The sequence below is a fragment of the Macaca fascicularis genome, chromosome 7, assembly GCF_037993035.2.
Source record: "Macaca fascicularis isolate 582-1 chromosome 7, T2T-MFA8v1.1".
Classification (NCBI taxonomy): Eukaryota; Metazoa; Chordata; class Mammalia; order Primates; family Cercopithecidae; genus Macaca; species Macaca fascicularis.
This window is the reverse complement of record NC_088381.1, coordinates 173,360,814-173,473,616: the sequence shown is the minus strand read 5'-3', so window position 1 is coordinate 173,473,616 and position 112,803 is coordinate 173,360,814. Positions and strand designations below refer to the sequence as shown.

The 112,803-nt window shown below is 56.5% G+C and overlaps 2 protein-coding genes across 22 annotated transcripts; one reads left to right on the top strand and one right to left on the bottom strand.

The window, feature by feature from the left end:
* The first annotated feature begins 409 nt into the window (after positions 1-409).
* On the top strand, positions 410-80,335 carry BRF1 (BRF1 general transcription factor IIIB subunit). 21 transcript variants are annotated; one of them, XM_073998407.1, is made up of 19 exons: positions 410-933; positions 14,460-14,540; positions 28,344-28,517; positions 41,544-41,575; positions 45,499-45,571; positions 56,514-56,663; positions 57,843-57,936; positions 59,814-59,916; positions 60,467-60,593; positions 60,904-60,943; positions 61,033-61,125; positions 66,533-66,799; positions 68,335-68,396; positions 69,236-69,317; positions 69,415-69,470; positions 71,113-71,369; positions 77,455-77,506; positions 78,336-78,507; positions 79,019-80,335. In XM_073998407.1, exons 9-19 carry the CDS (start codon positions 60,519-60,521, stop codon positions 79,054-79,056), a joined length of 1,194 nt encoding a protein of 397 aa, XP_073854508.1. In that variant the 5' UTR covers positions 410-933; positions 14,460-14,540; positions 28,344-28,517; positions 41,544-41,575; positions 45,499-45,571; positions 56,514-56,663; positions 57,843-57,936; positions 59,814-59,916; positions 60,467-60,518; the 3' UTR covers positions 79,057-80,335. The 21 variants fall into 21 exon arrangements, 17 of the variants coding, with proteins under 17 accessions (XP_073854508.1, XP_073854497.1, XP_015309761.3 ...); XM_073998396.1 differs by lacking the exon at positions 59,814-59,916 and adding an exon at positions 21,466-21,679; XR_012416209.1 differs by lacking the exon at positions 59,814-59,916 and having other exon boundaries at positions 68,338-68,396; positions 69,415-69,567.
* On the bottom strand, positions 47,150-49,686 carry BTBD6 (BTB domain containing 6). The gene is made up of 4 exons (XM_045397686.2): positions 49,134-49,686; positions 48,972-49,062; positions 48,746-48,864; positions 47,150-48,582 (listed from the first exon to the last, which is right to left on the bottom strand). The coding sequence occupies exons 1-4, from the start codon at positions 49,505-49,507 to the stop codon at positions 47,550-47,552; spliced, it is 1,617 nt and encodes a 538-aa protein (XP_045253621.2). The 5' UTR covers positions 49,508-49,686; the 3' UTR covers positions 47,150-47,549.
* Positions 80,336-112,803: the final 32,468 nt, after the last annotated feature.

The following is a 112,803-nucleotide window of genomic DNA, read 5'->3' as shown; positions in this document are numbered from 1 at the left end:
CCGAGTCTCTCTACTTGAGGCCCCGCCCACCACCCTCAGCCCCGACCCCGGTTCCGAGTTCTCAGGCCTCGCTCGCCGCTTGAGACCGCGCTCACTATGCGAGGAGGACCCTCCCCTGCCCCGCGTCCAGCTTTAGTCCCCGACTGCGTTCATCGCCAAGGGCCCGCCCACTGCCTTAAGTCCAGTCGCCAGCCTCGGGTCCCGTCCCTGGCCGTACTCACTGCGAGGCCCCGCCCACAGCTCTAATCCCCGGCGTCGCCCGCCACTGAGGCCCCGCCCCCAGCTCCTGTCCCGGGCGGCGCTCACCGCCGTGGCCCCGCCCCGAAGCGCCAGTCCTCGGCTGCGCTCACCGAGAGGCCCCGCCTCCGGCTCCGTTCCGCCGAAGCCCCGCCCCCGCGGGCGGCCCCTCCTACGCCGGCGCGCCGCACGGGAGGCCAGCTCGCTCACTGTGGGGAGACCGCGGCCGCGCCAGGCCGGGAGGTCGCGGCTCCAGTCCTCGCGTCCCCGCTGTGGTCCCGGTGCCTGTCCCAGTCCCGCAGGCGCGGCCGTTACGGGCGGCGCGGCCCCGGCGCGCGCGGCGAATCTGCGGCTGCCAATCGGCGGGCGCGAGGCCTCGCGAGAGCGGCGAGGCCTGAGCGACTGGGCCTGGGCGGGCGGCTGGGCCTGGGCAGGCGGCGCGGGCTGTTCCGGAGGCTCGGGCGGCTTGGGAGGCTTGGGAGGCTCCGGGCCCTGCCCGCGCGTTCGCCGGCATGACGGGCCGCGTGTGCCGCGGTTGCGGCGGCACGGACATCGAGCTGGACGCGGCGCGCGGGGACGCGGTGTGCACCGCCTGCGGCTCAGTGCTGGAGGACAACATCATCGTGTCCGAGGTGCAGTTCGTGGAGAGCAGTGGCGGCGGCTCCTCGGCCGTGGGCCAGTTCGTGTCCCTGGACGGTGAGTCCCGCGGGCTGGCGCTGCGCGGACTTCCCGATGCGGCTTAGGCGGGCTGGAGGCGGTGGCGGCGCGGCCCGGACCCGCGCCTCGGTACCGCCCGCTCTGTCGGGGCGCACGGTTCTGCGTCGTCTTGGCGCGAGTGTGGATCCCCTTGGCGTGAGTATGGACCCCCGTGGCGCGTGTGGACTTCCTCGACACACGCGTGGGCCAGGGCAGCCAGCACAGGGAGGATTGAGGACAGCCTGGGGAGCCCAGAAGGCCCCTCAAGCTGTCCCTCACTGTCAGTCTCTGTGCCTGCAGTTTTGTTTTCAGCAATGTCTGGTACTTAGCATCCGATTGCTGCTGCCCTTGGCTTTGGCGGTTCCCGGGCGGATGCCCTAGGGCCACTCAGGCTGCTGCAGGCCTGGGAGGGGACGTGTCAGGGATGAGCAGTATTGTGAGCTGGGGATGGACCCCAGTCTGTGGAAGGAGCTGGACTGTGGCTAATTTCAGGTGGTTGTGAATAGAGCTGCTGAAACGATTCATGTGCAACTCTCTGTGTGAACATACGTTTTCATTTCTCTGGGGAAGTTAGCTATATGTTTAACTCTATGGGAAACTGTCATGAACTGTTTTGTGATGTGGCTGTGCCGTTATGCATTCTCGCCAGTTGCCCCATATCTTCATCAGCACTTGGTGTTGTCGAGGTTTTTAGTTTGGTTGTTCTAACAGGTGTGTGGCATCTCATCAGAGTGGTGCTCTGTATTTCCCTACTGGCTGGTGATGTTCTACCTCATTAGGATGCTTATTTGCCATGCCCGAATCCTCTTTATTGAAACGTGTGCTCAAGTCTTATTTTTCATTTATCTTGAGACAGGATCTCACTCTGTGGCCTAGGCTGGTGTACAATGGCCCAGTCATGGCTCACTGCAGCCTTGAACTCCTAGGCTCAGGCAGTTCTCCTGCCTCAACCTCCTAAGTAGCTGAGACTACAGGTGCATGCCACCACGACGTGTAATTTTTTTAAATTTTATTTTTAGTAGAGACAAGGTTTCTATGTTGCCCAAGCTGGTCTCAAACTCCTGGGCTCAAGTGATACTCCAGCCTTGGCCTCCCAAACTGCTGGGATTACAGGCGTGAGCCACCACACCCTGACTCTCATTTTTTGTTTGGGTTGTTTTCTTATTGTTGAGTTTTGAGAGTTCTTTGTGGATTGTAGTTACAAGCCCTTTGTTGTATATGTGATTTTTCAAAGCAGAAGTTTTCACTTTTTTGTTTGTTTGTTTGTTTTTTTGAGACAGAATCTCACTCTGTGGCCCAGGTTGGAGCGCAGTGGCACAATCTCGGCTCACTGCAACCTCTGCCTCCCAGGTTCAAATGATTCTCGTGCCTCAGCCTCCCAAGTACCTGGGATTACAGGCGTGCGCCACCTCACTTGGCTAATTTTTGTATTTGTAGTAGAGACAGGGTTTCACCATGTTCGTCAGGCTGGTCTTGAACGCCTGACCTCAGGTGATCTGCCTGCCTTGGCCTCCCAAAGTGCTGGGATTACAGGCATGAGCCACTATTCCTGGCCTAAATGTGGTCTATCTTGACCTAAGTTTTGTATAAGGTGTGCTTCGTAGGTTGAGGCTCGTTGTTTATGTGGAGGTCCCGTTGTTTCAACACCGTTTTTTGAAAGACTGCCCTTTGTCCACTGAAGGCCTTTGCTCCCTCAGCTGTGCTCACTGGGCCCCGTCCGTGCAGGTCTGCCTCTGGGCCTTGTGTCCTGCCCTGTTGATCAGGTGCCGTTTCCTTTGTCAGCATCACAATTTTTTACTGTACCTTTTATATTGTCCTGAAATCAGATATTGTGAGTCCCCCAACCTTTGTTCTTCCTTTTCAAAGTTGTAGCTATTAATTTCCCTTTCCCTTTTTAATTTTAGAGTAAGTTTATGAGTATCTATAGGTCACATATTATTATCTGAAATGCTTGGGACCAGAAGTGTTTTGGATACTGGATTTTTCTGATTTTGGAATATCTGCATTATAATTACTGGTTGAGCATCCCTAATCCAAAAATCTGAAATCTGAGATGCTCCAGTGAGCATTTCCTTTGAGCATTGTGTTGATGCTCAAAAAGTTTCATGTTTTGGAGCATTTATAATCTCAGATTTTTGGATTTGGGATGTTCAACCTGTACAAAAGTCCTGGTGGGGTTTTCATTGGAATCGCATTAAACCTTTCGATAAATTTAGGGAGATCTGACGTTTTTTCTTTCTTTCTTTCTTTTTATTTTTTGTTTTTTTTTTTTTTTTTTTTTTTTGAGACGGAGTCTCGCTCTGTCGCCCGGGCTGGAGTGCAGTGGCCGGATCTCAGCTCACTGCAAGCTCCGCCTCCCGGGTTTACGCCATTCTCCTGCCTCAGCCTCCCGAGTAGCTGGGACTACAGGCGCCCGCCAACTCACCCGGCTAGTTTTTTGTATTTTTTAGTAGAGACGGGGTTTCACCGTGTTAGCCAGGATGGTCTTGATCTCCTGACCTCGTGATCCACCCGTCTCGGCCTCCCAAAGTGCTGAGATTACAGGCTTGAGCCACCGCGCCCGGCTTCTTTCTTTTTGAGACGGAGTTTCACTCTGTCACCCAGGCTGGAGTGCAGTGGTACGATCTCAGCTCACTGCACCCTCCGCCTCCCGAGTTCAAGTGATTCTGCTGCCTCAGCCTTCTGAGTAGCTGGGACTACAGGCGCGTGCCATCACGCCCAGCTAATTTTTGTATATTTTTTAGTAGAGACGGGTTTTCACCATATTGGCCAGGCTGGTCTCGAACTCCTGACCTCGTGATCCCCCCACCTCGGCCTCCCAAAGTGCTAGGATTACAGGTGGGAGCCACTGCGCCTGGCCAACAGTTTTTCTATGTTGAATCTTGTAGTCCGTGAACACAGTGTATGTCTACATTCATTTAGGTTTTCTTTGATATATAGTCTATCAGTATTGGGTAGTTTTCGGCATACAGCTTCTGGGCTTTTTTTTTTGAGATGGAGTCTCGCTCTGTCACCCAGGCTGGAGTGCAGTGGTGCGACCTCAGCTCACAGCAACCTCCACCTCTTGGTTTCAAGTGATTCCTGTGCCTCAGCCTCCCGAGTAGCTGGGATTACAGGTGCACACCACCACGACTGGCTAATTTTTGTATTTTTAGTAGAGACAGTGTTTCACCATGTTGGCCAGGTTGGTCTCAAACTCCTGACCTCAAGTGATCCGCCCACTTCAGCCTCTCAAAGTGCTGAGATTGCAGGCATGAGCTGCCATGCCCGGCCCTCTGGACGTTTTTTAGATGTGTACCTAAGATCTATTAGGTGTTATTGTAAGTGGTATTTTTTATTTTATTTTTTATTTTTTATTTTTTTGAGACGGAGTCTAGCTCTGTCGCCCAGACTGGAGTGCAGTGGCGCGATCTCGGCTCACTGCAAGCTCCGCCTCCCGGGTTCACGCCATTCTCCTGCCTCAGCCTCCGGAGTAGCTGGGACTACAGGCGCCCGCCACCACGCCCGGCTAATTTCTTTTTGTATTTTTAGTAGAGACGGGGTTTCACCGTGTTAGCCAGGATGGTCTCGATCTCCTGACCTCGTGATCCGCCCGCCTCGGCCTCCCAAAGTGCTGGGATTACAGGCTTGAGCCACCGCGCCCGGCCAAGTGGTATTTTTTTTTTTTTTTTTTTTTTTTTTTTTTTTGAGACGGAGTCTTGCTCTGTCACCCAGGCTGGAGTGCAGTGGCCGGATCTCAGCTCACTGCAAGCTCCGCCTCCCGGGTTTACGCCGTTCTCCTGCCTCAGCCTCCCGAGTAGCTGGGACTACAGGCGCCCGCCACCTCGCCCGGCTAGTTTTTTTGTATTTTTTTAGTAGAGACGGGGTTTCACCGTGTTAGCCGGGATCGTCTCTCGATCTCCTGGCCTCGTGATCCGCCCGTCTCGGCCTCCCAAAGTGCTGGGATTACAGGCTTGAGCCACCGCGCCCGGCCCCAAGTGGTATTTTTTAAAATTTAGTTTTCAACTCTTCATTGCTTGTTTATAGAAATATGGTTGATTTATGTGTGTTATCCTGTTTCCTATGGCTTTGCTAAACTTACTTGTTAGTTCTAAGACTTTTTTTTCTTTTTTTTCTTTTTGAGACGGTAACTTGCTCTTGTTGCCCAGGCTGGCGTGCAATGGCGCGATCTCGGCTCACTGCAACCTCCGCCTCCGGGGTTCAAGCAATTCTCCTGCCTGAGCCTCCCAAGTAACTGGGATTACAGGTGCCCACCACCACACCTAGCTAAGTTTTTGTATTTTTAGTAGAGATGGGGTTTTGCCATGTTGGCCAGGCGATCCACCCGCCTCGGCCCCCCAAAGTGCTGGGATTACAGGTGTGAGCCACCACACCTGGCCCCTAAGAGTTTTTAATACACTCCTTGAGTTTTTTTTGTTGTTTTGTTTTTTGTTTTTTTTGTTTTTTTGTTTTTTTGAGATGGAGTGTCGCTCTGTTGCCCAGGCTGGAGTGCAGTGGTGCAGTCTGGGCTCACTGCAGTCTCCCTGTCCTGGGTTCAAGCGATTCTCCTGCCTCAGCCTCCTGAGCAGCTGGGATTATAGGAGCCCACCTCCATACCTGGCTGGCTTTTGTATTTGTAATAGAGACGGGGTTTCACCATGTTGGCCAGGCTGGTCTCAAACTCCTGATCTCAGGTGGTCCACCTGCCTTGGCCTCCCAAAGTGCTGGGATTACAGACGTAAGCCACTGCGCCCGGCCTTTTTTTTTTTTTCTTTTTTTTTGAGACAAAGTCTCACTGTTGCCCAGACTGGAGTGCAGTGGTGTGATCACAGGTCACTGCAGCCTGGAACTTCTGGGTTTAAGAGATCCTTTCACCTCAGACTCCAGAGTAGCTAGGACTACAGGCGTGCACTATCATGCCCAACTAATTTAAAACATTTTTTTTGGTGAGGGAGACAGGGTCTAGGGTCTTGCTCTGTCACCCTGGCTGGAGTGCCGTAGTCATGGCTCACTACAGTCGTAACCCCCTGGGCTTCAGTGACCCTCCCAGCTCAGCCTCCTGAGTTGCTGGGACTACAGGCATGTACCACTATACCCAGCTAAGTTTTGTATTTTTCTTGTAGAGATGGGGTTTTGCCATGTTGACCAGGCTGATCTGGAACTCCTGGGCTCAAGTGATTCTCCTGCCTTGGCCTCTCAAAGTTCTAGGATGACAGGCGTGAGCCAGCGCCAATTTTTTTTTTTTTTTCTTTTTTTGTAGAGATGTGGTCTTGCTTTGCTTCTCAGGCTGGTCTCGAACTTTTGGCCTCAAGGCATCTTCCCACCTTGGCCTCCCACAGTGCTGGGATTAGTGGCGTGAACCGCTTTGCTCAGCCCTGGATGTTCTGTTGAGGGTTCCTGCTGATGCTTGCATGGGATATTGGCCTGTAGTTTTTCCTGTAGTGTCCTTGTCTTAGATATTAAAGTCCTGCTCCTTATGGAATGGGTTGGGAAACGTTTCCTCTTCTGTTTTCTGGAACAGATTATGTAGAGTTGGTGTTCTTTGTTTCTGAAATGTTTGGTAGAATTCATCAGTGTAGCCATCTGGTCCCAGAGGTTTCTTTCTCAGACTATTCTGCACTGTGGTTTCGGCTTCTTTTATCACTGTGGTTCTAGTTGTATTTGAGATTCTGTGTCTCACCTGGGGTGAGTCAGCCGCTTGTGTTTGGAGGAATTGGTCCACTTGACTTAGTGGTTGAATTTGCCCAGAGAGTTGTTTGAAGCATTCCCTTATCCTTTTCATATCTGCGGGGTCCACAGTGCCTCCTTTTTCCTTTTAGATGTTGGTGTTTTGTGTCTTTTTTCCCCTTTGTCTCTCTGGCTAGAAGTTGATCAGTTTTTTTTTTTTTTTTATCTTTTCTAAGAACTGGCTTGGGTTTCATTGAGTTTTCTATCCTGTTCTTCCCTCCCCATCGTCTTCCATGCTCATACTTCCTGGGTATCTTCCTAGGACTGCTGGGCACAGAGTTTGCAGCTGTGTCACAGTTGCCAAGACTTTGATGCCCGTTGGGATGATAACAACAGTAATAAAAGCAAGTTGTCCTGGCAGCAGACGCAGGGTTTCCCGGGCAGGCACAGTGCTAAGTGCATTCGGGCCTGGTGATGGCGCACTGCCCTTACTGTGCCCTGCTGGGGGAGGACGGTGATGTGGAGCAGTGCAGAGCTGGAAGTCTGTCACCCGGGCGCTGTCAGAACAAGCTCAGAGCCAACACTGTCAGGTGTCCCCAAGACGCCTCTGAGCCCAGGCACACTCTCTCGAGGGAGGGGCAGGCCCAGCAACCAACTGTGGTGGTCCTGGGGGAAGTGCTGCGAGGCGGTGTGTTCTTAGCACCTGGGGACCGGCACAGGCGGTGCCTGGGCCGAGAGTGGGAAGGAGAGAGGGCATCTGTTGCTCTGGGCAGCCCCTCTGTCTCCCAGGCAGTATCTCTAGGTGCCCACTTGGCATCCTCCCTCCCTCGTCACAGTGGTGATCACACGGGGCTGGAAGCCTTGGTGGCTTCTCAGTTTCCCTAGCACACAAGTAGGCCTCGGCCGCCCCTTGCTCCAGCTTCATCTTGAGAGCTGAGCTTTCTCTTTGAGCTGTCATTTTCCAGGTCCCAAGGCCACTGTCTTTCCTAGGTGTCTTGCCTATTCATTGAGAACTAAGCCTGACCCAGCCTCATAGTTTACTCTGGAATATTTAACTAAGGCATCAGGGCAGGTGACCAGAGGCCTCAGGGGAGTCCCAGGAGGGTCCTGACCTTGGAAGCCAGGCCCCGCGGGGGAAACGACACTGGTGCTCCAGCGTCCCAGGGCTGCCCGAGCAGAGACTGTGCAGAGAGAAGGTGGGTGTCTGAGGACAGACTCAGTGTGGCCGGAGGGGCCAGGCGGACGGTGGAGCTGGGGACTGTTGGCCTGGGGCCTTGGCAGTGCCCTGAGGAGGTCGTCTGCTCCACCGAGGCAAGGCGGGACTTCCCTGTGAGCCCACGTCAGTGTCTTGCGCTATGTGTGCCCTGAGGCTTCCCTCTGCCAGCAGCTGATGGTAATGGCGCCCACACCCCTGCCCCGCAGGCAGGAACTCGAGCACCTGGGAGCCCCCACACCAGGCATCCCGGGCTCCTGCTTGCGGGGGGTCCCTTGTCCTCCTGCGCGAGGAGCAGCACACCTCAGTGTCACCAGAACTTGTGGTTGTGGGGAGCATTTCCCATAATCACAACTTTCAGTGGCTTCACAGTTAGAACTTTGAAGCCGGGGTGTCCGTGAGTGCTGCTGTTTTCTGTTTGGGGTCCTGATGCAGCCGGACCTACTTTGTGACATGGCTGCATGTCACCCGTTTCTGGCCCTGGAGAGGGGCACAGGAGGCGGAGCTGCCCTTGCCTGCTGGGAAGCTCCCTTTGCCTCAGCGAAGGATGTGGCCAGCCAGCCTCTTCCTGTGGCCTGGGGCTCTGAGCATGGGCCTGGCCGCCTGGTGGGGCTCTTGTCCCGAGACTGGAAGGCTCCAGGCTTCTGCCTCTGCTCCATGACCCTCAGAACCCTAAATTGCGGCTGAAGGTACCTACCCTCAGGAAACGGGTGGATTCTGTCCCGTTGGCATCTGGGTGAGAGAGGAAGCCGCTAGTTAGCCTGCAGCGTGACACACGTCCTGTTTTCGTAACCGAGTTGTAATCACTACAAAACCAGCTCCTCAGCAGTGGCCTGGGGAAGGGGTCTGGGCCTGGGAAGGGGTCTGGGCTTGGGGAGGGGGTGTGGGCCTGGGAAGGGGTGTGGGCTGCCGTGCCTGACCCTGTTTGTCAGTGCTCCTCCCAGATGTCTGATGCTGCTGCATCCAGCCCCACCAGTAGGCACATGCCCTGTGTACCCGGGTCCCCATCCCCAGCACTCAGGGATGCACTTCGGTCCGGTCCAGCCTCCTTTGGGCACTCAGCTGTGGGACCCCTGAATTCCTCTCCATCCATTACTGCCAGCCAGCCAGGCCTCCTACAGGTGTGTCCCCTTGAAAAGAAGCTTCCGGCCAGATGTGGTAGCCCCTGCTTGTAATTCCAGGATTTTGGGAAACCATGGTGGGAGGATCACTTGAGGTCAAGAGTTTGAGACCAGCGTGGGCAACATAGTGAAACTGTCTCTACAAAAACTAAAAAAACAAAACAAAGCAAAAAAACCCCCAAAAACCTAAAATACAAAAATTAGCTGGGCATGGTGGTGGGCGCCTGTAATCCCACCTACTGGGGAGACTGAAGCATGAGAATCGCTTGAACCTGGGAGATGGAGGTTGCAGTGAGCCAAGATTGTGCTATTGCACTCCAGCCTGGACGACAGGAGCGAAACTCCATCTCCAAAAGAACAAAGAAAACATTAGCTAGGCATGGTGGCACAGGCCTGCGGCCCCACCTATTTGAGAGGCTGAGATGGGAGGATTCCTTGAGCCCGAGAGGTTGAGGCTGCAGTGAGCCACTATGGTGCCCCTGCACTTCAGCCTGGGTGACAGAGTGAGACCCTGTCTCTTTTCTTTCTTTCTTTCTTTCTTTCTTTCTTTCTTTCTTTCTTTCTTTCTTTCTTTTCTTTCTTTTCTTTCTTTTCTTTCTTTTCTTTCCTCCTTTCTTTTCTTTCCTTCTTTCCTTCTTTCCTTCTTCCTTTCTTCCTTTCTTCCTTTCTTTCCTCTCTTCCCTTCCTTCCCTTCCTTCCCTTCCTTCCCTTCCTTCCCTTCCTCCCTCCCTTCCTCCCTCCCTTCCTCCCTCCCTTCCTTCCTTCCTTTTCTTTCCTTCCTTTCAGATGCAGTGTCTCTCTTGTTGCCCTGGCTGGAGTGCAACGGTGCGATCTTAGCTCACTGCAGCCTGCGCCTCCTAGGTTCAAGCGATTTTCCTGCCTCAGCCTCCCAAGTAGCTGGGATTACAGGCATGCACCACCACAGCTGGCTAATTTTTGTGTTTTTAGTAGAGACAGGGTTTCGCCATGTTGGCTAGGCTGGTCTCAAACTCCTGACCTCAGGTGATCCGCCCACCTTGGCCTCGGAAAGGTCTGGGATCACGCCTGGCCAGACCCTGTCTCTTAAAAAAAGGAAGTTTCACAGCAGCAACAGAAAACCTTCAGTTAAATTTGTTTTTTTTTTGGACGGAGTCTTGGCTCACTGCAACCTCCGTCTCCTGGGTTCAAGCAGTTCTCCTGAAACTGAGCTCACCCCATTAAGTTAAATGAGCATGTGAGTATTAAAGGTTATTGCTTTCCCATGTTGGAAGCATCCTGGAGTGAAATGGACGACAGTGCTGTGCTGGATCTTTCAGGACATGGAGGGCCCCTGGCCTGCCTTTCTGTCTGGTGCACAGTATGGGGTGTTGCTGGCTTTGTCAGAGCTCAGAGGTGCCCCTGCAGCCTCTGGCCCTCTTCTGGCTCTGGTGGAACCGCAGGTCCTCGCCTGCTGTCCACAGGAGGGCAGTCTCGGCCAGGCCCCACAAGACCTGGCGCCTTCCACATGTTAGTTCCAGCTAACAGGAGCTAGCACATGTTTTTTGTTATAGAAATGCACTATGGAAAATATCAAATGTTTTTAGAAGTAGAAGGCATCGTGGCGGTTTCAGCCAGAGGTGGCACTTTCCTCTTTCACCCTCCCCGTGGGTTAGTGTTCTGAGGTTTCACACTGTCTGCATGTGTCCTGTGCGTGTGCCTGCAAGTGTGCACGCACCAGGGTGTGGCGGAAGCAGAAGCCAGGAGGCGCTCCCAGACAGGTGCAGCAGCATGGCCCCAGGGAGGGTGACCGTGGTGTTGGGGTACAGGGAGAACAACACAGGGACAGGAAATAGAGGGCCTGGGGTGTGAGGAGGGGACAGGAGGCTGGAGGGCGCAGGAAAGAGTGAGGGAGGAGGGAGGGCAGAGGTGGCAGGTGGAGTGTGGAGCTGTGAACGCACGCAGCTTTGCAGTGTGTTGTGGTGCAGGCTGATGGGCATGGGTCAAGGAGTGAAGAGATTGCGTGAAACACAACCAGAATCGAAATCATCTCTGTAATTTAGTGCGTCATCTCACTGTGGCCTTGTTCTGTTAGAAGCACTCCTGCTGCCCGCTGTTCCTAGGCAGGGAAACGTGGCTATATTGGAGGCTGCACGGCGTCCCCTGTTCTTGGAAGGTGGGACTTCAGGGGCTTTCCATTTATTTATTTACTTTTGAGACAGAGTTTCATTCTTGTTGCCCAGGCTGGAGTGCAGTGGCTCGATCTTGGCTCACCACAACCTCCGCCTCCCAGGTTCAAGTGATTCTGTTGCCTCAGCCTCCCGAGTAGCTGGGATTGCAGGCATGTGCCACCACGCCTGCCTAATTTTGTATTTTTAGTAGAGACAGGGTTTCTCCGTGTTGGTTAGGCTGGTCTCGAACTCCCGACCTCAGGTGATCCAACCACCTCGGCCTCCCAAAGTGCTGAGGTTACAGGCGTGAGTGACTGCGCCCAGCTGGCTTTTTGTAATTTGATCCTTGTCCTTTTTCTAATGCAGTTTGTTATATGAATTATTTATTAAAAGCTTTGTATACACTGATTAGAATATGCGAGACTGTCTCTCAAAAAAAAAAAACCAATAAATAAACACTGCTCACGAAATAACTCTGAGGGAGGGCCGGAGATGCAGGCACCTTGAGCTCAGCCTGAGGAGGCCTGGGCCAGATTTCTGCAGAATTTAGAGTTGGCTCATCAGTGCTGCTCAAAGCCCCCTTATTCCAGCATGGGTCTCCATTGAGCCCTGCGTTGCTCCCTGGCCTGTCTTCTGGATTCTCATGTCAGCCGGCACCTCACTGTGGCACTACCAGGTCCTGTCTAACCCCCACAAGGAGACACCACTGCGACCTGCTCCAGCTTCTCTTATTTTATTATTTTTTGAGACGAGTTCTCACTGCATTGCTCAGGCTGGAGTGCACTGGTGCCATCACAGCTCACTGCAGCCTCCACCTTCTGAACTCAGAACGATCCGCCTGCCTGGTCTGGGACCACAGGCTTGCGCCACCACACCTGGCTAATTTTTTTTTTTTTTGTAGAGATGAGATCTTGCTATGTTGTCCAGGCTGGTCTTGAACTCCCGGGCTCAAGCAGTCTTCCTGCCTCAGCCGCTCAAAGTGCTGTGATTACAGGTGTGAGCCACCACGCCTGGCCTGTTCTGGCTTCTTTTCTTTTTCGAGACAGGGTCTTGCTCTGTCACCCAGGCTGGAGTGCAGTGGCACAATCTCAGCTCATTGCAGCCTCGACCTCCTGGGCTCTAGTGATCCTCCCACCTCAGCCTCCTGAGTAGTAGGACCACAAGCAGTTGCCACCATACCTGGCTAATTTTTTTCAGTTTTTTTGTAGAAAGGGGTCTTCCCGTGTTACCCAGGCTGGTATCAAACTCCTGGGTTGAGCGATCTTCCTGCTCTGGCCTCCCAAAGTGTTGGGACCACAGGTGTGAGCCACCATTCCCGGCCACTCCTCCAGCTTCTTTTTTAAATTTATTTTTATTTTTATTTTTTGAGACGGAGTCTTGCTCTGTCGACCAGACTGGAGTGCAGTGCCAGGATCTCAGCTCACTGCAACCTCCACCTCCTGGGTTCAAGCGATTCTCCTCCCTCAGCCTTCCGAGTAGCTGGGATTACAGGCACCTGCCACCATGCCTGGCTAATTTTTTGTATTTTTAGTAGAGACGGAGTTTCACCATGTTAGCCAAGATGGTCTCGATCTCCTGACCTTGTGATCCACCCACCTCAGCCTCCCAAAGTGCTGGGATTACAGGCGTGAGCCACTGCGCCCGGCCCTGCTCCAGCTTCTTGAAGGCCCCTAGGTTTGTGGCAATTTTTATGGCAGCCACAGAAAACTAGTACATAGATCCCAGTTGTGACAACCCAGGCAGTCTCCAGGCACTGCCCCCATCCTGGCATCACCTTTGTTGGAGAAGCCTGTGCTCAGTGCTGGTGCCCCTGCTGCCAGCTGTCCCTGTGGCCACGTTACCCACCAGGAGGCCGGCTCTGGGCCTCAGCCTGAAGGAGGCCCGGGCTTTGCCTCTGCTGCCACCAGGGAAAGCTGAGTGCCACCTGACCCTGTTCAACTCTGAGTTCCTGGACAGGCCCAGCAGCTGCCCCTTGATCTCTTCAAAATTTTCTTGGCTGCTCTAGCTCCTTTTTGCTTCCAGCCGAACTTTAGAATCATTTTACTGGAGTCTTTAAAGAGTGTTGTTAGTATTTGTTTGGGATTCAGTTACATTCACAGCGAAGCCAGAGGCTGTGCCTGTTCTGCCTTGTCTGTGCTGGTGGCCGCCCCTGGGTGACCCTGAGGTCTCTGCCTCATGCTTTCCCTGGAGGGCCTGGCCCCAGGCTCCATCGACTGGTTTTCTGTGTCTGCACCCCATCCTTCCAGTGTCCTCCGACAGGCCCTGCACACTTGCCTTCCCCAGATGGCCAAGGTTGTCTGCGTGTCCCCTGATTGCAGCAGCCTCCAGTCCTGTGTCTGTGTTTTGTCACAAATGCGCTGGCCCCTGTGCCAGCCAGAGGGCCGACGCTGCGGAGCGGGGTCACTTTCCAGCTCCCCCATCTTGGGCATGCCTGGGGCCTCACCTCACTGTTCTCGTTGGAAGATCAGGCTGCAGTGTTCGGGTTGGTGAACCTGGTGAACAATCCGCATGTCCACCTGATGTGCCAGGCCCAGGTCTTAACCCCGAAGCCCTGCAGGGCAGAGTGTGGTGGGCATCGTGGGCATGCTGTTAGTTGGCGGAGCTCCAGAGTAGAGTGCCCAGCAGGCTCAGCTGCAGCCTCCCCGTGCGTGGGTGGGCTGAGGCGTGGGGGCCTTCTGCAGACTGGCTGGTCGCAGTGCCTTGGGGCACATGGGATGGTACCTGCATCCCCTGCAGTCCAGCAGGGAGGTGGATGCGTTCACGTGGTCACTATGCAGGAGTGACATCTGAGTGCACACCACTTGCAGAGGTTTGGAAATACATCTGTGCTGTCACCCGGCAGCCGTGTGACAGCGTCCACTCTGGACTTGCAGTGTGTTAGGGACATGGTTAGAAAATGCAGAAAGTGCCTGTGATCCCAGCACTTTGGGAGGCCGAGGTGGGCGGATGACAAAGTCAGGAGATGGAGACCATCCTGGCTAACACGGTGAAACCCCGTCTCTACTAAAAATACAAAAAATTAGCCGGGCGTGGTGGCGGGCACCTGTAATTCCAGCTACTCGGGAGGCTGAGGCTGGAGAATGGCGTGAACCCGGGAGGCAGAGCTTGCAGTGAGCCGAGATTGCGCCACTGCGCTCCAGCCTGGGCGATAGAGCGAGACTCCGTCTCAAAAAAAGAAAAAAGAAAATGCAGAAAGTGCAGTTGGCCCACCCTCAACCCTGCTGGCTGGGCAGAGTGAGAGATGCTTCCCCCACTGGGGTTCCTGGCTCAGGAATGGGGGTGCGGGGGGCCAACCTGCTGCTTCCCCCGTGAGTGCTGACCCCCGCTTTGCTTTCGCTTTGTGTCTGTGGATGTCCTGAAAGGGCTGTAAATGCAGATCTTCTCCAGGTTTTGGCTGATCTGTCTTCTTTGTGTTTACAGGTGCTGGCAAAACCCCGACTCTGGGTGGTGGCTTCCACGTGAATCTGGGGAAGGAGTCAAGAGCGCAGACCCTGCAGAACGGTATTTCCCACCATGGACGCCGCTGAGCTTGCGGCAGGTCCCAGAGATGGGGATGGTGGTGCTAGGGTGGGGGGCACTGACTCAGCCATGGACCTCACGGCCTGCCACTTTCTTGTCACCCTGCACGCCCAGCCTTCCAGGAGGCCGCCTTCCAGGAGGAATTGTGCGCTGAGTCCCCTCCTGGGTGTCCTGCAGGCTCTGCCAGGGCTGCTTGGGGAGAACCCAGTGGATCCCGCGGGATGCACAGCCATTGCTTGCTGGTCTCAGTGAGATGGAGGCAGAAACAACACATTTGTAGCAGTTGGATATTGTAGTGACATTCTCACTGCGTTTTGTCAAAGTGCCGGTTCACCACAAACTGGAGAAATGTCTGCTGGTTTATTTTTCTTATGATTGAGCTGAAAAAGTTGTTTATGTATTTTAGGTACAAGTCTTTTATCGGATGTGTGATTTTATGTATTTTAGGTACAAGTCTTTCATCAGATAGGTGATTTATAGGACATTTTCAGCCATTCCATGTGTTCTTTTCATTTTCTTTTGTCTTTTTATTTTTCACTGGTATCCTTTGGAGCATGAATGTTTTAAATTCTGATAGTGTCCAGTTTACCTATTTAGTCTCTTGATGGCTATGCTTTTGGTATCATAACTAACAAATGTTGCCTAATCCAGTCCAAATCGTGAAGATTTGTGCTTATGATTTTTTGGAGTTTTGTGCCTTCAGCTCTTACCTATAGGTTTTGATCCATACTGAGTCAATGTTTGCAGGTGATATAAGGTAAGGGCCTACCTTCGCTCTTGCACATGGAGACCCAGTTTTCTCAGGATCGTGTGTTGAAAACACTGTATTTTCCCAGTTGGCATCCTCTTGGTGCCCTTGTTGAAAATCCATTGGCTGTAAACCTAAACGCTTATTTCTGGATCTTCAGTTTGGCTTAGTGACTGCATGATGGTCCTGGCGCCAGTTCCATGCTGTTCCGGACACCAAAGCTTTGCAGTCAGTTTTGAAATCCGGAACTGTGAGTCCTCTAACTGCTCTTTTTCAAAAGTGTTATGTTGCCTGTTTGAAGTCCCTATGAATTTTGGATCAGCTTGTCAGTTTCTGCCAAGAAGTCAGCGGGGATTTTGACGGGGGTTGTGTTAGTCTGTTGGTCATTTTGGGGAGCACTGCCGCCTAAACAGTGTTACGTGTTCTGACACCTGAACACGGGATGTCTTTCCATTCATTTGGGTCGTCTTTAATTTGTTTCAACAATTTTAGTAGTTTTCAGAGTACAAGTTTTATACTCCTTTTGTTGAACGTATTCTCAGTTGATACATATTGATCTTGTATCTTTTTTTTTTTTTTTTTTTTTTTTGAGACGGAGTCTCACGCTGTTGCCCAGGCTGGAGTGCAGTGGCGCGATCTCGGCTCACTGCAAGCTCCGCCTCCCGGGTTCCCGCCATTCTCCTGCCTCAGCCTCCTGAGTAGCTGGGACTACAGGCGCCCGCCACCGCGCCCGGCTAATTTTTTGTATTTTTAGTAGAGACGGGGTTTCACTGTGGTCTCGATCTCCTGACCTTGTGATCTGCCCGCCTCGGCCTCCCAAAGTGCTGGGATTACAGGCTTGAGCCACCGCGCCTGGCCGTATCTTGCAACCTGTCTGAACTCATTTTTTACTCTTAAGAGTTTTTTAGGCTGGGCGCGGTGGCTCACGCCTGTAATCCCAGGACTTTGGGAGGCCGAGGCGGGTGGATCACGAGGTCAGGAGATCAAGACCATCCTGGCTAACACAGTGAAACCCCATCTCTACTAAAAACACAAAAAAATTAGCTGGGTGTGATGGCGGGTGCCTGTAGTTGCAGCTACTCAGGAGGCTGAGGCAGGAGAATGGCGTGAACCTGTGATGTGGAGGTTGCGGTGAGCCGAGATTGTGCCACTGCACTCCAGCCTGGGCGACAGAGCGAGACTCCGTCTCAAAAAAAAAAAGAAAAAAAAAAAAAGAGTTTTTTAGCGGGTTACTTAGGATTTTATGTACAAGATCGTGTTATCTTTCCTTTCCAATCTAGTGCTTGTTTTTTGTTTACCACGTTGAATAGCAGTGGTGTGAACAGACATCCTCTTGTCCTTGATCCTGGGGAAGCATCCAGTCTTCACCGTTGAGTGTGGGTTGGCTGTGGGTCAGTCCAGGCAGGGATACTGTGTGCTAGGACCTCTTCGGCTTCACTGTTTCATTGAGTACACTCTCAGGAATGTGAGGACCACGTGAGGGATCCTTGTGATTGGTGCAGCCATGTCCCGCAGCCTTGGTCTGCGTGCTGGAAGGCAGCTGGGACAGGTAGAACATCTCTGTGTGGACAGCACATCACCCTGGCCGTTTTCTCCTGTGCCATCTCCAGGAGGCTGGGCTCTTGAGCACCTGCCTCTGCTTCTGGCTGCTGCCGCCGATGGGTGGCCAGCACCGACACGCCTAGGCTGGCAGGGGTTGTTGGGCTTGCAGTGATCCCTCACAGCAGAGTGGATGGATTCTTACGCTTCCATCGTGCTTGTTTCCTTGCCCCGCCATGGACTTACTAGTAGAGGAGTACAGTCCACGCCTTTCTTCCGGACTGCCGGCGTGATTCTTCTGCAGTAGAGAGCACCCTCTGTGTGAGTTCAGTCTTCTGAAATGCTTCGAGCCGTGCTCTGTGGCCCAGTGGAAGGCCAGTTTTGTGGAAGTGCGTGTGTGTCGGGCACTTGAATGCATTTCCTGCAGGAAGCCGGTGCAGCGCAGCGCGTCCCTCCTTCTCCCCATTGGCTGGTTCTGTCTGTCACCGAGAGTGTGCATGAGGACCTGGCACAGTGACTGGATTTGTCCTCTCCTACCTATAGTTTTGTCAGTTCACCGAGAGTGTGCATGAAGACCTGGCACAGTGACTGGATTTGTCCTCTGCTACCTATAGTTTTGTCAGTTTCAAGACTCTTACTGGCATGCACATTTACAGTTCCTCTGGGCAGAGGCTGGGCTGCACTGCCCAGGGGCCCTCCTGACCTTTAGGCTGCCTGGGTTGGGGCCCAGCTCTGCCCACTGCTTCTGGTGCCACCAGGCTATCTCCTTTTTTTCTTCTACTGACTTCGAGATTTTCTCCTTATGAAGAACTTTGTTCTCCACAGAGAATATAGTCTGAATTTTCCCAAAAACTTGTGGTACCTTTACTAGAGTTAGTCATGCCTCAGACCTAAACAAATTGCAAAGAGTAGTGTCCGTGCAGACACGTGCATTACAATAAGATTGGAAACCAGGCCGGGCGCGGTGGCTCAAGCCTGTAATCCCAGCCCTTTGGGAGGCCGAGACGGGCGGATCACGAGGTCAGGAGATCGAGACCATCCTGGCGAACACGGTGAAACCCCGTCTCTACTAAAAATACAAGAAAATTAGCCGGGCAAGGTGGCGGGCGCCTGTAGTCCCAGCTACTCGGGAGGCTGAGGCAGGAGAATGGCGTGAACCCAGGGGGGCGGAGCTTGCAGTGAGCCGAGATCTCGCTACTGTACTCCAGCCTGGGGCACAGAGCAAGACTCCGTCTCAAAAAAAAAAAAAAAAAAAAAAAGATTGGAAACCAACAACAGAGAAAGAGAAATAGCTCATCTTACCTTTCAAAACCCTTTAAATACCTTTGGTTCAAGAAAGAAATGAAAATGGAACATACAGCCTCCCTAATTAGGGGTGAGTGTCAGTGAAGATTGTGGCCGTGCAGGCCCAGGAGGCCCCGTGGACCCTACTCACTGTGTGGGGGAAGCTGCAGGGCCCCCACGCCTGTTGAATCTTACTGGGGATGGGTGGTTCTGGGGTACCCTATGCCGACCTTCGTACCTGGGCTCCTACCTGGGGATCTGCGGCTGCAGCCCGGGGATCTGCGGCTGCAGCCCGGGTACCTGCGGCAGGGGCCGTGCCCTGCTGCTGCCCACTCAGTGAGCTCTCCCACCCACCTGCCCTGGGCCAGGCACTGCTCCTGCCTGGGTGGGGTGTGGGGCTGAGGGAGGCTGTCAGTCCAGCCCCTGTCCTGTTTCCTGCGGACTTTTGCCAGAGTGTCCCTTCTGCTGCCAGTCAGGCCCCCTGCTGTGGCAGTGATGCCCTTCTCTGCCCTAGGGGTTAGGCCTGCCATACCTCCTTGCTGTCCAGTGTCCTGGGAGTGGGTCTATGGGGCAGATCCTAACATGTTTTTCAGATACTTCTGGAGACAAGAGGGGATTTTGGCCCATTATAGTTGGCACATTTCTGATAGGTTGGGCTCTTCCAGCCTCTTATTTTGTAGTTCATATTTATCTTACCTTTTTTTGTTTGTTTGTTTGTTTGCTTTTTGAGACGGAGTCTTGCTCTGTCGCCCAGGCTGGAGTGCAGTGGCATGATCTGGGCTCACTGTAACCTCCGCCTCCTGGGTTCAAGCGACTCTCCTGCCTCAGCCTCTCGAGTAGCTGGAGTTACAAGCGCTCACCACCATGCCTGGCTAATTTTTGTATTTTTAGTAGAGACAGGGTTTAGCCATGTTGGCCAGGCTTATCTCGAACTACTGACCTCAGGTGATCCACCCGCCTCGGCCTCCCAAAGTGCTCGAATTAGAGGCATGAGCCACCACACCCAGCCGTATTTATCTTACCTTTAAAAAACCCTTTACTGAGCAGTGGTTTATAGTTCTCCTTGAAGAGGTCCTTTACATCCCTTATAAGTTGGATTCCTAGGTATTTTATTCTCTTTGAAGCAATTGTGAATGGAAGTTCATTCATGATTTGGCTCTCTGTTTGTCTGTTACTGGTGTATATGAATGCTTGTGATTTTTGCACATTAATTTTGTATCCTGAGACTTTGCTGAAGTTTCTTATCAGCTTAAGGAGATTTTGGGCTGAGACAATGGGGTTTTCTAAATATACAATCATGTCATCTGCAAAGAGGGACAATTTGACTTCTTCTTTTCCTAACTGAATACCCTTGATTTCTTTCTCTTGCCTGATTGCCCTAGCCAGAACTTCCAACACTATGTTGAATAGGAGTGGTGAGAGAGGGCATCCCTGTCTTGTGCCAGTTTTCAAAGGGAATTTTTCCAGTTTTTGCCAATTCAGTATGATATTGGCTGTGGGTTGGTCATAAATAGCTCTTATTATTTTGAGGTACGTTCCATCAATACCGAATTTATTGAGAGTTTTTAGCATGAATGGAAGAACATACCATGCCCATGGATAGGAAGAATCAATATCGTGAAAATGGCCATACTGCCCAAGGTAATTTATAGATTCAATGCCATCCCCATCAAGCTACCAATGAGTTTCTTCACAGAATTGGAAAAAAACTGCTTTAAAGTTCATATGGAACCAAAAAAGAGCCCGCATCTCCAAGACAATCCTAAGTCAAAAGAACAAAGCTGGAGGCATCACGCTACCTGACTTCAAACTATACTACAAGGCTATAGTAACCAAAACAGCATGGTACTGGTACCAAAACAGAGATATAGACCAATGGAACAGAACAGAGTCCTCAGAAATAATACTACACATCTACAGCCATCTGATCTTTGATAAACCTGAGAAAAACAAGAAACGGGGAAAGGATTCCCTATTTAATAAATGGTGCTGGGAAAATTGGCTAGCCATAAGTAGAAAGCTGAAACTGGATCCTTTCCTTTGCTCCTTATACGAAAATTAATTCAAGATGGATTAGAGACTTAAATGTTAGACCTAATACCATAAAAACCCTAGAAGAAAACCTAGGTAATACCATTCAGGACATAGGCATGGGCAAGGACTTCATGTCTAAAACACCAAAAGCAACGGCAACAAAAGCCAAAATTGACAAATGGGATCTAATTAAACTAAAGAGCTTCTGCACAGCAAAAGAAACTACCATCACAGTGAACAGGCAACCTACAGAATGGGAGAAAATTTTTGCAATCTACTCATCTGACAAAGGGCTAATATCCAGAACCTACAAAGAACTCAAACAAATTTACAAGAAAAAAACAACCCCATCAAAAAGTGGGCAAAGGATATGAACAGACAGTTCTCAAAAGAGGACATTCATACAGCCAACAGACACATGAAAAAATGCTCATCATCACTGGCCATCAGAGAAATGCAAATCAAAACCACAATGAGATACCATCTCACACCAGTTAGAATGGCAATCATTAAAAAGTGAGGAAACAACAGGTGCTGGAGAGGATGTGGAGAAATAGGAACACTTTTACACTGTTGGTGGGATTGTAAACTAGTTCAACCATTATGGAAAACAGTATGGCGATTCCTCAAGGATCTAGAACTAGAAGTACCATATGACCCAGCCATCCCATTACTGGGTATATACCCAAAGGATTATAAATCATGCTGCTATAAAGACACATGCACACATATGTTTATTGCGGCACTATTCACAATAGCAAAGACTTGGAATCAACCCAAATGTCCATCAGTGACAGACTGGATTAAGAAAATGTGGCACATATACACCATGGAATACTATGCAGCCATAAAAAAGGATGAGTTTGTGTCCTTTGTAGGGACATGGATGCAGCTGGAAACCATCATTCTCAGCAAACGATCGCAAGAACAGAAAACCAAACACTGTATGTTCTCACTCATAGGTGGGAACTGAACAATGAGATCACTTGGACTCGGGAAGGGGAACATCACACACCGGGGCCTATCACGGGGAGGGGGGAGGGGGGAGGGATTGCATTGGGAGTTATACCTGATGTAAATGACGAGTTGATGGGTGCTGACGAGTTGATGGGTGCAGCACACCAACATGGCACAAGTATACATCTGTAACAAACCTGCACGTTATGCACATGTACCCTAGAACTTAAAGTATGATTAAAAAAAAAAAAAAACCCTTTACTGCCTTTTATTGATTTATCATGGGTTATGTTTGTTTAAATTTTGTTTTTTCTCCTTTATTCTCCCATACCGCCCTGGTTGAAGGTTTCACGTCAGCCCTGGTCCCACTGCAAGCTTGGCCCACCGCCTCCACTCCTGCCCGCCACCCAGCCTGCCGGGTTTGGTGGAAATCGGTGAATGTAGCTTCCGACTGTTACTGTTTTGGGGAAGTCTTGATTGCCTTTCTTAGAAAACTGCAAAGATGGAAATAAACTCGCTGGCCACCCCTCTTGCCCTCAGCGATGGCCATGTTCCGCAGGTACTCGCCTCCTCTGTTTGCCTCCATGCGCCCTGCGAGGTCACAGGCCCCTCCTTGGGTTTGCTGGGACACACTGAGGCTGTGTTTAGAGAAACGGTCTGGGAGAGAGAAACTCTTGCCCCTTTCCCTGGGATGCTTGCTGAGGGGTTGAGACAGGCACCCCATGGAATGTGGGGAGCATCTGCTTGGGGTCCACCAGCAAGAGATGTTGAATGTCAGTGTGTTTTGAGCTCTGTTTTGAAAATCTCAGGCCTTTTGGGATGATTTCTTCGATGTTCTGAAGCCACGGTTCTGAAACACCGCTAGGTGGGGCTCTCTTCATTGACCTGATGAGCCTTTCATGTGGGACGCGTTTCTCAGGGAAGTTCTTTTTCTGTCCTCTCAGTCTGTTTTTCCTCGTATAGCATGCGTAGTAAAGTGCATGAAATGTGCTGACCTTCCATGAACCACCTGACAAATCCTCATGAGTCAGGCTTGCAGCAGCTCAGAAAGCACCTGCTGCCCACTGGCTTCACTTGGTTTTCTGCTTCATACTTCATACCGTGGGAATCATACAGAAAGGAATTAAAAAAAAAAAGACTTGTATTTTTTAGAGCATTTTAGTCTCACAGCAAAATGGATTGGAAGGTACAGAGAGTTCCCGTAGACTCCCAGAACCCCTCACCACACAGCCTCCCCGGCCCTATCAGCGCCCCCTTCCACGGTGGTGCACGAGCTGCAGTCAGTGGCCCCACATTGACACGTCAGGATCACGCAGGCTGTACCCGCACACCCGAGCTCAGGATCACGCAGGCTGTACCCGCACACCGGGGCTCGGGGTCACGCAGGCTGTACCCGCACACCGGGGCTCGGGGTCACGCAGGCTGTACCCGCACACCGGGGCTCGGGATCACGCAGGCTGTACCCGCACACCCGGGCTCGGGATCACGCAGGCTGTACCCGCACACCCGGGCTCGGGGTCACGCAGGCTGTACCCGCACTCCCGGGCTCGGGGTCACGCAGGCTGTACCCGCACTCCCGGGCTCGGGGTCACGCAGGCTGTACCCGCACACCGGGGCTCGGGGTCACGCAGGCTGTACCCGCACACCGGGGCTCGGGGTCACGCAGGCTGTACCCGCACACCCGGGCTCGGGGTCACGCAGGCTGTACCCGCACACCCGGGCTCGGGGTCACGCAGGCTGTACCCGCACACCCGGGCTCGGGGTCACGCAGGCTGTATCCGCACACCCGGGCTCGGGGTCACGCAGGCTGTATCCGCACACCCGGGCTCGGGGTCACGCAGGCTGTATCCGCACACCCGGGCTCGGGGTCACGCAGGCTCCACCTGCACACCCGGGCTCGGGGTCACGCAGGCTCCACCTGCACACCCGGGCTCGGGGTCACGCAGGCTCCACCTGCACACCCGGGCTCGGGGTCACGCAGACTGTATCCGCACACCTGGGCTCAGGATCACACAGCTTCCACCACACACCCAGGCTCACACTGGGCAGTGCATGTTCTGTGAGTTTAGATGAATGTAGTGACAGGTAACCGCTGTTACAGTTTCATACAGATTGCTTTCAGTGTTTTAAAAATCCCCTGAGCTCCACCCATTCATTCCTCCTTCCCCTGTGATCTTTTCGCTGGCACTTGGTCATGTGGTTGTAGAGCTGGAGTCACACACTGTGCATCCTGTCACTGTGCAGCCTGTCACTCAGCCACGGGCATTTAACCGTCCTCCAGGTCTCTGCACAGCTTGCGGCCTCTTTCTCTTCAGTGGTGAGTGATATTCCACTGACTAGGTGCGCCACAGTTGGTGTATCCTTTCACCTGCTTGCTGAGGGGTATCTGGGCTTGGGCGATTATGAGTGAAGCTGCCATAAACATGTGCAGGTTTTTCTGGGTGATTGCTGGACCGTATGGTGAGAGTATGCTTAGTTTTGTAAGAAACTGCCAAACGCTTTTCCAAAGCACCTGAGCCATTTTGCGCTCCCACCAGCAAGGAAGGAGAGCTCCTGTGGCTCCAGTCCTCAGCATCTGGTTCGCCAGTGTTCTGGGTTTTAGCTGTTGTAGAATGTACTTTTTTGGAGCATATCAGTAGTTTATTTTTTATTGCAGTGTTGTATTTTATGGTATGAATAGACCACAATTGATCTCCTTTTCCTGTGGATGGACATTTGGGGTGTTTCCATTCTTGGCTGTGCACAGGCAGCTGCTGTGTGTGTTCTTGCACATGGCCCTTCGGTGGACACGGGTGCCCCCTCCTCTTGGGAGTTTACTTGCGAATGGGTTTCTGGGTCCTGAGGTCTGGATGTGCTCATCATTAGATCAGGCCGCAGGGTTTTCTGTAGTGGTTGTACCAGTTCGTCTTCCCACCAGGAAGCAGTGCAGGAGAGTCCCCGTGGCCCCACAGCCTTGTTCACATGTGGCATTATCAGCCTTTCCAACTGTCTTTCTGGTAGGTGTGTAGCACACTCACTGTGGCTTTAATTTGCTTTCCTTGGTGAGTAATTATGGCCACAACCTTTTCTCATGCTTCTTGGCCGTTTGGACATCCTTTCTCTGTGAAGTGCCTATTGGCATCTTTTGTACATGTTTGCTTTTTTAAAATTGAGTTTCTTTTTCTTACAGATTTGTAGAAGTTCTTTATATATTATGGATTTAAGTCCTTTGTTGGATATACATGTTTCGATCCTCCTCCCATGTCTATAGCTTATCTCACTCTCTTAATGTTGTCTTTTGATGAACAGAAACCTCTGAATTTTTATTTTTTTGAGACTGGGTCTCACTCTGTGGCCTGGGCTGGAGTGCAGTGGTGCAGTCGCTGCTCCCTGCAGCCTCAACCTCCTAGACTAAAGCTGCCCTCTTACTTCAGCCTCCTGAGTAGTTGGGATCACGTGTACATGCCACCACATCCACTCATTTTTTTTATTTTTCTTTTTTTTGAGATGGAGTCTCGCTTTGTCGCCTAGGCTAGAGTGCAGTGGCGCAATCTTGGCTCACTGCAAGCTCCGCCTTCCAGGTTCATGCCATTTTCCTGCCTCAGCCTCCTGAGTAGCTGTGACTACAGACGCGTACCACCACACCCGGCTAATTTTTTGGTATTTTTAATAGAGACAGGGTTTCACTGTATTAGCCAGGATGGTCTCAATCTCCTGACCTCGTGATCCACCCACCTCAGCCTCCCAAAGTGCTGGGATTACATGCATGAGCCACTGTGCCCGGCCACATCCACTCATTTTTTAATTTTTTTTTTTTTTTTTTTTTTTTTTTTGACATGGAGTCTCGCTCTGTTGCCAGACTGGAATGCAATGGTGTGATCTTGGCTCACTGCAACCTCTGCCTCCCAGGTGCAAGCAATTCTTCTGCCTCAGCCTCCCGAGTAGCTGGGATTACAGGTGCGCACCACCATGCCCGGCTAATGTTTGTATTTTTTAATAGAGACGGGGTTTCACCATGTTGGTCAGGATGGTCTCGATCTCTTGACCTCGTGATCTGCACCCCTCGGCCTCCAAAAGTGTTGGGATTACAGGCGTGAGCCACTGCGTCCAGCCAATTCTTTTTTTTTCAAAATAGAAATGGGGGATCTCACCATGTTGGTCAGGTTTGTCTTCAACTCCTGGGCTCCAGTGATCCTCCCAAAGTGCTGGGATGACAGATGTGAGCCACTGCACCCCGCCAGAAATTTCTTAATTTTAGTGAAGTCTCAGTATGTCAGTTTTTATGGTTAGGGCTGTTTGTGACTTGTTCAAGAAATTCTTACCTACTCCAAGGTCTGAAGATACTCTTGTGTTTTCCTCTAGAAGCTTTATGGCTTTATACTTTACGTGTAGGTGCTGATATGCCTCAAATCTTTTTTTTTTGGAGACAGGGTCTCGCTCTGTTGCTGCCCAGGCTGGACTGCAGTGGCAAAATCATGGCTCACTGCAGCTTCAACCTTGCAGGCTCAAGCAGTCCTCCTGCCTTGGCTGGGACTACAGGCTTGCACCACCACACCCGGCTGATTATTTATTTATTTTAGCAATTGGATATCACTATGCTGCCCAGGCTGGTCTTGAACTTCTGGGCTCAAGTGATCTATCTGCTTTGGCCTCCCAAAGTGCTGGGATTACTACAGGCATGAGCCACGGCACCCAGCCTGAGTTTACTTTAGAATTCATTCATTGGAAGGAAGTCTAAGGAGACTCACAGGCTATGGCTAGCTAATTAGTAGTTGGTTTCTATGTGAATATCTGTTTATTAATAACATCTTTGGCCAGGCCCAGTGGCTCATGCCTGTATCTCAGCACCTTGGGAGGCTGAGGTGGGCGGATCACGAGGTCAGGAGTTTGAGACCATCCTGGCCAACAGGGTGAAACCCTGTCTCTACTAACAATACAAAAAATTAGCTGTGTGCGGTGGTGTGAGCCTGTAATCCCAGCTACTCAAGAGGCTGAGGCAGGAGAATTGCTTGAACCCGGGAGGCAGAGGTTGCAGTAAGCCGAGATTGCGCCACTGCCCTCCAGCCTGGCGACAGAGCGAGACTCTGTCTCAAAAAAAGAAAGAAGATGGTAAAAAATAACTTACTGCAGTCGTCGTAAGCCCCCCATTTTAGTCCTTTTGGACCGCTGTAACAGCACACCACAGACCAGAGAGGCGAGACAGCAGGAATGTGTTTCTCACACTTCTGGAGCCGGAAAGTTCCAGATGGAAATGGGGGAGACAGCTGCCTCCGCCCCAGCTCTCTCATGAGGGCCGCCTCTGGCCCACAGACAGCTCCTTCTCACTGTGGCCTCACGTGGTGGAAGAGCTGGGCTAGTTCTTTGGGGTCCCGTTTTTAAGGGCACTGAGCTGATCATTAGAGCTCTGCCTCCTGACCTAGTCACCCCCAAAGGCCCTGCATCTTAATACCATCCCCGTAGGGGTTAGGATTTCAACATAGGAATTTTAGGAGGAGTCAAACATTCAGACCATAGCACCCTTGCATGCTGGGAACATGAGCTGGTGCCTGTGGAGTCGGGGCTTGGGATCAGGTCCCAACCTCAAGTGTGTGGTTTCCAGAGAGTACCTCTCTCTCACCTTTTATTACAGAATTTTCCAAACATACAGCAGAGAGCTGGTAGGTAAGGAGTGATAGCTTCAGCGGGTCACCTGTCAGCTGACTCTGTTTCCCTCTGGGCCTTGCTGGGCCATGGGGATGGTCTGTGCTGGTGTGTCTGGCTGGTGCTGCACATGCACAGCTGGCAGCCGGCACGGTGCCCTTTCTGTCCGTTCTGTTGGGGTCTTGGCTATGACCAGGCCTCAGCTCTGGGGACAGTGACCAGCCTTCCATGTCAGTTCAGCTGGACTGCAGGCCTCAGAGCTGTATGAGCTCCAGGCAGGTAACCTTAGGTGCTCACGGTGGCAGGGCCACAGCAGGGCTGGGGCTCCGTGTGGTGCTGCTGACTGCCAGGGGCCTGGCACAGTGTGAGGCTTGACTCAGACCTGCCAGACTGTGTACCCTGGCCACCAGCTTCCTTGGGATGCAGGCTCAGCAGCTGCCCACCTCTGGCTGCTGGTTATCATTAGTGAAGTTTGGCGTGAGCAGAACATCAGCCCTCACCTTCTCCAGCTCATGTGCCCTTATCAAATGAATCTGGGAGGTCAGTTTTTGACTTCATGTGGGGATGGAGGCTGCCTTGGGTAGTCTTTGCAGGAGGACTGGGGGTTTGGGTGCCAGAGGACACAGTGGGAACTGGAATCTCCATGACGGCAGCTCTCCTCTGCATCGAGCTGTGACCCACCGTACATGTCCTCTGGGTACCCCATGGGGCTTATTGCCTGGAGCACAGGCTGCCTGCCCACGGCACCAACTCTACAGACAGAAGTGGGGGCAGTGAGGCTGGCCCAGGCGCTCCCCATACAGCCTGTGCTCTGCACCTTCGCCCTGCATTGGCATTTGTTTCCCAAGGTTCCTCCTGCCTGCAGGGCAGCTCTGCCGCTCCCCTCCTGATGCCATCATGTGGCCCGCAGCTTTGGGAAGGTCTTGCTCCAGGGGAACGCGTGTGCTCGGATGCTGCTGTCCTGGCCACCTCCAGCACCTCGCAGCCCCTAGGAGGGTGCAGTGGCCTCTGGTCTGCTGGGCATGCCCTTGCCATGGCCCTCCCTCTAGGCAGGTGCAGGGGATAGCTCTAGGCTGGCCCTTTCTCAGGCCAGGTGGCTGACTCTTAGAGGAGAGGCTGGTGGGGGCTGGGCTGAGCAGAGTGGGCCCTGCTAAGAAGGGAGGGGTGGGCTGACCCAACCTCTCTGCGGCTGGGGAAGGAGGTGGCGCTGGGGCATGTGGCTGTAGGAAAAGGGGCATTCCCACCGTAGCCCAGGGCAGTCAGGGGCATAGCACCTGCCAGCCAGCGCAAACCAAGCCCTTGCCAGACACACTGCACCTCAGAGCCCCGGAGAGAGGCACACTGAGCCACACCACACATGCCACCCAGAGCCTAAAGAAGGGAAACATGCAGAACAGGATTTCATGGCACGTGGAGATCACAGAAAATTCACATTTCAGTGTCTGTAAATAAAATGTGATTGGAACCCACACAGAAAAAGTGAGCTCAGAAACTTATAAGGGAAAGCACAAATCTGTATTCTTAAAGTTGCTACTGCAGCCGTGTGATACTTTTCATGTTCTGCGGGAACGTTTGGCTAAGAGCTGTCTCGTGCTGTGTCCTAGGGCGGCGCCACATCCATCACCTGGGGAACCAGCTGCAGCTGAACCAGCACTGCCTGGACACCGCCTTCAACTTCTTCAAGATGGCCGTGAGCAGGCACCTGACCCGCGGCCGGAAGATGGCCCACGTGATCGCCGCCTGCCTCTACCTGGTCTGCCGCACGGAGGGCACGCCACGTATCCTTTGGTTTGAGAGCCTCCCAGAGGGCCCCATCTTGATGCTTAGTTGGCTCCCCTCAAATATTGGGACTTGGTAGTTGCAGTAACTTGGTATTTGTCTTTAATTGAAAAACACCTTATTGGAAGAACTGTTTCAGTTGATCCAGGGCTTTCTGAATTTGGGTTATCATTTTACTGGATTGAAGAACTGGGGATCTGGGCACCTGCCTTCCTCCCTTAGCCCTTGGGCGGGCAGAGCGAGGGTTCTATTGGTCCCTGGGAATCATGCCCTGGATTCTCCCCGCTTGTGGACCTACTGCGCCTGGGGTGCTGTATCCAAGTCCCCTGTGGTTCAGGCCGCCGTCTGGCCTGAGTAGGTGGGGTCCTGCTGCTGAGTGGGCTGCAGCCAGGCATGCGCTGAGTGCTTGCGGCTGTGGACACTGTGACTGCGGGCAGTGGGTGGGAAGGCCACGGACCCTCAGCGGTGTGCAGCTTGGCCTTGTGCGTGGACACCGTGACTGCGGGCAGTGGGCGAGGAGGCCACCGACCCTCAGCGGTGTGCAGCTTGGCCTTGTGCGTGGACACCGTAACTACGGGCGGTGGGTGAGCTTGGCCTTGTGTGGAGGTGCCAGTGTCTGGTGTTCTCTTGTACTGCTCTCTGTGCATCTGGTCCTGTGCCCGCTGCTGCCCTCTGCAGACACACACATGGGTCAGGAACTGCCTTCGGCCTCTTGACGGGGGAGCCCAGAGCCTTCCAGCCTCCTCTGCTCTGTGCTGTGCTGTCCACACCTGCTGTGCACCTGCATCTTTACCCTGCTCTCTGGGGGCTCCCTTCACCTCCCCTGCATGGAACTCTACTTCCTGGTCCACACCCTCCTCATCTTGTGAGGTGCCTTCGATCCTCTGCAGGTGGTCCCCCTCCCTGCCCCGTGTCTGGTGGGCGCGGCATGCCTGGCCACATGTCTGTCTCCCAGCCTGCGCCCCTGCTGTCGCCTTGCCTCCAGCGTTCTCACTGGGCAGCTCCGTGGCCCTCTGGCTCCTGGCCCTTGCCATGCAGCTGTGGGACTTTAGCTCCTTGCCTCTAATCTCCATGTTCAGAAATCTCACGGCAATGTGAGCCCAGCAGGCCTTTGCTGTCCGACAGCCTCTTGTCCTGAGCTTCTATTGAATTAGTCGTTAGATTTCTCTCCCTTTTTCTCTATTACTTGGCCTGCCACAGTGAACCCATCTGGTTATCTCATCCTTCTTTTGCACATGGCCATCTTTTCACTTTGGGACAGCACCTGAACTTTAGCTTCCAGCAGAGCTGTCTCATTTCTTTGATGTTTTCATTTCTAAGAGTCTCTGTGTTTTCTGAATCTTTCTTACAATCTCCCATCTTCCTTGGCGTGACATCGCCTCGCCTTGAGCTCTTTTCTGTCCTGGTCTGTGTTTTTCTGGTTGGTCTCCCTCGAGGGGTGTCCCGGGTGCCAGGTGATCCTGGTAGTTTGCTTCTCTTTTGAATGGGGTGCAGGGAGGGCTCCTGGAGATGGCGAGCTAGGGAACCTGCTGACTGTGCCTCTGGCCAGGCAACCCTCAGTATCAGGATCTTTCATTAAAATGTTACTTTTTTTTTTTTTTTTCAGACAGAGTCTCGCTCTGTCACCCAGGCTGGAGTGCAGTGGCAGTATCTCACCTTACTGCAACCTCTTCCTCCCGGGTTCAAGTCATTCTCATGCCTTAGCCTCTTGAGTAGCTGGGATTACAGATGTACACCACCTTGCCTGGCTAATTTTTTTGTATTTTTAGTAGAGATGGGGTTTCACCATGTTGGCCAGGCTGGTCTCGAACTCCTGGCCTCAACTGATCCACCTGCCCTGGCCTCCCAAAGTGCTGGGATTACAGGCGTGATGAGCCACTGCACCCAACCCTTAAAATGTCCTTTTAACATTTTGAAATTTGTCTTTTCTGCGTAAAAGCGCTTAACGCACACACGTCTTTAGGGATGATGAGAAGTGCCCAGGCAGCCCAGTGAAGGCTGAGAAACAGAACCCACCCCCACATCCCTGCCCCACCCTGGCTGCTGTCTGCTCGTCCTAGCCCCAGCTCCACCCTGGGGTCCCGCTGAGAGGCCTGCTCCGACCCTGCTCTCTTAGAGGCAGACCAAGACCCTGAGAGAGAAGCTGAGCAGAGTCCAGGGTCAGCACCTGGCTGTGCCTCCCTTGTGTTTGTAGGAACCGTGTGGGGACCTCTGTGGAGCAGGGCCTAGGGCGGCACTGGAACCCCGGTGTCAGCAAGGTGGGGTGGCACCGTGTCTGTGCTGCTGCCTCACCGGGCCTCCTCTGGGGGGACAGATGCCCTGGGACGTGGGCCCTCATGGGGTGATGACAGGCAGGATGGAGAGGAGTCCTGCGGCACTGCTGGGGCTGCCTCTGAGCCTGGTGGGACCACATTTAGCCACAAAGTTCCCACATGCCCCAGCAGTCCTACTAGGTGTCTGCCCGAGGGGAAAGCACCTGCATGGCCACCGAGGCTCACACACACTGCCCACAGCGGCAGCATCCAGGAAGCCACCCCGTGTCCCCCACACACACTGCTCACAGCGGCAGCATCCAGGAAGCCACCCCGTGTCCCCCAGGCATTCTGAAATTAGATCCTTGTGGTGGTTGCTCAGCTCTGGGGATATGCGAAAACCCACTGCCCGGTGCATCATGAACAGGCAGGTCTGTGTCACGAACTTGTACCTTGTAAAGCTGCTAAGGACAAGACAGCTTGGAACAGGGCTGTGCTCACGGGAGACTGCACTCTAGCCCCTCTGGCTGCTGGTGGCCTGGTGGGGCTCCCTTCAGCATCCTCAGAGGATGCTCCGGGCTGGTCTCAGGTAGCCGTAGCCCTCACTTCCCAGCCCACCCCAGCTGTGCCGGCGCTTTACAGGGAAGTGGGTCAGGCCAGGTGTAGCATGTCCCGCTCTGCCCTCCTTTCAGGTTGCTGGCAGCACCGTGCCCTAGGCCTGCCAGCCAGAGCCCCCAGACCCATCCTGTACATGTCTCTCTCTCACCGCCCTCCTCGTTCTCTCTTGCCCCTGTGCCTTCTCCCTCCCTGCTGACCTGCATTGGCTCTGTGGCCCCTGTTCTTACCTCCTGCAGCCCCAGCTGGCTGGCTGGGCTCCTGTGCTGCCTCAGTTTCCTCAATAGCTCCACCCACTTCCCTTCCACAGAAAATCCCCCCAGGAGAGGGTGTGTGCAGCCAGGCTCTCTTCTCCGAGACAGGGCTGCCTGACCCAGCCCTGCTGCCTGCGCAGCTCCCGCTCACCTTCTGGACTTGCCCCCTTCAGTCAGGGCACAGCAGCACCCACCACCCCACCCCCACCCTGCTGTCAGCAGGACGTGGAGGGTCCTGTGCAGTGAGCTCACATTGTGGGGTGCACGGCCCCCACCCCAGGCGAGGCCCCCCAGGATCCTCCTGTTGCATCATCCAGCGCATGGGTGGGACCAGTGCCCGGAGTCCAGGACTGGATACGAGAAGTCCTCTCTCAGAAGGAGCAAGGGCTTGATTTAAGAACATCCAGGCTCATTCCTCCTCCTGCCCACCCTTCATTGTTGCCCACTCCTCAGGTGTGTCCACCATCACCCCGAAAGTACTGGGGGCTGTGCACACTCACCTCTTCTTGGCCCCGCAGCCTCGCGGCTGACACAGCCAGTCCCGGATTCCTGGAGGAGGAACAGTGCGCTGCTGAGGCCCACTGAGTCTGGTGAGGCCCGGCTGACCCAGGCCTGAGTCTGCTCCTGGCTCCCAGCCCAGGAAGGCTGCCTGGGCAGCAGGACTGAGACGCAGGACCTGCTGGGCAGAGACTCAGCTGGAACAAGCAGCCTTGCCGTTGCTGAGCAGGTAGTGTGTGGCCAGCGTGCTTCTCCTGGCTGTGTCTCGACTTGTCATTGCCGCTTCTGCCCACAGCTGGTGTGTGGATCTTTCACATTTGTTCCTGTCCAGCCAGGCTGCCCTAGGCCTGCATGTGAGAGGGCATCTTTTGGATGGTGACAGGCTGGTGAGCCCTTGAGGGCGTCCGAGCCCTGGGGCCAGCATTGTGGATGGTGCCATCACCTGTCCCCACGTAGGTCTGCAGAGAGCACGCCCAGCTCCCATGGCCCACCAGCTCAGCCTCCATGTCATGCCTGGCCACGCGTGGGAGCAAGGCCTCTGCTGCCAGCCGCCATACTCCCTTCAGACCCAGCTCCTCTCTAGGCTGCAGAAATGTGCGCTCAGGTCAGCAGGGGCCGTGTGCATTTGGCTGATTCCATTCTGGGGTCTGGAATGGGCTTTCAGAGCCCACACTTCTCTGCCCTCCTGTTCTGACCAGCACCTCGTTCTGCCACCAGACCCCCTTGTTCCTGCTCCTCTCCCTCTGCTGCCTCCTCAAGGACAGGGTATTTGTAACAGTTTTAAGTGGTCAGAAGAAGGTATCAGGATGGCTGATGAGGGAATCAAATGGCGCACACATCATTAGGCATGAAGAAGTTGGCATTTCAGGTCAGGCACAGTGGCTCAGCCTGTAAATCCCATCACATGGGAGGCCCAGGCAGGAGGATCGCTTGAGTCCAGGAGTTTGAGACCAGCTTGAGCAACATGGTGAAACCCCGTCTCTACAAAAAAAAGAAAGAAAGAAAAATCAGCCCGGCTGGTGTTGCGCACCTGTGGTCCCACCTACTGGGGAGGCTGAGGTGGGAGGATTGCTCCCAGGAGGTCGAGGCTGCAGTGAGCCATGATCACACCACTACACTCCAGCCTAGGCAACAGAGTGAGCCCGTCTCAAAAAAAAAAAAAAGAAGTCGCCATTTCAGACTTCCAAAAGGCTGACCTGGAAACAGGCGCACCCAGCGCGGGCCCCTGTGGGCCCCTTGTCAGTGGTGTCTTGTTGCTGGCGTAGCAGAGGTTTAGCTGAGTTTCGTATGTTGACATTGTTAATACATCATTCCTACCAAATTGAATTGTCAATCTTACTATTTGAGTTTTGGAGTCTCTCTTTTAATGCACACAACTGTGTCTGCTGCTCATAATGCCAGTTGTACTTCTTTCTTTTCATTTTTTTCATGAGACAGGGTCTCACTTGATCGCCCAGGCTGGAGTGCAGTGGCGCCGTCTTGGCTCACTGCAGCTTCTGCCTCCCAGATTCAAGCAATCCTCCACCTCAGCCTCCCGTGTAGCTGGACTACAGGCATACACCACCACACCTGGCTAATTTCTGTACTTTTTGTAGCGATGGGGTTTCGCTGTATTGTCCAAGCTGGTCTCACACTCCTGAGCTCAAGTGATCCGCCCCCCTCAGTCTCCCAAAGTGGTAGGATTCTAGGTGTTAGCCCACCGGCCCGGCCTTGGTTCTTCCCTTCTAACCCACACACCTCTCATCTACTCGTCCTGCCTTTTGTATGCCGAGGACTCAGCGTGGTCCTGGGGCGGGAGACATGCCTGGCTGTCTCCTGTCCTGGGAGGGTGTTTTCTACCTATTGCATACGTATCTGCGGTAGACTTTTGTGTACGTATCTGCGGTAGACTTTTGTGTACGTATCTGCGGTAGACTTTTGTGTACAGGGTTCTTTATCAGCTTGAGGATGTGACCTTGCTTTCTAATTTTCCAAGAGTTTTTGTCATGAAAAATACTGAATTTTATCAAACACATGCTTTTAATGTATTTATTGGTATGATTTTTTCATGTATATTTCCCCCTTAATCTGTTACTTAATGTAAATAACACTGATTAATTTTAAAAAATTTTTTAGAAAACAGGGTCTTGCTCTGTTCTCCCAGGCTGTACTGCTGTGGCACCACCATAGCTCGTTGCAACCTACAGCTCCTTGGCTCAGGCGACTCTCTCGCCTCAGCGCCCTGAGTAGCCGGGACCATAGGTGCACTAGAGATGGGGTCTCACTGTATTGTCCAGGCTGGTCTCAAACTCCTGGGTTCCAGTTATCTTCTCACCTTGGACTCCCAAAGTGTTGGGTTTACAGGTGTGAGCTACTGCATCTGGCCTGTTTTTTCTAACAGAAGCACTCGAGGCTATACATTTCTCTCTAGGTGAGTTTTGTTACATCACACAGTTTTTTGTTTGTTTTTTTTTTTTTTTGAGTCAGTCTCGCTGCCTCACCCAGGCTAGAGTGCAGTGGCGTGATCTCATCTCACAGCAACCTCCGCCTTCCGGGTTCAAGTGATTCTCCTGCCTCAGCCTCCCGAGTAGCTGGGACTACAGGCGCCCGCCACCACGCCCACCTAATTTTTTTTTTTTTTTTTTTTTGAGATGGAGTCTCGCTCTGTTACTCAGGCTGGAGTGCAGTGGCACGATCTCGGCTCACTACAAGCTCCGTCTCCTGGGTTCACACCAATCTCCCGCCTCAGCCTCCCGAGTAGCTGGGACTACAGGCACCCACCACCACGCCCGGCTAATTTTTTTTTGTATTTTTAGTAGAGACGGGGTTTCACCGTGTTAGCCAGGATGGTCTCGATCTCCTGACCTCGTGATCCACCCGCCTTAGCCTCCCAAAGTGCTGGGATTACAGGCATGAGCCACCGCGCCCCACTGGGAATTTAACTTTTCTTGAGCAAGCAGAGAGCACGCAGGTAGCTCACTCTGATCCAGTTGCTGCTGGTCCGTCTTGGTTCCCGGCTGAAGGATCGTGGCAGGACCCAGGTATTCCTTCCTGGCACCTCGGGACTGCAGAACTTCCTGCTCAGCTCTTTTGTCTTTCAGAGCTGACTTCTGGGCTTGGTGGGCCTCAGCCTGGTGCCTGTGGCTCCTGGGGTGGCAGCTGCCGTGAAGGGACTTGAGTGCACTGTGCCCTGCTCGCTTGTTGAAGTTGCTTCCTTTTCTCTTGGCAGCTTGGCCCCTCGGCCCCTCGCGTCTGGCTGGCTCGGAAGCCCCTGAATTCTAAACTTTTATTTTCCCTTGCCAAGAGAGACTGTGAGCACTAGGCTCCGACTTTTTTTGTTTTTTTTTTTTTGAGACGGAGTCTCGCTCTGTCGCCCAGGCTATAGTGCGGTGGCAAGATCTCAGCTCGCTGCAAGCTCCGCCTCCTGGGTTCACGCTGTTCTCCTGCCTCAGCCTCCCGAGTAGCTGGGACTACAGGCGCCCGCCACCATGCCCGGCTAATTTTTTGTATTTTTAGTAGAGATGGGGTTTCACCGTGTTAGCCAGGATGGTCTTGATCTCCTGACCTCGTGATCCACCCGTCTCGGCTTCCCAAAGTGCTGGAATTACAGGCATGAGCCACCAGGCCTGGCCTTTTTTTTTTTTTTTTGAGACGGAGTCTCGCTCTGTCGCCCAGGCTGGAGTGCAGTGGCGCAATCTTGGCTTACTGCAACCTCCGCCTTGCCAGTTCAAGCGATTCTCCTGCCTCAGTCTCCTAAGTAGCTGGGATTATAGGCACATGCCACCATGCCCGGCTAACTTTTGTATTTTTAGTAGAGATGGGGTTTCACCATATTGGCCAGGTTGGTCTCAGACTCCTGACGTTATGATTTGCCCGCCTTGGCCTCGCAAAGTGGTGGGATTACAGGCGTGAGCCACCGTGCCCAGCCACATTTTAAAAAAAATAGAGATGGGGTCTCGCTGTGTTGTCCAGGCTGGTCTTGAACTTCTGTCCTCAGGCAGTCCTGGCCTGGCACTGCCAGACTATGACAGCTCATTAGAATTGGCGCGAATTGGAAGGAGGCCCGAGCTGAGACACTGGTGTGGGTTTTGCTCCTTGGTCCTCACACCGTGTGGGCACCTCAGTCCCCCTCTCCAGTCCCATGGGACCAGGAATGGTGGTGTCCACTCAGGGTGGGGCCCCTGCTGGCCCCTCCACCGCTGACTGTTGTGGACACAGCCCTTTCTGTGGGGCTGTATATACAAGAGCAGTTTCCCTTGTTTCTCTCTTTGGGTATCCAGTAAAAGCATTTGTATGTGAGGCTGTTGAGAGAAATTTCTTGTTCTTTTAAATTTTAGTTCTGCCGTATTTAAATCTCTGTAAACTTTTCCACTTAAGGAAAATGTGTCTGTCTGAGTCAGGACCCGTCTGCAGTTTTTCTCCCTGCAAGCATCATGCCGCCAGCCAGGGTGTGGGCGGCTTCAGTTTCCCCATCCTCTTCACGGTGGAGTGGCTCCTTGCTGTGTTGTCCACAGCTGTGGTGGGGAAGCCTGGTTGGTTCCTGGACCCGGGGCCATTTGATGGCACAGCAGTGGGGTGCAGGGCTGCACCGTCATGACTGGACCGTTTCCGGGCCTTGTCATCTGCTGATGGGAGTCTCGCGTGGGCCTCTACCGCACTCAGGAATGTCTGGCGCCCTTTGAGGGCGTTGTGTCACCTGCCCTCTGTTGTGCTCACGCATCTCTCCTTTGACTGGCACTCGGCTGCACTGAGCAGAAGACTACCCAGCACAGCATGGCAGGGGCCAGAAGGGAGGTGAAAAGAGGCCCCAGCTGGCAGAATCCAGGCTCTCGCACCCTGGGGGCCTCAGACAGGACCTCTTCTCTGCAGACGTTTTTGGAATTCCCAGATGGTCAGAAGCAGCTGCTCAGCAAAAGGGAGGGGCTGCTGGGAGGACACCGGTACTGGCCATGCCGGACACAGGAGAGCCTCCAGAGCCCCAGAAGCTCATTAGCTGGGGGACCTGTAGGTTGGGCCCCAAAGGCATTAATGGGCCCTCCCAGGATTGGCCAGAGAGAATGTGATGTCCTCGTAAGGGAAGCACATAATTGAGCTTCCATTGTCTGGAAACTTCCCTGGAAGCTCCTGATAGAGCCAGGTGAATGCGGATCAAGTGCCGGGTGATTTTCGTTTCAGGGAAAGCAGTCATTTTAACCTCGTTAAATGTTTAATTCGAAGCTCCTTTTAAAATGTACATACTTATCCCATTGTTTTATTACGAAAATTTTCTGCTGAGCTTAGTGGCTTAATGTCTGTAATTCCAGCGCTTTGGGAGGCTGAGGTGGGGAGATCACCTGAGGTCAAGAGTTTGAGACCAGCTCGGCCAACATAGTGAAACCCTGTCTCTACTAAAAATGCGAAAAAATTAGCCAGGCGTGGTGGTGCACACCTGTAGTCCCAGCTACTTGGGAGGCTGAGGCAGGAGAATTTCTTGAACCTGCTTGAACTGTAGGCAGAGGTTGCAGTGATCCAAGATCGCACCATTGCTCTCCAGCCTGGGTTACAGGGCAAGACTTCATCTCAAAAAAAAAAAAAAATTCAAACACCTGCAAAGTTGAAGTGAATTGTGGAGTCCCTCGCTCACACTTGTGGTCCGCTCCCCAAAGCTATGCTGCCCTCACCGTCTTATTTTTTGGCACGTTTCAAGGCAAGTTGCAGACGTCTGTGTACTGCACACAGCCCTTCAGCAGGCAGCCCATCAGCTGAGTAGAGGTGAGCATCGTTCCTGGATCTTTTTCTCCTTTGAAGGTAAAGTTGGCATAAAGTGAGATGCACAGGCTCTAATTGCTCCATCTGGAGAGTTCTGACAAACAGTCACCTGTCAGCCCAGAGAAGGGCTCTGTGGACAGGCCTCATGCCCCTTCCAAAAGTCCCAGACCCACAAGAGGCAGCCGCTGTTCGATTTCCTTCCACTACAGACCAATTGTGCCTGTTCTAGAATGCCCTATAAATGGAATCATATGATCTGCGCCCCTATCACTTCACATGCCTTTTTTTTTTTTTTTTTTTTTTTTTTTTTTGGTGACAGAACGTAGCTCTGTCGCCCAGGCTGGAGTGCAGTGGTTCCATCTCAGCTCACTGCAACCTCTGTCTCCTGGGTTCAAGCGATTCTTATGCCTTAGCCTCCCAAGTAGTTGGGACTACAGGGGCATGCCACCACGTCCGGCTAATCTTTTGTATTTCTAGTAGAGACAGGATTTTGCTATGTAAGCCAGGCTGGTCTCAGATTCCTGGCCTCAAGCAACTGCCTGCCTTGCCTCCCAAGGTGCTGGGATTGCAGGCGTGAGCCCTGTGTCCGGCAGACATGGTTTTGAGAGGCACCCATGGTGTTTTGTATGCTGAGTGGTATTGCTGTGTGAATACAAGCCAGAGTATTCTTGTATTAATGGACACCTGGACTGCTCCCTATTTTTGGCTGTTCTGAATGAAGCTGCTATGAACATTCTTCTACAAGTCTTTTTGTGGACATACTTCTTTTTGTTTTTAGGGACAGAGTCTCTGTGGCCCAGGCTGAGTTGCAGTGGTACAATCACATTTCACTGCAACCTCAACCTCTTGCATGCAAGCAGTCCTCCTGCCTCAGCCTCCTGAGTAGCTAGGATAACAAGTGTTTGTCACCATACCCGGCTAATTTTTGGATTTTTTTGTAGAGACAGGGTCTCACTGTGTTGCCCAGGCTGGTCTTCAACTCCTGGGCTCAGGTGATCTACTGGCCTCAGCCTCCTAAAGTGCTGGGATTATGGGTGTGAGCCACTGCACCTGACTGACATCTGTTTTTATTTCTCTTGGGTAAATACCTAGGAGTGGAATAGGTAGGTCAGAGGTGTGTATTTAGTTGTATAAGAAACTTCCAGGCCTTTTCCCAAGGTGGTTGTACCACTTCACGCTTCCATCAGCAGCATGGGTGAGCTATGCTTGCTCCACATCCTCCTGGCATTCAGTGACTTCGTGGGCTTGTGGCAGTGCCACAGTTTTGTTTGCATTTCTGATGATTAATGCAGTTGAGTTCTTTTTCATGTGCTTGTTGGCTTTTTTTTTTGTCTTCATGAAGCTTCTGTTGAATAGTTATGTCTTTTTTTTTTTTTTTGGTCTTTATTATTATTCTTATTTAAATAGAGTTCTTTTTTTTTTTTTTTTTTTTTTGAGACGGAGTCTCGCTCTGTTGCCCAGGCTGGAGTGCAGTGGTGCACTATTGGCTTACTGCAACCTCTGCTTCCTGGGTTCAAGCAGTTCTCCCACCTCAGCCTCCCAAGTAGCTGGGATTACAGGCACCTGCCACCACGCCTGGGTAATTTTTGTATTTTTAGTAGAGACAGGGTTTCACCATGTTGGCCAGGCTGGTCTCAAACTCCTGACCTCGGGTGATCCTCCCACCTCGGCCTCCCAAAGTGTTGGGATTATAGGCGTGAGGCACAGCGCCTGGCCTTAAATAGAGTTCATTTCTTTTCTTTCTTTTTTTTTTTTTTTGAGACAGAGTCTCGCTCTGTCGCCTAGGCTGGAGTGCAGTGGCATGATCTTGGCTCACTGCAAGCTCCGCCTTCTGGGTTCATGCCATTTTCCTGCCTCAGCCTCCCAAGTAGCTGGGACTACAGGCGCCTGCCACCATGCCCGGCTAATTTTTTTGTATTTTTAATAGAGACAAGGTTTCACCATGTTAGCCAGGATGGTCTCAATCTCCTGACCTCGTGAGCCGCCCGCCTCGGCCTCCCAGAGAGCTGGGATTACAGGTGTGAGCCACTGCGTCCGGCCCAATAGAGTTCATTTCTTAGAGCAGTCTTAAAGAAAAATTGTGTAGACGGCACAGAGTTCCCATACACCACATTTAGTCCCCGATTCCCCTGCGTTATTAACATCTTGTGTTAACTGGTCCACTTGTTACGGTTGATGAGCCCGTCTTGCCAAGTTGTTGGTAACAAAAGTCCACAGTTCACATTGAGGTTCCCTCTTGGCGCTGTGCCTTCTATGGGTTTTCACAAGTATGCAATACGTGAACCCACCAGTGCTCAGTGTCCTGGAACCCTCCACTCCAGCCACCCACCCTCCCTTTCCCCAGCCCTTGGTGGCCACTGACCTAATGCGATCTCCATAGTTTTGGCTTTTCCAGAAGGTGTATGCTTGGAGTCACACACACGATGTAGCCTTCTGGCCTCGTTGGTTTTTCCTGTTTGTGTGTGTTGGCTGTCACGGGTGTTTCCCCAGGTAGTTCTTACTGCCTTCCTTTGGTTTCCTTTGATGTCACTGTCCCCACCCCCACCCCCAGTCTTCTCTTAGTGCCTCTCTCAAGTCTGTTGGCTGTGCTGCGGTCTGTCCTGCCCATCGTCACAGCCCTCTGGGACTGCTTGCCTTCAGATGCACCTTTGTTCACAGGCCTCACTGCTCACGTCCCAGCCGTCCTGGGGGTTCTCCTCTGTGTTTGAATGCCCCTGTGCCCAGCCCTGGCGCCTTCTTAGGGTGGGAGGCCTTGCTGTTCTGCATGGAGTTGCAAGAGAGGTCAGGGGCCTCCAGCCCAGGGCTTGGAGGAGTGGGCTGGCGTCCTCACCGTCAGACTGCCTGTGAGGTTCTTGCACGGTGGGGCTTTGCTGCTCTGGTCCCAGGGATCTTCCTTTGGACGCCGGCTCTGGACGCCTGATCCAGCTCCAGGAGGTGTCCTTAGTGGCTTCTCAAAGCTACAGTGGGCCCACGAGTGATGTGCACGTCAGCTGTCTGGCAGGTTGTATTGACCAGTGACTTGTGTTTGATAACTTATGTGTCCATCTGAGTTTTGAATCACTTAAGACACATTCTTGGTCCTGTTTGTGCATCTGAGCGAGGGCAGGTCCTGTGCGGGGTCCCCACACCTGCCTCTTGAGCACAGCCCCCGGTGGTGCCTGCAGGCTCACTATTCACCAGGGGAGCCCCAGGTCTATGTTTTTATCTCCCGGGAGGACTGCCTGCCTGGCGCCCGATAGGTGCTCAGGAAGTGCCCTTGGGATGGAGCACGAGTGCCACTGTGTCTTCTGTGCTGTGTGTGGGCAGCAGACCCACCATACGGTGGGCACCTGACTGGGCAGGCGGGTGTGTGGGGGTGCACGCTCTCTCCAGGATCAGATGGAAGTCCCCACCGTTTCTGGTTCCCCCAAACTGGCCCCACATTCCTTGCAGTCCCTTGTCCTGGTACTGGGTTCACAGAAGTCTCACTTGTGCCTGGGGCTGGGAGGCTCTGGTGAGGCCTGAGCGTGCTGCGCCTCGCTTCCATCCCACCTTTCCTTTCTGATCAAAGGTGGAGCTTATATTTGGAGGGGCAACTCCAGCTCCCTGGGGGTGCAGTCCTGCGGTCCTGCCCATTTGAAGGTAGGCGGGTAACCTGAGCTTGCCAGCCGCTCGACAGCATCCTTGACTCCTACTGCAGACATGCTCCTGGATCTCAGCGACCTGCTTCAGGTAGACAACCTCCGTCCTGCATCTTTCCCCACCTGGGGTTGTGACCGGGGTACACCAGGTGCCTCCATGCGTCTCAGTGGCCGGTCTGTGCTGCCTGCCCGGACAGGAAGTTTTGGTCTGTAGGATGAAGGGCCTTCATCACTTGGGGGTCACAGTCCAAGACTTGTGGGATTGTGGGTCTCCATGGCAGGAGGGCAGCTGCCATCATGGTTGGGTGTTAGCTAGGCCTGGGTGAACTGTGAACTTTTGTCCTACACAAAGGAGATTATTTTTAATTAAAAAAATTTTTTGTGAGTACCTAGTTTGGTATAGGAGATTATTTATTTTGACCTTGCATTTTATTTATTTATGTATTGATGAGATGGAGTCTTGCTCTGTCACCCAGGCTGGAGTGCAGTGGCGTGATCTCAGCTTACTGCAACCTCTGCCTCCCGGGCTCAAGTGATCCTCCGACCTCAGCCTCCCAAGTAGCTGGGACCACAGGTGCCTGCCACCATGTCTGACTATTTTGTATTTTTAGTAGAGACGGGGTCTTGCCATGTTGCCCAGGCTGGTCTTGAACTCCTGAGCTCAAACAATCCTCCCACCAAGGCCTCCCTAAGTGCTGGGATCACAGGCATGAACAACCATACCTGGCCTCTTGCATGCATTTTAAATTGTAGAAAAATCTTGTATTACACTCTATTTCTGGGTACCACAGAAAGCATTTTCAGTTACATCTCTCTTTCCATATGACTGAACAAAGCGACAGGGGGGAAAGACCCACCCCAGGGACCCCTGTGCAGACAGGACACAGGGCAGGGGCATCGAGGCTCTGCAGGGACAGTGCTGGGGGCTGCACCACAGGTCCTTGGTGACCATGCTGCTGCGGACTCAAAAAGAGAAATACCATTGAAAACAGTTGTGACCACATGCAGAATTCATGTAGATTTCACTCCCCGAAGGGAGCTGTGTCCAGATCCAGGTGCCCTCCAGGGTTCTGGGCACCCATAGGCTGTGCTGCCACCTCTGGTCCTCGGGGGCTTGCCGCCCTTGACAGCAGCCCACAGTTAGGCTTCTGCCTGTGTCAGGTGACACCTGGGGTCCTTGTCCTCCCAGCTGTCTTTATAAATGGCAACTCAGAAGCTACTGCTGAAATATTTTGTGGTCAAGCTAAAAATACTCTGCTGGAATTGTGATAATCCAGCAAATCCACATTTCAGATGCTCTGTGCTCAGTTCAGGGCAAAACCACATGACCCCATTTCCAACCCCACGACTTCCCAGGGAAGATGAGTGTGAGTGCCAGGGCCAGGCAGCTGCTCCGGAAGTGGTCAGGCTCCTGGGGACTCAGATGGTCCCATGGAGAACTCATGGAGTCTCCCTCTTGATCCCTGCCTTAGGGCAGACCCAGGTTGCTCACTGGCCTGGGCATACAGCTCCTCAGACACCCATGAGGGCAGTCTGCAGGCAGAATCCACCTGCTGCCCAGCAAGAGAGTTGGGGGGGCAGCTGGCCATGCTGCACCCTGACCTCTGCCCTCAGGGAGCAGCCACTGTTAGACTGTTAGCAGGAGGATTTCCAATACACGGTCCTCATACATGTTAGCAACTCTGTAAACAACTGCATATGTTTAGGCTGGGCGTGGTGGCTCACACCTGTAATCCCAGCACTTTGGGAGGCTGAGGCAGGCAGATCACCTGAGGTCAGGAGTTCGAGACCAGCCTGGCCAACGTGGTGAAACCCCGTCTCTACTAAAAATACAAAAATTAGCTGGGCATCATGGCAGATGCCTATAATCCCAGCTACTCAGGAGGCTGAGACAGGAGAATGACTTGAACCCTGGAGGCGGAGGTTGCAGTGAGTCGAGATTGCGCCATTGCACTCCAGCCTGGGCAACAAGAGCAAAACTCCGTCTCAAGAAAACAAACAAAAAACTGCAGCCGGGTGCGGTGGCTCACGCCTGTAATCCCAGCACTTTGGGCGGCTGAGGTGGGTGGATCACGAGGTCAGGAGATCAAGACCATCCTGGCTAACATGGTGAAACCCCATCTCTGCTAAAAATACAAAAAAAAATTAGCTGGGCGTGGTGGCGGGCACCTGTAGTCCTAACTACTCAGGAGGCTGAGGCAGGAGAATGGTGTGAACCCGGGAGGCAGAGCTTGCAGTGAGCCGAGATCGCGCCACTGCACTCCAACCTGGGCGATAGAGTGAGACTGTCTCAAAAACAGGCAAACACACAAAAACAAAAAATCTGCATGCGTTTTGCACACATGACTTTTTAAATGTAAAGGCTTTTTAAATGCTTCCATTTAAAAATTCCCTTTGGAGATTCCTCACTTGCAGCATTCAGATATCATCGATCCCTGTGTCTCTGGGACACAAGGTTGAGGGTGTGGAGTTTGAGGTGGGCAGGCAGAGGCCGGCAGCAGATCTGGTTCTGCTGTGGCTTAAAGAGAGATGTGGGATCAGGACGGTCAAGTTGCAGGGGCCTGACGGGGACCCAGCACAGGGGCTGGGGCGCTCACACGTGACATGCATGAGTCACACCTAGACACACTGTATGCATGTGTACACACATGCATGTCTGCACACCGCATGCAGATGCACACACACACTACATGTGCTCACACGCCCCACAGTTTGGTGAGCAGACCCCAGGGATCCCTGGAACCCCCAGAAACTGTGAGGAGGAGAAATTCCTTCGGAAGGCGCACTCTGTGAGCCACCAACCCTTGTGATGGAGCTCTCAGGGATATAATGGAGAAGACGGAAGCTGCGCCCCACTGGGGTGGAAGGTGACCAGGGAGGAGCTGCTGTGGGGGCCCAGCCCTCCCAGCGGGCAGGGTCCCTGATCAGAAGTATCCCCAAAAAGCGCTGCCTCTGTCTCCTGCCTCTGGTGCAGACAGGCCCCTTTGTGTTCGGTCCCTTAGGTCTCCCAGTACCCCAGAGTCAGCAAGCACCTGGAAGTGCCACTGGCGTGCCAGGACAAGGGGACTTGTCTAAGGGCCCACGAGCCGGGCTCAGTCAGGCGAGGGAATTCTTCGGGGGAGGCTAGCGGCAGAGGGCCAGACTAGCCAAGCCTGTGAGGCCCAGGGGCCCCAGGGGCAAGCCTGGGATGAAGACAGCCAGCCAAGGGTGGGCAGGACTCTTGCAGGCTCCCGCAGGGACCAGGAGTTTGCCACTCTGCACCTCATCCACACCTGCCAGCAGACATTGCTCAGCAGCATCCTCCCCCAGCCAGCAGGGCTCCCTAGGGGTACTCCACCCATGGCAGGGCTGTGCACAGGGTCTGCACACTGGCTGGAGTCCTTGTTTTGCTGAGGACAAGCAGCAGTGCTCCCATCACTGCCAGCCCTCGGGGTTGCCCCTCTCAGTCTGGGCCTCACCTCCACTGCCCTATGGCAGGGAAGAGAGCAATGGAGGTGGTCAAGGCAGGGGTGACAGGATCTGCGTGGATTTGGACCTAAGGTGGGAACAGTGCAGGGGGCAGGGGAGTCACTGAGGGACACAGATCTCAATCCCAGCAAGGGGACTGAGGCCAAGACCCCTGGGCCCATCGGAATCTGGGCTGGAGGGTGGCTGGTGGGAGCACATGTGGACAGGACAGGTTTTGTGTTCATGGGTGCACGGTTGTGAATGAAATGCAGTGTGCACCGTGTGATGACGCCCTGGGAGGGACCTTGCAGTCAGGTTTTCTTCTAAGCAGATGCCATCATTGGCGAGACAGCAGCGGGGCCTAAAGCAGTGGCCTAGAGGAAGAAGGCAGGGCCCTGGGAGCCCCAGCAGCCGAGGGAGGACAGCCAGGCTTTCGGGTGTAGGGTGGCTGCTCCACAGGCCATTGGAGTCTTTAAAGACTGAACAATAGATGCATTTTAAGAGAAAAAAAGCAAACATTTCCTTAAATACCAATGTTGGTTTCTGGTTGTGCTCTCTCCATCTCAGGTGAACGTGTACGTGCTGGGAAAGACGTTTCTTCTCTTGGCCAGAGAGCTCTGCATCAATGCGCCGGCCATAGGTAGGCATCTGGGTGAGCTGCTGGGGTGTCCAGCAGGCTGCTGTAGGGACCAGCGTGCCAAATGTCCTTTGAGCAGGCCGGGCGCCGTGGCTCAAGCCTGTGATCCCAGCACTTTGGGAGGCTGAGGCGGGCAGATCACGAGGTCAGGAGATCGAGACCATCCTGCCTAACCCGGTGAAACCCCGTCTCTACTAAAAAAAAAAAAAAAAGTGTCCTTTGAGCAGCGGAGGGAAATCCTGTCCAAGTACGGGACCCCCCAAAGTAAGAAATGTCTCTTAAAGCTGCTAGGAGCTCAGCAATGTGGGGCCTTATTTTCTAAGACAGAGTCTCGCTGTTGTCCAGGCTGGAGTGCAGTGGCATGTTCATAGCTCACTGCAGCCTCAAACTCCTGGGCTCAAGTGATCCTCCTGCCTTGGCCTCCCAAAGCGCTGGGATTACAGGCATGAGACTGCACCTGGCCTGGGGCTTGCTTTCTGCTGCAAAACCAGAAGGCCCATTGTCAGTGCCTGTCAGGTGTGCAGGAAGGTGTAGACAGAGGGAAACAGAAGCGCTGTGTGCTGGGAAAATCTTGTGTGGACAAGGTTTAAGGAACACACCTGGCACCAGGTGCCTCTGGACAGATGGGGACAGTGGGGCAGCTCCTGGATGTGCTTTCCAGCCACAGCCCTCTTTTGTGGTTTTTCTGCCACTTTTGTTCTGTGTTGAGTGCCCCGTGTTGTGCGAGTTTATGGAGCTCCTGTATGCCTTTCTTGATATATGTTAGGTGTAGGGTAAGTCGTGTTTCCCCCTCAAGGCAGCAGCAGAGTTCATGCATGCAGAATCTAACCTGGTGGAAAAGTCTAGAAGGAAAGGATCAGAACAGCACTCACTGCCTGATGGTTCTGACCTACCCTTTCTTTACCAAGCAGATGACTGCTTTCCACAGCCTGCTTAGAGCCCACTTTCTTATTTTGCCTGTCTGCATCTAGGAGCATACGTCCTTGGGGTAGAGAAGCACCAGGTGGGGCTGGGTCACCAACAGGACTGAGCAGCGTGGGCTGCAGCAGCAGAGGGATGCTGGCTGGGGCTCTACACTTGGCCCATGCCCTCTCCCAGGTGCCAAGAGGGGCCATCCCTCTTTTCAGGGGTCATACAGGTTTTCCAGAAAGCAGCTGCCTACGGGGTGTGCAGAGTGGGAGGACAGAGGCAAGGGGTGGGAGAGCTTGCTTCACCCTATAGTCCACTCCTGCAACAGGCTGTCCCGCAGCAGTGTCACAGCTAGTGACACTGTGTCCCCAGGGATCCAGAACGCTGGGCCCAGCAGAATGCTCCCCCCACAGTCCGTTCATAGGGTAGGACTCTGAGGTGCTAGTGATGCATTAGGACATAGAGACAACTAGGCACCTGGTGTTTCCCAGGGTGGCCCGGAAGCCAGCCAGCGACCCAGGGGACGGATGGGCTTCACTGGGGTGCAGTTTGCTCCAGACCACGTAGCATGTTCAGCATGACAGCTTTTCTCCTCGGGATGGGAGCTGTTCTGTTGCATGAGAAAGAGAATACCCCACTGTACAACTGTAGTCATTTACTGACACACGAGTGTTATTTTAGGCAACCTTTATTACAGAAGTCCACTATTTTAAGTGACTTTTTGCCGATTTTAGATTTGAAGGGAAGGTCTCAAGTTAAGCTTGGAACCACTTAGAATCCAAGAGGTGGCAGGAACATCCAACCCCTCAAAGCAGGTGGCGTGGGTGCCACTGGGAGGGGATCTGGGGCCTGCCTTGTGCCCTCAATCTTCCTCCACCTGAGATGTGCACCCCAGTGTACCAGAGATGCCTATGACTCCAATCCCCAGGCTCTGGCTGTGTGGAAAAGGCCTCTACTTTACACAATCAAGTTTCAGCTGACTACATGTCAGAGAGAGACAAGGCTAAGAGCAGTTAGTACATTGACTTCCGCTCCGCTCACTTGCCGATCTGCTGCAGCCTCCCCGGGCACCTCAGGCGTAGAAGATGAGCTCAGGGATCTGCCCACCCTGGACCCCAGTCCCGTTGGTGCTATCCGAGGAGCACTGGAACTGGAAGGCCACCTTTCCGCACTGCACTTCCGTCATCCCCTCCTGCCCAAAGTAGCTGAGTTCGCTGCCATCCAGGACGGCACTGGCCGTGTAGAAGGTGTCTTGTTCAACCTGGACCGGGTGTTCAAACCAGACCGGGAAGGTGTTACTGGATCCGTCTGACATGAACTTGGTCAGGTTCTGAGCCAGAACCACCCCGAGCCGCTTGAGCTCAATCTTCACGCTGTACTCAGCCTTCCCAGAGCTGGACCCATACAGGCCCAGCCCTGCAATAAATACCCTTCTGTCCACTGCAAACTGGATGCTGTCACAGCGCCCGCGGTACCGCCACTGGTTGCTGCGGTAGGCAGAAGACTGGAATCGGTGGCACCTCTGCGGGGCGAGGCCCTTCCTCTTGGTCAGGGGGAAGTCCAGGCGGGGCTTGTTGGTGGCCGTGTACCACAGGAAGATGCTGTGGGTCTCCTCCAGAGTCAGGATGTCTGACTGGGCAGCGCCATTGGCAAACTCCTCTAGGGTCATGGTTGGAATTCGAACCAGATAGAGGGCTCGCCCCAAAACATGCCTCTTGTTTCGTGGGGTGACTGGCAGCCCCTGCCTCTTGCACTCTGCCTCGGCCCAGTTCAGGACGGCCTCGAAGACCACTGCCTCCTTGGTGTTGAGGGCCTCCCGAGTGACAATAATCTCCAGCGTCTGCCGGTCTATCTCACAGAAGCCTTCGGACCGTAGGGCCATCTCGGCCTGTGCATCGATGACCTCCCAGCAGCGCTGCGTCAGCTCAGGCTCCTCAAACAGCCGGCTCTGGGACAGCAAGACACAGGCGTTCTTGGCTTCCAAACTTGTCTCCAGAAAGTTGACACAAGCTTTTGCCAATGCTGGGACGATGTACTTCTTAGCAGCGTAGAGAGTGGCCAGCACCGTGTCAGCTTCCAGATCGATCTCATCACTGTACATGTACCTAGGCGAGGCAAGGCCCGCGTCAGGGGCTGGCTCCCAAGCACCTATTGCGGGGCTGGGCCTGGGAGAGTCGTCCATCAGCTCCTGTGTGCTCCCCCTCAGAAGCCACGGGAGGCCGCCTAGAACGGAACCACCCGTCCTTCCCCAGTACAGAGTGGACTTACTTTAACAGGATCAGAAAGGCTGCGGGCTCCACGTCGGGAATGTGAATTTCAGATTTGACTTCCGCCAGGTCCCCGTAGAACATGGCATAGAAGACGGAGCTTCCGACAGCCAGGACGTACTGGGAGGAGAAAGCGCCGCCGTGAGCCTGGCTGTCCCGCGGGCTGCGGGCAGCCACACGGCAGGCGGGGCACGCCTTCCGAGAGGGGAGGGGTCGCCGCTACCCACCTTGTGGGCGGGCACCGTCCTGGTCGCCCCCGGGGGCCCCACGACGAAGTGCACGTCGGCCATGAGCTCGTTGTTAAACATGAGCGCGTTCCTGCAAAGGCAGAGGCACGGGCTGGGGGCGCGGGCGCGCGCGGGTGCGCGGGCCGCGGGGGGCGGGCTCACCTCTCGCGCAGCGTGGGGCGGCAGCACCGCCAGCCGGGGCTTTCCGGGTGGTTGTTGCCGAGTGTGGGGGGCGCGGGCGCGGGCGGCGGGGGCGCGGGCGCGGGGGCGCTGGGCGGGCTGCGCGGCCCGGCCTTCCTGCCCACGGCGGCACCGGCGTTGCTGTTGGCGAGGTCCGCGGCCGCGGCGCTGGCGGGGGCGTAGAGCTCCGCCGCCATCTTCGCGGGCGGGGCGGCGGGGGTGGCCTCGGCGCCTGTGGACGCCGCGCCCCGCGCCCTCGCACCGCGCCGGGGCCTTGGGAGCGGCTCTGCAAGCAAAAGCAGGGAGGTCAGGCACTGAGCAACGCGGCCATGCAGGCAGGCCAGGGGCAGCAGCATGGGCGGCGGCGGCGCTGCGACCCGCGGGGTTGCCACCCGCTCCCTTGCCACCCCCGCCCCTGCGACCCTGCGACCCTGCCCGAGCCCAGCCTAGCGCAGCCCGGCCAGGCCCGGCCGCAGGGGGCGCCGTCCCGCCCGCCTGAGCCTGTACCCGCCGCGGCGCCGGCGCGTCACGCTGCGTCAGGGCCGCGCCCCGCGCGACGACGCTGCTGCGCGGCCCCGCCCCCAGGCCCGACAGCCTGGGAGCTGCTGGAGTTTCCGTGCGCTGCAACCGGCGGAAGACGCGCACTGTGCAGAGGTCACCGTGGAAGGCGGCTCCCGGCTCTGGCAGGCGGCTGCCCCCAGACCCGCAGTGCCATGCGCAGGTGCTTGCGCCCGTTCTTTAGTTAGTGATCTTTTGGTTAGGAACGCAGGTGGACCTGCTTGTTGGCCGTTTGCATTCCGGAGTCTGTGCCTCTGGCCGAGGCTTGTCGGATGGTCGTAGGGCTTCCTCGTTGGTTCGGATGCCTAGTGAGTTAGCTTACTGCAGACGCCAGCAGCAAACGCTCGCGGAGAGCGCGGTCCACTCTGCTCTGAGGGCTTTCACGGGCAGGAGCTGCTATTTCCTCGCATTTTCCTCGAGGAAATGGGCACAGAGAGGTTAGTCGCGTGCTGAAGGTCACACAGCGGGCGGTTGGGCAAGTCAGGATCTGGCTCCAGGCCTGCAGCCTTGGAGCTTGGGCCCCAGGGCGCGCCCTGCCTCTGTGGCTCTGCCTGTGGATCACAGTCGCAGGCTCGTTCCCTATGGGGCCTCTAGCCTCCCAGCCTGGAGCTAATCTTGGGAGGTGCGTGACAGTGGGCACTGGCTTTGCCGATGTGGAGACCAGACTCCAGAGACTGTGTCACCTGGCTTGGTCTGCACAGCCGGTGCACGCCAAGCTCGCGTGCAGACGAAGCTCCAGAGTCCTGGCTGTCAGGAGAGTTCCTCCCCGAGGACACACATGCAACCTTCTGGACCTCCAGGCTTCAGACTTTCAAAACTCCCATATATAGGAAAGCCCCCAGGACGCAGCCAGCAGCTCGGGTCATGGGTGCACCCATCACAGCAGTCCTGGGCGGAACAGTGAATAGGAGCTCTGTGTCTCTGGTCGTTACAGTTGTAGTAAATGTTCCCTGTAGTAAGAGTCCCCTTCGGAAGATATTTGCCGTATTTTCAACAAAAGACTCTCCAGGATTAATGAGCGACTACAAGTCAGGAAGGAAAAGGCTGACAATCCAGGTTTTTTAAAAAACGGGCAAAGGACGTGAACAGACACTATGCAATGACCCAGAGTGCACACATCATCATTTCGCCTGGGAATGGGGCTCCTGAGCCCCCAGGCGGCTGAACTTGAGACTTGTCACGCCAGTGTTGGTGGAACACGGAGCAGCTAGAGGTCACCTGCTGCAGGTGGGCGTGTAACTCCGCAGGGCCAAGCAGGGCCAAGCCCTTTGGAAAGCCGTAGCACATGCATGAGGGTCCAGAAAGTCCCAAGAGAAAGTGTGTGGATGCACCTACCAAGGACACACCCAGAGAGGCCACAGCTGCGATTTCATAGTGTGGGACCACACTGGCAAAGACGCACTGGCTGCTGTGGCCATGGTTTCTGTCCCAGCCATCTATTTCCATAGGAAAAGGTAACGGGCATAAGCAGTTTCCAGGAGAAATACAAATGGCCAGAGTGGAGACAGCCTACATGTCCATCAGCAACAGAAAGGATCAACACGTTGTGGTGGGTCCATTTGGGGAATGCAGTGAGAGGGAATAACTTACAGCAACACACAAGACCTGGGCGACAGCTGCCTCGGGGCTGGGGGGTGCCAGGATAGAACTGCTAGCCGCCAGAGGTAGTCAGCGTGTTGATCTGCATGGTGGTGGTGAGTGTGTGAATAATAATTCTCATCCTTAGAAGCCACCCTTTGCACTCTGATTTTTAAATATGTTACAGTGTAGGCCAGGCACGGTGGCTCACGCCTGTAATCCCAGCACTCTGGGAGGCCAAGGTGGGCGGATCACCTGAGGCCAGGAGACCAGCCTGGCCAACATGGTGAAACCCCATCTCTACTAAAAATACAAAAATTAACTGGGTGTGGTGGGCGTCTGTAATCCCAGCTACTTGGGAGGCCAAGGCAGGAGAATGGTTTGAACCAGGGAGTCGGAGGTCGCAGTGAACTGAGATCACACCACTGCACTCCAGCCTGGGTGACAGAGCCAGACTCTGTCGACCAGGCTGGTCTTAAACTCCTGGCCTCAAGTGATCCAACCGCCTAGGCCTCCCAAAGTGCTGGGATTACAGGTGTGAGCCACCATGCCCAGTCATCATTTTCTTTTTTGTTTGTGATAGTGGTCATCCTAATGGATATGAGGTAGTGTCGTGTGGTTTTGATTTGCATGTCCCTGATAAATAATGATGTTGAGCATCTGCTCGTGCTTGTTGGCCATTTGCATGCCATGTTTGGAGAAATGTCTGTTCAAGGGCTTTGCCTTTTTTTTTGAGACAGTCTCACTCTGTTGCCCAGGCTGTAGTGCAGTGGTGAGGGTGCACCGCAAAGTCTGCCTTCCAGGTTCAAGCGATTCTCGTGCCTCGGCCTCCCAAAGAGCTGGGATTACGAAAGAGCAATTTGCCCATTTTTAATCAGTTTTGTTCCTGAGTTGTAGGAGTTCTTTGTATATTCAGGATGGTAACCCCTTATGAGATAGATGGTTTGCACATATTCTCTTCCCTTCCCTAGGATATCATTTCTGTTAATGGATTCCTTTGCTGGGCAGAAACTTTTTAGTTTGAGGTTACCCAATTTGTCTATTTTTACTTTTGTTGCCCTTGTTCTTGGTGTCATGTTCGAGAAATCTTTGCCAAGACCAATGTCATAAAGTCTTTGCCTGTGTTTTCTTCTACGGGTTTTATAGTTTCAAGTCTGCGTTTGGGTCTTGAATTGGTTTTGAGTTAGTTTTTGTGTATGATGTAAGGTAAGGGCCTATCTTTATTTGCAAGTGGATATCCAGTTTTCCCAGCGCTGCTTGTTGAAGAGACCATCCTTTCCCCATTGTGAAAGAAGTTCTTGTCACCCTTTTTGAAAGTCACCTGCCCGTCATTGTCATTTCTGACCCCGTTCTGTTCTGTCCTGTCCTGTCCTGTTGGTCTGTAGGTCTGTCTTCATGTCAGCACCCTACTGGCTGTTGGACTTTTTAATTCTTTTCTTGACAGTGGTAATTTATTTGCTTCTTTTTCTTTGTTAGTCCCTTTGCCTACTTTAAATAATTAATTTTGTTAATTTTAAATTTTCTGTTATTTGACTTAGTTCATTAATTTCATTGCTTCCTTTATTTATTTATTTTGGAGATGGGAGTCTTGCTCTGTCGTCCAGGCTGGAGTGCAGTGGCGCCATCTCAGCTCATTGCAACCTCTGCCTCACAGGTTCAAGCGATTCTCCTGTCTCAGTCTCCGAGTAGCTGGGATTACAGGCGCACGCCACCGCGTCCAGCTAATTTTTTGTATTTTTTAGTAGAGATAGAGTTTCACTGTGTTGCCCAGGCTGGTTTCGAACTCCTGAGCTCAGGCAATCAAAGTGCTAGCCTCTTACAATCAAAGTACCTCGGCCTCCCAAAGTGCTAGGATTACAGGCATAAGCCATCACGCCTGGCCCATTGCTTTCTTAAATATACAAAGCGCTTAAGTTAATAAAGTTATCTAAAGGATTGTACTTTAATTTCTAATAGCGTTTGGAGGTGAGGGGACTACTTGTTTTTGCTTGTTTTTAGTTTTTTGGTTTTTTTTTACTTGGGATCAAGTGGCACATCCTGTGTGAAATGTATTGAGAGTTTCTTTGTTCTGTAATACCTGGTCATTTTCATAACTGTCCCACAGACACTGGAAAAGCATGATGACTCCATGGGGTACAGAATTTAGAACATCCTTGTCAGATTGAGCCTATAGTGATGTGTCTTATATTGTCCCTTAGTCTTTTTTTCCTAATCAGTCTGTCAAATTTCAGAGAGCCATGTTAAAATCTCCGCTTATTGTGGTTTCGAAGGTTGTTTCATTGCTCTTCCTTCATTTAATTCTTCCTCTGTCACTGTGCACCTGCAGATTCCAGGCTGCTTCACATAGTTTCCTTTGCATTATGAAATGCTCATGCCTGTCCTGTGCCACTCTGCCACTCCACGTTTGCCCACAGTGCCGCCGCTGCCCAGCGCCTCTCCTCCACCCTAGTCACTGACGGATTTGTCTTGAAAGCACGCTTTTTGCTTGTCTTTTTTGTTTTGAAACATGGTCTCAGTCACCTAGGCTAGAATGCAGTGGCACAGTCATGGCTCAATGCAGCCTCGACCTCCTGGACTCAAGCAATCCTGCCACCTCGGCCTTCCAAGTAGCTAGGAATGTAGGTATGAGCCACTCTGCCTGGCTTGTCTTGAATTTTTTTTTTTTTTTTTTTTTTTTTTGGAGATGGAGTCTCGCTTTGTCGCCTAGGCTGGAGTACAGTGGCACAATCTTGGCTCTTTGCAACCTCCACCTCCCAGGTTCAAGCAATTCTCCTGTCTCAGCCTCCTTAGTACCTGGGATGACTGCAGGGACATACCATGCCACGTCCAGCTAATTTTTGTACTTTACTTTAGTAGAGACGGGGTTTCACTGTATTGGCCAGGCTGGTCTTGAACTCCTGACCTCAGGTAATCCACCCTCCTTGGCCTCCCGAAGGCTGGGATTACACGTGTGAGCCACCATGCCCAGCCGTCGATATATTTTCCAGTGTCTTTGAACTGAGTTTTCTATTTCAAGAATTAATGAGTGTCAAAGTCCCACCCCCATCAGTACATCTTTTTCTTTTTTTTTTTTTTTCTGTCACCGAGGCCTGAGTACAGTGGTACAATCACAGCTCACTACAGCCTCGACTTCCCGGGTTCGAGTGATCCCCTTGCTTCAGCCTCCTCGGTAGCTGGGACTAGACCACACCCACTAATTTTTTTTTTTTTTGGAGGCAGAGTCTTGCTCTGTCGCCCAGACTGGAGTGCAGTGGCATGATCTTGGCTCACTGTAACCTCCACCTCCCAGGTTCAAGCAATTCTGGAGTCTCAGCCTTTCAAGTATCTGGGACTATAGGTGCCCGCCACCACACCTGGCTAATTTGTGTGTGTGTGTGTGTTGTATTTTAGTAGAGACAGGGTTTCACCATGTTGCCTAGGGTGGTCTGGAACTCCTAAGCTCAGGCAGTCCACCTGCCTTGGCCTCCCAAAATTCTGGGATTACAGGTGTGAGCCATCACACCCGGCCTCACACCCACTAATTTTTTGTTTGTTTGTTTCTTTGTTTTTTGAGACGGAGTCTCACTCTGTCATCCAGGCTGGAGTACAATGGTGTGATCTTGGCTCACTGCAATCTCCGCCTCCTGGGTTCAAGCGATTCTCATGCCTCATCCTCCCAAGTAGGTGGGCCCAGCTCATTTTTTGTATTTTAGTTGAGACAGGGTTTCACCATGTTGCCCAGGGTGGTCTTGATCTCCTGAGCTCAGGCCATCCACCTGCCTCAATCTCACAAAGTGCTGGGATCACAGGCGTGAGCCACAGCACCCAGCCCCGGCCAAATTTTTTTTTTAAATTTTTGTATAGAGTTCGTCTCAACATTGCCCAGTCTATAAGCATATCCTTTTTTTTTTTTTTCTTGAGACAGAGCTTTGCTCTCATTGCCCAAGCTGGAGTGCAATGGTGCCATCTCAGCTCACTGAAACCTCCACCTCCCTGGTTCAAGCAATTCTCCTGCCTCAGCCTCCTGAGTAGCTGGGACTAGAGGCATGTACCACCATGCCCTGCAAATGTTGTATTTTTAGTAAAGACGGGGTTTCTCCATGTTGGTGAGGCCAGTCTCAAACTCCGGACCTCAGGTGATCTGCCCACCTTGGCCTCCCAAAGTGCTGGGATTATAGGCGTGAGCCACCACGCCCAGGTTATAACTGTATTTTTTATCATTCTTTTTATTTCTAGCTCCGATGATTTTATCTTATTGAAAATTATTAAAAATCTTAGCAATTATGTTATTTTAAATTATCTTGGTTTTTTTCTCTGAATAATATCTGTTTTAGCTGCCGAATCACCAAAAATCCTTTGTTTTTATCTGTAGTTGTGGGTGCGTAGTGGGTACGTATGTTTATGGGGCACATGAGGTGTTTGGATGCTGCCTGCAGTGTGTAACAATCACATCAGGGTAAATGCGGCATCTTTCACCTCAAGCATTCATCCTTCGTGTTACAGACACGCTCAGCTGGAAAGGGGGCCTGCATCATGAGTATGAAGGGATGCAAGTCATAGCCACCTGAGTCTGGTGGGACACAGCAGGGCCCTGTGGAGTCACATCACAGCCTCGTGCTCGGCATAGGGGAGCACTGCTTGGGTCCATGCAGTCGATCAGGGCCCGGGCTGTGCAGCACCCGGCCTGTCCTGCTCTAGGCACATCCCCTGCAGCACTGTGCCGTGCTGGCAGAGGTGCACAGCACCAGACCTCAGTGTGCACACACAGCCCCAGTGGCACTGCCATGCTGGTAGGGATGCCAGAAGTGGGTCCTCCTCTCACCCATGAGTGTCAGCTGATGCCGGCTGGCTGGTGACTTGTGTGCCCAACCTACGCCTGTCTTGCTCTAAGGGTCCCGGGACCGTTGTTGGGGGTGGTGCTGTTAGCATGGTCTGGAGGGAAGGCTGCTGGGTGTGAGCCCCTCTGTGCCCTGAGCAGGGCAGCCATGCAGTAGGGGCACGCTGCCTGGCCCCAGCGTGTCTGCAGCAGGCTGGTTGGCAGCAGGTGGCCAGTGGCTCTCCTGGGTTCAGTGCCATGACTGCTCCAGCTGAGGATCAGAGAGGCTTTGTCCAGGGGAGGGGGACTGGTGGGGGGCCTGGGTTCCTGGAAAGACAAGTGCAGGTCACCCCACCCCTGGGCTGTCTGGGCCACCTGTGCACATGCTATGGCACATTGAGGCGGGCACTGAGACGCCGTGTCTGCTACAGACCCGTGCCTGTATATTCCGCGCTTTGCGCACCTACTGGAATTCGGAGAGAAGAACCACGAGGTGTCCATGACTGCCCTGAGGCTCCTACAGAGGATGAAGCGGGACTGGATGCACACAGGCCGGCGCCCCTCGGGCCTCTGCGGAGCAGGTATAGCGGGCCTTGCCCGTCTGGGGGATGCTGGCCTGGGTCCTGGCGTCACACTTTCCTGACGCCTGAGTGCTGGTGGGCTGTGCCAAATGTTTGCAGAGCACTGAGAGCTGCCTCCAGCCTTCCATGGCTGACACTGGACTGGCCCACCAGGGTCCTCAGCCCTCCAGGACCTCCTGGCTGCCCCGTTGGCCTCTGTGTGTCCTGGCATAAGGGGCAGAACCCTCAGGGCAGAGTGGCCCTGACCCCAGGTTGCCTACATCTGGGTTGCGGCTGCACGGCCATCCCTGTCCGTGGGCTTGTGGGGCCCGGCTCCTGATGCGGATAGTGGTGTGGCCTCTCTGAGATGCTAGATTGTTGCTTATGAGGATGCCACGGGGCTGTCAGACTATTCCCCACCCCCAGCTGGGCGGTTGTTCTAGTTGGACCTCTGTGGTCCCCCAGGTTCCAGCTGTCACTCAAACTCTCACTTTGCCTTTGGTGCTGGTGGGTGGATGTGGCTGTGGCCTGGTCAACTACCCCAACCCTGGAATTGGAGCCCCAGGTCGGCAGGGCCCTTGCTCCTCACCAGGGCCCTCACCCTCATGCCCACAGAGTCCACTCTTCCCAGCAGGCTAGGTGCCAGCGTCCCTGCACTCTGCTGACAGCAGAATTCAGTCCACCTGAGAAGCCGTTCCATCTGCACACATGAAATTCAGTGCACCTGAGAGGCCGTTCCATCTGCACACATGATCTCCATGTTTGCTCTGGAGGTTCTGGGCCCACTGCAGCCTTGGTGAACCTGTGTCAGCTGCCAGCTGTGGCCTCGCCCCTTTCCCGCCTGGCCTGGCTCCGCATCCTCAGAATCCCCAGCTCCCATCACAACCTGTGTTTCCCGCACAGTCATCTTAAAGTTATTTTGTTTGCTTTGAGGGATTACGTGAAGCTCTCGGAAACCTTCATTTTAATTGTTCTTGTATTTGAAAATGGAATGGGATGCAGCCACCACCCACCATAAGATAGAGAGGGTCTTGTTCAGGATGAGCCACACTAAGTGAGGATCTCACTGCCCTGGCACGGACACATCTTCCCAGGTCATCATCTCCCCGGCCGGGATCCGCAGTGTTTTCCTGGGCCACAGATACACTGTTGCCCTGGTTCCCAGCTGTGGTTGACGAGGCCCGTCTCATTGCTTTCTAGCACTCCTAGTTGCAGCCAGAATGCATGACTTCAGGAGGACTGTGAAGGAGGTCATCAGTGTGGTCAAAGTGTGTGAGTCCACGCTGCGAAAGAGGTAGGGGGCTCTCATTCATGGCATGGGCACCACGCAGACGCTTCGTCAGTCCAGCTCAGGCCTGCTTGCCGGAGCAGGTGCCACTTCCCAGGACCCTGCTATACCCCACCTGGCTGTTGGCCAGGACCTAGCCCAGCCCCCGTCGCACCATGGCTTGGACATGCTGGCAGGATGCCTTGCCTCCCTCCGGAGAGTTCCCTGCTAGTCCTTCTGAGGCTGGCTCTGTCCTGCGGAGGCGTCCTCCTCCTCCGATCCCTGTATTATTATTATTATATATTTTTTTTTTTTGAGACGGAGTCTCGCTCTGTCACCCCGGCTGGAGTGCAGTGGCTGGATCTCAGCTCACTGCAAGCTCCGCCTCCTGGGTTTGCGCCATTCTCCTGCCTCAGCCTCCCGAGTAGCTGGGACTACAGGCGCCCGCCACCGCGCCCGGCTATTTTTTTTTGTATTTTTTAGTAGAGATGGAGTTTCACTGTGTTAGCCAGGATGGTCTCGATCTCCTGACCTTGTGATCCGCCCATCTTGGCCTCCCAAAGTGCTGGGATTACAGGCTTGAGCCACCGCGCCCGGCCTTTTTTTTTTTTTTTTTTTTTTTTTTTTTTTTTTTTTTTTTGAGAGACAGCCTCGCTCTGTCGCCCAGGCTGGAGTGCAGTGGTGCGATCTCGGCTCACTGCAACCTCCGCCTCCCGGATATAAGAGATTCTCCCGCCTCAGCCTCCTGAGTAGCTGGGATTACAGGCGTGCGCCACCACGCCCGGCTAGTTTTTTGTATTTTTAGTAGAGACGGGGTTTCACCATGTTAGCCAGGATGGTCTTGATCTCCTGACCTCGTGATCCACCCGCCTCGGTCTCCCAAAGTGCTGGGATTACAGGCTTGAGCCACCGCGCCCGGCCTGTATTTTTTAGTAGAGACGGTTTCACCATGTTGGTCATGCTGGTCTTGAACTCGTGACCTCGTGATCCACCTGCCTCGGCCTCCCAAAGTGCTGGGATTACCGGCGTGAGCCACCGTGCCCGGCCCGATCCCTGTGTTTCTAAGTTGAGGCGGAGGGTGATGTGTAAAGCTGCCCTAAGTCACAAACAGGCAGGAGGCTGTCTTTGATGTCAGAAGCCTGGTCCATCTCCTTTTTGGTGTGGTCCGTCCTGGACTTTGAAAGCCCAGGTGACCCCTGTCCCAGTGAGAAGCCGGAGTTCCGTCAGAGGTCCCCGCATCAGTTGAAATGAGTGGCACAGCAAGCCAGGCAGGCGGGGCGGGGCTTTGCACCCCACTTTGCTGGGTGGTATTTGTTGGGGTTCCTCACAGCTCACCTGCACTGGCAGCCCTGTTTCATAGACTTCGGCAAGGTAAATGTGACAGTGGGGTTGCTGCAACCTGTAACTGCTGTGACGTTTATCACAAATCTTAAACACACGGCTGCTGTTTTTCAGCTGAGATCGTGTCCTGTGGCAGTTTCCAAAAGCAGCTGGAAAGTATTTAACCTTAAACATCTGACTGTTGATTCTGTAAAAAGCCTTTGATTAAGCATGTTGGAGGTTGTGTAGCGTGTAGAGGCGTTCGTAAGAACTGAGCCCCATGGCTCACAGGCCTGCAGGCCCCTTCCTGCCCGACTGCCAGGTGCTGAGGTTCTAGCCCAGCCTCCTCTCTTCAGGCCTTCTGAGTCTTCCGCCTAGGATTGGGGTCCTCTGTGAGTGATTAAGGGTGCCTGTGGGCCTTTCTCCCAGTGAACAGAGGTCCGGGCAGGATCAGGTGGGGGTAGAGAAGCCGCCAGAAGGGACCTGGGTGCCAAGGAGCAAGGCCTGACTGCCAGGCCCCATGGAGGAATGCCTGGCAAGCACAGTTCATTCATTTGTTTTTATTTTTTATGTTTTTGACACAGAGTTTTGCTCTTGCCGCCCAGGCTGGAGTACAGTGGCACGATCTCAGCTCACTGCAACCTCCGCCTCCTGGATTCAAGCGATTCTCCAGCCTCAGCCTCTCAAGTAGCCGAGATTACAGGCTCCCACCACCACGCCCAGCTAATTTTTGCTATTTTTAGTAGAGACGGGGTTTCACCTTGTTGGCCTGGCTGGTCTCGAACTCCTGACCTCAGGTGATCCTACCACTTCGGCCTCCCACATGCTGGGATTACAGGCGTGAGCCACAGTGCCTGGCCTTTAATTTTATTTTTTTATATATTTTTTGAGACAGTCTCACTCTGCTGCCCAGGCCAAAGGGCAGTGACGCTATCACAGCTCATTACAGCCTCAACCTCCTGGGCTCAAGTGATTCTCCCTGACCTCAGCCTCCCAAGTAGCAGGGACTGCAGGTGTGCACCACCATACCTGGCTAACTTTTTTTTCTTTTTGGGTAGAGACAGAGTCTCACTATGTTGCCTAGGCTGATCTCAAAGTCCTGGACTCAAACAGTCCACCCACCTTGGGCTCCCAAGTGCTGGGATCACAGGTGTGAGCCACGCCAAGCCAGCAGCTCAGTTTTAAACGGCGTTTTCAGAGCTGCCAGCTCCATTTCCCATGTCCGGCTCCATTTTAGGCTCACGGAATTTGAAGACACCCCCACCAGTCAGCTGACCATAGATGAGTTCATGAAGATCGACCTGGAGGAGGAGTGCGACCCCCCCTCATACACGGCTGGGCAGAGGAAGCTGCGGATGAAGCAGGTAGTGCCAGCCTTGGCGTCCGTCTGTGCTGGGCTTGTCAGCCTTGCAGGGAAGCTGCACACCCATAGCCTCATAGCCGCTCTTCAGTGCTGTAACCAGCCAGAGCCCGAGGCTCCAGGACACACCTTGCACAGACTCTGGGAAGTGCCACATTTTCCTGTAGGGGACACAGACCCATAGCTCCACCTCCACCGCTGCGTACCCCTAAGTTCCAGTGGCCTGTGGTCCCTGGGGCCCCCAGGGCACCCCGGAGGCCGCACTGTGTGCCCGGGCCTCCCTTCACGAAGCCTCTCGCCCTGTTCCCTTTCAGCTTGAACAAGTTCTGTCAAAAAAACTGGAGGAGGTTGAAGGTAACCAACTGATCTTCCCATACAATGCTTCTGCTTTGTTGGGAAAATTGATTTTGTGCTGACTTTTTGCTTTTAACTTACGACTTCAGGTGAAATATCCAGTTACCAGGATGCAATTGAGATTGAACTAGAAAACAGCCGGCCAAAGGCCAAGGGGGGCCTGGCCAGCCTGGCGAAAGATGGTGAGTCCAGCCCTGGCCTCAGAACTCGAGACCTGTCTGTGTGCCCCTTGCCGGCACCTTTCCCACCAGCTGACCTTTGACCTTGTCCTTCCTGTCACTCTTCCTGGGCCCTCTGGTCTATGTGCACAGCCCTGGGGTTGAGGCTGCCTCCCCCCATGACCTTCCTTCCTCCTCAGACACTCAGGCTGCACGCTGGGCTGTGGCACTCCAGCTGTTGGTACGGGTTGCCCCCACCTCATCCCCTCCCTGCAGAGGCTCCTGTGAGGTGTGCATTGGTTTGATCCAGAAAGGTGGGACAACTCAAAGCAGTGGGCGGGGCTTATAGGTCACAGGTGGAGTCAAAGGTTTTGTGATTGGCAATTGGTTGAAAGAGTTAAGTTATTGTCTAAAGACCCGGAATCAACAGAAAGAAGTGTCTAGATTAAGGTAAGAGAGTTGTGGAGACCAAGGTGCTTGTTACATAGATGAAGTCTTTAGGTGGCCACCCTTAGAGGCAGTAAATGGAAAGGTTTCCTTTTTTTTTTCTGGAGTCAGAGTCTCCCTCTTTGACCCAGACTGGAGTGTAATGGTGCGATCTTGGCTCACTGCAACTGCCATCTCCCAGGTTCAAGTGACTCGAGCCTCAGCCTCCCAAGTAGCTGGGACTACAGGCACCCGCCACCACGCCCTGGTAATTTTTGTATTTTTATTAGAGACAGGGTTCTACCATGATGGCCAGGCTGGCCTTGAACTCCTGGCCTCAGGTGATCTGCCTGCCTCAGCCTCCCAAAGTGTTGGGATTATAGGAATGAGCCACCGTCCCTGGACAAATGTTTCCTATTCAGACCTTTTTGTTTGTTTTTGAGACAGAGTCTCTCCCTGTCGCCTGGGCTGGAGTGCAATGGCACAATCTCAGCTCACTGCAACCTCCACCTGCTGGGTTCACGCGATTATCCTGCCTCAGCCTCCCAAGTAGCTGGGAGTACAGGCACACACCACCACACCTGGCTAATTTTTTGTATTTTTAGTAGAGATGGGTTTCACTGTGTTGGCCAGGCTGGTCTCGGAACTCCTGACCTCGTGATTTGCCCACCTCGGCCTCCCAAAATGCTAGGATTACAGGCGTGAGCCACTGCTCCTGGCCCCTATTCAGATCTTTAAAATATGCTAGTCTCAGCAAATCTCTTCAGGATCAGAAAAAGACCTGGAAAGGGAAGGGGATTCTCTACAGAATGTAAGTTTCCTGCCAGGTGCGGTGGCTCACGCCTGTAATCCCAGCACTTTGGGAGGCTAAGGCGGGCGGATCACAAGGTCAAGAGATTGAGACCATCTTAGCCAACATAGTGAAACCCCGTCTCTACTAAAAATACAAAAATTAGCCGGGCGTGGTGGCGCATGCCTGTAGTCCCAGCTACTTGGGAGGCTGAGGCAGGAGAATCGCTTGAACCCAGGAGGCCGAGATTGCACCACTGTACTCCAGCCTGGGAGACAGAGTGAGACTCCGTCTCAAAAAAAAAAAAAAAGAAAAAAAAAGAATGTGAGTTTCCACTGCAAAAGACAGCTTTGCAGAGCCATTTCAAAATATGTCAAAGATATTTTGGGGTAAAGTATTTTGATTTCTTTCAGGGCCTGCTACCTGTCATTGATGCTATACTAGAGTCAGGTTGGAATTTGGTATCTGTTGCTACAAGGTCTGTTTGGTCAATCATCAGATCTCTCTCATCGGATGTTAATGCTGATGAGCTGCTCCTGAACTCCAAAGGGAGGGGGTGTAAGAGGGTATAATGAGGCATGTCTGACCCCGCCCCCGCTTCCCATCGTGGTCTGAACTAGTTTTTCGGGTTTCTTTGAAATCTCTTTGGTCAAGAGAAGGGATCCATTTGGTTGGTGTGGGGCTTCGAATTTTATTTTTGATTAGTATTCTGTACTGTGTTTTTTCACTTGGGGGTAGTAGGAGCCATGAGAGGGCCTGAGGGCAGAGGCAGGTGGTGGGGAGGCTGTTGCAGGAACCCAGGGTGAGAGACCTGGCCCAGCCTGGTCAAACTCTGGAGGTACTTTTGGGGCAGAGCCAACAGTGCGCGCCTGTAGTCCCAGCTGCTCGGGAGGCTGAGGCCGGAGGATCACTTGAGCCCAGGAGTTCGATGTGCAGTGAGCTGTGATTGCACCACTGTATTCCAGCCTGGGCAGCAGAGCCAGACCCTGTCGCCAGTACACACACACGCACAAAATCTAGAGTGGGATGTTTTAAGATGAGTTTTGCCAACCTTAAAGGAAGAAGCAGAGGCAAAACTAATCTACATAATTTATTTGGGTCAAGCTTGAGGAGTGCAGCCAGAGAGGACACATCTCATTGCCCTGAATATACACTCTGGTGAGCAGCGGTTACACGTGGACTTTTTTCTTTTTTTGGAGACGGAGGCTTACTCCGTCACCCAGGCTGGAGTACAGTTGCATAATCTAAGCTCACCGCAACCTCCACCCTCTAGTTTCAAGTAATTCTCCTGCCTTATCTCCCCGAGTAGCTGGGACTACAGGCATGTGCCACCACACCCAGCTAATTTTTGTATTTTTTGTAGAAATGGGGTTTCGCGGCCGGGCGCGGTGGCTCAAGCCTGTAATCCCAGGACTTTGGGAGGCCGAGGCGGGTGGATCACGAGGTCAGGAGATCGAGACCATCCTGGCTAACACGGCGAAACCCCGTCTCTACTAAAAATACAAAAAACTAGCTGGGCGTGGTGGCGGGCGCCTGTAGTCCCAGCTACTCGGAGGCTGAGGCAGGAGAATGGCGTGAACCTGGGAGGCGGAGCTTGCAGTGAGCCGAGATCGCGCCACTGCACTCCAGCCTGGGTGACACAGCGCGAGACTCCGTCTCAAAAAAAAAAAAAAAAAAAAAAAAAGAAACGGGGTTTTGCCACGTTGGCCAGGCTGGTCTTGAACTCCTGACCTCAAGTGATCTGCCCACTTTGGCCTCCCAAAGTATGGGATTACAGGAGTGAGCCATCATGCCCAGCCACAGATGGAGTTTTAAAGGCAAAAAGGGACAGTGATTGGATGGATACAAAGTTGTTTGTCAGGAATTGTCATTGGCTTACAATAATAACATTTATTCGTGATTGGCCGTACGTCGTTAAGCTATTGGGTGTGGCGTTATTAGGTTAGTTTAGAGCTACTTGTGGCAGCAGCAGGCAGTTTCTTTTTTTTTTTTTTTTTTTTTTTTTGAGACGGAGTCTCGTTCTGTCACCCAGGCTGGAGTGCAGTGGCCGGATCTCAGCTCACTGCAAGCTCCGCCTCCCGGGTTCACGCCATTCTCCTGCCTCAGCCTCCCGAGTAGCTGGGACTACAGGCGCCTGCCACCTCGCCCGGCTAAGTTTTTGTATTTTTAGTAGAGACGGGGTTTCACTGTGTTACCCAGGATGGTCTCGATCTCCTGACCTCGTGATCCGCCCGTCTCGGCCTCCCAAAGTGCTGGGATTACAGGCTTGAGCCACCGCGCCCGGCCAACAACAGCAGGCAGTTTCAAGAAGTGAACACCTAGCTCGAGGGGGAGGATTCACATTCCTTCCGTGAAAGTTGTTTTCTGTCTTTTAAATTCACCATTGGGTGATTTTTAACAGCTTTATTGCGGTGTAATTGCCTTATGACAAACTGCTCATGTTTAAAATGCGCCGTTTAATTTCTGAACTTTGACGTCTGCACACACCTGTCAAGCCATAGTGACAACCAGGAAAACCCACAGATTTGTGGCTCCTGCGGGGTCCACAGGCCCTTAGTCAGCGCCCCCCCTCCTGCCCCAGGCCCCCAGTGAGCTACTTTTTGTTATTATAAATTAGTTGTATTCTGTAGAATTCCGTACGAGTAGGATCATGTAAAATATGTTTTTTCCTTCGGCTTTTTTCACAGTGTGATTATGTTGAGTCCATCAATGGTTTGTTCTTTTCTTCTGTGGCGTGGCAGTTGGTAGTCCTTCAACACGCTGAGGTGTGTAGCCATTCATCTGTTGGAGTACATTGCACGTTCGGGGCTGTTTCAGATGCACTCCTGAACCCTGGTGTACAGGTCCTTGTGTGGACGTTGATTTCCTTTTGGGTCAGCTGCTGAGGAGTGAAATTGCTGGGTTATGTGAAAGGCAAGTGTGTCTGTCTTTTTTTGTTGTTTTTGAGACAGGGTCTTATTCTGTCACCGAGGCTGGAGTGCAGTAGTTCGATCATAGCTCACCGCAGTGTCAACCTCCTGGGCTCAAGCAACTCTCCCATATCAGCCTCCCAAGTAGCTGGGACTGCAGGCGGGCACCGCCACACCCAGCTAAGTTTTCATTTTTTCATAGAGACAGGATCTTGCTATGTTGCCCAGGCTGGTCTGGAACTCCTGGGCTCAAGTGGGCGGCCATGACCTGTCTGTCTTTAAGAAATGATCAGGTTGTCGGCTGGACGCAGTGACTCACACCTGTAATCCCAGCACTTTGGGAGGCCGAGGTGGGTGGATCACAAGGTCAGGAGATCGAGACCATCCTGGCTAACACAGTGAAACCCTGTCTCTACTAAAAATACAAAAAAAATTAGCTGGGTATGGGGGCAGATGCCTGTAGTCCCAGCTGCTCGGGAGACTGAGGCAGGAGAATGGCATGAGCCTGGGAGGTGGAGCTTGCAGTGTGTGGAGATTGCACCACTGCACTCCAACCTGGGCGACAGAGCGAGACTCCGTCTCAAAAAAGAAAAAAATGATCAGGTTGTCTCCAAAGGGGTGTCACCATGCGTGGAAGCTCGAGGGAGTATGTTCCTCCTGCCTGGGAGGCATGGCCCCATTTTCTTTTCAGGGCTAGAGGTTCTGAGTTGTGAAGGAGTAGCTGGTGGTGATTTCATCTGCGTTTCCTTCAGGACTGGAGGAGGTCTTTGTGTGTGTTTGTTTACCACCCATATGTCATATTTGTGGGAGCCTTTGTTCAGATCTTTTTTCTATTTTTTTAATTGGGTTTTCTTGTGAAGTTTTGGGAATTCTTCATCTGTTCTAGATTTAAGTCCTTTACCAGTTGTGAGATTTGCAGATAAGCCTGTGGGCTGTCTTCATTGTCTTAATGATGTCTTTCAAAGGGCAGTTCTTAATTGTTTGGAAACCCGTTTTATCAGTGTTTTATGGATTCTGCTTTTAGAGCCGTTAGAAATATTTGCCTTATCCAAGGTCAAACTTTTTTTGTCTGAGATGTCTGTACTTTAACTCCCCCCAGGTCTGTGATCTGCTTTGAGCTAACTTCTGCGTGCAGTGTGAGGTGTGGCCTGAGGCTCGTTCTTTGGCACGTGGCCGCCAGGCACCGTGCAGCGACAGCCTTTCTCTGGGTTACCTGGCAGCTTGGTAGCATTGTTTTTTGTCACAAAAGTGGGCGCCCTGGCCCTCTGCCTGGTTAACAGGTGGTGTGTGGATTGTGTACCTCTAGGCTCTGCTGAGGACACCGCGTCCAGCTTGTGTGGTGAGGAGGACACGGAGGATGAGGAGCTGGAGGCCGCGGCCAGCCACCTGAACAAGGACTTATACCGGGAGCTCCTTGGTGGCACCCCTGGCAGCTCGGAAGCAACAGGAAACCCCGAGTGGGGCGGCAGACCTCCGGCCCTTGGGTCCCTGCTGGACCCCCTCCCCACTGCGGCCAGCCTGGGCATCTCAGATTCGATCCGCGAATGCATCTCCTCGCAGTGCAGCGACCCCAGTGAGTTCTGATGGAGCCCTGGAGGGTGGCTGAGGTCATCAGGAGAGCTTTCCGACGTGTCCCTCTCAGGGGGAGAGCTGGATGCTGCCATCCTTTGTCGGGAGGTGTGGTGTTTTCGAGCGGTGGGCTTGGGTGGGGGCACCACCAGTCCCCCCAGTGGGGCTGTGTGGGCGTCAGTGGTCCTGGTGTGAAGAGCTGGGTGTGTGCCGATGCCGGAATGCGGTGGGTCTCATCACCCTCACTGGGACCGCCTGCAGGCCACAGGGGCCGTGGAGAACAGAGCCCACAAGTTGCGTCCAGGAGTCCCACGGGGCAGCTCCACACCTCATCCACTTGTCCAACATGGTTGGGGAGCGTCATTTGCTGAGCTTGGTCATGGCAACGACGAGGCACCCCTGTCCCATAGTGCCCAGGCCAGGCCACCGTGCCCGTCATGCCCCCTCCTCCCTGCCCATTTGGCTGGGAGCTCTAGGAGAAAGATGGGTCCCGTCCCCCATCCCTGCCAGGACAGGCTTCCCTGGCTGAAGGCCTGGACCTTCCTGCAGCGCTTCACCCTCAGGCCCTGCCTCCCGTCGGGCACCAGGGCCTGGCCTCTGTGTTGAGGAGCCAGGCAAATATTTATCGAGTGACCTCTGGGCCGGGGGTGGAGACAGTCCTGATGGCTGGGGCTGCTGTGTGGGTGGAACCCAGGCAGGTCACACAGAGCAACAGGCAGAGGGGACGTGCACAGGCTCCCGGGGCAGCCGGCGGCACAGTGACCCTGAGCAGAAAGGGCCATTCTGGCTGAGGAAGGGCCATGGGGGGGCCTTGAGGGCTGCCTGTTTGAGTGCTGAGAGGAGCCCTCTCAGGCCTCAGCCATGGAACAGCGTGGCAGGAGAGCACCCCAGACAGTCCAGCCCTGTGCTGGAGTTGAGTTGGCAGCATGGGGCAGGCAGCTATGGTGTGGGGCTGTGGCAAGGAGAGGCTGTCCCAATTCCAGGCTGTGCAGATGCTGCCTGGACCACGTGGGGCTGGGCAGGGGTGACAGGCAGGTTTTGGGGTGTCCTGAGCGTGATCATGGAAGGCTCCCTTGGGCCTGGACTCTGGAATTATTTCTATTCCCTCATTTCTATCCCCAGACCTATGGGCTCAGTGATAGGGAGCTGGCGCCCCCCAGCGCAGACCCCTGTCTCACCCCGTGGCCTGGCCTTTCCTTCCTGCCCAGCTTCCGTGCCCTCCCTCGGTCTTTGGGGCCAGACAGCCTCTGTCTCCCAATCTTAAAAAGTTGCTTTCTTACAAAAAGCACAGGAGTGCTGGGATTTTCCTTCGTAGCTTGAGTTTGGCGTCCTGCTGTCTTCACTTAGCATCCTTAGCTAAGCATTTAAAGAGACGTGGCCATGTGGGGAAACAGGGCGTGACCCCCTGGTGCAGAGGAGGGGATGGGGTTCTAGAAGACCCTTAGCCCAGACCCAGGGTCCTGAGCCAGCCCAGGTGGTGGCCGTGCTCCCGTCATCAGAGCTGGTGCTGAGTGATGCTGATGCTGCGCTTCCCTCCAGAAGATGCTTCGGGAGACGGCGAGCTGGACCTCAGTGGCATTGACGACCTGGAGATTGACAGGGTGAGTGGCAGCACCCCTTCCCAGGAGGGGCCAGGCTTGGGAGGGCGCTGCAGCCCAAGGATCCCTGAGTGGCCAGGCAGGGTTGGCCATCTCCCCTGCCCAGTGCCCACCCCGCTGGGTGAAGTGGGCTCCTGGCCTTCTAGCCACTGTTCCCGGGACCCACCCCCAGACTCTCCTGTCCAGTGTTGGCTCCAGGGTGGCCTGTCGGGAGACCCCCAGCTTTACACCTGGCCCTTGTGGCCCTCTGGGCATGTAGCCTGTGGCAAGCACAGATCGCACAAGTGGCACCAGGGTCAACCCATCGAGGGGGTCTCCAGACACAAGAGGGTACCCACTGACTCCACATGCACTGTGTGCCCCCAAACCCCAGGGGTTCCAGCCATTGGGACCAGCTCTTTGCAGTTTATCTCAACATACTTGCCCTCTGTCAGGCAGGAAGTCTTCTTCCCTGATTTCATGGCCACGTGGTGCCTCAGACCCCTCCAGCCTGGCCCATCTGTTCCTGAGTGGGTGGCTCTCACCTTCACCTGGTCCCTTTGTGGGGACCTGTAGCCTGCCCTCTGGCTGGCCAAGGTCCTGGTGTCAGCGGGGCCTGCAAGCTGCCCTAGAGGGTCTCACAAGTGTGGCCTGCTTGGTTGGCCTTGGGACAGGCAGAGGTGCAGCAGGTCCCCAACTCACCCCGAGCGGGAAGACATCAGCCCAGGCTCCGCACTAAATAGAGGCTGGCCCTGGTTCCCCTTCCTCTCACGGAGGAAATACTTCCCGCTGGTCAGCACGACCTTAGCACTCCCTGGTGCGCGAAGGCTAAAAGCCAGCCCCACTTCCCTGTGCTCGCCCAGTACATCCTGAATGAGTCGGAAGCCCGCGTGAAGGCCGAGCTGTGGATGAGGGAGAACGCCGAGTACCTGCGGGAACAGAGGGGTAAGCGCCACCCGCCCGCACTCACACGCAGGATGCGCAGCCCACAGGCCTGGGGCGTGGACCCTCAGTGACACCGGCCCCTTTTCTGAACTTTTAGAAAAAGAAGCAAGAATAGCCAAAGAGAAGGAGCTTGGCATCTACAAGGAGCACAAGGTGGACGCCTGTAACGCCGGGCCTGGCCTTCTCGGGGGTGTCCAGGTTACGGGGGGGGCAAATATCTCTGGAATGTCCCTTCCCCGTGTGACCCAGGGTAGGCAGCTGGAGGCCATGTGCTCTGGACCCCAGACCCATGTCCCTAACCCCCAGGTCCTGCCCCGTGCTGGCCACAGGCGCCCAGCCGTCAGCTTCACCTTGGAGGGCGTGTGCTCAGCCTTGGAGTGACCCTCTGGACACGGCACCAGGGCAGACTGTGTTGGGCCTCGGGGCTGGATGCTGGGGTTCCTGCCTGTGTAACCGGCGTTTGCTCTTCTAATGACCTGGGAGGTCCGACTCTAATGCCTCCCTGCCTTGTGGTCGTCGTGGTGACCTGGCTCAGCTGGCTCACTCCAGGGGGGACCGTGCCTTCAGTCTCATGGTGCAGTCAGCAGTGCTTGAGCCTCTGAGTGACTGAGCAGGAGAAAACACAGGAAGCCGGTTCCCTGCCGGCGAGACTGGGGTCCCTTGGACCAAGCTGTAGGTGTCTGGGAGGGCGGATGTGGGGCCTACCCACTCAGGAGGACCCGGGAAGCGTGTGGTCAGGGAGTTAGGAACCTTGGCACTCCGCCCCACCCAACAGCACATCCCAGGCCTTGCTGGGCCACATGGGAAGGTTGTCATGCAGGGAGGGCAGCAGGGGTGGTGCAGGCTGATGGCCCTGAAGTGGTCTGTGGCTCCAGCTCCTAGAATGAGATCCAGGGTCTTCGGGCAGCTGGGGCCTTTGACCTGGGCCACAGTGCTGGGATGGATTGTCTGTCTTTGGCCTGGGCCACAGTGCTGGGATGGATTGTCTGTCTTTGACTTGGGCCGCAGTGCTGGGATGGATTGTCTGTCTTTGGCCTGGGCCGCGGTGCTGGGACAGATTATCTGTCTTTTTTTTTTTTTTTTTTTTTTTTTGAGACGGAATCTCGCTCTGTCGCCCAGGCTGGAGTGCAGTGGCGCGATCTCGGCTCACTGCAAGCTCCGCCTCCCGGGTTTACGCCATTCTCCTGCCTCAGCCTCCTGAGTAGCTGGGGCTACAGGCACCTGCTACCACACCCGGCTAATTTTTTTGTATTTTTTTTTTTAGTAGAGATGGGGTTTCACTGTGTTAGCCAGGATGGTCTTGATCTCCTGACCTTGTGATCCGCCCGCCTTAGCCTCCCAAAGTGCTGGGATTTCAGGCGTGAGCCACCGTGCCCGGCCATTGTCTGTCTTTGGCCTGGGCTGCGGTGCTGGGACGGATTGTCTGTCTTCACTGAGTAGCCTCTCTGCTGTGGCCCTCACAGTGCAGCAGCTCGTCACCCTGCCGTGCGCCTGTGGCCCTGCCTGTGTGAGACCCAGGGGCAGCTCGTCTCCCTGCCATGTGCATGTGGCACATTTGCTGCTGTTGCTGTCTGGAGGCCCTGCCAGCACCCATGCCAGCCCACGTGCCCCACTCACCTGGGAGGGCAGGATTTGATGTGGGCAGGCCCACAGAGCGCCAGGCTGGCCCACGTTCTGGGAGGAGGAGGCAGGAGCAGCCCTCTGAGGGCCTGCACTCCTGGCCTCACATGGAGCCCTGGTGGTCGAGTGCAGCAGGCGTGACTCACGGGAGGCATTCTTGCATGTTTCCGTCAAGCCCAAGAAGTCTTGCAAGCGACGGGAGCCAATTCAGGCCAGTACCGCCAGGGAGGCCATCGAGAAGATGCTGGAGCAGAAGAAGATCTCCAGCAAGATCAACTACAGCGTGCTCCGGGGCCTCAGCAGCGCCGGCGGGGGCAGCCCGCACAGGGAGGATGCGCAGCCCGAGCATAGCACCAGTGCCAGGAAGCTGTCACGAAGGAGAACGCCGGCCAGCAGAAGTGGGGCTGACGCTGTGACCAGTGTGGGGAAAAGGTACCATCCTGTCCTGCGTGGCTGGGTTAGGGCAGGAGCCCAGGGCAGGCAGAGGCCCATGGCTTCGGGTCCTGGAGCTGCCAGGGGCCAGCCGAGGCCACAGAAGTGCCTGGAGTGGCATTTGCCTTGCATGCTGGGGACCGGTGGGCCGTCTCCGGTGCATTGATGGTGTCTTGGCTCACCTTGGTCTGGCCCGCTGTGACCCGATGAGCGGTGCAGGCTGTCAGAGGGGTCCTGCAGCCTAGGCTCTGTTTTGTCCCAAGGAGGGGATGGGACACTCAGTGGGGTCGGCCCCTTCTCCAGCCTGGGTTCAGGAAGACGAGCCCCCAGCCCTGCCGCCCTGTGCCTGCTCTGCGTACCCAGGCTGCATTGCTGTCTCTGCCGAGGTGGTGGGTGAGAGCAGCGCACCGCTGGGGAAGGAGGATGTGGGTGGAGAATGTGGCTGAGGGGGCCGGGCGCAGTGGCTCAAGCCTGTAATCCCAGCACTTTGGGAGGCCGAGACGGGCGGATCACGAGGTCAGGAGATCAAGACCATCCTGGCTAACCCGGTGAAACCCCGTCTCTACTAAAAAATACAAAAAAAAAAAACTAGCCGGGCAAGGTGGTGGGCGCCTGTAGTCCCAGCTACTCGGGAGTCTGAGGCAGGAGAATGGCGTAAACCCCGGAGGCGGAGCTTGCAGTGAGCTGAGATCCGGCCACTGTACTCCAGCCTGGGCGACAGAGCGAGACTCCATCTCAAAAAAAAAAAAAAAAAAAAAAGAATGTGGCTGAGGGACTGTCAAAGGCGGGATGTGCTGGCTTCAGCGCACAGGGTCACGAGGCTCTGCCGCTCCATGCAGGGCCTCCTTGGAGTGGCTCAGCCTCCGTGCACGGCTTGCCTCTGGGTGGCGGCTGCAGGGTCTCCTGACGAGGCCACAAGCAGCTGGGCTTACCTACTGCGTCTTTGGGGCCCGCGGCTAGTCCATGTGACCTCCTGGTAGTGGAGATGGGATCGGCGGCTTAGCTTCTGGGTCCATCCTATAGTGGTTCCGACCTTCACTCCACCCCACCGAGTCTCTGGGCTGGGAGCGTCTGCTGGTCCTACTGCTCCTTGGGATCTCTTGCGCTGTCTCCAGCTGCTTCCCCTGTGGGGCAGTGCTGACCCTCGGCAGCCCCGTCAGGGCCTCCTCTTGTTTGCTGTGGTTTCTCCTTGGCCTTTTGAGCTGCTTGGCCGGCCACTCCACCCTGTGAGAGTTGGCTGTGCTATGGGCCTGCCCCGCAGTGCCCAGGTGCTGCTCTGTGAGGGAGCCTGACCTCCTTGCAGGCTGGTGCTTCTCAGCCGGCATCTCAGCCCCTCAGGAGGGCCGCATGAGCTGTCTCCTCCACATCAGCCATGCAGTGGCTCTCCTAGCATTCCTAGCACAGCTCCTGGCATGCGTAGGAGGTCAGTGGGGCAGAGGTGAAGTCAGGGCAGGTCCATGGCTTGGTTCCCCTGTGCCCAAGCACTCTCAGGTCGGATCTGAGGCCTGAGTCTCAGTGTCTGCTGCCTGCCCAGCCAGTCTCTGTCAGCACTAGCGGGGATGGGGGTCCTGTCCCAGTTGGGTGATTCTGGTGCCTGGTTAGAGTTCACAGCCCCCTCTGTCACATCTGACCAGCTGGCCCAGACAAGGCCTGGGTGTGCATGTGTGTCTCTGTGTGTGTGTATGTGTGTCTGTGTCTGTATACACATAGTACATGCAGTACGTGTATGCCTGTGTCTGTGTGCATGCGGTGTGTGTGTGCATGCAGTTTGTGCCTGTGTGTGTAGTGTGTGCCTGTGCGGTGTATGTGTGCATGTGCGTGTATGTCTGTGCATGCAGTGTGTGCATGTGTGCCTGTGTCTGTGTATGCAGTGTGTGTGCATATGTGCTTGTGTATGAAGTGTGTGTGCACCTGTGCCTGTGTCTGCAGTGTGTGTGCCCATGTGTGCCTGTGTGTATGCAGTGTGTGTGTGCATGTGTGTGCCTGTGCCTGTGTATGCAGTGTGTGTGCATGTGCATGTGTGCCTGTGTCTGTATGCATGCAGTGTGTGTGTGCCTGTGTCTGTGTGCATGCAGTGTGTGTGTGCGTGTGTGTGCCTTTGCATGCATGCAGTGCGTGTGTGCCTGTGTCTGTGCATGCAGTGTGTGTGCATGTGTATGCTTATGTCTGTGCATGCATTGTGTGTGTGGCTGTGTGCATGCAATGTGTGTGTGCATGTGCCTGTGTGCATGCAGTGTGTGCATGTGTGTGCGCCTGCAGTGTGTGTGTGCATGTGCTTGTGTGCATGCAGTGTGTGCGCGTGTATGCCTGTGTCTGTGTGCCTGCAGTGCAGTGTGTGTGTGCATGTGTCTGTGTGCCTGTGTCTGTATGCCTGCAGTGTGTTTGTGCGTGTGTGCATGCAGTGTGTGGGTGCTTGTGTCTGTGTGCATGCAGTGTGTGCATGTGCATGTGTGCCTGTGTCTGTATGCATGCAGTGCATGTGTGCCTGTGTCTGTGTGCATGCAGTGTGTGCGCATGTGCATGTGTGTCTGTGTCTGTATGCATGCAGTGCATGTGTGCCTGTGTCTGTGTGCATGCAGTGTGTGCGCATGTGCATGTGTGCCTGTGTCTGTGTGCATGCAGTGCATGTGTGCCTGTGTCTGTGTGCATGCAGTGTGTGCGCATGTGCATGTGTGTCTGTGTCTGCATGCAGTGTGTGTGCGCCTGTGTGCATGCAGTGTGTGCATGTGCGTGTGTGCCTGTGTCTATGCATGCTGTGTGTGCGCATGTCCGTGCATGCAGTGCATATGCACACAGTACGTGTGTGTTGGTGCACTCAGTACGTGTGTGTGTGCCTGTGTACTTGTGTCTGCACACAGTGCATCTGCATGCCCGTGTGTGTATGCAGTGTGTGCCTGTATCTGTGACTGCACACAGTATGTGGGCATGTATGTCTGTGTAAGTTTTTGTGTGCAAGTGCAGATGTGCATGCCTATGTGTCTCTGTGCATGCAGTGTGTGTGCATGCAACACGTGTACCTGTATGTCTACACAGTGTGTGTGCATGTCTGTTTCTGTGTACACATGTGCACGCATGTGTATACACAGTGCGTGTGTCTCTCTGTGTGCATGGGGCGTGTGTGTGTCTTAAATCTCTCGAGTGTGTGCAGTGTGTGCGCGTGAGTCTGTGTGTACACAGTGTATGTGCACATACATCTGCGTGTTCATGCACTGCTTTCTGCATTCAAAACCCATCAACCTTCCCCCGCAAATGGCCATGATCCGATTCGTTAATATTTAGTGTTCTAAGATGGAAGCATGAAGACCTCAGGGCTTGGGATACCTCAGCCCTCCGCACCCCCACCCCCACTCAGGCCTGGGCAGCTCAGGCAGTTCCAGCAGGGCAGGGGAGGGGGGGGTCTACCTGGGGACAGAAGGGCACGTCCCGGTTGCCCTTGCAGCCCATGGGGGCAGGTTTTCACCCACGCTCGGGTGAGGAAAAAGGGACTTGGACTGCTTGGAAAGAGGCTGAGGCCCCAACCTGAGGAAGGGAGGTGGGGACAGACCACCAAGGAGGGGCTCAGCTGAGGAGGCACTGCCTCAGCCCAGCGACCACAGCGTCCCTCAGCAGCAGCCGTGCTGCCTTGGGTGGCCCAGGCATGACAGCCCCTCCTTGGTGTGGGGGAACCAGCCTGAGCTGCACCCCCATTCTCTTAGGCTGCTGGTGGCTGCCCAGCCCGTCTCCCTCTGGCCACCTGCCCCTAGTCCCGTGTCGTGACGCGTGCTTCCCCTGATGACAGACACCTGCAGAACCTGAGCTGGGCCATGCAGGGGTGTGGGCAGCTGAGCCACGCGGGGGTGTGGGCAGCCGCTCCCTCCAAGCTTGTGTCCTTCTCGCTCTGCGGTCACTCAGGCTCGTGTGACCCTCGGGGTCTTCCTCTAGCCCAGGCAGATCAGTCTGCCATCATGCCTGAACATCCCCCTCTGGGGACAGGCAGAGGGGCCAACGTGGACCGTGGGCCCCAGCCCCCATATCTAGAAGGGGGGAAAAGGTGGGGCCCACCAGATGAGCTCCCCTCCTGTCTGCTTACAGGCCCCAGGGTCCCACAAGCTGGGCTGGGACCGGGCTTCAGCCAGTGGGGTCAACACGTGCTGGCGTGGCTGTGAGAGGGAGCAGCCTGAGCCCAGCAGTGGGTTTGTGTGATCGATGGGTACAGAGCCTCCACATCCTCAGGCCCCTGGCTGGGGACCCCCTTACAGGCCAAGGCCGTGGCCGAGGTGATGGCAGGTGGGAACTTGTTCTCCAGGTGCTCTCAGACCCTCCCATGTGGACTGGCTGCCTCAGATTCACACAGGATACTGCAAGGAAGGGGAAGCCCCTGAGGCAGGCCCCCAGCTAGCCCGCAGACCCCGGGAGCGCTTACGGTTCTGCACCCTTGAACACCACGCACCCTCTCTCCAGCCGGGCTCTGCAGGAGTAGGGAGCTTTTTGGCCCCCTAGGGTGAGGCCTGGCACAGCTGCTTCCTGGTTCTGGAAAAGCTGGATTTGTGTGTCAGAACCTTGGGTCAGTGCAGCAGGACCTTGTGACTTGAATCTCAGCATGTTCTCAGTGCCAGGTGGGGGAGGAAGGGCATGTCCCTGCAGGAAGTTCACCCTCGTAACAGCGCCGTTCTCCCTGTGGCCCCATAGTCCTGCCTGCCAGCATTTGCTCCCCTCTGGCTAAGGCACAGTCTGCTGAAGTCGAAGAAACTACCTCTTCCAGAGGTTGCAGCGGGCCAAGATCACGCTGCTGCACTCTAACCTGGTCACAGAGCAAGATTCCGTCTCAGGAAAAAAAGAAAAAAAGAAACTGCCTCTCCTTGAGCTGGGGGAGGCTCAGGGCCCTCCTCGATGGGGGCCTGGTGGCCTGACTTTCCGGAGCATGAATCTTCTGGGGCCTTAGTCCCACCCGCCAAGATCAGGCCTCCGACCCAGCCGCCAGGCCTGCCTGCTGGAGTGCCAGCCACTTTTGGAGAGACCACAGTGGGGTGTCTCATCGCAGTCAGCCTGCTGGGAAGCTCCGCCGCAGGGCCAGCCGCCATCCCCAGAGGCCCCCGCTCCACTGCACAGTGGGCCTAGGGATGGGGGTGGGGACGGCGAAGCAGCGCCTGCCAGGCTCCAGGAACTAGGCTGGGGGCCTGGCCTGAGGATACAGCCCCACCAGGAGCTCTGGGAGCTCAGGGTCCCACTTCCTCCAGACTACGGAGAGGGCCGCATGGGGAGCCTGGGGCCTCAGCCTGGCTCACACCTGCTGTCAGCTTCACCCCGAGCGGAGCTCCATGTCTGGGTGTTCTGCTAATGTCCACCTGTCGTGGGGTTCCTTCCCAGTGTCCCGAGAGTTCATCTGACACGTCACAGGCAGGGCCCTGCCTCAGGCCCCCTACCGCTCCCCACACAGCTGTGCCCTGGAGGGAAGGGCTCTGCCCCTGCTGCGTCCTTCCCCACAGGCCCTGAGCCCTCTCATTGCCCGCCTGACAGCCCTGTGTGTCTATGCTGGGGCTTGCGGGGAATGCCTGCGTCTTCTCTTGTGGGGTCCCCTGTCTCCCTGGGGGGACCAGCAGTCTCCAAGAAGACTTGGCATGTGGAAGGCACCTTTGGCCTTTGTGTGTGGCGGGCCAGCGAGCAGGCCCTGTGCAGGGTGTTGTCAGGTGAAGCAGGGATTGCCCTGGGCCTGACGGGGATTGGGGAAGCAGTCTGGGGTCTTCGGGTCTAACAGTGTCCCTTCCCCTCCCTCCCCTCCGCCCTGAGTGAAGTAGGGCAGCAGGCAGCTGCTTGAGGGCTCAGGCGCTGTTGGAAGAGGAGTGGGCCGGGGAGCGGGGCATCTGCCGCTTCTGTGTTTCTGCGTCAAGTGGTGCACCCTGTTGAGAATGTGAACGGGTAAGAGCTCTGTGTTGAGGTGAGGTGAGCACTGATGGAGCTCACAGAGGCTGGACACAGAACCAGACTTCCAGAGGGACCGAGAAACCATCAGTTAACGCTGGGGAAGTGAAGACAGGCAAAAGGGAACAAGTGGGCAGGCGTTCTGGGAGCCTGGGCTGAGGCCACCATGCTGTGCTTCCTTTTGCAGGTTGAGGCCTCTGGTGTCTACGCAGCCAGCAAAGAAGGCGGCCACAGGAGAGGTACGTTGTCCCAGGCAGCCAGGGCAGGGGGACCTTGGGAGGCAGCCCACCCATTTCTTCCTGGGCCCAGGTGCTTGGTCTGTGAGCACAGGGAGAGCAGGCCTGACAGAGGCACCTGCCCCTTTGCTCCACACTGGCCTGGCGTGGCCAGAGAATCGAGGCCCGAGGGCGGGGCTCCTGGTTGCTGGAGCAGGAGCGGGCAGGAAGTGGGGACCGTTGTGTGCCTCCTGCTCAGCGCTCGGGCCAAGGGTGAGCAGCCTTGCTGTGGGCCTGGTGCTTGCAGGGAACCTGTATGTAGGAAGCAGGCACTGCCAGGTCACAGGGCCCAGCCCTTCAGGGCTCAGGGGTCTTTTATCTGGACTGTCATTTTTTGGTGACTGGTCTGGCCCAGGAAACCAGGGAGCAGCAGGGAGGGTCCCAGTGCAGCTGAAGGTGCTGGCGGGTTGCGGCCCCAGCAGCCTCTGTCTATGTTCTGGGGGCCAGGCCAGGCCAAGCCCCCCGGGGGCAGAGGCCACAGTGTCCTCGGCCGAGGCCTACGGTCTGGAAAGGCGTTCTGCGTGCTCCCCGAGCGCTGGGGTGGGGCCCAGTAGGGTATAGGAGCAGGGGCTGGCAGAGGCCTGAGGGTGGCATCTTGATGCTGACACAGCTCACGGTGCAGCCACCAGGAGGCCAGAAGGAGCCAGTGGGCCTGGGAGCCCTGGCCAACCCTGCGACCCGCTGGAGGGGCAGGAGTGGCTGAGCATCCTGGGCCCGCCCTAGGGGGTCTGAGGGGTCTGTTGCGAGGAAGTGCTCCCAGCTCTGTGTGTATCCAAGCCCTACTTCATTCCAGGCTTTGCTCCCAAGCTCTCCCGCCCTCAGAGCTGAGCCTGCCAGGCCCCAGGCGGTCCTGGTGGAGAGCGGGCCTGTGTCGTACCATGCTGATGAGGAGGCTGACGAGGAGGAACCTGACGAGGAGGACGGGGAGCCCTGCGTCAGTGCCCTGCAGATGATGGGCGGCAATGGTAGGTGGGGCCCGACAGCTGGGAGGGCTTCAGGGGAATTAAAGGCATCAGCTACTACCCCTCATGATCCCTGAACTTGGGCCTGTTGGCTTCAAGTTGAATTTCTGTTTTTCCCTGGAAAGAAATTTGAACTAAGACATTTTGTAAATTGGTCATGTCGATTGTGAGGTTGGAGCCAGCCAGGGTCAGAGAGGCTAGGGACAGTGAGGTACCCACCATGAGGGCCGCCCAGCCAGCAGCATGAGGTTCCCGGGTCTGCCCACTACTGTGGACCTGCACGCCCAGGGAGGAAGGCTGAGGGAGCCCATGCTGCTCTCAGGTGCCCTCAACAAGGAGCGAGGCCCTGCTCTGGGTGCATGCCAGTCCCAGGAGGTGGAGAGGAGCCCAAGATGGCTCCTGGCAGGGCACGGGGACCACAGCCAGTGGGGCTGGGGCCGGAGTCTCCTGGAGGGGTACCAGGAACAGGGTGAGGGGGAGGGGCTCTGGGCTTCATGACTGTGCTCTTCTGCAGACTACGGCTGTGATGGCGATGAAGACGATGGCTACTGAAGCGTGGCCTCCAGGCAGGTGGCATCCTGGCGGGGGGCCTCACGGGTCTCCTCAGCATCAGACGGGCTTACAGGACCGCAGCAGGCAGGCCCCAGCACCAAGACTCCTGGTGACAGGTGGCACCTGCTCCACAGCCCTGTCCCCTGTGGAACTTGCCATTGGGATTGTGTTTCTATCCAGCAAGGGAAACCGGACCAAGCGTCTGCTTGTGTGTGATCAGATGTGGGCCTGGTGTGCACAGGGCTAGGTCCCGCTGCCTGCCGTCGACTCACCCAAGGACCCTCCAAGGCCGGCAGTGTAGTGTTGCTACTGGAAGGAAACAGGCTTAGGGCAGCCCCACTGCTGGTCCACGTGTGGGAGGGCTGAGTGTGCTGGCCCTGTGACTCAGGACCAGCTCTGGAGTCTCCAGCCACCCTCCACACCATCCCTCCTGAGCGGCGCTCGGCACCGGTGGCCTCTGCCAGAGAGGAAGCTGGAGCCCTGCAGTTGTCTGGTGCAGGCGTGGGAGCTGAGGCAGCAGCACCTGAGAGGCAGCAGCTCTCCCGCGACCACGCTGTCTGAAGGTCCTCTGGCTCCAGCTGTGGCCCTGCATCCAGATACCTGCCTCCTCCAAGGCAGGCACCGCCACCCCTGCCTCCTCCAGACCCCTCCCACTGCCTGCACCGCCTGGAGCAGCATGGGGTTCAGACTTCTGCTTCAGGGACACTTGGGTTGTGTCCCCAGGAGCCCTGCGGCTGCCGGCAGATGAACTGAGTGCCCGACAGCTGAGACCGGCGCCCACCCGCCCTGAGCATAACTAGGCAGTGCGGGCGTGGCCTGCATAGTGTCCTGGTGTTGGGAGTGCCCCGTGGACAGAGCCAGAGGGCAGTGGTGCTCCCTGTCAGAGCTGGATCAGGTCCCCCATCCAGGCGGGAGGGCAGAGGGAGGCCCGAGAGCCTCCCCAGGGCCTGGCCTCTTCATGGAAAGGTCCCAGTACCACCCATAGGGGGTCTCAGCTCTGGCATGGCTGCCCTGGATGTGGCCAAGGAGGGGGCTTCACCCTGTGTCCCTAGGAGAGGGTGGCCTGGAGGCAGAGCTGTGCCACACTGACCCCCGGAGGCTGCATCCTCCCCATGGAATGGGCTGTTGTCCTGCCCCCACTTGGCCCACAGCAGGCCAGACCCCCCCATACCCCCACCCAGAGCTCAGCAGCCAGCCTGGGTCCTGCCAGGGCTTCTCGAAGGCTCGGGGGAAGAATAGATTTAGTAAAGCAGAAAGATCTGTGGTTACTTAACAGAAATCGCCTGAGGCTTGTTTGATTCCGTGTTGCGATCTGTGGCAGCGCCATGGCAGGTGCATCAGGGGCCACGTAGCGCCATGTCAGGTGCATCAGGGGCCACATAGCGCCAGCTGGAGCCAGCCCTTTGTGACCCGACCCGTGTCTCAGGTCAAGAACTGGGGCTGCTGGCTGCACGGCCTGGCCATGGATTATTAGCCCCCGTGACCCAGAGGCTACCCTGAGTGAGGGGTGTGGGGTCTTTAGGTCCCCCTGACTGTTGCAGCAGCTGTGAGTGAGTGTGCATCAGCCTGGGCTGGACGTGGGCTGGGCATGAGTGTGCCACAGGGGACCGGGTGGACAAGCCCCTGCTTGGGCCCCAGCGCAGTGTGGGCACCGGGAGGTGAGTGCTGTGAAGAGAGTGAAGCAGCAGGACCAGTCCACAAGGGCTTCACTGAGGCTGAGGTGACAGAAAGCAGCACCTGGGCCAGGGTGGGCGGGCCTGGGGGCCATAGCCGGCACCCAAAGCCCCCCAGGGAGGTGCAGGTGGGCTGTGGGGCCACAGGGCAGGGGACTTGGAGAGGGTGCTCTTAGAGGAACCCTGAGGACCAGCTGGAGGGGCTCCCGGCCTGGCAGGTGGCCACTGGGGCCGGGCCAGAGATGACAGCCAGGTGGCATGGAGGGGGGTTTTGTTGGAGGTCGAAGAGGGTGGATTTGGGGGGTGATATGGGTGATACCTGCCACCAGATCTTATTTGAGGAGGAGACCAGATGTGTGGCTGAGGGGCACAGGCGAGGCAGGCAGTGCCCTGTGTGCAGGGATCCAGCCCTCGGCCTGGGTGCTGGGGTGCAGGGCTGGGGGCAGTGTCTGGCTCTCGTGGTGCTCTTTGCCAGGCTGTGGGGCCCCAGGCGCAGGTGGGCTGCAGCTCTGCAGGAGGGAAGGAACCTCGTCCGGGGAGACCTGCTTTGGGGGCAGTTGGGTGTTGGAGGGAGGTTTTCAGGACAGACAGCTCTGACTGGGCATTTCCACTCGGGAGGCCAGGAAAGAAGGTTTCCACGCTGCGTGTGCAGGAGCAACTGGGCACACAGGTGGTTTAGGATATTGGCTGAAGGGCCTGCCTGAGGCTGGAGGGAGGGGAGGGGTGGAGAGGTAGGTGGGAGGTGAGGGCCGGGGGAAGGGGAGGCCCAGGAGACAGTGGCTGTCCACCCTCTGCGGGGGTCGGGTGGGGCTCGGGGGCTGGGGCGTAGGAGGGAGAGGATGGCTGGGGTGTGGGGCTGAGGGGCATAGGCGGGGCCAGACGGTGACCAGTGTGCCCGAGTCAAGCCCCACAGCAGCTGGTGGGACATCTCTGGGCTGGTGGAGGAAAGACTTCCGAGAGAGGGTGCGGTGTGGAGCAGAGCGTCCGGGTCCTGGAACCGTGGGGACCTGTGCCACACAGACACTTGGGTGGCCAAGGTGCTGAGGCACTGTGGCCCTGGAGCCGTGGGGACCTGTGCCACACAGACACTTGGGTGGCCAAGGTGCTGAGGTGCTGTGGCCCAGGAGTAGACAGCCATGGTGGCTGGGCGCCTTTGGGTGCTGGCCTGAACCCTGGGTTTGGGCTTTCCCTGCCACGAGTTTAGAGCTCAAGGGGTGCGTTCAGGTCTGTATCCCTCGGTCCCGTAAGTGGCTTGGGGGCCACATCTCCCAACCCAGAGGCTGACAGGCCTGAAGCAGTGCTTGGCCAGCTGTGACCCTGCAGCTGCACAGGGCCTGCCAGCATGCCCAGCAGCAGCTCGGGCACCTTCCACCTTCTGCCTGGGCCCTTCCCAGTGCCAGGACCAGACCATGCTGCAGCCTCAGGGAAGGGGGAGCTCAGCCTTTCAACTCCACCTCAATGTTCTTAGCCCAGCTTGCTAGCTGTTCCCTTGAATGCTGCCTTCTGGGCTGGGCCTGCCAGGCACGCACACCCCAGCCTTGAGCAGCCCCCGCCGCCGCCTGCTGCCTGCTCAGAGCAGGACCATCTGAGGCTGTTACGAGCTGGCTTAGGGACCTGGTGTTTGGTGGCCACCACCACCCCATGGATACCAGGTTCCAGTCCTGACGGGACTGGAGAACAGCCAGTTGGGGGCTCAGTGGTCCAGGGCTTTGTGAGAGCATGTGTCCACCTTTGGGGGTGCCTGGGAGAAGTGGTTTGCACAGCTTCATAGAGTGAAGGGGTGGGGCCTCTGGGGCTCAGGGCTGGGTCAGGCCCAAGGCTCCGCCACAGCCAGCCTTGAGCTCCCTTGTCTTGGTCCCAATGTTCTGTGCCTGAACGGTTCCTCCTTTGCAGCCCATGGAGCTGGGGGTGGGGAGAGTCCCCTGGAGGGATCCCCTTAAGCCACAGAGTTGGTGGGTGGGGCACAAGATCTGACCTTTCCCCTCCTCTGGGCTCCTTGCCAAGTCCTTAGGGATGTCTGCCCTGTGACCTCACTCCCTGACCCAGAGAACAAGCTGGGCCATGCCCCACACCCCGTACCCCAACTGCAGAGGGGCTGCCATGCCCACACCCCGTACCCCAACTACAGAGGGGCTGCCATGCCTGCCCACAATCCCTGTATCCCAACTGCAGAGGGGCTGCCATGCCCACACCCCATACCCCAACTACAGAGGGGCTGCCATGCCCACACCCCGTACCCCAACTGCAGCGGGGCTGCCATGCCCACACCCTGTATCCCAACTACAGAGGGGCTGCCATGCCTGCCCACACCCTGTACCCCAACTGCAGAGGGGCAGCCATGCCCACACCCCATACCCCAACTACAGAGGGGCTGCCATGCCTGCCCACAATCCCCATACCCCAACTACAGAGGGGCTGCCATGCCCACACCCCGTACCCCAACTACAGAGGGGCTGCCATGCCCACACCCCGTACCCCAACTGCAGAGGGGCTGCCATGCCCACACCCCGTACCCCAACTACAGAGGGGCTGCCATGCCCACACCCCGTACCCCAACTGCAGAGGGGCTGCCATGCCCACACCCCGTACCCCAACTGCAGAGGGGCTGCCATGCCCACACCCCGTACCCCAACTGCAGAGGGGCTGCCATGCCCACACCCTGTATCCCAACTACGGAGGGGCTGCCATGCCTGCCCACACCCCGTACCCCAACTGCAGAGGGGCTGCCATGCCCCACACCCCGTACCCCAACTGCGGAGGGGCTGCCATGTCTGCCCACATGCTCACTGGCTTTTATTCTGCCCCATACTCATTTGGCCCCGCCGTATGGGTGTGGACCACACTGTCCAGGGGAGGGACAGGCTGGGCATCTGCACCCCTGACTTTGGCTTCCTCAAGTCCCTGCAGGGGCACTGGTTGTCTCCAGGCCTTCCTGAGCGCAGGTGCTTGGCAGGAGACTCCAAGTGCCAGAGGGAGTAGATCCCGTGTCCAACACAGCTGACAACGGATGACCCGGCAGCCTCTGTCTGGCGCTGAGGAGTGAGTATGGCCAGCATCCCTCCGCAGCTGGCTGCTTCACGTTGGGTGGCGCCTGGAGCCTTCCCCTGTGGCGTGGAGTGAGGTCGGGACCACCGGCTGATGGGCAGGTCGGCAGCTTCAGAGTCAGGCCCCGGGCAGGCCCAGCCCAGCTGCTGCTCCCAGTGTGGCCAGACACTCTCCCCTCCCCACTGGCCTGAGCTGCCTGCCTGGGCTGAGTGTTCAAGGCAGGCTGGCATCGGCCCAGAGCTGCCAAAAGCAGGGGCAGGGCCTCAAGGACAGAAGGGTGAGTAGGGGCTGCAGAAGGCAGTGGCCCCAGCCCTGGCAGTGTGTCCTTGTGGAGACTGGCTGGATGTTTAACTTGAGGCCCGGTCCCTCCAGCTGCTGTCCTGGGCGGCTTCTCTCCCTTCTGGTGCCTTGGGGAGGGGTGCCCCTGCAGGCTCAGGGCTGCAAAGCTGGAGCATTGCTGGGTGGGAGGGGGCACCTGCATGGCCTCTCTCCCCGCCCCTGGCCTCCCACCACATGTCTGAGGCTCTGCAAGGGTAGAGGGCAGCAGTGGGCCCCGCAGGAGAGGGCCACAGGGCCAAGGAACCCCAAGGACCCTGGATGGGCAGAGCTGGGCCCTGGAGAGCCTCTGCTGGCACTGGAGAGGCAGAGCCCTGGAGGTTCTCCCGTGGCCCGGGGCTGTCCCCACATGTGGCAAGATCTATTTCAGGCTGGGAGTGTGACTGGCAGCCAGCCGCCGTGGTCTGTCTGCCAGGGATACCCCAACTTCCCCAGCCTCCCACAGTCCCCAGGACTCCTCGTGTGCCCGCACTGTGCTTGGCGTGCACCAGCCAGGGGCCGGCCCTCTGGGAATGCAGCATGTCTGTGTGTGAGTGCGTGCATCCATGAGCACATGCATATGCCCGGGCAGCCTTGGAGCATCCTGGACCCCTGTCCTAGCGTGGAGTTTGGTGGTGTGTGCTGGGAACTTTGTTGGACCAAGGGCCGGGACCCAAGACCAACCAGGCCCCTGTTCACCGCTCCCACCCCAGCTCAGCACATACCGCTCAGGGCCAGGGGGCAGGAAGCACGGGTGTCCAGCCCAATTTTAGGTGGGGCATAGTGGGCAGGTTCTGCCCATTCATGCAGCCACAGAGCTTTCCTGGGCAGTTTTCTGCCCTCCACCAAGTCCAAGTCACCTTTGCCCACATGCCAGAAGTGACGGCAGGGCAGGGGCTGAGGGCCACACGGGCTGCTGGCTGCTGGCTGCTGGGCTAGGGTCAGCCAGCCAGAGAGAGGATGGAGCCGGCAGCCTCAGGGGCACACACGTGCAGGTGTGTGACCATCCACAGAGAAATGCATAATGCTTTTACGTACGTATGCCTGTGCACACATCACATGTGAGTGCCCTTGCACATGGTGGTGGGATGGGTGCGAGCAGACGTGCATGCAGACGAATGTACATACGTGTACACGCGTACTGGGTGTGCATGAATAGCGGGCATGTAGGAGGATGTGGTGTGTGCATGGAAGGGCAGACAACTGGCTCCAGTCCACACTACATGGTAGCTGAGCCCTCAGACGCTTGTGGGCCTGTGGATGATCTTTTAAATTTTTAAATATTTTTATTGAGCTTGACTCATGCTATGTTGCCCAGGTTGGCCTTCAATCCCTGGGCTCCAGCAATCCTCCCGCCTCGGCCCCCGGAGTAGCTGGGACAGCAGGTGTGAGCCACCGTGCCCGACTGGGGATGCTCTTGGTAGTTTCTCCTCGAAGGGGCACCGTGACAGGGCCCAGGAGTCACCAGGCCTGGCCTTGCGGCCACTCTCCACAGATGCGGTGGGGAGGGATGGTCTGGGTGCTTGTGTCTGGTGACTCTGGCACCTGATGGTCACCCAGCCCACACCAGTGCTGTGTGACCTGGCACCTGTTCCATCCCTCGGCCACAGAGTGGGGAGTGAGGAAGCAACAGGCTGGGTGAGCGCTCCAGCATGACCCCCCACTGCCCAGGCCCCTGGAATAGGGGACAGCAGACAGGCCCAGACTCCCCCAACCCCCAGGTGCCCTCTGCTGCCCATGTCTGCCCCTCCGCCAAGCAGGCCCCTGGTCAGTCCAGCCAGAGTAGGTCAGAATGGGCCTGGGCTGGGCATTGCTGGGGCAGCGAGGGACACCTGCAAGGCCTCCCACTGAGTGTCTGAGGCTCTTCGAGGGCAGATGCCAGGCAGCCCCTGAGGATGCCCCCACCCCTCCCTCTGCCGCCTACTCCCCATCCCCCACCCCTCCCTTCACCTCCACCCCATCCCCTCCCTCCGCCTCCCAACCCCTCTTTCCACCTTCTGTCCCCCAGTGTCCTTGAAGGCACTGACAGTAGCCCTCTTCTAGGCCCTTCTGCTGCTCTCTGGTCCTGTTCCAGGTGGGGTGGGGGCTGCTACATGAGGAGCTGCTGGGCCTGGGGCCAGAAATGGGGGGCTTTTTTGTCATTGTCTGGAGTCTGAGTCTGCCACCTGCTCCCCTGGTTTGAGGGAGTTGGGGGAGTGTGGAGCACGCCCTTCCCAGCCCCCACAGCTGGGTGAGGGTGGGTGGGGGCCGCCCAGCCGTTCTCCCACGGAGCTTTCAGATAGTAACCAGACACAGCAGGCTGACATAGACCCACTGACGGACGGGCACCCGGGATCCAGGCTCCTGCGGGACCGGCCTGCCCGGTGTGTCCGGGACACTCGGCTGGCCCGCCCCCTGGCGGCCACGGGTGGCACCATCTGGAAGTGGACATTTACGTCCTTGGGGCACCTGGCCTTTTCCCGGGGAATGAAGCCCACCTCGCACCCCATCCGGTGAATCTGGAGGCCACGAAGATGCCTTGATGTTATTTACCGTTGTATGAGGTCTTTGCTGAATCCTGGGGCCCTGCCTGGCTGGTGCTCCCCAATCCCACACAGCAAGGCCTTCTTGCCTTCCTCCTCAGTCCTTCCCTTTCCGGGTCTAAGGACCCCCTGGCCAAGACAGTGGAGACGGGCTCGGAGGAAAAGGAACTCTGAGCCCTGGGAGCTTCAGGAGATTATCCGCCCCTGCAGCATCCCAGTCCCAGTCCCAGTCCTGGCCCCAGAGACCTCAGTGGGGCTCTGGACACACCCCAGGCCCGAACATCCCGGCCTCCTCAGCCTGGGGTCTAAGACCTCCACCACCAAGCTGAACAAACAGCCGAAGGCCTCAGAGTCCAGAGCTCTGCCAGACCCACCTGCCACCTTTGACTCTAGAAAGCCCCCCAATCCTGCCTTCCCCTGCAGGACTGGCCCCCAATTTCTGCATCTCCAGGGGCACCCCAGGACCATCTGGGGAGGCAGGGCATGCACGTGCCCTCAGGCAGCCCCACTTCGAGTCCCCTGTCCTGCGTGAGGACAGATGGCCCTTCTCAGGCCTTGAGTGCCAGGACCCTCTGCCCTCTCCAAACTAGGTGCGCCTGCCCCAGAGCCAACACCCTCCAGGGTCCCCTGGCTGTCAGCCCCCACAGGGCTCAGCCACCCTGCAGATGCACCCTGGTCTCTTGGGAGGCACCAAGTGGGGGTGGTTGCCTTTGTCTCCACCCTGTGGGGAGTCCGGGCCCAGTACTCCGCATCCTTCCAAGCTCTGATGCCATGTTGAGCCCGCTGCCTGCACGGTTCAGACTGGCGGCTTCCTGGGCCATCAGTAACTGTCTCTGCCGCCTGTGCTACGTGCCTGAAGGGCTGGCAGGTCCCTGGGGAGGCCAGGACCTGGGCCAGGCTGGTAAGAGGTGGCGCCGGGGGCAGGACCCAAAGCTGCAGTCAGTGCCTGAGGCCAGCCCAGGCCCTTCAAAGGGGCCGTGGGCGGTGGCAAAGGGGAGGTTCTGTGTGGTTTTCCTGCCCGGAGAGGAACCTGGCTCAGGAAGCCATTGTCCCTACACAATGAGCACGGCTGGGACTGTGAGGTCAGGGGTGCTAGGCTGGGGGACCCAACCCTGACCTCAACCCCGACACTGTTCCATCCCTGATACAGTGATGCGCAGTGCCCCCTGGGGCTGCCACCCCAGCTGACCCTGGCCAGGGAGGAGCCACAGCTGGGGTCAGGGCACTCCTGAGCAGTCCGGGGGGCCTAGACTGGGGAAGTGCCAGAGCTCAGGCTCCCTGACAGGCAGGGAGGGAGCGTCACACATGCCCACTTCACAGCAAAGCTGGGACCAGAGGCCAGCCCTGCTGTCTCTGACAACGGAGGCCTAGGAGGCCCTAGCTGGACTGAGATTGGGATGGGAGGCCGGGCAGAAGGCCCAGTCACTCCTGCCCAAGGGAGGCAGTGCCCACTGTGCCAGACGATGTGGGGACCCTCCTTTCCTTTGCAGCCAGGGGCCTTTGCACCAGCCCGACTGAGTCATTGCTGCCTCCCTGTGGACAATAACATTGTCTGCCAGGTGCCCGCCTTGGTGGAGCCTGGGAAAATGACCCCAGCCTGACCTGGCAGCCAGCACACCTCAGGGGGTGGCCTCCATGACTCTGCTCCAGCCCGGACCACCTGTAGAGCTGAGTTGGCTGCCGTGCGGGTCTTGGGCGGGAGTGCAGGGCGGGAGTGCAGGTGCCGCAGAACCTGGCAGGTGGAGGCGGCACTGTGGGCTGAGGTTGAGCTAGGGTCAGCACCTGCACGCCACAGCCTCGCCTGCCTGGGGCCGCAGCAACACACGTGCTTGGAGACACGTACTCAGCATGGAGACGATGTTCAAGCTTCCGTGTCTGTGCTCTGTCCCCGGGGGCCTGGAGGATGGGGAGTGGGCCGCCGTCCCCGCTGTCCCCGCACAGCCCACCCTGCAGGCCTCACCCCCTCTGACTTGCCCCCCCACAAACCTCTGCCCAGGGCATTCCCTCCAGCTGCACATGGGGTTCTGGAAAATGCGTGTTTCTCATTCATTCGTTCATGGATTCACTCAGCAAACTCGGAGAAAGCCAAGCGCGTGTGCAGAGTCGGCGAGGATGAAGCAGGAACTGGGGAGTGCTGCCCTCAGGCCGGCGCCCTTGTCATTGTGGGGGAGAAGCACTTCGAGCTACACCCCCCACCCCACAAGATCCACAGGCACAAGTTTGTGTAGGGAAATCAGGGCGTGAGGCGCAGCAGCCGGCCTGCAGAGGAGAAGTGGACTTGCCAGCCGCTGGAGGGTGGGCTGTGGGGCTGTGAGCAGAGCGCATGCTTGGTTCCATTTCGGAGCACTCTGGGGAGGGGATGGAGAAGGACCCAGAGGCTGGGGGTGCCCCTGGGTGGGCCCAGGAGGCAGATGGAGGAGGAGATGAGGCTGGTTCCCTGGTGAAGGTCTCAGCAGGGATTTGTCATTAGGGAAGGGGGACAGCGGGAAGGAGTGGGTTCAGGTGGGGTGAAATTCAGGGGCCTGTGATGTGTGGAGGGGCTGGGGTTGGAAGAGCCTGGGATGATGGGCGCCTGGGAGGTGAAAATCGGGGCTCAGCAGCCTGCTGGTGGCCTTGGAGGGCCCTGGGCACGCCCTTGGGCTGGTGTGTCCCAGCCTGGCTCCTGGGGAGGTTGCCATTCAGAGACGATATTTCCCAGTCCACCAAGGGGAGGGGTGTGGTGGCCACACGGCCACTGGGTGACAGGTGCATCAGTACACACCCATGCACAGGACACTCACGGGCTCTGCAAGCTGGGGGAGGCCCCTCGGGCCCTGGCCGTCAGGAGGCGCTGCGGGACAGCTGGGTGGGCTGTGCAGGATGGGAGCCTGAGGGGCCCTTAGTGCCTGTGTCGATGCAGCCCTCTTGCACGTGTTAGACATGTGTGACAGTGTCATGAGGAGGGTACGAGCCCCGCCAATGGGAGGGGAGGCCTCCAGGGAGGAAAGGAGCTCCTTTGTCACTTAAATGGGGTGGCCACCTGGATTTAGGATCAGGGCACTGCATAGGGGAGCTTTCTCGGAGCCTTCTCTGCTCCCCAGCGCAACTTCCATTCTCATCCTGACCTGTGGAGTGTCTCCAGGCGAGCTGGGCGAGGGTCACAATAGGGTGGGGTTAGAGAGTGAGTTCTGCCTTGGGGACACACCTAGCTCAAAGGCAAGGTCCATGGGGTGGAGGCAGGAGAGGCAGCCTCAATAAGGAGGGGCTGAGAGGGTCCTCGGGAGCCCATAAACCTTCCCAGAGGAGGGGCTGGCCAGGCTGAAATGGGCCACAGAAGGTCCCAGGTGTACGGAGAGGCAGGTCGGCCTTCCAACCTAGGACCCAGGCAACAGAGGGTGTGTGATGGCAGGGCTGGTGGCTCTAGGGAGAGCAGGGCAGAGGTGGGCAGAGCCCCACAGCCAGGGACAGCAAGGGCCTCTGAGAGTTGGGGGGCTGGAGTCCCCTGAGACTGGGGTGTCATGCTCTTTACAGTGGAGGACCCCCAGCCGGTGGGTGGGAGCAGGTGTGGGGCCACTGAGGAGGAGGTGTGTGCTGGGTGGTGGCAGTCCTGCAGCCCAGGCCAGATGGCGGGGTGAGGTGGGGGTAGGGTCCTCTGCTGAGAGCCGGGAGCGGGACATTCGGGTACTGGGCTCTGGATGAGTCACTGCTCACCAGGCTGCCCGGCGCCAAGGGGGGGCCTGGCCGCAGGAAGCAGCCAGGGCTGATCAAGGGCAGGAATGGAAGCCACTGGACCTCCCACTTCCTGTGCCCTGAGTGCTGGGGCTGGACACCGGTGTCCACGGCCTAGGCTGGATGGCTCAGAAAACAGAAGGCACGTGCGCCATGAGCTGCGTGGCTGAGCACTGGGGGCATGCAGGATCGGTCCCAGTGGGTGCAGGGAGACCCAGGAAGCTCCCGTTCATGCAGGAAAGAGGCCCCAGAGGGCTGTGGATCAGGGTGGAGGGGAGACGGTGGTCCCAGCAGGGCCACAGCCAGGGCCAGGCCAGTGAGGTGGAGGAGGATATGGCAGGCAGGTATCCACTTGACCAGGCTTCAGAGAGGGTTCAGGGGTACCCAGGAGATGGGGGTGCTCACGCACATGGTAGGGCATGCTGGGGCTGGCTCCTTGGATGGCGGGGCCCTGGCTGGGCATCGATGCTCAGAGCCCTGAGCCAGGAGACAGCCTGTAGCACCCCAGCACGTCTGGCATGCTGTGGCCACCACCCCAGCCCACCAGCAGGGGCCCAGGGTGATGATGCTCACCAGCACCACTGCCAAGGTGGTCCTGTAGGACCTGCATAGGGGAGCTTCCCTGGAGCTCTGGTCACAGCCCTAGCACCCTCTCCCTGTACCCCCATCTGACCTGACTCCTGGGGACCCCAGCAAATAAGCAGTCACCACTATCCCCCACCCTGCTATGGCTTGCCACTGCCTCCAGGGTGCCACTCCAGAGCCTTGCTCCTTCCCCTGGCCCAGCATGGCCTCAGCCCCTGCTGTCCCCACCTGTGCCCCTGGGACTCCTTGCCCTCCCCTGACTGGGGTCTATGCCCCGCTGCCCCTGCCTGCCAAGCCTTTCCTCTGTCACCTCCTCCCTTGGCAAACTCAACCCAAGCACCACCTCCAAGAAGCCTTCCTTGCCACCCTCACCCCCATGTCGGATAGTCCTGCAGATTCGGGGGGGGGGGGAGGAATGTGGCCTCTCTTTCCCAATGGCCCTGCCCTGAGGCCCAGCTGGGGAGGATATTCCTCGGAGCAGACCCTCCCCCCAAGCTGTGTCCCCTTGCAGTATACACAGGCGTGAGGCCCAGGCTGCCCCTGGGGACAGCAAGTGACTGGACCCTGCAGAAAGCCAGGAGATGCTGCAGCCACGTGGCCAGCCCTCCCCGACTGTCATTCTGTCCAAAACAATGCGAAGGAAACAAGGAAACGCAGCCAAGCCCTGAGGCTCTCCAGTGTCATGACGTCTGGTGCATTTTGGGGAAATATCAAATATCACACCCTCTTAAAAGCGCGGCTTCCTTGGCGTGCACAGGGCCAGGCTCTCAGGCAGCCGGGTGGAGTCTGGCCCCCACACCCCCCACACCCACCACCCCCCGCCCCCGCCTGCCCAGGGCTTGGGCCGGACCCCCAGAGCCCAGGCCGGGGTCAGGTGCAGGGGCGGGGTCAGATCACAGAGGGCCCAAACTGCGGGACCCACTGTATCCTAAGGGTTCAGATCTCGGGGCAGGGGCAGGTGCAAGGGGCAGGGCCAGATCCCAGGAGGTTCAGTTCGTCGGGCGCGGTAGGGGCGGGGCCCGATCCCAGGGGGGTCAGACCGCGGGGCGGGGTCGGGGGCAGGTGCTAGGGTGGCTCCCCGGCGCGCGCCTGGGATTGGTGCCGGGCGCTGGCTCCTCGTTCGCCCCCAGCGGGGCGGGCACGGCCCCCCGAGGCCGCGGCTGAGCCTCCCACTCGCAGCCCGCGGTCCCGAGTCCCGGCCGCACCTGCGGAGGCCTGGGCTGCGGCGGAGGGAAGGCCGAGCCGGGCGTCCGCCCCCGCGCTGGGCGCCGCGGGGAGGGTCTTATCAGCGAGGGCAGCTGGCGGCCTGTCCCTGCGCGAGCGCCCCGGCCCAATTCAATGGCCATTGTCCGCCGGCCCCTTTGTTCTGAGGTGTCCACTTCCTGCCGGGCTAGGAGCAGGCGGGCAGGAAACCCTCCGAGCCGAGGCCCAGACGAGGAGGCCGGCCCAGCCTGGGGTCAGAGGCGACGGCAGGCCTGGCTCGGGGCTCCTGGGGGTGGGGAGTGAGGCTGGGGCTCCGCGTGCGGTCTGCAGGGCGGGTGCAGGCGCGGGATGTCCCCTCCAGGGGAGGCACCGTGAGGGCGGGTCTCCCGACTCCAGACCCTGCCGCGCGGGGGGCGGGCGGAGGGAGGAGGAGGAAGACCCTGAGACAGAGGGTGCCCCTCCCAGTTCTGCTGTCTTCCTCTGCTCCCTGCTGGTTGACAGGCTCTGAGAGAGCGAGGGCAGGCTCAAGTTTCAGGGTCGTGAAAACCCAGCGCCCGCGGCCTCCCATGCAGAAGACGCTCACCCAGGACTGTGGGCTGGGAAGAGGGGCTGAGACCTGGGAGGGGAGTGAGGGAACCGGCGCGGCCAGGGTTCATCCCTCCTTCCCGGGAGCTCTGTGGCGCTCCTGACCAAATCAAGCCGTTTGCACCCCCACGTCCCCTCTCCCCTGTGCTCCACACTGCCCATTCACCGGGCCCCATAGGTTAGCCCAGCACAGCACCTTGATTGGCCATCGGCTGTAAGCTCACCCGTAGTTGGGGCTGGGTCTCTGGGAGCTGGTGGGAGTGGAGAGCTGCTGCCAGTGTCACAGCCCACCAGCGCCCACCAGAGCTCCCCATGGCACTCGAGGCCACCGAGCCAGGCGGAGTAGGATGGCCACAGCTGCTGCTCACTTCCCACCATGTGCCCTGGGGTCTCCTGCAGTTCCTTTTTCTGAGACCCCCCTGGGTGCCTTCCCAGCAAAGCCCTGGCTCTGACTCAGGCCAACTCCGTCAGCTAACGGAAGCCACCACGGGGATTTCAAACAGCAGAACTTAATGTGAACGGCTTGGGGGGGATGCAGGAGCTTTGAGAGGAGAGTCTGGCAAGCCGGAAATCAATTTCCTGCTGCAAGAGGCAGCTGGCAGGTGGGGTCGGGGGGCGGCTAGCCAGGCCCCACTGCTGCTGTGTCACCACAGACCGGGCCAGTGGTGCACCCCCTCTTGCTGACGTCCCTGTCGCCATCACCACTGCCTCTTTCTGTCCTCATGGCTGCCACCACCATCATCACCTGAGGTTGCCACTGTCAGACAGACATGGCCTGTCCCTCCTCCTGCCGGACTTCCTTGGACAGAGCTTCCAGGGAGGTCAGCAAGAGGGTATGGGAGATGGGGAGGCAGGCTTCCCTGGTGGAGAGGAGGCCCCCACCCTCCAGCTCACGGGCGTGGTGGGCCCGGGGACCATGTGCACGTGGCTTTCAGCATTCCCACCTACAGCTCCTCCCGGGAACTCGATGAGAGCAAGCCAGTGGCCACCCCAGCCCAGCTTCTTGTCCCTTGGACAAGTCTTGCCTGCCTGTGAGGCTCCTGGGGGAGTTCACGCAGGTGAAAGGAGGTGCCAGATCTTAGCGGGCACTCTATAAGCAGCAGCACGTGTTTATGAAGGGCCTGGCACTAACTGGGGGACTGTGGGGAGCCATGCCATGCTGCCTATGAACCAGGGAAGTGGGGAGGCAGCCCTTGGCGTGAGGAGCTGGAGGGCACACAGCCCAGGTAATGGAACAGGGACCTGAATCTGAGTCTCCTGTGTGAGCTCAGGTCCTCTGAGAAGAGGACACCAGGGTCCCCTGCAGGTACAATTCAGCTGTGGAAATGCAGGTGAAGGATAGAGAGGGAAGGAGGCACAGGAGCAGGGAGAGCCTGACCGGTGCAGGGGTGCTGGGAAGGATGCAGATCAGAGGGCTGGGTGGTGGGTGGGAGGAGCCTCAGAGCTGTGGACGGCTGGGCACGATGCCAGTGTGATGCGGGGCCAGCACTGGGCAGCTGGGCGTTGTCTACTGGCTCCTGCATCAGGATGTCTGCGCAGAGCCTCGTCACAGCCATTTGCACCTGGTGGCAGAGGAGGGCATGTGTGTCCCCCAGGGGCAGGGTAGTCCCAGTCTCTGTGTGCTAGGGACTCCTAAGGGGAGGCTTGGGTGATGGAAGGAAGAGGGGAGGGTGAGAACCCTGAACACCAGAGGCCCCAGGCTGCCCAAGAGAGACCAGGAGAGGCGAGTGGTCCCAGGAAGGGCAGTGGGCTGGGGGTGGGCTCCAGGCTGTCTCATGGTAGCAGGAGCTCCTCAGGCTTGGGGACCACACACAGGTTGTGTACAGAGCTGGGGAGAGACTGATGGTGGCTGGGCCCTCAGAGGGATGATTTGGAGCTGGGCAGATTCTCCTGGAAGCTGGGGGAGTGCAAAGGAGCCATGCCTCGGTTGGCAGGAACCTCTGCTCACTCCTGCACCTTCATCAGATCTCCTCCCACTGAGTTGCTGCCCTCCACCTCTCTTCTCCAGAAGGGAAGGATGTTGGGGTGCCCTCAAGGTCCCTCTACCATGAAGGACTGTCCCCTGGAAGGTCAGATGTCCCATGGGCTCTGGGGTCACTCAGGAGCACACGCTTTCCAGGACCCGCTGGCACCGGGCACCTGCAGCCATGGCCCCGTACAGTGGCCCTCCCTGGCCTCCCCATGTCCAGGGACACCTCCCACTCCCCAGCCACTGTGGGCTCCATGCCCACCCCTCCCACCCCCACCCTTGCTGCCTGAGCACCCACAGCCTGCCCTCACCACAGTCCCTCAGAGCCCAAGCGTGCAGCACGCTGTGCCTGGCTCTCAGGAAGCCCTCCATGCTTCTCACCAGTGGTGCTGATGCCTGTGTTCTGGCTGCTGGGTGTGGAGCTAAAGCCTAGGAAGAAGGCAGGGGCTCCCTGGAAAGCCAGTGGACCCTGACCCAGCCCTGGGATCTGGCAGAGGGGGAGGCTCTGGGACACTGGGCCTGGCGGTGTTGGCCGGGTTGTGGGCTGGGTGGGGGTCTGGGACACTGGGCCTGGCGGTGTTGGCCAGGGCGTGGGGTGGGGGCCCTGGGACACTGGGCCTGGCGGTGTTGGCCAGGGCGTGGGGTGGGGGCCCTGGGACACTGGGCCTGGCGGTGTTGGCCGGGTTGCGGGGTGGGTGGGGGTCTGGGACACTGGGCCTGGCGGTGTTGGCCAGGGCGTGGGGTGGGGGCCCTGGGACACTGGGCCTGGCGGTGTTGGCCGGGTTGTGGGCTGGGTGGGGGTCTGGGACACTGGGCCTGGCGGTGTTGGCCGGGTTGTGGGCTGGGTGGGGGTCTGGGACACTGGGCCTGGCGGTGTTGGCCAGGGCGTGGGGTGGGGGCCCTGGGACACTGGGCCTGGCGGTGTTGGCCGGGTTGTGGGCTGGGTGGGGGTCTGGGACACTGGGCCTGGCGGTGTTGGCCGGGTTGTGGGGTGGGTGGGGGTCTGGGACACTGGGCCTGGCGGTGTTGGCTGGGGTGTGGGGTGGGTGGGGGTCTGGGACACTGGGCCTGGCGGTATTGGCTGGGGCATGGGGTGGGGGCCCTGGGACACTGGGCCTGGCAGTATTGGCTGGGGCGTGGGGTGGGGGCCCTGGGACACTGGGCCTGGCGGTGTTGGCCGGGTTGCGGGGTGGGTGGGGCTCTCTTTGTGGGAGGTCCCTGCGTGAATCGCTCCTTCAGGCGCAGGCACAAATGCAGGAAGCTGCCATTCTGCTGAGCTCTATTTTCTCTCACAGAGGGAAGGTCTGTCACACGAAGGCCATTGTTCCTCGGGCCAGCGCTTTCCGGGTGTGCTTGCTCTGTCACGGGGGCTGGGGCTCACTCGGTGCTGGGGCCCTGGGCTGAGCCGTTTCCCTTCGAGACCCAGGGGCGCCTGGAGGCCAGGCACGTGGGGCCTCGGTCCAGCGGCCAGCCCCAGGTGACAGCACGTCCACAAGACGGGTTCCAGCAGGAGCAGGGCTGGGGCCTATGGAAGGAGGGGCTGGGTGGGCCTGAGTCCGGCAGGTCTATTTTGTGCCTGGCGGTGGTTTCCGGAGTCCCCACGTCCAGGGTGGGCTGCGGAGAGGAGGGCAGATGTGTCCTCCTCTGCCTTGCCACACCCTCCCTTCTCTTCCCAGGAAGGGACCATAAGGCCTCCCCTAAGACTGTGAGGCCAGCCCAGCCCCCGCCCCTGGCAAGGCTTGCAGCCCCCAGCCCTGCTGTGGGCCTGTTTGGCTGCTCTGTCCTGGGGAGACCCTGCTGTGGTTGGGGAATGCTACTGGGCCGGCAGGAGGTGGGGCCCGAGAGTCCCGCGGGGGTGTGTGGGGTCAGCGTGGGGCCCCAGAGTACCGCAGGGGTATGTGGGGTCAGCGTGGGGCCCCAGAGTCCCGCAGGGGTATGTGGGGGTCAGCGTGGGGCCCGAGAGTCCTGCGGGGGTGTGTGGGGTCAGCGTGGGGCCCCAGAGTCCTGCGGGGGTGTGTGGGGTCAGCATGGGGCCCCAGAGTCCCGTGGGGGTATGTGGGGTCAGCGTGGGGCCTGAGGGGCCTGAGGGTCCTGTGGGGTGTGTGGGGTCAGCGTGGGGCCCGAGAGTCCCGCAGGGGCGTGTGGGGTCAGCGTGGGGCCTGAGAGTCCTGTAGGGGTGTGTGGGGTCAGCGTGGAGAATGCTTCATGGGCTGATGTGCTGCCCAGAGGACCAGGGCATCATCCGCAAAGGTCTTGGGCAGTGGGCACCCCTCCCCCATCCTAAGGGCACTGCCAGATGGGGGTGGACGAGGGAGCCGGGTTGGAAGGCCCAGGAGAAGCAGCACTGGCAGCCGAAGTGGGGAAGGAAGAAACCACCCCTGCTCGCCCAGCTCCATGGGGGGCTGGGAGCTGGGCTGAGGGAGAGGAAGTGACTTGCGTCTTCTCCTTTGGCCAGACTCCCCGGCCTAGGCCAGAGCCTCGTCATTTATGAGCTCTGCCCTCCAAGTCTGTGGCTGCATCTGGAGCCCATCCTGGACACTTCCTGCTGCCACCAGGCCCACCACGCCACTCCCCCGGAGGCACTGCCCAGTGAGGGTTGTTCCTGCCAGCCTGGGGAGCACCCGCAGGCCCTGCCCCAAGCACCCACCACCCAGCCCCACCTGCCCCAACCCATGACAGGGACCCTCTCTTGAGCCAGGCTGCCCTGGTGTCCCATGGGCCATGGGGTGTCCGGGCACACCCAGAACACATGCGCACATGCACGTGACACCCCTTTTCATAGTCCCGGAACCACAGTCAGGAACAAAACAGACCAACAGAGGAGACGAGACCAAGTGCGAACTGTCCACAGGCTTAGAACACGCTGTGGGCAGAGAAGCCCCGGGCCCAGCACCTCAGGCACTTTTGGCTCCTGCAGGTCTCAGAGGGCCTGTGTGCGGCCGGCGGGTGCTGTCACCTTCCACCTTGTGGTCCGTTCCTGGGGCAGATGGGCTTACAGGGGGAGGAGGCTGGCATGGCAGGTGCCCAGCCATAGAAGAGAGAGAAGCAAAGTGCCCACCTATGCCAGCAAGAGGAGGTGGACTAGGCATGCACAGAGGGGCCGGGACAGAGCAGAGGCCCGGGAAGAACCACTGGGAGGCTCGGAGGTGCCCCGGGGAAGGAGCCAGAGCTGGACACAGGTGGTTGGGGGGATTCCCAAGAACACACGGTGGCAGGGGCAGGGGCGTGGAGCCTGGGGAGGTGTGGGCACCTCCTGTTTACCCCAGGGAGAACAGCTCGGTGGAGGAGGAGGCTTTGAAAATACAAAGTCAGAGTTTCCCTAGGTTAAAGAGGAACAGCTCAAGCAGGAGGGTGGGGCCCAAGGCATGAGACATCTGACCACAGGCCCTGCGGCTCAGAGCCACATCTGTGCACCTCCGCATCGCTCAGCGACCTGTGCTGGGGCTCAGAGCCACATCTGTGCCCTCCGCATCGCTCAGCGACCTGTGCTGGGGCTCGGAGCCACATCTGTGCCCTCCGCATCGCTCAGCGACCTGTGCTGGGGCTCGGAGCCACATCTGTCCCCTCCGCATCGCTCAGCGACCTGTGCTGGGGCTCGGAGCCACATCTGTCCCCTCCGCATCGCTCAGCGACCTGTGCTGGGGCTCGGAGCCACATCTGTGCCCTCCGCATCGCTCAGCGCTCAGCGACCTGTGCTGGGGCTCAGAGCCACATCTGTGCCCTCCGCATCGCTCAGCGACCTGTGCTGGGGCTGAGAGCCACATCTGTCCCCTTCGCATCGCTCAGCGACCTGTGCTGGGGCTCGGAGCCACATCTGTGCCCTCCGCATCGCTCAGCGCTCAGCGACCTGTGCTGGGGCTCAGAGCCACATCTGTCCCCTCCGCATCGCTCAGCGACCTGTGCTGGGGCTCGGAGCCACATCTGTGCCCTCCGCATCGCTCAGCGCTCAGCGACCTGTGCTGGGGCTCAGAGCCACATCTGTCCCCTCCTCATCGCTCAGCGACCTGTGCTGGGGCTCGGAGCCACATCTGTCCCCTCCGCATCGCTCAGCGACCTGTGCTGGGGCTCGGAGCCACATGTGTCCCCTCCGCATCGCTCAGCAACCTGTGCTGGGGCTCGGAGCCACATCTGTCCCCTCCGCATCGCTCAGCGACCTGTGCTGGGGCTCGGAGCCACATCTGTCCCCTCCGCATCGCTCAGCGACCTGTGCTGGGGCTCGGGGCCACATCTGTCCCCTCCGCATCGCTCAGCGACCTGTGCTGGGGCTCGGGGCCAAATCTGTCCCCTCCGCATCGCTCAGCGACCTGTGCTGGGGCTCGGGGCCACATCTGTGCCCTCCGCATCGCTCAGCGACCTGTGCTGGGGCTGAGAGCCACATCTGTGCCCTCCGCATCACTCAGCGCTCAGCGACCTGTGCTGGGGCTCAGAGCCACATCTGTGCCCTCCGCATCGCTCAGCGCTCAGCGACCTGTGCTGGGGCTCAGAGCCACATCTGTCCCCTCTGCATTGCTCAGCGACCTGTGCTGGGGCTCGGAGCCACATCTGTGCCCTCCGCATCGCTCAGCGCTCAGCGACCTGTGCTGGGGCTCAGAGCCACATCTGTCCCCTCTGCATTGCTCAGCGACCTGTGCTGGGGCTGAGAGCCAAATCTTTCCCCTCCACATCGCTCAGCGACCTGTGCTGGGGCTCGGAGCCACATCTGTGCCCTCCGCATCGCTCAGCCTCCTGTGCTGGGGCTCGGAGCCACATCTGTGCCCTCCGCTTCGCTCAGCGCTCAGCGACCTGTGCTGGGGCTCAGAGCCACATCTGTCACCTCCGCATCGCTCAGCGACCTGTGCTGGGGCTCGGAGCCACATCTGTCCCCTCCGCATCGCTCAGCGACCTGTCCTGGGGCTCAGAGCCAAATCTGTCCCCTCTGCATCGCTCAGCGACCTGTGCTGGGGCTGAGAGCCAAATCTTTCCCCTCCGCATCGCTCAGCGACCTGTGCTGGGGCTCGGAGCCACATCTGTGCCCTCCGCATCGCTCAGCGCTCAGCGACCTGTGCTGGGGCTCAGAGCCACATCTGTCCCCTCCGCATCGCTCAGCGACCTGTGCTGGGGCTGAGAGCCACATCTGTGCCCTCCGCATTGCTCAGCGACCTGTGCTGGGGCTCAGAGCCACATCTGTGCCCTCCGCATCGCTCAGCGCTCAGTGACCTGTGCTGGGGCTGAGAGCCACATCTGTCCCCTCCGCATCGCTCAGCGACCTGTGCTGGGGCTCAGAGCCACATCTGTGCCCTCCGCATCGCTCAGCGACCTGTGCTGGGGCTCGGAGCCACATCTGTCCCCTCCGCATCGCTCAGCGACCTGTGCTGGGGCTCGGAGCCACATCTTTCCCCTCCGCATCGCTCAGCGACCTGTGCTGGGGCTCGGAGCCACATGTGTCCCCTCCGCATCGCTCAGCGACCTGTGCTGGGGCTCGGAGCCACATGTGTCCCCTCCGCATCGCTCAGCGACCTGTGCTGGGGCTCGGAGCCACATCTGTGCCCTCCGCATCGCTCAGCGCTCAGTGACCTGTGCTGGGGCTCAGAACCACATCTGTGCCCTCCACATCGCTCAGCGCTCAGCGACCTGTGCTGGGGCTCAGAGCCACATCTGTCCCCTCCGCATCGCTCAGCGACCTGTGCTGCTGCTCCCAGGTTCTGCCTGGGGGACCTTCCACCTTTCCTATGGGCTCCCCAGGGGTCTCACCAGGGAGGCCCCTGGAGCAGTGGTTCAGGGCCCTCCCCATGTGCAGGCGTCGACTCACACGCTCCAGCTTTCGTGTACCTAGCCACTTCACAAAGTTTTCTAATTTGTTTTTATTGTAGTAAAAGATATACAAGATAAAATTTACCATGGTAACCACTTTTTAAAAGTTTTTTAAATTGAAAGAGTAATACATGCCATGGTAAAATTTAAACAGCACCTAAAAGTATTCAATGAACAGTGCATTCCCTAACCAGAGCCAACCGTGGCCAACAGTGCTTGTGTGTTTTATCAAACATGCAATAACATTTACCATCTTAATCTTTTTTTTTTTTTTTTTTTTTGGTTAAGATGGGTCTTGCTCGGCCGGGCTCGGTGGCTCACGCCTGTAATCCCAGCACTTTGGGAGGCCGAGGCGGGCGGATCATGAGGTCAGGAAATCGAGACCATCCTGGCCAACATGGTGAAACCCCGTCTCTACTAAAAATACAAAACAAAATTAGCCGGGCACGGTGATGGGCGCCTGTAGTCCCAGCTACTCAGGAGGCTGACGCAGGAGAATGACGTGAACCCGGGAGGCGGAGTTTGCAGTGAGCTGAGGTCCGGCCACCGCACTCCAGCCTGGGCGGCAGAGCGAGACTCCATCTCAACAACAACAAAAAGATGGGTCTTGCTCTGTCGTCCAGGCTGGAGTGCAGCGGTACATCATAGGTCACTGCAGCCTCGACCTCTGAGGCTCAAGAGATCTTCCCACCTCAGCCTCCCAAGTAGCTGGGACCACAGGTGTATCACCACGTCCAGCTAATTTTTTGTAGAGACAGGGTCCCGCTATTTTGCTCAGGCTGATCTGCAACTCCTGAACTCAAGCAGTCTGCCTGCCTCAGCTTCCCAAAGTGCTGGGATTACAGGTGTGAGCCACCGCGCCTGGCCATCTTGATTATTTTTAAGTAAACAGCTCAGTAGTGTTAAGGAACATTGATGGTGTGCAACTCTCACCACCATCATCTCCAGAGCCCTTCATCGTCCAAAACTGAAGCTGTTCCCAGTCAACACACTAGTGCTCCCGTCCATGCTCCCCAGCCCCTGGCACCACCACCCCACTTTCTGTCTCTATACCTTTGACTCCTCTAGGGATCCCATATAAGTGGACTTGGGCAGGATTTGTCTTTTTGGGACTGGTGTATTTCACTCAGCATAATGTCCTCAAGGGTCACCCATGGGTCAGAATTTCCTTCCTTTTTAAAGCTAAATAATACTCCGCTGTATGTGTATATCACACTTTGCTTATCCATTTCTCCATCGACGGACTTTGGCTGTTTTATGTACAAGTTTTAAATTTTCATAAAGCCCAATTTGTCCATTACGTTGTTGCCTATACCTTTGGTGTCATGTCCAAAAAAACCACCATCCAATGGAATGTGTTGAAGCTTTTCCTCTGCTTTCTTCTAAGAGTTCTATGGTTGTAGCTCTTGTATTTAGGTCTTTCATCCATTTTGAGTTAATCTATTTTTTTTAGAGACAAGGTCTCGTTCTGTGGCTCAGGCTGGAGGGCAGTGGCGTGATCACTGCTCACTGCAGCCTCTTCCTTGGTCTGCCAAGGTGCTGGGACTGCAGACGTGCACCACCGCGCCCGGCCTGAGTTAGGTGATCAGGGCGGTTGGTGAAGATCCACTTTCTCCTTTTGCACGTGAATACCTAGTTTCCCAAGGACACTCCACCCAGCTCCAGAACAAACAAACCGCATCTGCCCTTGTTCCAGGTGGGCTCACCTCCCAGGTGCTTGTGCCAGAAAACCTGGGGAATATCCCTGGCTTTCCTGTCTCCTTCATGTTGAACTCTATTTTTTTTTTTTTTTTTTTTTTTGAGACAGAGTCTCGCTCTGTCACCCAGGCTGGAGTGCAGTGGCCGGATCTCAGCTCACTGCAAGCTCCGCCTCCCGGGTTTAGGCCATTCTCCTGCCTCAGCCTCCCGAGTAACTGGGACTACAAGCGCCCACCACCTCGCCCGGCTAGTTTTTTGTATTTTTTAGTAGAGATGGGGTTTCACCGGGTTAGCCAGGATGGTCTCGATCTCCTGACCTCATGATCCGCCCGTCTCGGCCTCCCAAAGTGCTGGGATTACAGGCGTGAGCCACCGCGCCCGGCCACTATGTTGAACTCTTCTTGGATCTGCTATTGGGTTACATCCTGGATCTGGCCACGGCTCATCACGGGCCTTGCGGCAGACACAGTGTGCGGACCACCCCCGCTCTGACGCAGCAGCGAAGCCACTGGAGTGACATGCCCGCCACCACTCTGAGCTGGCTCTGGTTCCCACACCTCCTCTCTGCACTATGCCCTTTTTTTTTTTTTTTTTTTTTTTGAGAAGGCCTCAGTGGTCTTGAGCATGGGGTCAGCTCTGCCGTCTCCTTTCCCTCTCCCAATGTGATTATTTTGAAGTCCATCCTAGATGTCACCTCTTATTTCAGTTTTATCTCTAACTCGTCTTTCAGAAACTGCCAGCTCAAGCATCCCCAGGCCAAGATGTGGCAATGTGGGTAACACGCGAACAGAGAGTGCGTGCTCGTTTCCAGGGCACACGGCACATTCTCCACATGGACGTATGTTAGGTCCCCAAACGGGCCTCAGCATGGCCGGAGAAGTGGAAGCAGCCCCTGGAGGCGAACAGACAATGAAGCAATGCCTGCAAAACGCCGCAGGAAAGTGACTTCCAGCCTAGACTTCTTTTTTTTTTTTTTTGAGATGGAGTCTCGCTCTGTCACCCAGGCTAGAGTGCAGGGGCACGATCTCAGTTCACTGAGATCACTCTCAGCCTCCACCTCCCGGGCTGAAGTGATTCTCCTGCCTCAGCATCCTGAGAAGCTGGGACTACAGGCATGTGCCACCATGTCCAGCTAGTGTTTTGTATTTTTATTAGAGACAGGGTTTCACCATGTTGGCCAGGCTGATCTCAAACTCCTGGCCTCATGTGATCCACCTGCCTCAGCCTCCCAAAGTGCTGGGATTACAGGTGTGAGCCACCATGTGTGGCCCTAGCTAGACTTCTATACCCAGCCCAGCTATCATTCAAGGATGAGAGTGTAATAGACATTCTCAGATAGGCACAGTGCTCAGAATGTGTCTTCCATGCACCCCTGTCTCAAGAAGTGGCTGCAGGACGGACTCCACCAGAGCAAGGGGAAGGGAGCCTTCAGAGGGCTGTGAAGGGAGGGTCTGGAGGCCGGCTGTGCCCACGTGGGAGCTGGCCATTGAGAGTAGAGAGTGTGACACCGGGTGGCGCCTGCGGTGCAGCTAAGGATGCTGCTTCCCCACTGTATGTGCTCTGACTCATGCCTGGGACCTAGGAGACGGTGGGAAGGCCCTGGGTGTTTAGAAGCAGAACTGCAGAGCAGCCCCCACCAGCCTTGTCAGATGCCCTGACTGTGGGGACCTGGGCATCCTTAGAATCCTCCAGTCCCCACCCACTGATGGCCCTGAACGGCTCCCGTGAAGTCCCCGGGAGGCTGAAGGCACCTTGACCCCAGGCTCTGTTCAGTTCTCTTCTCTTGGGACTTCCAGCTGACGGGGTAAGGTTGAGCCCACTGTGAGATTAGGCAAGACAAAAGATAATATAGCTTAGGACATGCAAAACAGGCTGGGTCACCGGCTCATGCCTGATTGCGCTTTGTGGGGGCCAAGGAGGGAGGATGGCTTGAACCTAGGAGTTTAAGACCAGCCTGGGTAACATAGCGAGACCTCATCTCCACAAAAAATACAAAAAATTGGCTGGGCGTGGTGGCGCGCACCTGTAGTCCCCACTACTTAGGAGGCTGAGGTGGGAGGATCACTTGAGCACAGGAGGTCGAGGCTGCAGTGAGTCAAGATCGCACCACTGCACTCCAACTTGGGCAAGGGTGAGACCCTGCCTAACACAAAAACAACCCCCCACCAAGAAAACCCCCAAAAAACAACCTAACCATCACCAAAACTCCCTATCAAGGGTGAAAAGAAAAGGCTTTTCCAGGTGCCCAGAAAAAAACAGGAGCTCCTGGGCTCTCCCTGCCAAGCACCTCACAAAGGCAGGACCTTCGGCCTGGGAGGAAGGCTTTCCATACTCAGCCTCCTCTGCAGCGGCTCCTGGGTCGCAGGAGCTCCAACCTGCTCCGCCCCTTTGCTTAGTGAAGCCGCCCTGTTCCCACTCAGTGCAGAAGCTTGGCTGCACGCACACTCACAAACACACACACCCCCCACACACACACCCCCCACACTCACACACACACACCCACATACACATACCTCCCACACACACCCCCTATACACACACACACACACCCACCCACACACCCACACATACCGCCACACTCACACACACACACACACCCACACACACATACCTCCCACACACACCCCCTATACACACACACACACACACACCCCCACATACCCCCCACACTCACACACACCCACACACACATACCTCCCACACACACCCCCTATACACACACACACACACACACCCACACACCCACACATACCCCCCACACTCACACACACACACACATACCTCCCACACACACCCCCTATACACACACACACACACACACCCCCACATACCCCCCACACTCACACACACACCCACACACACATACCTCCCACACACACCCCCTATACACACACACACACACCCACACATACCCCCACACTCTCACACACACACACACCCACACACACATACCTCCCACACACACCCCCTATACACACACACACACCCACACACCCACACATACCCCCACACTCACACACACACACCCACACACACATACCTCCCACACACACCCCCTATACACACACACACACACCCACACATACCCCCACACTCTCACACACACACACACCCACACACACATACCTCCCACACACACCCCCTATACACACACACACACACCCACCCACACACCCACACATACCCCCACACTCACACACACACACACACATACCTCCCACATACACCCCCTATACACACACACACACCCACACACCCACACATACCCCCACACTCACACACACACACACACCCACACACACATACCTCCCACACACACCCCCTACACACACACACACACACACCCACCCACACACCCACACATACCCCCACACTCACACACACACACACACATACCTCCCACACACACCCCCTATACACACACACACACCCACACACCCACACATACCCCCACACTCACACACACACACACATACCTCCCACACACACCCCCTATACACACACACACACCCACACACCCACACATACCCCCCACACTCACACACACACCCACACACACATACCTCCCACACACACCCCCTATACACACACACCCACACACCCACACATACCCCCACACTCTCACACACACACACACACACACCTCCCACACACACCCCCTATACACACACACACCCACACACCCACACACCCACACATACCCCCACACTGACACACACACCCCCACACACACATACCTCCCACACACACCCCCTATACACACACACACCCACACACCCACACATACCCCCACACTCACACACACACACATACCTCCCACACACACCCCCTATACACACACACACACACCCACACATACCCCCCACACTCACACACACACCCACACACACATACCTCCCACACACACCCCATATACACACACACACACCCCCACACACCCACACATACCCCCCACACTCACACACACACCCACACACACATACCTCCCACACACACCCCCTATACACACACACACCCACACACCCACACATACCCCCACACTCACACACACACACACACACACCTCCCACACACACCCCCTATACACACACACACACCCACACATCCACACACCCACACATACCCCCACACTCACACACACACACACACACCCACACACACATACCTCCCACACACACCCCCTATACACACACACACACCCCCACACACCCACACATACCCCCACACACCCACACCCACACACACATACCTCCCACACACACCCCCTATACACACACACACACCCACACACCCACACTACCCCTACACTCACACACACACACACACACATACCTCCCACACACACCCCCTATACACACACACACACCCCCACACATACCCCCACACTCACACACACACACACCCACACACACATACCTCCCACACACACCCCCTATACACACACACACACACACCCACACATACCCCCACACTCACACACACACACCCCCACACACACATACCTCCCACACACACCCCCTATACACACACACACACACACCCACACATACCCCCACACTCACACACACACACACACATACCTCCCACACACACCCCCTATACACACACACACACACCCACACATACCCCCACACTCTCACACACACACCCACACACACATACCTCCCACACACACCCCCTATACACACACACACACACACCCACCCACACACATACCTCCCACACACACCCCCTATACACACACACACACCCACACACCCACACATACCCCCACACTCACACACACACACACACACACACACACATACCTCCCACACACACCCCCTATACACACACACACACCCCCACACACCCACACATACCCCCACACTCACACACACACCCACAAACACATACCTCCCACACACACCCCCTATACACACACACACACCCCCCACACTCACACACACACACCCCCACACATACCCCCCCAACTTACACACACACACCCCCTCACACACATACCTCCCAAACACACCCCCTATACACACACACACATACACCCCCACACATACCCCCCACACTCACACACCACCACACCCCCCCACACACACATACTTCCCACACACACCCCTATACACACACACCCACACACACCCACACATACCCCACACATACCCCCCACACTCACACACCACCACACACCCCCACACCACACACACATACCTCCCACACACACACATACACCCCCACACATACCTCACACATACCCCCCACACTCACACACCACCACACACCCCCACACACACATACCTCCCAAACACACCCCCTATACACACACACACACCCCCACACATACCCCCCACACTCACACACACACCCCCCACACTCACATACCACCACACCCCCCCACACACACATACTTCCCACACACACCCCTATACACACACACACATACACCCCCACACATACCCCACACATACTCCCCACACTCACACACACCCCCACACACACATACCTCCCACACACATCCCCTATGCACACACATAACCCCCCCACACTCACCCCTACACACACATACCTCCCACACACACCCCCATACACACACACACACACCCATATACCCCACACATAACCCCCACACACACACACACCCCACATATATTCACACATACCCCCCATGCTCACATACACATACCCCCCCACACTCACACGCACACACCTCCCACACACATACCCAGTCACACATACACCCCCACACTCACACATACACCCCCACACTCACACACATACCCCGCACACACACACCCCCACACACACCCCCACACCTACCCCTATACACACCCACACACACACACCCCACACACACACCCCTATACACACCCACACACACACACCCCCAAACCCCCCCCACACATACCCTCCCCCCCACACACACACCCCCCCCTACAAACATACCCCCCACACCCACACCCATACTCACACTCCCTCTCTCACACACTCTCCCTTACACAGACACACACATACACACACACACACACACACACACACACACACACACGGCCCAGCCCCCTGCTGTTCCTCTGGGTGTGGTCTCTGCTGTACCCCCTTACCCCCCCGCGGCCAGTCCTGGAGCCTGCCACTCTGCTCACTTATGAGCACTCTGCACCCAACTCCTGCCCATACCAAGTGGACTTCCGTGCCCACACCCCAGACCTCCTGACCCCCCATCCTGACCCTCCTCCAGCTTCCCCTCAACCCAGCTTCTCTTGGGACACTCCCTCTGCACTTACCTCGGACTCCCCGCCCCCGGCTCCCCTACGTCCCTCCTGCCCCTGGCTCCCCACGTCCTCCCCAGCCCCCAGCCCCTCACCTGGGCTCTGTCATGTCTGGAGCTCCCTGTTCAGCGTCCTCAACTCTCTGACCCACTTGCTGCCTGTGACCTTACTGGGAAGGAGCTGAGCCCTGGAGGAGCCCAGTGGTCCCCCTTGTACCTGCCCTGCATCCAGCATGGCCCAGGAGCATCCCCCCGCCGGGCGTCACCAGGAAGCCTTGCTCCCCAGGCTCCCTCGGGGCCCGCACCCAAGCTCCCTGCCAACGAGGCCACTTTGCCTCCCTCCCCTCCCATCTCATCCTTAGCAGGGGACCTTGCCTCACTCCCCTTACAGAGGAAGGACAGAAGCCCACAGCAATCTCCTCGGTGTCCTGCAAGAAACCGGCCCACTTGCTTCGAGGCAAGGCCCCAGGCCGCAGATCCTGGTGCCACGGGGTCCTGCTGTGGAGATCCTGGTGCCACAGGGTCCTGCTGTGGTGGTGATGCCCTCCCGATGCATCCTCCCCAGAGTCCAAACCTGGATCCCCAGAACCCGCAAGTATGGAGCGTCGGTGGCAAAGGGGACTTAGCAGGTTTGACTACAGAAGGACCCAAGACAGGAAGATGGTCCTGGGTGACCCGGGGGACCCTACATGTGGTCACAAGGGCCTCAGAAGAGGCAACAGGAGGGTGGAGGTGGAGATGGAGGATGGCAGCAGAGTCAGAGAGAGGACGGAGGGGCACTCTGCTGGCCTCGAAGGTGAGGAGGGGGCGGGGGCACCTCGGGAAGCTGGAGAGGACAAGGAATGGATCTTCCCCTGGAGCCCACAGAAGGAGCCGCCCTGTGACCCTTGACCCTCGCCCAGTGGGATGCATTTTGGACACTCATCCCCCAGGGCTGGAAGGCCATGGCTGTGCTGTTCCCAGCTGCTGGGTTGGCAGTGGTTTGTCTTGGCAGCCCTGGGGAGCTGATGCTGGTGCCCTCTGGCCCTGCTACAGGGCGTCTGCAGGGGCCTCTGCCACTACACTCAGCAGGGTCTCCGAAGCCCCCACACTGCCAAAGCCAGAGGTGGCTTTTCAGAGCTCTCCACCGTGACTCAGGCCACCTGGCCACACTGAGTCCTCTCATTCCCCCTCCTGTAGCCCCTCCCCAAACCAAGCTCCTCCTCCACCTCCTCCTGCACCAGCTTCCATGGGGACCAAAGCCACCCTCTGCACAACCACCGCTCTGGACAGCCAAAGGCCCTCAGACCAGTCCCCTCCTCCCCTGGCCCCAGGCAGTCTCGGTGACCTCCCACAGGGGCAGTGACCTCCCAGAGGGGCATGTGACCACCTGCCCTGCCCACCCCTCCAAGACTCCCAGTGCCCCAGGGGATGTGCCAAACACAGGCCAAGGGAACTGCCCCCAGGGCCATGACGCCTCTTCCGGCCTCGGTCTCCTCCTGCCAGGACAGCTTCCTTTCTCCTGACTTGGATCTTCGGGTTTCTGGGGAGTGTCGTGTCCTCAGGGAGGCTGTCCTCTGCCTATTGGCATGCCTGTCCTAACTCCTTGTGACATCAGGCCTGTCCCGAAACCCCTGTTTGAGCCACCCCAGTGCACAGAAGGAACTGGTAAAGTGTCCGGGCTGCTTCTGCCTTGTCTCCCTTTCCATCTCGTGAGGAGGGACAGCAGGTCTCGCTTGCCCTGTCCTCAGCTCCACGGGTGGGCAGTGGCCCTATGGTCATAGACAGCGTAGAATGTTCCTGAACAGCCTCAGTGACATGGGTTTTTCCTTTTTAAAAAACAAAAAATTGAACTGAGCCAGGCATGGTAGTGTGAACCTGTAGTCCCAGCTACTCAGCAGGCCGAGGTGGGGGAATCGCTTGGGGCCAGGAGTTCAAGTCCAGCCTAAGCCACATAATGAGACCCTGTCTCTAAATAAAATTTGTTTAAAATGGAACTGAAATTCATAGAACATTAACCACTTCACAGTGCACACCGAGTGCCATGTAGTACATTCACACTGTTGTGCGACCACCAGCACTTAGTTCCAGAACGCTTTCTTCACCCCAAAAGGAAAGGAAACCCAGCATCCATTAGTCAGCATTCTTCATTCTCCCTGCCCTCAGCTCCACCAGCCCGCAGCTGCTTTTCTGTCTCATGGATTTACCTGTTCTGGACGTTTCCTTCTTTCTTTCTTTTTTTCTTTCTTTTTTCTCTTTTCTTTTCTTCCTTCCTTCCTTCTTTCTCTCTTTCTTTTCTTGTCTTTTTTTTTTTTTTTTTTTTTGAGACGGAGTCTCATTCTGTCGCCCAGACTGGAGTGCAGTGTCGCCTGTCTCGGCCTCCCAAAGTGCTGGGACCACAGGCTTGAGCCACCGCGCCCGGCCTCTTTTCTTTCTTTCTCTCTCTCTCTCTCCTCTCTCTCTTTTTCAAGATGGAGTCTTGCTGTGTCACCCAGGCTGGAGTGCAGTGGCGAGATCTCAGTTCACTGCAAGCTCTGCCTTCTTGGTGCAAGCGATTCTCGTGTCTCAGCCTCCCGAGTAGCTGGGATTACAGGTGCGCACCACCACGGCTGGCTAATTTTTGTATTTTTAGTAGAGACAGGGTTTCACCATGTTGGCCAGGCTGGTCTCGAACTCTTGACATCATGTGATCTGCTTGCCTCGGCCTACCAAAGTGCTAGGATTACAGGCGTGAGCCACCACGCCCGGCCTGGACATTCCATATACACAAAATCGTGGAAGACGTGGCCTTTGTGTCTGGCTTCTTTTGCTGAGCATAATGTCTCAAGGTTCATCCACACTGTAGCCTGTGTGGGAATTTCTCTCCTCATGGCTGAGTCATGTTACCTTACACGTCTACACTGCATTTTGTGGATCCATTCACCTGGCAACGGATGCTTGTGTTGTTCTTCCCTTTGGCTGTTGTGAACAAGCATCTGTCTGAGTGTCTGTTTTCAACTCCTTTGGGTAGGCACCCAGGAAGACAGTTGCTGGACCACAGGATAATTCTACGCTTAACTTTTTGAGGAGCCACCAGGCTGCGTCCCACAGCAGGCACCTTGCTGATATTTTCATGCACCTCAGCTCTGCAATCTGCACTGCCGGGCACCTCGACCTGAGTGAGTCTGAGGAGCACGGTGCTCTAGAGCTGCTGGCTCTCCCAGGGGCTCCTTGATGGGGCTGCTGTTGCCTCTGCCTGCCCCAGGGCTGCTGCTGCTGGAAGCTGAGACTCATCCTCATTTTCCACACAATCACAGGCAGGAAGGGGACTGCATGGGACATGCGAAGATGCGCACTTACCCTGGGCCCCTCGTGCACCAGAGGAAGAGGCCTGCTTGGCTGTGGGGTGGGGTGGGGCCAGCTTCTGGGCTGGGTGCTCTGGTGGGTAAACTCTGGCTTCTGGGACACCAGGAGGAATGGCTAAAGCGGGGAGACACAGGCCCCTGTAGAGCTACTGGGGCGGTGACAGCTGGACTTGGATGCTGGCTTCATGACCGTGTTCCCCAGCGTTCCCACCTGGTGATACCCCTTCCCTGGAATCTGCGGGTGGCCCAGGACTTTCTGACCCACAGGATGCAGTAGGAATGACACCATATGACATCTGAGGCCAGGTCACACAAAGCCTGGCAGCTTGGCCTGGCCTAGTGAACGTGCTCTGGAAGGAGCCAGCTGCTACCGGAGAATCCGACTACCCTGAGACCACCAGGCTTCGGGGAAGCCCACACCAGCCACAAGGGAGGCCAGCTGGCCCTGGCTGTTCCAGCCACCCAACTGGGGGCCAGGGGTGAAGAGGCCATCCTGGACGGTCCACCCCGTTTGGCCTTCGGACGACTCCAGCCCCAGCTGCCACCTGATTACAACTGCAGAGAGACCCCAAGGCAGGGCTGCCTGGCTGAGCTGGGCGATCCATAGGCCAGGCAATAAAGGGGCACTTTAAGGCATTAAGCTTTGGAGTGTTTCGTTACACAGCAATAGTGAACAAGGATCTGGGAGTCTATTTCAAGCCCACATGGCCAGTCCACCCTGAGCCTGTTCCCCTGGGCCATAGTTCAGAAAGCAGGTGCAGGTCAGGGTTCAGGGCCAGTGTGGGCCTTAGCTCCCTTGCCTCAATATTGTTTCCAGCCCCTGTGGAGGCAGTGGTGGCATTTGGAGGGGGTCCTTGGAATCCATGCCCAAGGAAGAACTGCAGCTGCCTGGGACCCTTCCACACCCAGGAAGGACCGTCATCAAGGTAGAACTTGCAGGAGGAGGGAAGGGCAGCTGGCTTTTGAGTGGAGGAGGGACAGCTGCAGAGACAGCGTGGCAGCTCCCAGCCACCCTGGACACCAGCAACCTCGAGGGGAAGCCCCCTTGGCCCAAGCTTTGGCCCCTCCCGCGCCC

Bases quoted from the DNA above. Each gene is read 5' to 3' on its own strand.
- BRF1 (XM_015454274.3), top strand. From the start codon at position 750: ATGACGGGCCGCGTGTGCCGCGGTTGCGGCGGCACGGACATCGAGCTG. The intron at 41,576-45,498 runs GTAGACAACCTC...TCTCCATCTCAG, and splicing joins ATCTCAGCGACCTGCTTCAG to GTGAACGTGTACGTGCTGGG. The intron at 45,572-56,513 runs GTAGGCATCTGG...TGTCTGCTACAG, and splicing joins CATCAATGCGCCGGCCATAG to ACCCGTGCCTGTATATTCCG.
- BTBD6 (XM_045397686.2), bottom strand. From the start codon at position 49,507: ATGCTGCTGCCCCTGGCCTGCCTGCATGGCCGCGTTGCTCAGTGCCTG. The intron at 48,865-48,971 runs GTGGGTAGCGGC...TTCTCCTCCCAG, and splicing joins GGACGGTGCCCGCCCACAAG to TACGTCCTGGCTGTCGGAAG. The intron at 48,583-48,745 runs GTAAGTCCACTC...TGCCTCGCCTAG, and splicing joins GCCTTTCTGATCCTGTTAAA to GTACATGTACAGTGATGAGA.